Raw genomic sequence first — 135,108 nt, forward strand, 5'->3', positions numbered from 1 at the left:
CCTTGCAGTAAGCCCTAAATGAAGCAAGTCTAGATTTCCCCAGGTTCTGAATCTCTGGCCTCCTGGGGCTCCTTTTCAATTTAAGTGGGTTTATTTGTTACAATCAAATTTATATATTCAGAGACTAAGCGTTAGCTTACAGATCATGCTCTCAGCAGTTATTTAAACTGTCTGCTATGCAACATATCAAATACTTTATATGTTTTCGATGGTCATTATATTTGTAATATTTGAAGGTACACAATTCCATTCATATTTTGCATCTTTGTGTTTCAATCTATAGTCCAGGGCCTAGATTTTCGAAGCTCTCTTAGCGCTAAGATAGTCGTAAGTTAATGTTAATGTATGGCACTTACGATTATCTTAGCGCTAAGAGAGCTTCGAAAATCTAGGCCCAGATATGTTGAACTGGGTGTTTTGACAAAACATCATTACTGAAAGCGATAAAAGAGCTAGTTGAGTTTTATTCCTTTTAATGCAATATTCCAGCAATAGCCACCAAAAATGGGCTTCACACACAGTATCCATTTGGGCAATCAAACCGTGCGTGATGAGTGAAGGCTTTAACCACTTGCCTACTCCGCCCCAAGTGATAACAGCTAGGGAATACCTGTCAATATGTGTACAGATGTATCTGATTCTATTTCATATTTACTTACATTGTAGTTCCATTTTTTATTGCTCTACAGTGACTCAACATATTTACACAGCACAAAATAAACATTCTACTCTGGAGCAATTTGTTATCATTTGGGACTCCACCCCTACCGACCATATACAGCACTGTCATATTTCTGCACGTCATCATGACTCTGAAAATTCAATGTCAATGAAACTTTGTTGGTATAAATGGTAAAATATGAGTGAGTTTAGTTTTACCATGCTTTTAGAAATATTCCACCAATATCATGACAGGGGACAGAAATGGGCTTCACACATTGTATCCATGTGGGCAATCGAACCAGGTCTTTGGCATGACCAGCAAACGCTTTAACTACTAGGCTTACCCATAGCCCCCAATAGTACTGCAGCATAATTTTCCCAATAGTACCTTTAAACAGTATGTTCACATACATGAAGTTCTTACTCCTGAGAGTTAATGTCAGTGGATCCTTCCAAATAGATTGTAATACAACACTTAAATTACCTACATTTGTTATTAAGAGAAAGGACCCCTAAGGATGCGGGATATAATTGTTTTTCAGTAACCCATGCTTGTCCAAAGAGCCGACTAACGGGATAGGGTGTTCAGGCTTGCTGACTTGGTTGACACATATCATCGTATCCCAATTGTGTAGATCGATGCTCATGCTGTTGATCACTGGATTGTCTGGTCCAGACTTGATTATGTACAGACTGTCACCATATAGCTGGGGTATTGCTGAGTGCAGCGTTAAACGACAAACAAATATTGTATTTGTATGCATTACACTGTCAGAACTCTGAGGAAACAATGTTCTGGCATCCACGTCTTTACTGCTGCCGTATAGCTGGAATATTGCGAGTGTGGCATTAAAACAACAAACTATTTAGAGAAAATAATGGGAAATGACAACAACAACACATATCAAAAACAGATCAAGGTTTATTCGTAAGCATTGTATTCATAACACTGAAGATTATACCAGCGATGGACAACAGTCGAAGGATCTGCAGCCTACCCAGCCTCCCGTGGGGACAAGTAGTCATCTGCAGCCACAAGGATGAACAGGCAGGACCCAACATCCTTAAAGAGGGACTAAGCTCTGCTAATTGGAAGTCCCAGCACATTTCAAATCACCACAGCTCTTTATCAAATCTCATGTAGCATTTAACAAAGATCAATAATTCACTTAAACAATGTCTGTTTCACGCATGGCACAATTACAACATTGATAGATTCTAGCTTCACCTGCGGATGAGAAGCAGATCACCAAGTCCCCCTTTAATTGTCCCTTACACTGGTCTTGTCTGCCTGTGGTAATGTGCTCTTGGTATTCAATGTTTTAAAGGCCTATCACCCTCATTTTGTGTGTGCAATAGCCTCATAATAATTAAACATGAATGTGGAGGTACGATTTGGAGGTACAGGGCAAATTGTCTAATGCATAAGGGCACCGTAAATTCTATTTGAGCCCATACTGACCCATTGACCCACATGATAATCTAGTGGACTGATTCTTATTATTTTATTATTTATCATTTTCTCTTATCCATTTCAGTTGATTCAATTTGCTATTATCTATCATGCAGTAAACATGATTACAGGCTGTTTGATGATGGATTGTCTATTATTGCTTTATGTAATCAGGACTGCATTCGTAAAAATCATCTTAGTGAATTTGACAACAAAACAATTTTTCACTGTCACTTCCTTAACCAATTTTCTTTATGCTGCCATACGAGATGAACATTTTTTAGCCCAATCTGTAACTGAGATCAATACCATTTCGTTATAAATGTATGTTCTTTGTTGAACCTATGAACAAATACTTTGGCTGAAACCAATGACGCTCATATTCAATTGTGCAATGATCACACACAAATACAATCTAATGGTGATAATTATCCAAAAGTTGCAATTTAAGGAATAAATCAAAAAAAGATTAGAAAGCAAATTTCATGTTAGTTGTGCAGCCTTAACCTAAACAATCTGTGAATTTGATCAAGAACAACACATTTTTCATAGCATATACCGTAAGAAAACCCCCAGTTTTAATTAGGTTGTGAAATTGTGTGATATGTTCATGAAATAATCCAAATAACTCAGTTAACTTTTTAGGAAAAATAACAAGCTGGAAAAATATGATAGTAAACGAAATACATGAAATTCAGTTGAACTTACAATTAAGATCAATGAAATTAAGTCTAAATGCTCAAATTGTACTGAACCAACTGTGAACAATATTCAACATCAGTCATCGGTAAAGCTTATTACAATATGTTGTGTATATTTCCACGGTTAGGTCTGGAAACCTATACCCTGTTATCTCTTCCTCAAGGTCATCTTTGAGAAAGACAAAACATTAACTTGACATCTTCATCAATACTATTCAATGAAGTTGGTGTATCAGTGTCACAACAACCTAACAAACAATTAATCTTACGAATATAATTTTTATATATTCTTAAATTTGACATAAAATTTGTCCATATGTTGCCATCTGCTTGATATCCATTACTTGTGAAGTGAAATATTATTGGCCAGGTTTTATGTCTCTTGTTTGCCTGCCTGGATCGCATAACATTCAAAGCTCAGTTTGGATTACATCATGATTCTCGACCAGATCAATCTATTTGCTTGTTTTATTCAGTTTCCTGTTCGTTGCTATTAAGGGATTTATATGACTTAGTTATTCTGGGAGTGCAAGTGGACCCAAAGTCCAAACTTTAGAGGTCCCAGTTTAAAAAAGAAGGGTTCCCAGAGAAGTATAAAAAGAGGAATACTGTAATCTACTGCGGACAATACATGATTGTGCATGTACAGAGGCCGTTGGTTAATGTTTAACAAAAGACAGAGTTCTTCAACTGAAACCATCCATGTTAGTGTGAAAAGTTGGTGTAAAAAAAGATATTTTCGTAAATGAATACCTGTGAAATTATTTTTTAAAGCAAAACTGAACAGGTCATACTTCAACAGGTAATTAACGCATATCCATGTAAATTTGACTTGATCTACATTCATTTTCTATAGAAACATGTTACCGATACAAAAATCACAGAGGCCAATACATGGTAGAGATGCCAAATCAACAGAGACAAGCAGATTAATATGACAAACTTTGAACAGAGCAGCTGAAAACAATGACAAGATGGTCACCATGCAAGAAACTGTCTATGAACTGCCCTTACCACTAAACTGCAACAAAACAAATTACGTGAATACAAGTTTCCATGGTGATTGTACAGAGATAGAGATGATATTTTCAATTCTTGATACAGAACTTGGCGGCTGAAGAAGTGGAGGAAGTTGATGGGAAGGATGTAGATATCACTGGCTGTCACTGTTGATCAGAAGTGGGCAAATCACAATGGGCACGTTTAGAGGTTTTGTACACATTTACATACCAGGGTGCACGCCGGTTCAACGTCAGCGTATGTGTTATTGTCACTTTCTGGATTCATCAACATCATCAAAGAGTTATACATCATGGAGCACTAATCGGAATATTTCCTTAGCGATAAAAATACGGCTATCCTTCTGTGCAAGAACAAATGAATGCACAAATCCTAGTGGTGGGTCTTGATCAACCTGAAACAAAGCACAGCACATCTTAACATAAAAGGATGAGGTGAGGTGAAATTGGGTTTAACGTCGTACTTAAGAATATTTCGCTTATATGACGACGTGCATGTGGGTGTATGTGTGGCTGCTTGTACTAGCCCAGACTGAAGCTGGTTTTATAGTGCTAGCTCACTGAGATACCATCCCGCAGTTAAGCATGAGTGAGTGAGTTTAGTTTTACGCCGCTTTTAGCAATATTCCAGCAATATCACGGCAGGGGACACCAGAAATGGGCTTAACACATGGTACCCACACACGGATCAAACCCGCGACCTTCTGCTCTCCGGGCAGCCGCTCTAACCACTACACCACGGACGCGGTCATCAAAAGTATGTCGTGATTAACCTTGAATTATTTTGAGGATGACCAACATGACTAAGGGGTCCCTAATCTCCAGCATCATGGCTCTATGCATGAAACATTATTGGTAGCATCCATGAGATTCTGGGCCTAGATTTTCTAAGCTCTCTTAGCGCTAAGATAGTCGTAAGTGCCAGAAATGGACTTCACACATTGTACCCTTGTTGGGAATCGAACCCGGGCCTTCGGCATGACGAGCGAACACTTTAACCCCTGGGCTACCCCACCGCCCTAGACACTATGGAGTTAATAATAGTCTCTACTGAACACAAAAAAAAGGTTGGGAATAAATGTACCACAAGCTTGAATAGCTAGTGCAAAGAAATGTTGTGATTTGAAAATATAAACAAGAAGACAAAGTCATCAATATCCCCCGCAATGGCAAAATACTCTTCATGATTATGTCTACGAGTTATGATTATGTCAAATATTTAGGTGTGTATATAGAAAAGAGGAAGGAGAGTATTGAAAGATTTTAAAGTTCTGCTCCAGAAAGCAGCACTACCAATTTCAGTCTAAGTCAAACTTGTTGCCATGGAAATGCCAAAAAATATTTTATTCAGAATTTCAAAACAACCAAAAGGCACCAGTACACCACCAGACCAAGATATGTGCCAAGTTTGGTGAAGAAACATCGAACGGTTTTAGAGTTCTGCTCCGGAAAAGAGCACAACCACCAATTTCAGTCTAAGTCAAACTTGTTGCCATGGAAACCAAAAATATTTTATTCAGAATTCCAAAACTACCAAAAGGCACCAGTACACCACCAGATCTATCTATGTGCCAAGTTTGGTGAAGAAATGGTGAACAGTTTTAGAGTTCTGCTCCGGAAAAGAGCATTACCAACAATTTCAGTCTAAGTCAAACTTGTTGCCATGGAAACGCCAAAAATATTTTATTCAGAATTCCAAAACTACCAAAAGGCACCAGTACACTACCAGATCTATCTATGTGCCAAGTTTGGTGAAGGAATATTGAACGGTTTTAGTGTTCTGCTCCGGAAAAGAGCACTACCAACAATTTCAGTATGTCGAACTTGTTGCCATGGAAACGCCAAAACTATTTTATTCAGAATTCCAAAACTACCAAAAGGCACCAGTACACCACCAGATCTATCTATGCGCCAAGTTTGGTGAAGACATATCGAATGGTTTTAGAGTTCTGCTCCGGAAAAGAGCACTACCACTAATTTCAGTCAAAGTCGAACTTGTTGCCATGGAAACGCCAAAAATATTTAATTCAGAATTCCAAAACTACCAAAAGGCACCAGTACACCACCAGATCCATGTATGTGCCAAGTTTGGTGAAGAAATATTGAACGGTTTTAGAGTTCTGCTCCGGAAAAGACAAATGTGCACGGATGGACGGATGCACACACGCACGCCACACGGACGGAGTTCATTTTAATACCCCCGCAAAATCGTGTTGCGGGGGATAAAAATGTAATCAGTAGAAGGTTTGACGTTGTAAATGTGAAGTCTGTGTGGGTTTTATTATTTGTGGGGGAAAAGGTGAATAAACTTTATGAATGAATGGGAAAGACATTCAGGACAGTTGGTAGCTATGTGGAAAACTAATCAATCACTCAGTCAATATAGTTAATTGGAACAGCCATGTTTTGGCTACACAAGTACTTGTAACGCAAGGTGGTGCAGGCAATGTTAGATGGCCCTTCCTAGGACATGTGTACTCACCTTCTGCTGTCCCATGATGTTCACCAAAAGGTAGCCATTCTCTATAATGAGGGCATCAACGGCAGAGCACATTCTTGCCATGTTACCTGGCAGGTTCTGAAAGTGAAGTTGAATGTAAGATTACTTCTGTAACCAGTCTAAGTAAACTTAGGCTCAGTATTATTTGTTACACTGATATACTGAGTCTAACAAAACCTTGTGGAAGGTCGCGTCAGATAACCTTTGAGCGACCTATGACCGTCCAATCAAAGGCGAGACGGCCGAACGGATTTAACCAATCAGACAACGGCTACTATTTAGGGTTCGGCGGGACTTACAAAATGGATTTTCTCGTCCCCGGTCGCCAAAACTGATCTCCCAACAAATGAAAATCTGCATAAAACACTGATATTTGACTTGCAGTATATACGCATTGGGGTTCCAGTTGACATGGTTATAATAAGCTAATATTTCCGAGATGACATGCTATAATACTGACAAAACGCTATTTTCAGCGAATGTTTACTCACAGCTGTGGCATGCATCACTAGGAACCGATCGTATGGAAAATAGCATTTGGAATCGTTCGGGTCCAAACTTTTTCGAGGTAAAAGTTTGAAAGGTATGTGCAAATGTCCACTTTCGCGATTTGGTAAGCTGTGTTCTGATTGGTCAATTGGAAAGGTTCCCTGACGCGACCTTTCACAAGGTTTTGTTAGACTCAGTATAGCAGTGTAACAAATAATACTGAGTCTAAGTTTACTTAGACTACTTCTGTAACACAACACCCACTACAGGCTTTAACAGGGCCCTGTTACACAAAGCGATCTTACGCTCTGCTGATCAAAAGTCCAGGTTAAAAATTCAATTCTTTATCACCTCAGTTCCCAAATTTCAATCATTACAAATGAATCCAACAAAGGACAGAACTATTCCTTCGAAAATAATACATCAGAGCCAATTATGTTTTTGCTTTGGGAATTCCCTGACAATATTCTTTTTTGGAATTGTAGAAATCTGATACATTGAGGAAATAAAAATTAACTCAATCATACTGAGAATAGAAGCCTGACCACTGCCTGGCTGATTAGAAAATGCTAAAATGGTGTTTTAAGTCTCCTTGTATTGGCACTGTTACCCATCATATGTATCATGATGAAAAATACTGACATCGTGCACTGCCTATGACTATGCTTAAGTGTACACAACACTGAAAGAACTTGTGTACACAAAGGAATTTTGACCAGCACACATGTAGATATTAAGAGAACAGTCAGCTACTGAAGAGTCTGAATGCAAATCAGGGTTAGAAACTGATTTGTATTTTCACTAGTCCATACACATTATCTGCTACAGAATTTCTTAATGGTAAATGTGGTAGTCCACAAGGAAACATCACCAGTCCTTCTTTATTAGGCCAAATAAAAAAGAAATTGTGGTTCCGACTACACCTCTTTAAAATTTAGGGTAGGTAGGTTGGATTTTGTTTTTTTACACATTATTTTTAGAAGTAAAGTACAAACTAAGAACACATTTATCAATGTGTAATTGTTTATTCAATCAAGCTTGCTGCCATCATATGACTTTCTCTATCAGAATGACCGATATCTGTTGGTGTTGGGAAAAACCAAGGTATCTGAAAGCTTATTTTATTCATTCCGCTGAAACAAAATAGGGTCGGCACCAGAAGTCAAGGGTCGGTCATGTAATCAGAACCACAACATTATTTTTTTTAGGCCTTAATACTCATCACTGGCAACTGAGCTTATATGAATTAATAACTCTGTAACATTAGCTAGTCATACAGGGTTTTACATAGCTCTTCGAAACTAGGAGTCCTGGGGACTCAGGGCATATTTCTTTGAGAGTCCATTTCCAAAATTGGGAGTCAATCAATTTGCATGAAATCAATGATAATGGATGCTTCCCATTTGATAATGATTACATTATGATATGTGTTACTTTCAATGTCATTAGAATAATTATTGTAAATAAAATGTTTACACATAAATATTGGATGTCATTACAAACTCAGAAAGTTCTTTCCCAGAAAAAAATGATATATTCCGTCCACAAGGACTCACAGGATTTTAGTTTTGGGGTACTTCACCAAATTTCTGCATCCAATACGCAGGAATCTTGCGTCCCATAAAACCCTGGTCATATCTGTACTTGCAGACAGCTAGTACAGCACACATTATTCAACCTATGCTGGATACAAAATATATCTGAATACTTCTTATAGACTGATATTCAACATATTCTTCACCACCACCAAATGCTGTTTTTATTAATGCCAGTTTTAAAGCCTAAGTCCACTGAGACATGCCTCAGTTTAAAATGAATTCCCTTCTGAATCATTCCCCAAGTCATCCAACCCGTTTGATCACCTTCATTAAACCCTGATTTGATATGACCTTGTACAATGTATTATGCATGTGGTCAGGATGTAAACACAGACCACAAGTTGGATGTTACTGTGTAATATGATAACTTATACTTAGATTACCATTAATTTCTCCATGACAGCTTGCTTTCCTGTGTACAATTGTCCTTCATACATCATCTGGGTTTCATCCTGAAAACAGAATTGTTCAGAAATAAATATTCAATACCTTTGGTGTTTGTATTGGTATGTATATCATTTAATGCAGCACTCAACAAAGTTTCAGCTACATGACTGCTGCATGTTCAAGAATCCTGAGGACAATATCATGAGCAACAATACACACTGTCTTAACCAGAATGTCTACAGGAGTGTCTTTGTCAAATGAGTCATCTACTGAACACAAACATTTCTTTTGAAAAGGTATTTGGTTGAAATTCATTAACTTGAAAGCACAGTGTTGTCAAGTGAATATTATAAACATACCGACACTGATCAATCATTAGTTTAACACAGGCACTATTCACAATAAAATAATGCTCACTAACCAAGTGATCAGCATCTGTGCTGCATAGTTGCTATATTCCTCCACTAAACCATGAAACTAAATGAATTTGAAGATTTTCCTGAAAATTTGACTTGATCAATCTTTTGAACATTAGTCCAATAACCTTTACTCAAATTCACATAACCATAAGGATAACCAAAGGAGTACCTTTTCCTTAGGATCATTAAGATCGTTTGATTGTCAATGGAATGTCAAGACCTAAGGATACTGTTAAGGGTTGTTTCATCGTATAGCTAAACCATATGATCTTGAAGGGATTCCACGGGCAAAGTATAGAGTAAAATAGGGTTACACTTGTGTTACCCTGATTCGTGGATATAAGTGAAGTGCACCAAAATCATATTTTAAATGCACAATTTCATTTTGTATACTCACTGATTATTTTATTCACTGATTCAGCAAACTGAAAATACCTAATATTCAACTCGTGAATGAAACATTTGTTTACCAAAGCCATTTGCAATCATCACCCATTGACTGTTACAATATATCACTATGTACGACAGCCCATTGCAGTAAGTATTGACACCCAGGAAAGCAGACGACGAGATGTTAGAAGGTTGTTGATAACGGTATCTTTTTAATTGACATTTTGTAAACATAAAATTTGGTATTAGGGGCATTAGTGCTCTTGGGCTATTTATCTCAGTGTTGGGCAATTAAGATTCAGTGTGCTTACGTGTAATGCAGAGATTCGGAACATATTTGTCAGTGAGGTGTGGTATTGTGTGTACATCAAAAGTACCGCTTCGTGACATCATACAAGACTTAATTAACGAGATAGCATGGTTATTACCGAGATCCACGAATCAAGGTTATCCACGAATTTAGGTTACGGTTCTGTATCTACTCTAACAGTATGGACTGAAGAGGTGCAGATCAGTGAGGTTGGATTGCAGATGGAATCACATTAGAGCTATTTAAGATGCACACTGTAAACTGCAGTTTGCCTTAGTTGTAAACTTTGAAACATAGCATTTGGCAGGACCTACCATTAATAACTAGTCATTACATCCATCATCCGGAAGAGACTCACCTCTCAGACAATCTAACTGTCATTACAGCACTTGTGTAACAACACACAACTATATACGTAGACATACAACAACATAATCATGAAAGTTGATGGGAGAAAGTGAATTGCAAACATTCTTGTGAACGGTGATGCAGGTTCAGAGATCGGCAACTTCACAAGACCTTCGGGCTATTATCTAACATATCACCGTTTACTGTAAATCTACGTCATTTCAAAATTATTTCCCTCAAAACAAGCATCCGGCAACATCTTACGATTTGAGTTCGCCTCACCCCTGAAATGGAGACGGGAATGCAGTACGAATGTTTCGCCGCAGTTTGACATACCGTGTAAACATGAGTCAGATTTTGTCGTAGTACGATCTTGTCTAAAGTTTCATAGTAGTTTTGAACGAACTGATGGGCAATGAGTTTACATTGTTCCATTTCCCCCATTTTGCGATCGTGAGCACCTTGCGGTGATTTTCGAAATGCACGTTTGCCAATCTCGCGAAACTACATTCGGAACAACTCGGCTGTGTACGACCCGGTACTCAAGTCCGTTTTCGTGAAGTTCAATATGTAAGTTCCGATTGCGATGATGGCGCGATTTAGCGAGATTGGGTTCTACAATCTCACAGATTCCATAAAGGAACGAATGAGTACATGTTAAACGTTTTTGAAAAAAAAATAGTTGGAAAGTGGCACTTATATATTGTTATGAAATACAAACATGATAAGCCTCACAGGTGGAACATTACGGAATTTGTGTACATGACTAAACAGTTTATTCTAATTTCGGATAAACCGCAAACATATTTTTAACAGAAATCGGGAAAACAAAATTACAGGCGGTATTTTCAAGATGTTATGGTTATAAAAAAGGTATATTACACATTCTGAGAGGGAAGAAATCTAATTAAGCACATAGATTATGATTTACAAGGCATACACTAACTGGCTCATAAGCCTGCTATCTTTGTCAGTGGAACTTGTAAGTGTATCCATGGAAGTTCAGGTTGATTTTGTTGGCGACCAAAATCTCGGGAAATGTGTAGACTGTTATTAGGTATGATTTATCAAATGATTTATCAAATAACAGGGCCGGATACAGCTTTTTGAGAAAGGGGGTGGGGGTGCTCACTATTGCACACTTCATTTTCACGAGAGTTTCAATGGTCATTTAATGAACTTTCAGGACAAAAGGGGGGTGCGCACCCCTGCAATTTTAGTGCAAACCCCCAACCCCCTCTGGATCCGCCTATGAATAAATACACTTAACTCGAACTCCGGTAAGAGTTCCTCCCGTTCCCACATCCCAAATAATATTTATCAATATACTAAAATTATTAACAAAACTTAACACAACAATTACTAGAGAACTCACAAAATGACTAACAGTCCAAAATTTATGCTAGGGTTAGGTTTAGGGTTGGGGTTACGGAAGGAACTCTTTCCCGATCTCCCAAGCCTATGTAGGGTTGTTGTCGACAATGTACAAACAGTACCTTTCATCATATAATTCACACGACTGTTTATGTGACAGTGAGATACAAATCATGATTTCAATTTTGTCATCGTCGGCAAGGGTAGTACAGATGTGTTCCAAATTTTACAGAAACGTACCCTAGCCCAAATTAGAATACAGAAACATACCCTAGGACGAGTCCATTCTGCAGTGTGTCTTTTTCTTGATCGGAACCTTCATACTGTTGTATTAGATCCATTTAATTGCATTATATAAGAAATGAGCATACACAGTAGCGAATATTTCACAATGCACAATACCACTTGCAATCAGTTGAACAGGATCATCTACATGTTGCGTCTAAGGTACCAGGTAGATTCTACATTTCTGTGTTTTGACGTTTTTAGGGTACATTTCTGTACACGGAAACACACCTTGAGTACATATGTGTAAAACCTGATGACCACCTTTAGCGTAAGTATGAGAGAGATAAACTCACCTCAGAAAATTGGTAGCATAGACTCAATATGTTATAGGTAGTTTATGTTGATATGCATACAGATATGAAATACAAATTCACCTGTCCTTGCTATTGTTTGTTGTACAATAATGAGTCAGCGTCTCTTTGGTATGTTCATGTAAAATGTAATACTAACTACAGGAGAGGGATTCATTCGAATAAACCTTCTAATCTATCTTGTCAAAACAGATTAACACAAAATATATATTGCCAATATGGTGTGAGTCAGTGTTGTGGAACAGAGGTTTCTAAAACTGGAAATTCTAGTAGACTCTATTTAGTATGTTCAAGTACATACGTTTGTATGAAGGAACAAAGTGAGAAATATACCAGGGATAGAAATACATTTTTTTTAAAGTGTGCCTTAGGGCACCAGGCAAAGATTTTAAGCGTGCCTTTCAGAAATCAAGTGTGCCCACATCTTTTTCAGAATAAATGACTATAGCAATGATGATGATAATTTGAAGAATTTTGTGACAGGTTCACTTGTTCAATATATCAATCATACACAATTACCTCCTCAATACTCGAACTATCAGTACTCCCATCACTCTAAATGGAAAAACAACCACATTTTTTTATATCATCCATCATAATTCCAGTGATTTCCTGGGCGATAAAGTCAATAAATGTTTTTAGCTGTTTGTAATTGCGTAAGTGTTTTGTTTTGGGGATTAAATGACTAGAGGTGAGTTATGTCTCTAAAACTTTAGGCGTGTCTTAAGGGCACCAAGAACCTTTTTTATCCGTGCCATTTAAATAGTTAGTGTGCCATGGCATGCTAATATATGGGGTATTTCGAACCCTGTATACCATTTGAAAATGAGTTTCATTTCATCACCTATGGGGGCGGTGGGGTAGTCTAGTGGTTAAAGCGTTGGCTCGTCACGCCGAAGACCCGGGTTCGAATCCCCACATGGGTACAATGGGTGAAGCCCATTTCTGGTGTTCCCCGCCGTGATATTGCTGGAATATTGCTAAAAGTGGCGTAAAACCAAACTCAGTCAGTCAGTCATCACCTATGAAGAACCAATTTTGGATGGATAATTTCAACAGCAGCCAAACTGTGCAGTATTCCAATACTCAGGGATTTACAGGACGCAAATTCCTGCATCCTATACGCAGAAAAATTGACAACAGATGCAACAAAATTTATTAGCGCGTCCACAGGGACACAGAAAAAGTCCAAATGCTTTTTGTAAACATTTTGATCAAGTAACAATAAGTTATCATTGAGTCTGCTACTAATTTGCAATTTAATTACTGTAACAATGTGATGATCATGATACACAATACAATAACAGTAACTGAATTACAACAATATTACAACATAGTATTAATAATAATATTTAAGTTTTGTAGTCCAGGACACCTGAAAATTAAGAGTATGAGTCCCAGGGACCCTCCAATACAGGCCTCAATGTTAATCCCTGGATACTGGTATGCAGGTGTGTCATAACATGTGAGACATATGTGCTATGTTTATGCTGGAATTTTATGTATGAAGGCTTGCATGTGTGAATAATCACTAGATATCTTATGCATTGATAAGTTCCAGAAATATAATAATACAGCAGAAATCATAGATCCATGTATTGTTTTTTTATTTGTTAGGAAAATGTCATCAAAGCACACTCCACGGAACTTGATCCAACAATATGCTGACAATGTTGCGACAGAGAAAAGCACCCATCCAACGAGGAAGAGAAGGCCTGTATCTCAGTCGCCAACATATGGTTCATCTTCCAAATCAGCTTCTGCATCAAAGCGACAGCGAACTGCCACTGAAGAGGACTTAACTCCAAGGCACCTTGTATGTGAATGGGTTTGGATATTAAGAATTGGTATAGATCTTTGTATAGTGTCTTATTCCCCTTTTTAGTTTGCTTTTTCATACCCCCTGCCAATACATTTCCTCTTTGCACCCATCTTGTCCCTCTCTGACCCCGTCCCTTTTCTCTCTCTCTCTCGCACGCACCGCACGCACGCACACACACACACACACACACACTTTATTAGATGAACAGTTTCCACAGTAGTGGACCCATGAAGATCCAGGTTAGACCCATGCTTTTTGTAAGAGGCCGACTAACGGGATCAGTTGGTCAGGCTTGCTGACTTAGTTCACACAAATGTGTAGATCGATGCTCATGCTGTTGATCACAGGTTTGTCTGGTCCAGTCTTGATACTTTACAGACTGTAGCTGGAATATTGCTGAGTGAGGTGTTAAACAACAAGACAAAACCCACAGTAGTGTGCAGATATATATTTTTGGATATTTGAAAGAATAGTAATGTGTCAATTTTTTCATGACACGACCAAACAAACTAAAACCCTAAGCCCACCCACTCATCTCCCTTCCTTTTCCCACAGGAGCAAACACACCCTATTACAAATGACCAGTCCCTGATGATGTTAGTCATAGTCATGGTTTTACCTCAAATTAGTTCAACTATAGTATTTTAATACATGTTTCAAGAAATACGGTATCTAAAGCTGAAATGAACGTACCTTTGCAGACAGATTCACACGATATTTCAGATTCAAGGTTTTATTGACACACAAGATACTGCAGTTCCATCAACACGAAAGAGCAAGAGAGTTGGGGAGTTACCTCCCCCTTCCTCCACCAAGGTAAAAAAATCACGACGGCGATCCTCCCTTGGGATTCCATCTATGGATAAAGTTGTTAATGAGTTTACACCAAGGACAATGATCAAAGGCTTTTTGGATCAAGGTGAGTGTTATCGGAAACTGCTGCTTTCCCAGTGTTCACGAATAGTGTCTGACCCTCTGAAAAATCCGGCAGATTCGTTGGTGGTCCGATGGAAGTCTACCACCTGCCGGCCCCAGTGTCCGACTATATGTTTCACAATGACTTTGACTGAAGTTGTCGTATGTGACACATCACACTTGTTTGCTGTTTACAAATGTTACGTTTGTTAATAATTTCAATGCCACTTATAAGAAGTGTTAAATCTGAAATGTGTATTTAATTTTTATTCTATGGGTCCTGTGAATTTTCAGTGGGTCAGACATACCTCTGAAACTTACAGGACGCAATGTCCTGTTACTTTGAAACACCATTCGTGAACACTGCTTTCCTTACAGTGTACTGTAAAATTAGGTTTCTAACTGTTTGATACACAGTTCCTATGTTGCTGTATTTAAGTAACTATGTCTTGACACCTTCAGCTGCAATGTTTTGTGAGATGAGGAAATGAGATAAGTGCTTGCAATAATTTTTCCGCTTCCAGCAAGCAAGGTGAGCTTGATACTCCTAAATGTAACAAGCACATCTTGAACATTGATGGCTGTGTATTTGGAATTACTTTTTAGTCTGTAACCAGCAACAAAAGTTGAGACGTTTGGTTTTTGATTTCTTTACTTCAGAGTCATTAACATTTCTGAAAACTGTATTCAAAGATAATACACTTGATATGTTAAGCAAAGATAGTTCACTGGAAAATTTCAGCAAAGATAATCTACTTGATATATTTGGTAATGACAATTTTAATTGTAGGTTTGGAACAAACGCCAGAAGTGAGAGTTGCCAAGGGAGATAAATCTGTTGCCCGGTCAAGTGTGGGAGACCTTCCCAACAATGAAGTGAGCTTCCAACCCATAGAAGCCAGGTAACTGCTTTAATCAACTACACAAACAGTATAGAAACCTTCTTGTGACAATTGGGCCGGTGGGGATTGTGTTTTGGTCTGTGGTATCACTAGTGGCTACAATATCTAGGGTATCAATGGTGCTGCTGGGTTAGATTAAGTCTTCAGTAACTATGATAAATGTAAGAGGTGACCAATTTTGGTGTGTGACTTGTTTGATTGTGTGGATCAGATGATGAGCAATCTTCTCTGGAATGTATGTATACATGGTGTTATCATAAAGCTGGAACAGTGCTGGGATAAACAGCAACAATGTCATTACTGTATGTAAGGAATGAAAGTTATTTTTATATCAACTGTTGGAGAGAGTGAGTATGGCTTTATGCTGCTTTTATCAATATTCCAGCAATATTACAGTGCTAGACACCAGGTACATTGTACCCATGTAGGGGAATCAAACCCGGATGTTGTGCTTTGACCATACAGCAACTACACTGACCAGCGTCCTGATCCACAAACTGTTCATAAAGTTACGACCTGTCGTAGCTCCATAGTTTATCATAGGCTTACGAATGTCGTAGCGCTACGAACGCTTTGGGGATCGGGACCCAGAATCTTTGGAACAGGATCCTTAAAACATACACTAGTTCACAATTACCACCTGTGAGGAAAGACTCATTACGATACTTGCTTCCAGTTTTCATGAGAATAAGCTGACCAAGCAAGCACGGAAGTCCCGTGGTGGCAGGCAGAGGCTGCCCATCAACATCGTCCGTCGTAGAAGTGAAAAACTTGCCAAACAGCAGCAGACTGGAAAAGAGCTGGAGTTCTCAAGTGAAGAAGAGGAGGAGTACAGTGCCGAGGAACAGGTAAACAATGAGATGCCAACAATAATCCTGCTGTATTATCATCCTAATAATTGTGTTAAGACACAGTTTTGTGTATTTGTCTAGATTCTCAAGATCGCATGCTTGTTGTTTTACGGTGCACAGCCAAAAATATTCCAGCTATATGACGGCAGTCTGTACATAATCAAATCTGAACCAGACAAGTCTGTGATTAACATTATGAACATCAATTTATGTAATTGGTAAGCGATGATGTTTCACTCTCACTCACTCACTCACTCACTCACTTGTATATTCAGACTATGGAGATAGGCAGAGAAGCTAACAGATCAAGGAGAAAGAGTGCACACAGGTCCTTGCATGATGTATCCGACACTTCAGCCAAAGATGATACGTCCGCTTCGGAATCACCAAGGAAGTCACTGTCCCATAGCAGAGTCACACCGTCCAAAAGACAGTCCATGGCTTCTTTGAAGAATGTTTCTGGTGTTACACCCAGCAAGAGTTTGTCTATGTCTCGTGCTGATGCTCACCTCTCTCCAGATAGTAGTGTCAAGACCAGGACACCTAAGGAGACCAGATCGCCAAGAAGAGGCACTCCCAGAAGCAACAGACGCTCAGGCAGTATGTCAGTGTCTCCCAGATCCACTGTCAGTGATTACAAAGTCAAAAGTGCACATGCCATGGAGCAAGGAGGAGGGGACATGATAGCAGACGTGGAAGAGGATGTGGATTCTGAAGGGTCTTCTGTTATTAGAGAGAAAAGTGCATCGAAATCGAAATCAAGAATAGACGATGATGAGGAATTGGGTTCTGACCATGAACAGAGTCAAAACAAATCCAAGTCCAGAAGAGATAGTTTATTGGACAGTACTTCAAGCAGACATGATGAAGGTAGCAGGCCTGATTCGAGGGCAAACTTATCAAGATCAAGGTCAAGGTCAAGAGTTGAAGATCAGGGTCATTCGTCTCCAAGTCGAGGTGATTCCAGGCTGGGTTCCGAAAAAAAATCACGTTTGAGTGTAAAGGATAGACCAAGCCCTAAATCGAGGTCGATGTCCAAATCAAAACTGGCAGAAGGATCAGATAATGAAGATGAAGGTAAGTTATTTTTGATGACTGAAAGATGAAATGTCTTTGTTTCTCATACTGTGTTGTCCCTATACTTAAGGATTGGGTTGGTACCATATATATGACCTAGATGATTGAATGCCATTGAACCCCATGTTACAGAAAATGATGATGACTTGTCATCACACATGACAAAGAGCACCGGCTATATACCGTATGACTTTCCTGAAGACGAGCCTCGTAGTGGCCGGTCCTCTCCTAGGCACACGTCAGGACTTGTGGACAATGTCTACGACTTCCATGATGATAGCCCTTCCAAAAAGATCATTGGAAAATTGGTGCAGACTTTACAACAATCTGCATCAGCAGGTAAACATCGTTTTGAATTAAAGGCAGTCCTGGAGCATTTGAGGTTTATACATACGTTTTGTCATTGTGAGCCAGTTTGTTCTTATATTTGTGCTTCATGTTTGGTTAAGGAGATGTTTATGTTCTGTTGTCTGAAGAAAATAATTACCGTATATTACCGTCTATAAGCCGAATTTTGAGGACCCCAAAAAACAACACAAAAAAACGTTGCAATTTGCGGAAACATTGATTTGTAATTTTAAAAGACATTATTTTTCCTTATCCTGACTCATGCTCTTTTTGCTTGTCTTCTTCTTCTTGCGAACATAGTGGAACACTTGTATCTCCCTAATTGAAGCTCCCTTCAATTTAAAATCACTAATTAGTATTCACCACGAGTTACCTCCTTTCCACAAGCGCGGGAACGAGGGCGCCACCTCTACCCATGTGCCTCACTCTCTCCTTCTTCGCCCAGTGAGCTGGACGTGAGAGCGCCTGTGTCTCCCGACACACTATATCCTTTGAATTATATTTAGTTAGTTACCTCGTATAGACATCTATAGAGGTTTAGCTAGTATCCTTCAACGATTATATATTGATATTTAGTCGTTTTTCTACAGTTTATTCAATGACCGCGTTTGTTTCAGTGGATTACGTTGATGAAAATTCTGTACTATTGCAGATTACGCTTTTATGCTGCTGCTGATCCGCCTTTAATATGATGTACGGCCATGTTTATTATATTCACATTGCAGTTGCGGTACTAATTTATCCAATTCTACCTTTTATTAATATTTACTTTGCATTTGGCACGCACAGCAGATAGGTCGCGATGCAGAGTCTAGTATGACTGATACACGGAACCCCTCGCCAGTCTACTGCTGTTGGCCGACTCCCCCCGTGTGGTGTTCCGCTAGAGTGGTGGAGAGGTGTGGGGCGTAGTCCGCCATCTCCAAGAAGCATCCTGCTTCCCCAGACATCCCATCGCCGCAGCAGAAGACTAGAGGGTTTTTTCTACTACATCTCAACAACCGAGACCGCTCCCATCGGTTTTGGGCCTGTATGATGATCAGCCGGTCATCATACCGATGTACATCAAAGATTGACCGATGTCGGCACAGATCAGCATGCAGCCTGATGTACCAACGCAGATATGCGATGATCGTCCTGAGGGTCCCATCATTACCAACACTCAACGCGAGACGCCGCGACACCCAGGGCAGCGTCCGACCTCTGAGGGAAAATCAACGAAGTCTACTAGGACTTTCTCAACCGAGATTGTTCCAGCCGATGACCTGGACCTCTACGATGATCAGCTGATCATCATCCCCGACGCACGCCACAAGGAACGACCGGGACAGCTACAACGACATCAGCAGAGATCACCATGCAGCCTGATGCCTCTACACTGATGTCGGACGATTTTCCGTGGACCCCTCCATTAACACCGCAGATAAAGCACCGGCGACCTCGCCGCAGACCATCCCAGAAGACATGATGCGACAAATTATGAACATCATCATGGAGGACCAATATCTGCGTAGCAGGGTCCGAAGCCAGCGAAGGCTCCAACGTGACAGCACCCCAGAGGCACCCCCAATCCAACGTAGCAGCCAGGGCGATGTCACCTTCGCTGAAGGAAGTCACGGACCACCTTGACGAAGGACCTAGATGTACAGCCTTCGCTAAGGCCTTCGCTGGCGAAAGGACCTAGATGTACAGCCTTCGGCTGGGCGAAAGAACCTAGATGTACAGCCTTCGCTAAGGACTTCTTCGAAGGCAGGATAGATCATCACCTTATGCGTTTCATCCCTAGATGTGGACTCGACCATCAGACATCACGGAAGCCTTCGCTGAAGGTCATATCGTCGTTCCTCTCGACCGACGCAGAGGAAGCTTCGCGAAGGCATGCGCCAAGGACACCTGAATCCAGATCATCATCATCTAGAAGGACATCGAGGGACTATAAAAGAGCTTCACGAAACTATCAACGCCCCTCACAAGTCTCGAAAGATCAACCCATAGACAAGTTGATCATCGATATCAAGTATAAGAACTACCATCGTTATATTGGTTCTGTTGAATCCATGACGACGTGATGTTCGCTTGCCCTAAATAGATCTAGAACGATCAATTAGACACTTATCACCAGACTTCGTAATACGACTTCTGAATATGATAAGATGATCCATGCGGCCCTACTTAGGCAAGCGGCCACGATCCCACATCCTGTTAAACACAGAGGCTGTTCACGGCAAGCGCTCATATATATATATTTATATATATATATATATACTAATCTCGACACCTTCGCGATGGTCGCTAAGGCTAAAGTGGCTCCAAGTCTACTTCACCCAGAAGATCTAGAAGGGATACTTCGAGAACTTCTCGCTAAGTCTCATGCTCACCGAGGAAGTCTCCTCCAAGGGTTTCATATACTAGCCACTCGCCATATATAGCTACTTTCGTCCAGTCCGTTTCAAGACGCCGCATAAGTTGATTATCAACTGTATGCCAGATGCCGCCTATAAGCCTACTGCGAAGATAATTGCTCAGGCTATTTACAACACAGAACGCCGCTGTATTAATAGTCAACGACATTTCATAGATCTTCACAGAAATCAACTATTCCGTGATAAATTGCTAATATACAATCCCGGACGACGATACGATTATCTACATGCGACCATTACGCATATCTGCAGACAATTCAATATCGAAATTGAACAGCAGCCTTGTTACAGCGAAAGTATAACTCTTAATCGTCAAAGTTTCTGAGAAGAAATATGTACAACAAGTTCAACGCTTAATTCTACAATTATGACGATACATTCATGTATACAGTCTACAAGCTCACAACTTGCAAGTTGTTTATACCCTTATATATAAGGAAGTCGGAATTATATTCAAAACTGAAATTACTTTCACGACAACCAGGAAAATAACCTACCCAGCATAAAATTACAGAGCGAGATATTTCGCAATTTTCGCTACCGGAGGTTTCAGCAAGCGTTACCATTAACCCTCAAACACGTGGTCACTTTCGGATAACTTCGAAGCTACGGTGAAGACCGACGCTTATGCTAATATCAACGACGACAAGAATTTATTCAAGGTGGGTTTTTCCCGCTACACCGTGACATCACAGCGGGTATTATACAGAATCAAAATGCCTTGTTCTGATTGGACAGCGAGGACAACGACCTACACAGAGGTCGATCTCTATTCACAGTTCAAGACTTACGCCACAAGTGACAACTATATATCAGTGAACGAGCAAGCCTCATTACAGTCCAGTTAACCTGAACATTCATGATTAGACTGCCTTTCTTCAAGTTAGAGACCTCCCTGTCAAGTTAAGACGAGGGATCGGCAGTCAGGCGATTTTACATAAAGTTCAACGAGGACAGACACACCTGGTTGTGCACCTACATCGCCAAGGACTTCGCAGCTTAATTACCTAGACGAAGATACAAGTGGATCTAAATCCACAGCGTTTCAGACTACAGCTGAATTTCATCAAGCTTTACTAACACAACTAGATGGTTAGTAAACCTACTAAACTTCTGTTTGGAGAATAAAACGGAAATTTCACTACCAACCTGGGGATATGAATATAGTGCTCAACACCTCACAAGTGAGGTTTATGAACACGCCTGGATGACATACTTGGACCCCATGATACGATGATTCTATCAAGATGGCCAGCAAGAGCACTGTAAATTTATCTCCACTAAACCAAACAGGAGGAAAAATGCAACAGATTATTTCCTCTATCATCAACTTTACGCAGAGTGAAGTCTCATGTACTATATCTCCATTTGGATCAGAACTGTCATACTACGTGCATATATGGATGGACCTATTCCGACCCTCCATGAGCTTAATACTCATGATATTATAGCTAACTTCTACAATTGTTCTACACAAATGTGATTGAAATAATGGAGGGTTTATTTCTGAAATCGATATGGTGGTTGCAAACCATTATCTGAGAGATATCACCACCGAGGACGTCTCAGGTATACACCAATTCGATCCCATGGTCCCTCGCACAACAGCTGACAGTTCCTCGGAGAAGATAAGTCAATCTAACAGATTTTACTTATCTTATAACAATACTAAATAGCTTCATGCTATATATAATTTACTTAAGTTCCTTTTATCATCACAGTACTATGATTATTACATCATACAATATATAAGTTAACAACTCTACAGAGTTTGTTATTATATATATTTACCTTAAGTTATTCATATCTTAAGAGTAATACTATGGTTACATGATAAATGCATTAGCTAACAAACTCTACAGAGTTTTTGGCTATTTTATACATAGCTTAAGTTAATTAAGCTAACAAACTCTACGGAGTTTTACTATTATATAGGTAACTTAAGCTAATTATACCTTAAGCATAGTACTATACTCATATTATTAAAATATATTGGCTAACAAACTCTAAGGAGTTTTGCTATTATATAGGTAGCTTAAGCTTATTCATATCTTAAGCTTAGTACTATGTTTATATCATATAAGTAGATTAGCTAACAAACTCTAAAGAGTTTTTTGCTATTTGGCTTAAGTATCATCATATTTCTAAGCAATATGGTTATATTATAACATGTATTAGCTAACAAACTCTACAGAGTTTTAGCTATTATATATGTAACTTGCTTATTCATATCTTAAAGCAGTACTATGTTTATATCATATAGGTATATTAGCTATCAAAACTCTAAAAGAGGGTTTTGCTATTATATATTTCAAACTTTTAAGTTTCATCATATTTTAAGCTTTTATGGTTACATTATAACATGTATTAGCTAACAAACTCTACGGAGTTCTTGCTATTATATATGTAGCTTAAGTTTTCCTTCATAAGCTCAATACTAGGTTTATATCATAGCTAACAAACTCTAAAGGGTTGTTTTCGCTATATTATACAATTAGCTTAAGTTTTCATCATATCTTAAGCAGTATGTTTACATTATAAAGGTATTAGCTAACAAAACCCGATTGAGTTTTGTTATTATATATATATAGCTTAAGTTTCATCATAACTTAAGCTCAGTACTATGTTTTTAACATAAAAGTATATTAGTTAATAAACTCTAAGGAGTTTATTTTGCTATATACATTTAGCTTAAGTCTAATCTTATCTTAAGCTTAGTACTATGGTTACACTATAAACATATTAGCTAATAAACTCTACAGAGTTTTTGGCTATTATATATGTAGCTTAAGTTAATAATATCTTAAGCACAATACTATACTCATATTGTAAAATATATTAGCTAACAAACTCTACGGAGTTCTGCTATTATATATGTAGCTTAAGTTCATTATATCTTAAGCACACTACTATACTCATATTGTAAAATATATTAGCTAACAAACTCTCACGGAGTTTTGCTATTATATATGTAGCTTAAGTTAATTATATCTTAAGCACACTACTATACTCATATTGTAAAAATATATTAGCTAACAAAACCCTACAGAGTTTTGCTATATATATGTAGCTTAAGTTAATTATATCTTAAGCTCAGTACTATACTAATATTATAAATATATATTAGCTAACAAACTCTACAGAGTTTGGCTATTATATATGTAGCTTAAGTTAATTATAGCTTAAGCACAGTACTATACTCATATTATAAAAAATATATTAGCTAACAAACTCTACAGAGTTTGGCTATTATATATGTAGCTTAAGTTAATTATAGCTTAAGCACAGTACTATACTCATATTATAAAAATATATTAGCTAACAAACTCTACAGAGTTTTGCTATTATATATGTAGCTAAAGCTTATTCATATCTTAAGCTCAGCATTATATCTATATCATATAAGTATATTAACTAACAAACTCTAAAGAGTTTGCTTATTATATAATTAGCTTAAGTTTAATCATATCTTAAGCTTAGTACTATGTTATATCTTAAAGTATTTTAGCTAACAAACTCTAAGGAGTTTATACTAGCATATTAACAAGCTTAAGTCTATTAGTCTTAAGCATTGTATTAATGTTATATATACTTTATCATAATAAGTACATGGTAATAACCTTTTATATGGCAGCTGATAAGTTAGCAGCAGGAATTCATCAGTTCAGTGCCTTTATGAAGTTCCCATAGGGTTATTACAATCATCACAGTTCAAATCACTAATTATTAAAAATCCAAAGTATTAGATATTCCCACCTCCGTTCTCATGAGGATGCTACAAGCAAAAGAGCATGAGTCAGGATAAGGAAAATATGTAATTTTTGAGTAAAATTGATATTTTATACTTATCCTGACTCATGAGGTCAGCCCTCCCATCCTCCCCAAATAACACTTTGGATTTCCCTGTAAATTCAAATGTTGGGCTCAGTATATGAGGAGAGAGTGAGGCACATGGGTAGAGGTGGGAAGCCCTCGTTCAGCTTGTGGAAAGGAGGTAACTTTCGTGGTGAATACTAATTAGTGATTTTAAATTGAAGGGAGCTTCAATTAGGGAGATACAAGTGTTCCACTATGTTACTTGAAGAAGAAGACAAGCAAAAGAGCATGAGTCAGGATAAGTATAAAATATCAATTTTACTCCAAAAATTACATATTTTTCCTTATCCTGACTCATGCTCTTTTGCTTGTCCCCTTCTCTTCTTGAACATAGTGGAACACTTGTATCTCCTTAATTGAAGCTCCTTCAATGTAAAATCACTAATTGGTACTCACCCAAGAGTTGTTGCCTCCCTTGCCGTGGCTGGGAACAGGTGTCGCCACCCTCTGGCCTCATGCTTCACTCTCTCCTTCTTCGCCCAGTGAGCAGGATGCGAGAGCCTGTGTCTCCTTACACACTATACCCTTTGGTTTTCTTAGTTAGTTACCTCTTATAGTTTACTATAAAGGTATAGCTAGTATCCTTCATTAATTTGCATTGATAATTAATCGTATTTCTACTGTTTATTCACGTGAGTTCGTGATTGTTCAGCTAGTATTACGTTGATGAAAAACTGTACTATTTGTAGATTACGTTTTTCCGCTGCTGATCCGCATGTAGTATGCCCTAGTTGTACTACACGCTTTGTGCGCTTGATTCACGCTGCAGTTACTGCATTAATTTAACCAATTCTGCCTTTAATAAATACCATCTTTGCGCCTTGAGACGTGTTGCAGATAGGTCACGCAAACTAGGTGTAGACATGGCCGATACATCCGAATTCCCATCCAGTCAGCTGCTGTCGAAAGCGACCCCTCCCGCCTGGTGTTCTGCTTGAGACCCCATCGAAGAGGGACGTGGGATGCAGTCCGTCACCTCTAAGAAGCGACCAGCCTCCCCAGACATCCCGTCATATCAGATAAAGTCCAAGAGGGCCTCAACGTCTTCTCAACGCAGACTTCGTACCCCCAGGGCAGCGTCATCCTCTAAAGGGAAATCTACGAAGTCGTCGAGAACTTTCTCAGCGGAGATCGTTCCAGCAGCAGAATTGGGCCTCTACGATGACCAGCCGATCATCATACCCGACATATTCATACAAGAAGAAGCGACCAGTGACAGCGACAGTAACTTCAGCAGAGATCACCATGCAGCCTGATGCCTCTACACTGATGTCAGACGAGATCTCTGAGGGCCCCACCGCTAACAGCGCAGAGAGGGCACCATCTACTTCGTCGCAGATCATCCCAGACGATCTAATGAAGCAGATCATGATCATGATGGAAGGCCACTACAGACTGGAGAAGCAGCCATCCCAGGGTCCGAGCCTTCGCGAAGGCTCCAACGTAGACAGCACCCCAGAGGCACCCCCCGTCAACGTAGCAGCCACGACGATGCCGCCTTCGCGAAGGAAGTCACAGACCACCTCGACGAAGGACCCAGATGTACAGCCTTCGCGAAGGCCTTCGCGAAGGCGGGAAAGATCATCACCTTCTTCGGCGTCATACTCAGATACGGAATCTGATCATCAGACCTCACGGAAGCCTTCGTGAAGGTCATATCACCGTTCCCCAGGACCGGACGCGAAGGACACCTGAACCCAGATTGTCATCATCTAGAAGGACATCGAGGGACTACACAAGAGCTTCGCGAAGCTACCAACGGTCCCCTCACAGGTCTCCAAGAAGATCAACCTATCGATGTAAATCACCAAGACGATCGCCTCGCCGATCACCACGCCGATCTCCACGTACATCACCACGTCGATCACCTCACAGGTCTGCACACAAGCCTACAACCAGATCTCCACAAGCGTCAAACGATATAGAGATAGAGCCACACAGTCCAACATCAGAAGAGCAACAACCTCTCATTAATGATGATGGAATGGAAGATGATGGAGGAATTATTTTCTCAGATGCAGAGATAAGATATTGGATGGTCAATAATCTAGATCTCTCATCACCTTCCAAGAGTGGCAACTCGGCGCAGACATACCTGATGAAAGAAGACGATGCAGATGCTATCACACTACCCCCAATCGACCGATTAGCAAGGCGGTACCACAGAACCTAGATACAGCATTCCACAAAGCCACGAAAAGTTCAGACACCACATCTGCCAAACTTTCACGCCAAGAAGTTCTCCACGCATAATATGGACCCCTTCTTCAAGGCAAGACATCGATGAGAACTACAAGCTGATCTCCGATGCCAAGAACAAGTACTACAAGATTGATGATCGAAAATTGGTTCAGATAGAAACCATGACCGAGACGTATGTTCTTTGGTCTAAATAGATCTAGAACAATAAATGAGACACTTATCACCAGATTTCGTAACACGACCTCTGAAGATGATAGAATGATTTACTCGGCCCTACTGATGCAAAAGAAGGACCAGCAGTTCTTAACAGATCATCTCACGCCTGTCTCAGCAGCACTGACCTTAGCTCGTCGTCAAGGCCTCCTCGCTTCCTGCAACTGGGGTGAGAACTTTACAGCTCCACTATATACAGCCCGTGGTCTTCCCCATCCATCTTTGACGGAGGAATAGACAAAGTCTCCAAGGAAGTCACCAAGGATTCCAGAGAAGTCCTGATGATTAAATCGATGGACACGCTAGCCAGTGTCATTCGACAGACTTCACAAAGATACTCAGGGAGATCTAAATTCACGGGCCTACAAAGAGCAAGAGACAGGAAGATAGCCAGTTCCAGGGGAAGAGATTCTTTTAACGCCCCATATGGCAACTATAGAGGAGGGTCAGGAAGAGGCAGGACACCCAGAGGTTCCCGCAACTATAAACGCTGAAAGACAGGTTCGGAACGACTGGAGTCTTCCACCCCCAGCCGTTCCAGTACAACCGTCACAAGTGGGTGGACGTCTCCAACTACACTGGGAAAACTGGGGAATGCTTCAAGACACCTATGTCTCCAACATTCTTCAACACGGATTTCGTATCCCACTACAGGCCAAGCCTCCCCTAACAGTCAACCCTCACAAGTTCGACGTACAGGCACAGCAACTACCAAAGTTAAGAGAGGCTGTTACATTACTCCTAACCAAGCAGGCCATAGAAGTAATAGATCAAGGAAACATCGAACCAGGTTTCTACTCCCCAGTTTTCCTAGTACCCAAGAAAATCGAATGTCTGCGAAGGGATTTGTTTAGCAGAGCAGGAATTCAAAACCCATCTATATGTAGACGCGTCGCTCCAAGGCTGGGGAGCTCATCTCACCAACCGGACGGCATCAGGGTTATGGAATCAGCTAGAAAGCAAACTCCACATAAACTCATTAGAGATGAAAGCTGTAATCAACGCCATAAGACATTGGAGCAACATTCTACAGAATGCACACCTAATGATTCATACCGACAACTCGACAGTGGCGTTCTATGTGAACAGGCAAGGCTCAACGAGATCGCCGAACCTTTTGACTTTAACCTTTCAACTGTTCGAATTAATCCAAGATCTAAATCTACATGTCAAAGCATGCCACATTCCCGGAGCCAGGAATATACTAGCAGACGCGCTCTCTCGGCCACATCTACCGTAAGCCACAGAATGGATGCTCAATACAGAGATATTTGCACAGATAATCAAGCAAATAGGGCTGCCGCTAGTAGATCTATTCGCCACAAGATTCAACAATCAACTACCGACATTAAGTGTCACCAGTTCCAGACCCACAAGCATGGGCAACGGACGGCTCTAAGCATATCATGGGAAGGCCCCAATGCGTGCATCGTTTCCGCCCCAGCAATAATACCTCAAGTATTACAGAAATCAGTCAAACACAGAGCCTACAACTCACTTTGGTCGCGCCCTACTGGCCGGCCAGAACGTGGTTTCCCATTCTAATACAAGAAATCGGTCAACCGGCACTAGAGCTACCCAAGCGCTCAAATCTGTTAATACATCCACACACCAAACAGGTGCACAGAAACCCAGAAGTATTCAAACTTCACGTATGGACTGTATTAAAATGTGTTTAAACAAGAGAGGATATTCTACCAGGGCGGCAAAAGCGGTCACGCTTGCCTTACGATACTCGACTCGTAACTTGTACGACGACAAGTGGCACAGTTTCGAAAATTACGCAGCAAACAAGGGTTTTACAGCGAGAGATGCTACGCATCCACAAGTGGCAGACTATTTGTGTTACTTACGGCAAAACAAACATTTAAAAGTCTCGACATTGTCCACATATCTTGCCGCGCTTAGTTCTGTGATTTCTATGAGAACGGGTGTTAAGTTGACAAAAACACCAGAGTTACTGGCCTTACTACGTGCTTTCCGATTGGGAGGACCAAAAGCGGAAGTTCCACGCCCCAGCTTGGGATCTGAATGTAGTGCTACAACACCTCACAAGTGAGGATTATGAACCGTTGGAATCGACAACTTTTGAATTTCTCTCACAGAAAACAATTTTCCTATTATCTCTAGCCACGGCAGCCAGAATATCTGAAATTCACGCTCTAGATTATGAGAGGATACAGTTTGATGACAATCAAAACACAGCGCACCTGGGATTAAGATGGGATTTCATCGCCAAAAATCAACTACCAGGCCAACCAGACAGGTTATTTCACGTCCCTGCACTATCCTCGATTCTCGGATCTCAAGATACATTGGACTTATCGCTATGCCCAGTACGAGCTCTCAAAATCTATTTACGTCGTTCCAAAACAAGGTGAAGATCGCTCAAAAGATTGTTCATCCCTTTATCGCCTACTAATCAGACAGAAGTCTCTCGTACCACCATATCTATATGGATAAGGACTGTCATTCTACGCGCCTACAAGGCAGCAGGACTGGACCCTCCACATGAAATCAGGGCATTGGCTTCCACCCTCGCCCTTCACGGTAACTGTTCATTGAATACAATTATGGAAGGATGCTTCTGGAAATCTAACATGGTGTTTGCTAATCACTATCTGAGAGATATCACCACCGAGGACGTCTCTGGCATTCACCATTTCGGTCCTTTGGTCCTCGCTCAGCAACTGACAGTCCCTCGTAGGCGTTAATATTCACCCCCACGAGATTATTATGTATATTATACATACATTATTTAGCTTATAACTCTACGGAGTTCTAGGGCTATGTATATATTTAGCTTAGGTTATTCAACCTTAAGCTCATACTGAGTTTTATGTTCAGTTGTACAGCTTCTCTATCAGAGTCGCTTTTATATCTATTTATATAATTTGGTATATCAGTATATGAGTAATGTAATACCCCAGTTATGGTAATATATAACCTATGGCTTATTATAGAGGAAATATCCTAAGTCAATGCCTTTATGAAGTTCCCGCAGGGGTTATTACAGTATAAGTTATTTAAATCACTAATTATAAATCCAAAGTATTCTGTTTATGCCCACCTCCACTCGAGGATTCTACAAGCAAAGAGCATGAGTCAGGATAAGGAAAAATATGTAATTTTTGAGTAAAATTGATATTTTATACTTATCCTGACTCATGAGGTCAGCCCTCCCATCCTCCCCACATAACACTTTGGATTTCCCTGTAAATTCAAGTGTTGGGCTCGCAAAATCAGGAGAGAGTGAAGCATGAGGCCAGAGGGTGGCGACACCTGTTCCCGCGCTTACGGCAAGGGAGGCAACTCTTGGGTGAGTACCAATTAGTGATTTTACATTGAAGGGAGCTTCAATTAAGGAGATACAAGTGTTCCACTATGTTCGCAAGAGGAAGGGGACAAGCAAAAGAGCATGAGTCAGGATAAGTATAAAATATCAATTTTACTCAAAAAATTACATATTTCTTTGATTTCCATAGACAAAGGTGACCGTGGTCCATCTGTGAGGGATGACCTCTCAGACCAGGAGGATGAGTCTCACAGTGCAAGGGAGCACCAACATACAGGGAATTACAGCGAGGAGGAGCAGGTAATGTCACCCCTTCAGTTTACTAATATGTTATGTACACTTCTGTCGGGCTCTATTTTAAGTACTGTCATTCAGCCCTTCAGTCGGTCGGTCAACTCATGTATTTTACCTCCCTTGTCCCGCCAAAATCGGCACGTGACCTGCCATGCCTTGCTCCTCACTCTCTTCGATATAAGCCCCACGCAGGTTTACAGGGAAACCCGTGTGGTGAGAGGGTCAACCACTTAACGGGATTCCCTGCATGATTGTATTCACGTCAGCGTTCGCTTGATGTATATACCCCCTGGGAATTTTCTTCTTCTGCGGCTAACTTCAATATTTCTTGATGCTTGTCGGAGGACCACCTTCTTATACATTTGTATTAGAAGTAAACTTCTTAAGTTTTGTGGATTTAGTATACTAGACGCCTGGTTGTCTATATATCTGCAACGACCCAATATGTTACGGTAAAAACTTTACAGAAACTGGAATCGCGACCCATCTGTTAAGGCAAGAACATTACCATAACTGAGTCTATGTATCACTCATGCGCTAACTTATTTCGTAAGTTATCTCGGGGTACATGGACTCTCAGCCGGTGGCAATGGACAGTTGCCTGGCGTCAACGAATCTGCGTGACAAGGGTGAGTTTTTTCAACGTCTGGCCGGTACAGTGAGTTGTTGCGCTACTAAGACTAGAGGGCCGAACTGGTGTAGCCCTGATACATTTTCTGTGGAGATGTCTTTCAGGTAGTGATTAGCGAAGACAGTGTCTGACTTTCAAAAGCAGCCTTCGATTATAGATGATACAGAGCAGTTTCCATGTAGGGCGAGTGTCGGGGCCAATGCTCTTGGAGGCTCTAACCCTGCTGCTTTATAGGCTCTTAGGATCACCGCTCTGATCCAGAAGGAGATCGTTGTACAGGATACTTCTACAGTTGTAGCGGTTGATAGCGGGATGAATAGACGCTTGAACTTCCTTCTTCTCGTAGCAGATTCTCAGCGCGCTCTGACCGGGCATAAAGATAAATCTTGAGTGTCTTCTGGACCCAGGATTGTTGATAATGCCGGAACGTAGAACTGACGATCCGGTTGGCCCGGTAGCTGGTTCTTGGCTATAAAGTTCCATCTAAGGCCTAGATGGACTGCTTCCCTTCTTCCCGTGTCGAATCTCGTACGGCTGAAGCAAGGGCGTGTATTTCTGACATCCGAGCAGCAGTAGCCAAGGCAAGGAGGAATATCATCTTTTGAGTTAATAACTCAAATGTCGTCTGCGTCAGCGGTTCGTATACATCACTGATGAGGTGCTGCAACACTATGTTGAGGTCCCTTGCTGGTGCTCTGAACTTCTGTTGTTGATCTTCCAACTTGAAAGATCTCAGCAGGGCCACCAGTTCAGGCACCTTGGTCTACCTCACCCGTCTTCATGGTGATGACCGAGCTGATTGCCGCCAGGTATGTAGACAGCGTAGAGCCCTCCAGATGTCTAGTGGACCTCAGATGACACAAGTAGTCTGCTACTTGCAAAACGTCTCCACTTGTCACCATACAAGTTACATGTACATCTTCGTAGAGCCAAGGTAGTGGAGTAACCTCGATTCTTCAAGCAGTACGTGATATGCTCCATATGTGGAACGCTTCTGGGTTGCCATGACACTGCTTGGTGTGAGGATGGACGAGTAGGTTTGGCCAATATGGTAATCGTAAAACTGGTTCGCTGTGAAGATCTATGAGGTCTGGGAACCATAGTCTCGCTGGCCAATAAGGCGCTACCAAATTCAGTTGTAGCACCTCATCTGGTTGATCTTGCGTAATAGTTGAGGTAGCAGGATCGGTGTAGGGAAGGTGTAAGTCTTCATTCCCCCCCAGGATATGGCTAAGGTGTCGACAGCCCATGCCAGCGGGTCTGGCACTGGCGAGACGAACGTTGTCACCTGCTGGTTGAAACGGGTTGCAAACAGGTCGATGAGGGGACGGCCTGGTTGTGTTGTTACCCACTGGAACGCTTCTGGATGTAACTTCCACTCTGTGGGAGACGGCCGTACTGGTCTGGATAGGGCGTCGGCTAGGACGTTCTTTGCCCCTGGGATGTGGCAAGCCCTCATCTTCAGGTTGATTTCGTCTGCGATGTCGAACAGCTGGAACGTCAGTTGAAGCAACGGTGCTGAGGCCACTTTGGAGTTGTCCGTGTGTATCATCAGGACCTGATCTTCTAACTGCGCCGCCCAATATAGAACTGCTTCTCTTACTGCATTCAGTTCTAGCTGGTTGATGTGCAGACTCTTCTCTGTGTGTGACCACTGCCCTGCTGCAACCTCGTCGTTGAGATGTGCCCCCCAGCTTTGGAGGGACGCATCCACGTAGAGATGAAGATCGTAATCTGGCTCTCTCAAACAGGTTCCGCCGCAAACATTCGATCTTACTGTCCACCAAAGCAGGTACTGCTTTAGATGTTGCGGGATGGCGAACTTCTGGACATCGTCTAGATTAGCTATCAGGAACCTCTGTAGCAGTCGAAGTTGCAATCTTCCTCTGCGTGTGAGAGCCTGCGCCGACGTCAGTAGACCCAAGAGTCGCTGCCAGGTTCTTAAGTCTAGTGGAGTGTTGAGGGCGTCTGGTATGCACGACTGGATGCTCTGCCATTGGTCGTCTGGCACCAGGATGCGGTTCTCTAACGTCAGGAATCTGATGCCCAGGAGCTGTAGATGATTCACCAGCCAGCCCAACTGTGTCAGCAGGTTGATCGTAAACTGCAGCTGTAGTCTGAGTTGATCTGCATCTTGATGTGCCTGGATGCCGTCATCTAGGTAGAAGGCACTGCGTAGCCCCTTCTGATGGAGATAAGCGACAACCGTTTTGGTTATTCGCGTAAATAACCACGGGGCCGGAGTAACTTCTGGTATTACTTGGGCGACGAAAAGACCCCGAGTTGATGCCATGTGTAGACGGGAACTTCTTCTCTTTGGACCTCTGTATACCTGAGAAGCGGGGATCGTAGTTGACTGCGCTGAGTAGATTGACGCACCATGGTGTTCATCGTCTGGACCGACTTGATCAACATCAAGTCCTTGGGGTCTTGAGTTACTTCGCTCGACAACTGCCGGATGCCGCTGTCAAACAGTGCAGGCGCTGCCCAAGGTTTTCGTAGTAAAGGCTTGGTGTAGACATCTGTCCATGAAGAGGAACTCAGCAGCCCCTGACGACGTAATAGTGTCATGCCCACCGACGTAGAGGCCAAGTGATTGGAGATAAACTCCTGATCCTTGCGCTGTAACACTAGTGTAGACCGGATTATTCGTTCTTCTTCCGTCTTAGGATGCTTGAAAGCACACAACAGCGCTTCGTTGATGGCTCTTGCTAACCCGTAAAATGCCCTACGGGTTGTCGTATCAAGCTGCGCCAACTTCTTGTCTTCCACCTTGTAACCGCGAGACTTCGAATCTGATACAAGGTAGAAATCTTCATCGATGTCAGGCGCCTTGTTGAAGTGGTCCATGTTATGATGCCGGAACCGTCTAGTGCTGAACTGCGGAGTATGCAGCCCTTGTGTCTTCGAAGCCTTTTCAAAGGCAGTTTTCAGGTTGTCTGCAACCTGTGCAATGGGCTTCATTGGCGGTATGGTAATCGACTCGAAGTCATCTTCCTTCATGCAGTACGTCTCGGCCGGATTGGAGTCTCTGGATGGAGACGATATCGGGAGACCATCAGCCACCCATGCCAGTACCTCTGCCTCAGTGAAGACGAAGTCATCATCTTCTGCAGGTTGTCCCCCGCTCAACTGCTAGGCTCTGACTCGAGATGTCTACGTTGACTGCTGACGACGTAGTAAAGGACCGGTCTGCGATGTCTGCCATCATCTCAGCCTCTGCAGTGTTGTTCTCAGGAACCATCTGCTTCTTCTCCCGCTCTGGCCTCTTCTCCATGGCCTGCATCTTCCTATGGGTGATGGTGTCAGCAAAATCTACAACGTTGAGGACCTCTGCGTTCGTAATCGGACGCTGCTGCGGGATGACTGCAACTGACTCGTCTGTTGACATCGCTGACAACGTAGCATTTTCAAACGCCAAAGGGTTCTCAGCTGACATCTGCTTCTGCTGCAACGGCTGCGGTATACTGCCAACAGGAAGATGTAACATCTTCGATGATCTCACAGCATCACTGCCAGGGATAGACAGCGGGGCGATGACATCGGTGACGTCATACTTCTAATCTGCGCTGACAAGTTCTCAGCACTGGATACTCTCTGCGACACTGCAAGGAAGACCTCAGGCTGCAACACTGGAGGTCCCAAAGGACTGGAACCATCTACTTCAGCATCAGGCGCCCCAACATCTGTTGAAGGTCGTTGCATAGGGTTATGCAACGACGACCTCGAAGATCTTGTAGAGTGGGAAGATCTAGATGAATGCCTGGATGCCGTGGACTGCTTCCCTGAAGCGGCCGTCCGGTGTTTCTTATGTTGCGCCGTCTCTGCCTGTGGGGACTTCCTTTTACTTACAGTACGTGGGTAGACTTCTGTCCTACTGGTGACGTCGCAGACTTCGACTGGGATGACATCGTAGATCAGCACAACTCTCAAGACGTAGTCGCAGCAACTCACAGCACTCGAGACTGTATCACCTTCTCACGCTGGCTGGTTGAATCTGACAACAGGTTGTATAACTTTAGGCTCAAATTTTTCAATCACGTGTGAAAGATTTTGTAAGTCAGATATTCCACAATTCAACAGATATATGAAGTCATAAATTCAATAACTGTATACACATGATTATACACAATAATCAAACATCAAGACATATTCAACCCGTAAACCAGCCAAGAAGAACACCCAGGGTGTAAATCAAGCGTTGAGACGTGATGGACTGTTGTTTACATTGAAAACATGTGAACAGACAGTCACCTGGAACGAAGTGAAATTGTGAATTAATTTGACATAAAATGTAAAATTTTTATTATAAATATGATAAACAACATATCCAAAATATTTGAAGTTATAAGCCGTGAAGGGACACTCCGCTTGGGCGATAGAGGAGAGAGAGTGATGAGCAAGGCATTGCAGGTCATGTGCCGGCTTTGACGGGAGAAGGGAGGTAATTTAGGGTGAGTGATTGTACGTTTGCTTCAAGGGAATTGAAGGGATTCATGTTTCCACTTTACCGTTTGGAAGAGAGGATGAGAAAGCAAATAAGCATGAGTCAGGATAAGGAAAAATTATGCATTTTCTGCGGCTGAAAATGTCATGTGACAGTTGTATCAATGTTTTAATAAAAATATTGTACAATAAATAAAATCTTTTTATTTATTATACGGCCCCTACCACATGGAGTTACCTCCCTGCTACGCATGCGCAGCCAACCAGGTAAGCACCCAGGCCCGTATCATCATTCCTTCTGCTGTCACTCTAGCGTTCAGACGTGTTTGATAGAGTTCCAAGCTGATCAAATTCTTTGCAAGAAGAATGTCTGAGGTGAGGTGAGGTGAAATTGGGTTTATTGTCGTGCTGAGAATATTCCGCTCATATGACGACGTGCATGCGTGTGTATGTGTATGTGCAGCTGCTTGTACTAGCCCAAACTGAAGCTAGTTTTATAGTGCTAGCCCACTGAGATACCATGCCGCAGTGAAGCATGAATACCCCACTCAGACACAATATACTGACTCCGAGCCGACTAGTCCTTGTTGTACCCATTAATGCCGCGCGCCAGAGAAGAATGTCTGAGACTTCAACTACTGTATGTATGGTCTTTATTCGTTCTTGAGAAACGTTTTATGGACTTTGCAGTCAGTTATTTCTCATTTCTGTGACTTTGTATTAAATTTTACGCTAGCTATCCCGTGGTTTACACATGTGTTGCTATTCCATGGTGGGAAGTTTAGCGTGCCATGTGGTTGAAATATTGCGTTATTAACCAAGTATTTCATGTCGCGTTGTCGCATGCACGTAATTTTCAATGTTTTGTATGTGCATCTTTATGCTGTTGTGTTACGCCGTTAGCTACATGCTTGCGTTCTTGCTTTCAGGCGTTTGCGGAGTGTGTTGCCTGCAGGCAAAATATCCCTCGCCAAGATAAGCATGATAAATGCTTATGCTGTCTGGAAAAAGCAGGGCATAACCCTGACATCTGTGAATTGTGTATGGGCTTTTCCCCCCGGGCCCAGAAGAGACGGGCGGGTGACTTCCTTTTTTACAAGGAATTGCGTGAGGCGGGAGGGACTTGACCCAGGAGGTTCCCCTGTCCAAGGCTAAAAAGGCTAAGCAAACTAAATCTAAGTCTACTTCGCATAAGTTGCACTCTCAATCTCAATCTTCCAGTGGTTTTGATATGTCCATTATAACACAATTGTTTCAACAGGATATGGACTCAGTGAAGTCCCTCGTTCAGGAGTCGGTTGGAGGTCTCCGGCAGGAGTTCCTCGCCCACTCTGGACGGGGGACCGAGAGTCCGGGACTGAGATCCCCGAGCTTGGCTCGATCCCTTGGCCTGGAGGCAGCCGTCGATCCCTTGCCTTTGGCTTCGGGTCCAGACGCCTCGGCTACCCCGGAGGGGGCGGGTTTGCTCCCAGTCCCTCTCTCAGTGCTGGCGCCGGGTCCGTTGAGGATTCCTATGGTTCCGATTCCTGCGCCACCCCGCCCCATGAGAGCGGAGGAGCCGGTTCCGTCTGTGCTTCCTACCATGTCTCGGGACCGGGGTTCAAGTGTTCTGTCGGTTTCCGGAGCTGAGAGTTCCTTGGGCTTTTCCCTTCCCGCGGCGTCTGTGGCTCAGCCTTCCACCGGGGCAGGGTTCTCTTACGACGGGATGTGTTACCAATTCACAGTGCTCCCCTTTGGCATATCTACTGCCCCCAGGGTGCAGCGAGCCTAGATTCTACCCACCCCTATTTCGACTGGGGTGGATCATCAACCTCAAGAAATCTGACCTGGTACCCACCCAGGACTTGGTTTTTCTCGGGGCACGGTTCACAACTCAACAGGGTCTTGTCTCTTTGTCGCCCGACCAGGTCACCAGAGTACGGGAGATGGTGTCTTCGTTCCTCTCCCAGCCACAGGCACCAGCGTGGACTTGGCACTGTCTACTGGGTCATATGGCGGCGACTATCTCTGTCGTGTGGCGGGCGCGGTTGAGGATGCACCCTATACAGCAAGCGTTGGCAAGTCTGGGCTCACTCACTCACAGTTCTCGGGTGGTTGTCTCCTCAAATTCAGTGGTGGACCAATGTCGGGAATCTCTCCAAAGGGGTCTCTTTGGAACTCCCGATGCCAGCTCTAACACTTATGTGTATGTTCTGGGCGGTATGTCGGTGTCCGGACGCTGGTCCGAAGCCGAAGGCAGTCTTCACATCAATGTCTTAGAACTGAGAGCTGTGAGGTTGGTTTTCGCGCCTTCGGGAGCATGTCCGGGCCAGGTGGTTCGTCTTCAGTTGGACAACCGCACGACCATGACATATATCCTGAAGCAAGGCGGCACGGTGTCCCAAGCGCTCCTTCGGGAGACATGGGAATTTCTCCTCTGGTGCGACCAGTGCGACTGTCAGGTGATTCCTGTTTATCTCCCGGGGCTGGAGAACGTGCGAGCAGAATACTGCTCTCGAATACCGGACCAGAGGGCGTTGGCTTCCGACGCCTTCCTGCTGGATTGGATGGGCAAGGTGCTGTGGTTGTTTCTGCCACTACCACTCATTCCCCGGGTCCTCTCCCAGCTGTCCACCCAGCCAGCTCGGCTACTTGTGCTTCTGGCACCGCTTTGGCCGTCACAGAGCTGGTTTCTGGTAATTCTCAAGTTTCTGGCTCAGCCTCCTGTTCTATTACCTTTGCGACCGGATATTCTCACTCAGAACGGCGCGCCACACCCCAATCCATCGGGTTCGACCTGCTGTCAGGCGTACCAGCCCACCCTGGGATTTGTCAATCGTGCTGGATTGGCTGTCCGGTCCTACTTTCTCACGTCTATTGGCTATTTCATGTTAACATGGAAGGCCGTATTTCTGGTGGCGGTAACATCTGGGCGAAGGGTTGGCGATTTACATGCTATGTCGGCAGACCTGGCGCTGACTCTGTTCCATCCAGATCGTGTCAGTATTTCGCCTCCCGGATCAATCATGTTTTCCATGTGACAGGTCCTATCGAACTTCCTACTCTTACCCAGTCTTCCACATCGGAGACCTCTGCAACGAGCACTCACCCGTTGGATGTCCGTAAAGCCCTCAAGGTCTATATCAAACGAACACAAGGGATCCGTACGGGTACCCATATGTTCTGCTGTTACGGTGGCGGGAAGGCTGGGATGCCGGCAAGCAAACAGACCCTATCTCTGTGGCTTGTATTGGTCATTTGTAGTGCTTATCAGGCTAAGGGCAAGCCTCCCCCTGAGGGGTTGAAGGCTCACTCAGTCAGGGCAGTGGCCACTTCAAAGGCTTTTGCATTGGCACTGCCCATTGAAGAGATATGCTCTGCTAGGCCTAGCACTTTTATAAGGCACTATCAGCTTGATACACATTCCCGTGATCGAACGCGTTTTGGCCATTCTGTTCTCTCCAGTGGACAGTGTCCTGCCACCCTGACTGAGTGAGTCTTGGTTATCTGGACAGATGACGCTGTTTTCAATTGTGTATAATTGATATATCCGCTGTTGACATATCTAACTACTTTCGATTTCTCTCATGAGATACTAGTTGGTTGTAAGTTGGTTCTCCCCTTTACGGTGCTCTTTATAGATTTCACGATGTGGGCGGGGTTTTTAATTTCGCACTGTGTGCGCACTGTTTTGCTTAACTTCTGAGGTCGGGTCTCGGTACGTTCCTCCCTGTCAGTTACCCTCCCATCATGCCTCTCGCGGAAGCTTCAGGACACGTGACAGGTGAGTGTTATGGCGTAACGATCGCTATTTATTTGTACTGTGCCAGAATTCCCTCCTCCCTAGCCTCCGGTCTTTGGGAGTCTGAGTTAATGCATATATGTACGCCAAGGACGATCTCTATGAAAAAGAATTAGATAAACTTGTAAAGGCTAAAGGTTTCCAATTCTTTGAAGAGAATTGTCCTTGGGGTAGGGCCACCCACCTCCCCGCAGTTCTGTTCAGCAGAAGGAATGATGATACGGGGCTGGGTGCTTACCTGGTTGGCTGCACATGCGTAGCAGGGAGGTAACTCCATGTGGTAGGGGCCGTATAATAAATAAAAAAGTTTTTATTTATTGTACAATATTTTTTTTAAAACATTGATACAACTGTCACATGACATTTTCAGCCGCAGAAAATGCATATATAGTATGACCAGATATTATTGAGAATTTTAGGAATATGTTTAATTGGATTTCTAGTATAAACAACCTTGACCAGCTATCAAGTGCTTGGTTTCAATCAAGAGAGACAACTCTGTTAATCCTTTTTCATTAGTTTGTGAAGAGTTATCCCCCTTTGTTTACTTGCTAGCAGACAACATTTTCAGTGATCCTCAGTATGGATGATTTAGAGAAGAGGAAGTTGATTTTAGAGTATTATAACAAGGACATCAGATCAGCTAAAGTGATTTCAAGTAGAACAGGCATCCCTTTGTCCACTGTTTATCGTGTTTTGAAAAATATTGCAAATGGATATGGCATTGAGCACCAGGGAGGCGCAGGAAGGCCCAGCAAATTGACTGTCGGTGATAGGAGGCGGCTTGGTATTCTTGTTTCTAAAAACAAACGAAGGAGTTTAGAAAACTTAAGGCTGGATATGATTGATAGAGGAACTGTGGCTGTCTGTAAGGAGACAATTAGAACTGAGCTGCATGCAATGGGTTGGCAGAAAAGTTGAGGAATTCCATCACCGATCATGAAACCTGGACAAAAGGAGCGAAGGTTGAACTGGTGCTTACAGCATAGAAATTTTAACTGGGACAATGTGATTTTCTCAGATGATTTGAAGGGAATATGAACAGTGGGCGGTACACAGATATTCTCGAGGGACATTTACTTCCATCTGCTCACGTGTTCTATGGAAATTTTTGGATTTTCCAGCAGGACAACGACCCCAAACATTGTTCAAAGCATTCACAGGCCTGGTTTCGGACCCAAAATATAACATTATTAGATTGGCCAAGCTATAGCCCTGACCTAAATCCAATAGAAAATGTTTGGGGACTTATGAAGGAAAGTGTCAATAAGAAATATCTGACGAATATTGTTGAAATGAAAGAAGAGATGGTCCGATATTGGGACAGCATGGACCACGACTTTCTAACTTCTTTGATCAGTAGTATGCCCTGCCGCATTGAAGCCTGCATTGCTGCCCATGGTGACTTGACAAAATACTAACTGTTCACCTGTCTTTGAATCTGAGTTATGTTCTGCTAATATTCACATATAATACATGAATAATGAGTGAATTTTTAAAAAAAAATTACAATCTTTAAATTCTCAATACTTTCTGGTTGTACTGTATGTACTAGTGTTGGGAATTGGTTAAAATCTCATAATTGATGATTGGTTCATTACAACCGATCAATCATCGAAAATAATTGGTTAGCGTCATTTATCAAATTTTCCTGGTGTAGTTCTGGTGAGTTTTTTGCAAATTGCACAAAATACGTTTGCAAATTTCACATCTTTAAAGGATGACTAGTATGTTAGGAACATACATTTCCTGAAGTCTTTAATATCCTGACTTGGAACGAGCTGGTGGTGCTTATGAAATGAAACAGACAAAACCAACCTTGTGAGAAATATTGTTAAAGCAAGCAGGTGGTCCAAAGTTGTTTGTGTTCGATTTTGAGAAAACATGATTGATTGCTTGGTTGTTTAGTCACTGCGACCAATCTTCAATTATTTCAATTAATCGGACCACCACTAATATGTACCCCAAAGACGATTCTCTTCAAAGAATTGGAAACCTCTACAGGTTTATCAAAATTTTAAGTACTGACATACAGCCCTTCACTCAGCCATTTTAAGAACTGACATACGGCCCTTCAGTTGACCACCATTTTAAGTACTGTCATGCGGCACTTCAGTCTGCCACCATTTTAAGTACTGTCATGCGGCCCTTCAGTCTGCAACCATTTTAAGTACTGACATACGTCCCTTCAGTCTGCCACCATTTTAAGTGCTGTCATACAGCCCTTCAGTCGGCCACCATTTTAAGTACTGTCATACAGCCCTTCAGTCGGCCACCTATTTAAGTACTGTCATACAGCCCTTCAGTTGGCCACCATTTTAAGTACTGTCATGCGGCCCTTCAGTCTGCCACCATTTTAAGTACTGACATACGGCCCTTCAGTTGGCCACCATTTTAAGTACTGACATACAGCCCTTCAGTCGGCCACCATTTTAAGTACTGTCATGCAGCCCTTCAGTCAGCCACATGTTTGAGTACTGTCATGCGGCCCTTCAGTCGGCCCCCATTTTAAGTACTGTCATGCGGCCCTTCAGTCGGCCACCATTTTAAGTACTGTCATACAGCTCTTCAGTTGGCCGCTATTTTGAGTACTGTCATACGGCCCTTCAGTCGGCCACCATTTTAAGTACTGTCAAACAGCCCTTCAGTTGGCCACCATTTTAAGTACTGACATACGGCCCTTCAGTCAGCCACCATTTTAAGTACTGTCATGCGGCCCTTCAGTCGGCCACCATTTTAAGTACTGTCATACAGCCCTTCAGTCAGCCACCATTTTAAGTACTGACATACGGCCCTTCAGTCGGCCACTATTTTAAGTACTGTCATGCGGCCCTAATTTCGGCCGCCATTTTAAGTACTGTCATACAGCTCTTCAGTTGGCCGCTATTTTGAGTACTGTCATACGGCCCTTCAGTCGGCCTCCATTTTAAGTACTGTCATACAGCCTTTCAGTTGGCCACCATTTTAAGTACTGACATACGGCCCTTCAGTCGGCCACCATTTTAAGTACTGTCATACGGCCCTTCAGTCGGCCACCATTTTAAATACTGTCATACAGCCCTTCAGTCTGCCACCATTTTAAGTACTGTCATGCAGCCCTTCAGTCGGCCACCATTTTAAGTACTGTCATACAGCTCTTCAGTTGGCCGCTATTTTGAGTACTGTCATACGGCCCTTCAGTCGGCCACATGTTTAAGTACTGTCATACAGCCCTTCAGTTGGCCACCATTTTAAGTACTGACATACAGCCCTTCAGTCGGCCACCATTTTAAGTACTGTCATGTGGCCCTTCAGTCGGCCACCATTTTAAGTACTGTCATGCGGCCCTTCAGTCGGCCACTATTTTAAGTACTGTCATACGGCCCTTCAGTCGGCCACATGTTTAAGTACTGTCATACAGCCCTTCAGTTGGCCACCATTTTAAGTACTGACATACAGCCCTTCAGTCGGCCACCATTTTAAGTACTGTCATACGGCCCTTCAGTCGGCCACCATTTTAAGTACTGTCATACAGCCCTTCAGTCGGCCACTATTTTAAGTACTGTCATACAGCCCTTCAGTTGGCCGCTATTTTGAGTACTGACATACGGCCCTTCAGTAGGCCGCTATTTTAAGTACTGTCATACGGCCCTTCACTCAGCCATTTTAAGTACTGACATACGGCCCTTCAGTCAGCCACCATTTTAAGTACTTTCATATGGCCCTTCAGTTGGCAGCTATTTTAAGTACTGTCATACAGCCCTTCAGTTGGCCGCTATTTTGAGTACTGACATACGGCCCTTCAGTAGGCCGCTATTTTAAGTACTGTCATACGGCCCTTCACTCAGCCATTTCAAGTACTGACATACGGCACTTCAGTCAGCCACCATTTTAAGTACTATAATACAGCCCTTCAGTTGGCCGCTATTTTAAGTACTGTCATACAGCCCTTCAGTTGGCCGCTATTTTGAGTACTGACATACGGCCCTTCAGTAGGCCGCTATTTTAAGTACTGTCATACGGCCCTTCACTCAGCCATTTTAAGTACTGACATACGCCCCTTCAGTCGGCCACCATTTTAAGTACTGTCATACATGTCTTGACCACCGTGAACCAAGCAATCTCACAGTGACCCCTGGCCTCTTGTCAAAGCATAGCGGGAGGAGTATTGGTTCTTGTCAGTATTTTCCTGTTGTTTTATTTATCTGTTTCTATTCACAGTCTGATGATGGTGATGATAGTTTTCATGTTGAACCGGAAGAGAGCGCGAGGAGTATTGTTCTTGTCAGTATTTCTCTGTTGTTTTATTTATCTGTTTCTATTCGCAGTCTGATGATGGTGATGATAGTTTTCATGGTGAACCGGAAGAGAGCGCGAGGAGTATTGGTTATTGTCAGTATTTTCCTGTTGTTTTATTAATCTGTTTCTATTCGCAGTCTGATGATGATGATGATAGTTTTCATGGTGAACCGGAAGAGAGCATAATCCCTGCAGCAGATGGGTAAGTCTTAAACTGGATATGCACCATAATTGTGTGTACTGAATTTCACCTGTTTCTGATGAGACTTAAATAGACATAAGGAATGCTAGCTAGCTTTTTCCAGATTTGTTGGCAATAGGTATTAGGTCTAATGTAGTTTGTTGTAAACGAAAAATATGTCAAAGAGCCTAGTTCTGTAATTCATTATCTCGTTTTGATCAATGTTTTTCCTCTGCAGGGAAACTCGTGAATACTACACCCCGCTGCGGACTCCCCACTTGAAGAAGAAACTGAGTTCAAGGAAGCGGTTGCCTGTAGTCACTTCAACTCCTAAACCCCCATCTGTACAGCAGGGGGAAAAAGCTGCAAAGTAAGGCTCCACTTGAATCAGGGAAGCTCAAGGGCTTATATTCTGTCATTGAATTATTTTTTGATATTCCAAAAATGTATCTTTTCATGTCTAACAGGACTCTTAGGTGACATCTGATTCTCAGCTTTTATATCTATATGCAATTACTATAGAACACAATATATGTTTTACCCCAGTTTGTGTATTTGTTCAACGCTGCACTGAACAATATTCTTGTTATGTGACAGCTACACAGTTGATCAGACAATCTCGTGATTGATGACATGAAAAGAGATGTCAACTACTCAAATTATTGGCAGAGTTACTCCGATTTTCAAATACAAAATCTGCTTTCCGATTTCTCTTTAAAAAAACTCCGATTTTCTAGAACAAATTCTGAATTTATGTTTATGGTATACAATTTCGTAAGTCACCAGTGATTTTCGGTTTCAGAAGCTTAGTGTGTGATCCTTTGGGTGTCGATTGTGTATATTGCGTGTTATTGACGATGAAGTTTCACAAAGTTTTTCTGAATGTATGTCATAGTCTGTATGAAAGTGAAACAAAATGGCAGAGCCGACCACATGCTCACCTCCAACTGTCACCTTTGGTGCTCAGGGCTGGCTTTCAGTCATGACTCTGTTTTCCTTAGATTCAGGGTTGGCAATCTCTGCATGAACCTTGCAACTGATCTATTTGACTGATATGCAATGATATCCATCAACGGAACCAGCAATGTATACTATAGATATATATACTGTAAATGATGTAAACTATAGATATATATACTGAGAGAAAGAAATAAAGGATCACAAGAAAATTCAAGCGTTCCTTTAACATTTTCCAGTTTTCATCACCAGCTTTGAATAGCGCTGTGGTGATGAAAACTGGAAAATAATAAAGGAACGCTTGAATTTTCCAGTGATCCTTTATGTACTTCTCTCAGTATATATGTCGCAGGTTCTAGTCTCTTATTGTCCGATAATTCCCCATGGTCCCTAGTAATATGGTGATCTACCTTCAGTTGTTGGCAATCTATAGCCTGTTTTTATATTGTACTGTCATCTATAGTTAAAATATTTTAGATTTAATTACTAGTTCTATATTTATATCTGTGATAATCTAGTTGTTTTACTGTCCTTCACTGACAGAATTTTATAATTTGCCTTTAATTGTTAGTATATTTATAACTTGATATAGTCACGATATGGCTAAAATATTGCTGATGTGACTTAAAATCTTGACTCACTAACTCACTTATTGTCCGAAACAAATATTAGAAGACAAGTTGTTTAAAAAGCTGTTTAATAGCCTCAAATTTGAAAGGTCAACATCAGAAAATGTTGATAGCTGTCATCCAAGGCCGACATGTGACGATCGAATGTGAATTCAAATTGTCATGACATCACAGGTAAAAGCCCGTGAATTGCCTGTGCATCAGATACAGGTAGCACGTACAACTCCTTGTTATTAGATAGTTGAGAGACATGTATAGGAAAGAATAAAGAAGAAATACAGCTTTCGGCAACATATATTCATCGCCAATTTTTTGTTCTTAACATTTGGGCTTTTGGCAAGTGTTCTTGATTGTAATAAGTATTGTGATGTTGAGTGTGTATATAGAAACTTGCTTTTGGGTATGACTGTGTTAATAATTGACTTGTGTGTATGTGTGAATTTTGTCTCATGTACTTATGGCTGAAATAATGCTGATGGGAAGTAAAATCGCAACTCAACTCAAAACAGCATTTACTTGCCTTAAATTCTAACTTGTAGAAACACTTTCACAACAGTTAATGTGCCTCAACAATTCAAGCCCCAAACCTTTGCTTGCAGGCAGAAGGGAAGGAAGAAGTCTGCCCAGCAGAAGAAACTCAGCAATAGCTACATGCCAACTAGTGTTGTTAAAGGGCTCTTTTCTCACTTCTGTCCTGCCAAAGTCTCCAAAGATGCCATTGCTGAAGTGGAAAAAGCGTAAGTGGTTCTACATTCTTAAGCATGTTGTTGTGTTTCTGGAGTATGCAAACTAATTCAGACAGGCAATAAACATTTGATATTCAAGTTGATATTGTACATGTTTGTTGAAACAGTTGTTCAAGTGTTAAACTCAACTCTCTCGTTTTAATCCTTGAAGTATTTTGTCAGTTTGAAATATAGATTTTGTGACCTTATGGTTTATTTAGCCATTTCAGAGTTTCTTCTTGTGGACAAGTGGTACATAGCTGTTGAGATTATTATGACAGCAGATGATATTAAGGCAAATATTATGGCTACTGACTATTTAAACAGGTCTGCTCAGTTTTGGGAAAATGCAGCCAAAGATTTGGAGTCATATGCTCTTCACGCACATCGCAAGACTATTGAAGAATCTGATGTGGAATTGCTGATGAAGAGGTAGTTTTAAATTTGTTAAATATTCCATCATTCTCAATTGGGAACCCATGACATGAATAATTAATCAAGTCAGTGAGCCTGTCCCCCCTGATGCTGTTAGTGACCACTTACGGAGACCATCTTGAAATCTAAAGGGAGCACCACCTTGCAGTGCTATGTCGACAAAAAAAATTTAATCCTGATTCCTCTCTTCAATACCGCAACACAGAATCCAAGAGGTGCCTACCCACCAGGTGGCACTTTCCACCAGTCACAGTTACCTCCCCTCAAAGCCATTGCTGTCCTCATCACTAATCATTGCACATATCTGCGAAGCTGAATTAGATTTCTAGTTTCCAAATTTGTTGGAGTTATTCATTTGATAAGCTAGAAAACAATGATTGTTTCTAAAGTGTCAAGGGGGCAGTGGTGTAGCCTAGTGATTGAAGCGTTTGCTTGTCACGCCGAAGGCCCGGGTTCGATTCCCCACATGGGTACAACATGTGAAGCCCATTTCTGATGTCTCCCACTGTGATATTGCTGGAACATTGCTAAAAGTGACGTCAACCTTACTCTCTCGCTACTCACTCTATAGTGTCCAAAAAAAAACAAACCATAATAATGAAATGATTATTTGAGTTAGCTTGTAATGTGATGTAAAAATATCAATGAACGAGAATCTCTTCTTATTACAGGCAGAAGTTTGTTACCCCAAAGGAGTCCCTGTATTGTCTGGTGGAGAAATATCTGCCCTTGGAGCTGAGACAGGAGATAATCCCCATTTCTCGATCAGGCAATAAGATAGAGCTGAAATAACAGACAAAGACCTTTCCCATTCAACAAGTCTTGATAAAGATAGGAGCTGGTGCTTTCAACTGCTTTTAGTGTCCGGCAGCCATCGTGTTCCCAAGCATGCGATGTCAAACTGATGGTGTCTGTCAAGTGTCATATTTGTTCATGTATCTCCTTAATTATTTTCTATGTACTTGATATTTGGAGCAGCTTGTCATGCTTCAGACCTGGGTTTGATTCCCATGTTGGTAAATCATGTTTAGCCCATACCAGGTGTCCCCACCATCTTGCTGGAATATTGCAGTTAGTGGTGTAAAACCATATCCTCTTTTTGATTTCTTGACCTGTAAGTTTGAAATTCAATTAAAAATCAGTAAGAACTATGTTTCCATTTTCCAGGTCATTTTGCAGCCTGAAAAGTATAACATTATGGGAACAGAATAAGATTTTTGCTGTTTTGTTTCCTCGAAATAGCATTTTTTCACTCGTGACATGTTTTCGGTTTGAATTTAAGAAGACTGTTTTGCAGTTGTTTTTGCATTAGGAATTTAACATACACATAAAGGATGTTGAATAACATTTAGAGTTGAATTTCATACATAGTATGAACAACCTAACTCCTAAGACAGTGTGATTATTTCATTGTAGATATTTGTAATATAAGGCTACAGTGCCAATATTTTATTCCATATAGGGACATTATGTTGTAAATAATTTCACAACATAGGTGCCGAAGTATGCAATACATTTATTTTGTATTTATTTATGTAAATATTTGTTAGATGGTATGGACTTGTGGCAGCTGAGGCATCTTTTCAGTTATTCACTAAGGAGATGAAGAAGTCTAGTGGTGAAAGTGTCGCCAAGCCCCAAGGTTTTATGCGCCACATGATGATTGTCTTAAACCTGTTGGTGCCTGGCAAGAATGTTTCTGAAGTACTTCTACAAGTTTTAAAATAGAAAACACTCTCAGTCTTGTTCTGGTCCATATTGTCATGTCCATCAACTCATTTAGGAAGAGAAGGCTTTGGTGTTGTATTTTCTGGAGACAACATGAAGCTGATGATGTATAGAGTGGGTGTAGGTTGAAGCTACATGTTGATATTTGGGGGCAGTAATCTGGCTATAGTCTGGCCAGTAGTTACAGTTGTTCTCACAATCTCCATGTTACAGGCTGTTGCGGTTGTCAGTTTTCATGATGCTTTTCGCAGAACAAAACAGGCCTGTGGATTGTTTCCAAATGTATTAAAATACATTTCTGTTACATATAAAATGTTTGTTCAGTGTAGTAATATGTGATAAACTCGTTTGTGCATATTGCTACCTGTGATGCTGATTTGTTTATGCAGTGTTTGAACATGAAGATCAAGGTCACTGTCATGGCCCCACTGCTTCAAGTTTCAGATGTCAGGGTCCCTACATTCAAATACAGAAGGAGAAAGCCTCAGGGAACCAAGGATTTCTGTTAATTATTAAATGTATAGCATCTTTCTTCTTTTCAATTTAACTTCTACACTGACAGCAGATGAAAAACTTACAAAATGTCATTTCTTTGTAGAAAGTTACCTTTAATATAAAACCACCAATAAACATAAATATGATCAGTATATTGGCAGTATGTAATCTTTCACTCGCTGATAGATCAGAGTTGGCTGGGATTTTGAAAAGTGACCAGTGACTGGTCAGTACGATGGATGAGTTGGGAGGACACCTGCTCCAGACACTGTGAATGACCCAGAGCTTGTTCTCATCATCCAATGCTTATAGCAGTCTCTTCAAGAAGATTCTGTGGTTACTTTGATTGGATTTAATGTGTCGCTTGTCGATGTGGATCACTGTTGATGATGTCAACCATAGGGTTTCCTCGGCCTGACTTTATCACTACCACCAAAATGTGGGCGGAAGTGATGCTGGTCATATACCATTTCAGTGCTACCCACAAGCATGAGCATTCTACTAACAAATGAAGAGTAAAAAATGTTGATTTGATCCAATTATGATTAAATCCTGGCATGGCTAAGGGAAGACACCCTGCATAGTGAGTGAGTGAGTTGGGTTCTAAATCGCTTTTAGCAATATTCAAAAAATATCAGCGGGGGACACCAGAATTGGGCTTCACACATTGCACCCATTTTGGGAATCGAACCCGGGCCTTTGGTGGGATGAGTGAGCACTTTAACCACTAGGCTACCCCACCTCTGCAAAGTGAATGTGGCTGGCATAGACCACTGCGTTAAATGCATCGCTGCACATGTTCCAGATGTGGAAGTTTAATAAGAAACTAGTTGCTTTTGGGTCATTTTATTTTTAATGTTTCACAAATACTGAAAACAAACAATTCCAAGTTGAGAAGCTACATTGCTTAACATTCCATGAAACTAGAAAAATCTCAAAACATTGGCACTTCTTTTATCTTTCAGTGGTATCCTCCTCAGAATCAGATGAATCAGAATCAGATGAATCGTCATCAGAATCGGTTGTATCATAATCATCATCAGTTGTACCTCCTCTTGCGGTGCTTCCACCAAAATCATGTAGTGTTTCATAGCGATAATAATCAGGAACCGTGTAATCACTTTTTATTAAGTTAGCCTTTTTCTTCAACATATTTTTTGTTCTCAAAAACTTTTCATAGTCCGGCGCTTGCACTGGTTTGACAGTGTCTTCACTTCCCGAATCAATTCCAAGTGTCCTTTCTGAACTTCGATGCTTTGTCTTGTGTTTTTTTAGAAGCAGTCTCTTCATTATTTCCACGTGATTCAGTCCATACAAATCACTTCTGAAATTTAATTCAGACGCAGGGTCCTTTTTATCTTCTACCAAGCTGCTGACATCCTCATGATCACCATCAGTCTTTTCCTCCATAGGAATAATATGCTTGCCATGGTTAGTGGTTTGCGCAAAGTCTAGAGATAGTTTTTGCAGCTGTTCAGAGACGTCTGCATCTGAGGGTTCTTTCGGGGACGGGTGCAGGGTTCGAATACTGCTTCCCATGGGACCGGGAACAAAATCGGGGCCATAATCTGCTATTCTCAGTAGTTTCTCGACTTCTGCGTACCGTCCTGCCGTCCTGTCTTGTACAAATGTGACTTGGGGAATAGTTCCGACAATGTGGTAGGAGATGAGGATAGACCTGCAAGAAGGAAAATGACACGAATAACACTCACATTAACAACTATAAGCATACATCCTTCCTTGTTATACAGTTTATTATCCCCCGCAAAGCGTTTTTCGGGGGGTATTAAAAGGGACTCTCCGTCTGCGCGTAAGGTAAGGCGCATGCGCATAGGTCGCGTCCCGTCCGGTCCGCGCACATTTGTCTTTTCCGAGCATAACTCTAGAACCGTTCAATGTTTCTTCTCCAAACTTGGCACATAGATAGATCTGGTGGTGAACTGGTGCCTTTTGGTAGTTTTGAAATTCTGAATAAAATATTTTTGGCGTTTCCATGGCAACAAGTTTGACTTAGACTGAAATTGGTGGTAGGACTCTTTTCCGAGCAGTACTCTAAAACCGTTTCACTGTTTCTTCACCAAACTTGGCACATAGATAGATCTGGTGGTGTACTGGTGCCTTTGGTAGTTTTGGAATTCTGAATAAAATATTTTTGGCGCTTCCATGGCAACAAGTTTGACTTAGACTGAAATTGGTGGTTGTGCTCTTTTCCGGAGCAGAACTCTAAAACCGTTCAATGTTTCTTCACCAAACTTGGCACATAGATATATCTGGTGGTGTATTTGTGCCTTTTGGTAGTTTTGGAATTCTGAATAAAATATTTTTGGCGTTTCCATGGCAACAAGTTTGACTTATACTGAAATTGGTGATAGTGCTGCTTTCTGGAGCAGAACTTTAAAAACCTTTCAATACTCTCCTTCCACCTTTCTATATACACACCTAAGTATTTGACATAATCATAACTCGTAGACATAATCATGAAGAGTATTTTGCCATTGCGGGGGATATTGATGACTTTGTCTTCTTGTTGCCATTGCATGGATTTATTCACCAGCATATAGCTCTGGCTTGAGAGTAACTTCCCAAGCTTGATTTACCTCTAATCACAAACTTAGCACAAGATATCTCTTGCTCAAGAGTTTTAAATCAACAAGTTCTCTTCCGAACACAAGTGTGGCATAGATCTAGGTTGAAAATCATGGCGTTTGGTTGGTTGGTTTGTTGTTTAACGCAGCACTCAGCAATATTCCAGCTATATGGATTGAGTCTGTAAATAATAGAGTCTGGACCAGACAATCCAGTGATCAACAGCATCATCATCGTTCTACGCATACGAGATACGATGACATATGTCAACCAAGTCAGCGAGCCTGACCACACGATCCCGTTAGTTGCCTCTAACGACAAGCATGAGCTGCTGAAGACCAATTCTAACCCAGATGCTCATGGGTCATGGCCTTGTACATCAACACCTTAATACATAGATTTAGCCAGTTTTACATTAAGTGTATGTTCTCAACAGCAAAATCAAAAAGTAAAACAAAAATCTAAACAAAAATTACTTGGATCATGGCCACCGGATCCTGGCATGGCCAAGGCATGCAACTCTGCATGGATCCTGGTGTCTCATTGACTGCTGGGTTCTTTATATCCTTTCCTGAATTATGTCTTTGTCCAGGACAGAGTGAGTTCAAATTTAACGTTGCTTCAGCATTGTTTTCAGCCATATAGCGATAAAGACAGCAGTGAGGTTTTACCTGAGCTTAGCTTCATGTTTCTTCAGCTCAATTTCAAGTTCACCATCCCTCTCTGAGCCACTACTCAGCCAGTAGATGTTCACTGAACTGAAGTCTGGGGTCACCTTCACCTGCAAACAAAATAACATTACAAGACTGGTAGCATTTTCCCAGGGCAAAAGTGTTAACTGACAATTAAAGTCCAGTCCTTGCCGAACTACACTAAACCTTTGTGGCTCGATCATAGTCCCTCCAGTGACTATTACAAATTATATCCCTTCTTTGTCCTCTCTACTGGACAGCTGAATTCTACCTATCATATAGCAAATTTCTCTTTGAGTTTGAATTAAATAATCATGTGCCTATCAAGCTCTCGAACACATGATCAAGAACGGTCAAGCCAAAAATGTCTGTACTGTACTTCACATAAGCATGAACAAATCTTTTCTGCACTGGGATGAACATTGGAGGTGAGGTGAAATTGGGTTTTACGTCGTGCTTGAGAATATTTCGCTCATATGACGACGTGCATGCGTGTGTATGTGTATGTGCAGCTGCTTGTACTAGCCCAGACTTAAGCTGGTTTTATAGTGCTAGCCCACTGAGATACCATGCCGCAGTGAAGCATGAATACCCCACTCAGACACATACTGACTCTGAGCCGACCAGTCCTTGTTGTACCCATTAATGCCGAGCGCCAGGCAGGGACCAACAAGTACCATATTTTAACGTCTTTTGGTATGACGCGGTCGGGGATCGAACCTGCGACCTTCCACTCTCCGGGCGGACGCTCTAACCACTACACCACGGAGGCGGTCGATGAACATTGGAACATTGGTGGGGTGAGTGGATGAGTGGGAGAGAGGGTGTTTAATGCCACAACTGACAATATTCCCGCCATATAAGGGGCCTGAATATGACCATGCCTGGACAAGTCGAACTAGTGATTGATATTATGAGCAATAAAACACTCTGTTGTGTTACGATTACATTTAAAGAATACTGTTACAGAGTCTGACGGCCTGATTGCCTTGTTTGACAACCAGTTACTGGATACATATTCTGACCTAGAACAAATAAGGTTGTAAAAATATGACTGTCTCACTAAAAATATGACTGTCTCACATACCCGGTTGATGTCGACTGCCATGTCAGCTAGCGCAGGTGAGAGTTCTCCAGAGTCTATGATGCTTGTGATGTAGTTGTACAGCACTGTGCTGACCTGTTCTGCACGTCGACGCTGTCCATCACTCACACGCCTACTTGTAGTTGTTGAAGTCGTCATCTGGGAGAAATAAGGAATTAAGTGCCGGGGAGGTGATATGCCATCATTGGATCTGAGACTCAGTACATCCATAAAAATCTGAAAACGTTTTATCACTGATTACAAACCTCAGTGGTCAATACAAAATACAATCTGCAAACAATGCATTACACAATGTGAACAATAACAGATGTGCTGAAGAACTTTGGTCTGTCCGCTACTTCACACACTGGATGAGTGACAAATGCAGTACGCTTGGGTTCAAATGAGAACAATGAATGATTAAATAACTCGAAATAGGGATAAGTGCACAAACGGCTGGTGGAACAGCGCCAGCTGTTTCCTGACTTGTAGGGGTCATCTCACCTATCTGTACTCAGTTGCACCTGAAGTGCGTGCCGGCGCTGTTCCACCAGCTGTTTGTCACCTCTCGTTGTGAAGCGTGATAATAGCACAATATTACATGATGGTTTCTTAAACAACTTTTTCCGTGATCGATCATAAAACATCATATTTCAGATCCTGATGTGTACAGAGGTTTCAGGACCATGTGTCTTATTTATGTTTTGTGCACTTATAGCTATTTTGAGTTACTTAATCATTCATCATTCTCATTTGAACCCAAATGGACTGTAGTAGGGCTGACTAATCGTTTACTAGATATTCATAAATTATTGAAAAATATAAAAGTAAATATGATAATTATTGATATCTTTAGCTAGTTCTAGCAAATAGTCAAGTTTGGGTATACAACTTCATACACTGGGTCAAGGCAGGGAGGAGTTTGAGACTAGTCCGTACACCACAGTGTGCGTTAGTTAACTGCTCTCGGCAATATGATTGCAGCTCTCATACCACAGAAAATACTCTGGCAACCTGTAAGTGTAACCCATATTCATGTTAACATCTGTGACAGAAAGAGAAATATGTTTATTCATTGTAATATTTCTGTTAATGAAAACATATTCATGTTATGGAAATAATTGTCAACATACCATTGGATTCTTGTGCCACTTCTTTCTGCAAAAATAAAGTACACTACAGACAGTACACAAAACATTCACTTCAGTTTCTTAAAGTAAGAGCTTACATCAGATGGTATTTTATGACAATTCATGTGCAGTGATCAATGTATATCCCATGACCATTATTGTAGGAATTTCAGGGTGCATCAAATGTGTTTTCTGGAAGGTGGTAAATGATAGAACATTGAATTCCATCGGAACATTAATTAATTAACTTCTGAAGGGGGTAAGAGTTCCACCCGTAAACCCCGATTGAAATGTATTCACTATTCTATTCATCAGGATTATTGCGAGGGTTTAGGGTGTAGGTTTAGGTTTAGGCTTTTTATAAAAAACAACGGTAAGAGTTCCTCCCGTTCCCCCATCCCATATAATATTTATAAATATACTAAAATTATTAACAAATCTTAACACAGCAATTACTAGGGGACTCACAAAATGACTAAAAGTCCAAAATTTAAGTTAGGGTTAGGTTTAGGGTTGGGGAACGGAATGAACTCTTAGGAGTATATTCTTAGGTATAGAATGGCTAATAAGAAATACGGGGGTTACGGGCGAAAGTCTTTCTCTAGATTCATCACGTCAGTAAATTGCTGAGTAAACCTACTTTGGACTTTTGTCAATAAATTTCTTCAGTTGTTTCACCATTTTGATTTTACTTGATTCTCTGATCTGTAGCAAACACATTGTGTTACAATTTTTCACCAATGTCATTCGGCTGGTGAGACTTAGACGAATCATATTGTGCCGGTGATGTAAATATTTCAATAATCATGTGAAATTCATGGAGGCAGCCATATTGTCATCCTGCACAGAATATCAACAATTTTCGTTCTGAATAAACTCGCTATATCATTTCTGTGTAGCAAAATCTGCAATATGTTTAACAATAATTAGTTTTTATGCAATCAATTTTATTAGAGAGAATTTCGTCCTCTCAAATTAGTAACGGAGTTAATGTAGATTCACTTCCGGTTGTGAAAGCAGACAGCTTTCGTAGTGGAAAACTTATGGTTTGGAAGACATTTGGCTAAAAGTTAATTATTTCACTGTATCATGTCTAGCAGAGCTTTAAGGAGACTTCAGGGCGACGGGGACATCCTCAGTGCCGTCCCAGTCGAACTTATAGTCGACTCGGATTCCCCCGAAGAAGCTGAATTTCAAGAAGTAAAAAGCAAAAAGAAAAATAAGCGAAGGAAACCAGCTTTTAACCCCTTTGAACTGGTATGTCTGTATTTAGAATTGTGCATGCATATACAACTCACAATGTACACATCGTAGATGATATCCATTTTCGTTTCCAAATTTGATAGATGAAAAGGATTCAAAGGGTATATCAAAGAAACGATAAACTGCTCTTCCAGACAAGTCCTATTCACGGATTAATTACCGTTGTTATATCGCGGTATCAGGGGTTTTCGACGATGTAAGACGAAAACGTAAGTTTTATCTGTAATATCGTTTGAAGTTGTAATTTCACTAAAATTGTGTTATAAAGGATATATTCAACCATTTCACACAAAAATATCAAGTGTTTCCTACAAAAATAAGGTTGATGACATCGTATCGGCGAAACTGTTGCCGTTCGCCACATCCGTGGATTTTGTATGGGTTTTCGACGATGAGCCATACTTTTCGCTAGACACTGCGAGGGAGTGTTGTGATAACGTGGCTTTCTATTTGAATATTGCCTGTCACCAGCAGACGAATGATCTTACTGAATTTTCGCTTGCTATTTTTTGTTATAAAGGCAATTGATTTTGCATCTGAAGTGGTATTAACGATCTCGGGTAAATAATATTGATGTTTTTGGGTTTTTAAACAACTTAACTTCCGGTTTTCAATTGTCAATAAAACTTCTCACAACAGTGACTGGGCATCCGCCCTGCCGATGAAATTGCTTGTGCTCACCGATCGCGCACGTACTCCCCCGATATAGCGCCAGCAATGCAATTGTCGAAAACACCAGAACGTCGAATTCAGCTCGCTTTGGGATATATATTTACCTTGCAGTTTTACATTGTCATAAATCCCATACTGACTATGTGGTCAGGCTTGGTGACTTTGATAATGATACAATATAGATACAATATGGATTGTTTCAATATCGATCACTGGTTTGTTTGTTCGTTGATTAACATCGCTCTCAGCAATATTCCAGCTATATGGCGGTAGTCTGTAAATAATCGAATCTGGACCAGACAATCCAGTGATCAACATCATGAGCATCACTGTATGCAGTTGGGATATGACGACAAGTGTCAACCAAGTCAGCGAGTCTGACCACACATTTCCATTAGTCGCCTCTTAAAACAAGACCAGTTGTAACCTGGTTCCTAACGGGTTTTGATCATTGGATTGTCTTTCACAACAAATAATGCATAACCACACATTTCCATTAGTCGCCTCTTAAAACAAGACCAGTTGTAACCTGGTTCCTAACGGGTTTTGATCATTGGATTGTCTTTCACAACAAATAATGCATAAAACAACAGCATTGCCATACATTGAAAATGAAATAAAACAGGCCCAAAACTGACCTTGTTTGAATGATGATATAAACAGCTGTCACATATTCACAGCAGCTGTGAATCATTATGACATAGACAGTTTTGATAAATAAATTAGATCTGACCTTATGGCTGTACTCTACATACAATTTGATATATTAACAACTCAGGGTTTACTATCCAACACTTCAAGTTATGTACTTTGCTGAATGTTGAACATGTTTAAAGGATAGGGCAGCTCTACAGTTCTGGGTGTTTTGAAATCATGGACCTGAAGGACTATATTCACCAAGGAGTTAATATTACCAAGATCCAGAGTTAAAAGTAACATTAAAGCCATATGTCCTTGAACCCTAACATCAAATGTTGGAGTTTATTAGGTCCCTACATTCAAGTTCTGTAGGAGAAAACCTTGAGGTTCAACAGTAAATTCAAACACTGGAGTAAATCTCTACATATGAGTAGCACATTTGGAAATGAATATTATATGTTGTAATGTTCAATTTCAGCTGAATGATGATGATGAAGAGGAGCCTGAGACGATCATAGTTGAACCTGTAAAACCAGCTGAAGTTAATGATGAAGCTGATGTGAAACAAGATAAAGAGAATGAGGAAAAGAATAAAGAGAAAACTGAAAATCCTGTGGAAGAGGACGAGGAAAATTCCCCAAAAGCTGTCACAAAAAAGAAGAAAAAGAAAAAAAAGAAGAAAGGAAAAGAAAATGATAGCACAGCTGTACCCACTGGAGATGTAAGATTCTTTTATAGACTCTCTGTTCATTTGCCATGAGTTGGAGGTGGTAGCTTTATGAAAGTTTGCCTCCTCATTAACATGCCAGGGCCAAAAGTAATGAAAAATATTTTTGCCCTCAATCGCAGATAATGTTTTGACCCAGCTGTGACCATAGGTATTGTTTTATCTGGCAAGACTGATGCATTTAGAATCTTGGAAAATGAAATTAACTGCCGATAGAGTTCTAATATAGAGGGTTCTGGATTCTTTAAAGTTGTTTCATGCTGTACTTCTTTAACATTTAGAAGAGTGTTTTGAAGGGGCCCTTTACTTTGCTTTCAAATTTCACTTGATTTCTTTGTTAATTGATTGAGACAGTTCAGTATAATGGTAAGAGTATCCAAAACATTTTGAGGTGTGTCAGTCAGGAGTTTAGGTTCGTTTATGCTGTTGTTTTCTGCCCAAATATAGTTATGTCACAATGAACTGTGACAATATTTTTAGTATCATTTGAGGTGTGTGTTGTTTGTGTGAACTTAAGTACTGTCGGAAATATAAGCAGAGGTTACTTGTCATATCTTCCTACGAACCTCTGTTCTAATACGGCCCTTTCATGGTGCGAGTGATCAGGATTCGTGATTGGTTGTAATCAGATTTAGTTGTGCAATCAGTGATGTTATTTCAAAAGTGATCATTCCCAAGGCCTCGGTAATTTCCGCATGCTTCGGGAAAACTAGAACCTCTTCACCTGTGCGATGGGCAAACGTTTCTTCTAGACAGAACTCAGTCATGTAATGGCGGATCAATGGCGTCTCCATTGCCCTCGTTGACAACAGACAAGCTAGCCATTAAATGCCTTGTGTGTCACATCAACACAAGTCCCCGTCAGAGGAGGGATATTTGTGGCCCCACATTTGCCTGTATTAGTCAGGTTGGATCTAAGTCGATGTAACACGTGCTCTGATTGGGTAGAAAGAAGGCAGATAATTCGTGTTGCAATTTTTTGTTGATGGGGGATTTAATGAGAACCAGGAAATATGGCCGTATTAGAACAGAGGTTCGTAGGAAGATATGACAAGTAACCTCTGTGGGAAGAGAATGGTTTACTCGTAAAATCGGGCAAAACTTAGAAAAAATACGAATAGCAGCTGAAAACAATAGATCAGACTATAGATGGCAATTAGGTCTCTCAGCCATGTATGACGATAAACCGTTGACTCACCTGGCACGAAATGCACGTGCTGCCTACAAGCACAATGGGTCATCTCAAAGATATTTTGTGCTTTTTCATGTGTGTTGACTGTGCCTCATCTATTGATTAACATCTTACGTATCTTTCTTTCATGAAGTTTATGCTGAGATATGTAAAAGAGTATGATACCTGATAACCATAGAAACGCATTGTATCAAATGTATTAGGTGGCATGACCACCCAATCACGAAGATCGACAGAACTGGATATTATTTGTAAATTGTTATGACATGCCGGGTACTTCCCCAGTATAATTGCCCTAAAGGATTATCTAAGCTGATTCTCTATCCCCAAGCCCAAGCCCAACAATCGTCTGCGACACCCGTCCAGGTTTTGCTTTTGAGAAGAACCCTCCTATCTGTTTCTTTTTATAGTGATAGTGAGACTCCATGGTAGCTACATCCTTAATAGTTTCAGCATGAAAGTTATTATTTTTCTGCCAGCTATCGTTTATAATGAAGCTACGTCTAATTTCAAATTGGGCATTTAAAAAGTGTCCTTTGTAGTACAATATTGTCGCACACTAATTTGCATAAAGCCATGGTCTGTTCCAAATCAACTGCTTTGGACTTAGAAAAAACCCGCATTGCTCATTTCTGCACTAATCTCTCCTCAGTAAAGTCCTTTTTTCTACGTTTTTTATGTCCCTACCACTGAGACTTGTAGTTAGGCCGAACTTAGTTTAACATATATTTCACACTTGCACATATCACCCACATAAATTGTAGAGATAAATGAGAAAATACAGTTTTTTTCTGTTTCCGAAAGTACTTCAATACCTGTTGAGCTTGCTTAAACAGAATTGTTTACTTAAACTTTTATTTAGGCAAGTGGTTAAAGTCTAGGGCTGTTACGATTTGCTTATGAATTCGGTGAAAAGATATGCAAATGGAATATGTCCAAGCCATGCAGAGAACTGTTATATTATTAAATTTGACACAGTCAACATGGTCAAACCATGTTAAAGAATATTTCATTATTATGTAATTATACATCAGCTGCTGACTAGTTATTGTATTTAAAATACAATATTCAGGATAAATATCACATTTTCCTCATAGTTGATTTGTTGCAGCTCTACTGAAGTAATAGACTTATAATGTGTTGTTTTCTGTCTGTGATGCTGTACTGTTTGACTGCAGGGTGAAGATGAGATTGATGCTGGTATACGAGAGGTGAATCGTATCCTGGGACTGACGGACCAGACATCTGGTGGTGGTGTGGTGGTAGACACGATAACCAATGACATGCGGGCACTGCTAAATGTGGAACACAGGTAAGGAAACAAGACACCTAGTGGTGGTAGACACAATAACCAATGACATGCGGGCACTGCTAAATGTGGAACACAGGTAAGGAAACATGACACCTAGTGGTGGTAGACACAATAACCAATGACTTGCGGGCACTGCTAAATGTGGAACACAGGTAAGGAAACAAGACACCTAGTGGTGGTAGACACAATAACCAATGACATCACGGGCACTGCTAAATGTGGAACACAGGTAAGGAAACAAGACACCTAGTGGTGGTAGACCACGATAACCAATGACATCGCGGGCACTGCTAAATGTGGAACACAGGTAAGGAAACAAGACACCTAGTGGTGGTAGACACAATAACCAATGACATGCGGGCACTGCTAAATGTGGAACACAGGTAAGGAAACAAGACACCTGGTGCTGATAGACACGATAACCAGTGACATGCGGGCACTGCTAAATGTGGAACACAGGTAAGGAAACAAGACACCTAGTGGTGGTAGACACGATAACCAGCGACATGCGGGCACTGCTAAATGTGGAACACAGGTAAGGAAACAAGACACCTAGTGGTGGTAGACACGATAACCAGTGACATGCGGGCACTGCTAAATGTGGAACACAGGTAAGGAAAGAAGTCACCTGGTGGTGGTAGACACGATAACCAGTGACATGCGGGCACTGCTAAATGTGGAACACAGGTAAGGAAACAAGACACCTGGTGGTGGTAGACACGATAACCAGTGATATTCGGGCACTGCTAAATGTGGAACACAGGTAAGGAAACAAGACACCTAGTAGTGGTAGACACGATAACCAATGACATGCGGGCACTGCTAAATGTGGAACACAGGTAAGGAAACAAGACACCTGGTGGTGGTAGACACAATAACCAGTGATATTCGGGCACTGCTAAATGTGGAACACAGGTAAGGAAACAAGACACCTGGTGCTGGTAGACACAATAACCAGTGATATTCGGGCACTGCTAAATGTGGAACACAGGTAAGGAAACAAGACACCTGGTGCTGGTAGACACAATAACCAGTGATATTCGGGCACTGCTAAATGTGGAACACAGGTAGGAAACAAGACACCTGGTGCTGGTAGACACAATAACCAGTGATATTCGGGCACTGCTAAATGTGGAACACAGGTAAGGAAACAAGACACCTAGTAGTGGTAGACACGATAACCAATGACATGCGGGCACTGCTAAATGTGGAACACAGGTAAGGAAACAAGACACCTGGTGGTGGTAGACACAATAACCAGTGATATTCGGGCACTGCTAAATGTGGAACACAGGTAGGAAACAAGACACCTGGTGCTGGTAGACACGATAACCAGTGATATTCGGGCACTGCTAAATGTGGAACACAGGTAAGGAAACAAGACACCTAGTGGTGGTAGACACGATAACCAATGACATGCGGGCACTGCTAAATGTGGAACACAGGTAAGGAAACAAGACACCTGGTGGTGGTAGACACGATAACCAATGACATGCGGGCACTGCTAAATGTGGAACACAGGTAAGGAAAGAAGACACCTGGTGCTGGTAGACACGATAACCAGTGACATGCGGGCACTGCTAAATGTGGAACACAGGTAAGGAAAGAAGACACCTGGTGGTGGTAGACACGATAACCAGTGATATTCGGGCACTGCTAAATGTGGAACACAGGTAAGGAAACATGACACCTGGTGGTGGTAGACACGATAACCAGTGACATGCGGGCACTGCTAAATGTGGAACACAGGTAAGGAAAGAAGACACCTGGTGCTGGTAGACACGATAACCAGTGACATGCAGGCACTGCTAAATGTGGAACACAGGTAAGGAAACAACACACCTAGTGGTGGTAGACACAATAACCAATGACATGCGGGCACTGCTAAATGTGGAACACAGGTAAGGAAACAAGATACCTGGTGGTGGTATACACGATAACCAGTGATATTCGGGCACTGCTAAATGTGGAACACAGGTAAGGAAAGAAGACACATGGTGGTGGTAGACACGATAACCAATGACATGCGGGCACTGCTAAATGTGGAACACAGGTAAGGAAACAAGACACCTAGTGGTGGTAGACACGATAACCAATGACATGCGGGCACTGCTAAATGTGGAACACAGGTAAGGAAACATGACACCTGGTGGTGGTAGACGATAACCAGTGATATTCGGGCACTGCTAAATGTGGAACACAGGTAAAGGAAACAAGACACCTAGTGGTGGTAGACACGATAACCAATGACATGCGGGCACTGCTAAATGTGGAACACAGGTAAGGAAACAAGACACCTGGTGGTGGTAGACACGATAACCAATGACATGCGGGCACTGCTAAATGTGGAACACAGGTAAGGAAAGAAGACACCTGGTGCTGGTAGACACGATAACCAGTGACATGCGGGCACTGCTAAATGTGGAACACAGGTAAGGAAAGAAGACACCTGGTGCTGGTAGACACGATAACCAGTGATATTCGGGCACTGCTAAATGTGGAACACAGGTAAGGAAAGAAGACACCTGGTGGTGGTAGACACGATAACCAATGACATGCGGGCACTGCTAAATGTGGAACACAGGTAAGGAAACATGACACCTGGTGGTGGTAGACACGATAACCAGTGATATTCGGGCACTGCTAAATGTGGAACACAGGTAAGGAAACAAGACACCTAGTGGTGGTAGACACGATAACCAATGACATGTGGCACCACTGCTAAATGTGGAACACAGGTAAGGAAACAAGACACCTGGTGGTGGTAGACCACGATAACCAATGACATCGCGGGCACTGCTAAATGTGGAACACAGGTAAGGAAAGAAGACACCTGGTGCTGGTAGACACGATAACCAGTGACATGCGGGCACTGCTAAATGTGGAACACAGGTAAGGAAAGAAGACACCTGGTGGTGGTAGACACGATAACCAGTGATATTCGGGCACTGCTAAATGTGGAACACAGGTAAGGAAACATGACACCTGGTGGTGGTAGACACGATAACCAGTGACATGCGGGCACTGCTAAATGTGGAACACAGGTAAGGAAAGAAGACACCTGGTGCTGGTAGACACGATAACCAGTGACATGCAGGCACTGCTAAATGTGGAACACAGGTAAGGAAACAAGACACCTGGTGCTGGTAGACACAATAACCAGTGATATTCGGGCACTGCTAAATGTGGAACACAGGTAGGAAACAAGACACCTGGTGCTGGTAGACACAATAACCAGTGATATTCGGGCACTGCCAAATGTGGAACACAGGTAAGGAAACAAGACACCTAGTAGTGGTAGACACGATAACCAATGACATGCGGGCACTGCTAAATGTGGAACACAGGTAAGGAAACAAGACACCTGGTGGTGGTAGACACAATAACCAGTGATATTCGGGCACTGCTAAATGTGGAACACAGGTAGGAAACAAGACACCTAGTGCTGGTAGACACGATAACCAGTGATATTCGGGCACTGCTAAATGTGGAACACAGGTAAGGAAACAAGACACCTAGTGGTGGTAGACACGATAACCAATGACATGCGTGCACTGCTAAATGTGGAACACAGGTAAGGAAACAAGACACCTGGTGGTGGTAGACACGATAACAAGTGACATGCGGGCACTGCTAAATGTGGAACACAGGTAAGGAAACAAGACACCTAGTGGTGGTAGACACAATAACCAATGACATGCGGGCACTGCTAAATGTGGAACACAGGTAAGGAAACAAGACACCTAGTGGTGGTAGACACAATAACCAATGACATGCGGGCACTGCTAAATGTGGAACACAGGTAAGGAAACAAAACACCTAGTGGTGGTAGACACAATAACCAATGACATGCGGGCACTGCTAAATGTGGAACACAGGTAGGAAACAAGACAGCTGGTGGTGGTAGACACGATAACAAGTGACATGCGGGCACTGCTAAATGTGGAACACAGGTAAGGAAACAAGATACCTGGTGGTGGTATACACGATAACCAGTGATATTCGGGCACTGCTAAATGTGGAACACAGGTAAGGAAAGAAGACACCTGGTGGTGGTAGACACGATAACCAATGACATCGCGGGCACTGCTAAATGTGGAACACAGGTAAGGAAACAAGACACCTAGTGGTGGTAGACCACGATAACCAATGACATCGCGGGCACTGCTAAATGTGGAACACAGGTAAGGAAACATGACACCTGGTGGTGGTAGACACGATAACCAGTGATATTCGGGCACTGCTAAATGTGGAACACAGGTAAGGAAACAAGACACCTAGTGGTGGTAGACACGATAACCAATGACATGCGGGCACTGCTAAATGTGGAACACAGGTAAGGAAACAAGACACCTGGTGGTGGTGAACCACGATAACCAATGACATGCGGGCACTGCTAAATGTGGAACACAGGTAAGGAAAGAAGACACCTGGTGCTGGTAGACCACGATAACCAGTGACATCGCGGGCACTGCTAAATGTGGAACACAGGTAAGGAAACAAGACACCTGGTGCTGGTAGACACGATAACCAGTGATATTCGGGCACTGCTAAATGTGGAACACAGGTAGGAAGAAGACACCTGGTGGTGGTAGACCGCGATAACCAATGACATGCGGGCACTGCTAAATGTGGAACACAGGTAAGGAAACAAGACACCTAGTGGTGGTAGAACCGCGATAACCAATGACATCACGGGCACTGCTAAATGTGGAACACAGGTAAGGAAACATGACACCTGGTGGTGGTAGACACGATAACCAGTGATATTCCGGGCACTGCTAAATGTGGAACACAGGTAAGGAAACAAGACACCTAGTGGTGGTAGACACGATAACCAATGACATGCGGGCACTGCTAAATGTGGAACACAGGTAAGGAAAGAAGACACCTGGTGGTGGTAGACACGATAACCAATGACATGTGTGCACTGCTAAATGTGGAACACAGGTAAGGAAAGAAGACACCTGGTGCTGGTAGACACGATAACCAGTGACATGCGGGCACTGCTAAATGTGGAACACAGGTAAGGAAAGAAGACACCTGGTGGTGGTAGACACGATAACCAGTGATATTCGGGCACTGCTAAATGTGGAACACAGGTAAGGAAACATGACACCTGGTGGTGGTAGACACGATAACCAGTGACATGCGGGCACTGCTAAATGTGGAACACAGGTAAGGAAAGAAGACACCTGGTGCTGGTAGACACGATAACCAGTGACATGCAGGCACTGCTAAATGTGGAACACAGGTAAGGAAACAACACACCTGGTGCTGATAGACACGATAACCAGTGATATGCGGGCACTGCCATATGTGGAACACAGGTAAGGAAACAAGACACCTGGTGGTGGTAGACACGATAACCAGTGATATGCGGGCACTGCTAAATGTGGAACACAGGTAAGGAAACAAGACACCTGGTGGTGGTAGACACGATAACCAGTGACATGCGGGCACTGCTAAATGTGGAACACAGGTAGGAAACATGACACCTGGTGCTGGTAGACACAATAACCAGTGATATGCGGGCACTGCCATATGTGGAACACAGGTAAGGAAACAAGACACCTGGTGGTGGTAGACACGATAACAAGTGATATGCGGGCACTGCCATATGCGGAACACAGGTAGGAAACTAGACACCTGGTGGTGGTAGACACGATAACCAGTGATATGCGAGCACTGCCATATGTGGAACACAGGTAAGGAAACAAGACACCTGGTGGTGGTAGACACGATAACCAGTGATATGCGGGCACTGTTGAATGTGGAACACAGGTAGGAAACAAGACACCTGGTGGTGGTAGACACAATAACCAGTGACATGCGGGCACTGCTAAATGTGGAACACAGGTAAGGAAACAAGATACCTGGTGCTGGTAGACACAATAACCAGTGACATGCGAGCACTGCTAAATGTGGAACACAGGTAAGGAAACAAGACACCTAGTGGTGGTAGACACAATAACCAATGACATGGGCACTGCTATATGTGGGAACACAGGTAAGGGAAACAAGATACCTGGTGCTGGTAGACACAATAACCAGTGACATGCGGGCACTGCTAAATGTGGAACACAGGTAAGGAAACAAGACACCTAGTGGTGGTAGACACAATAACCAATGACATGCGGGCACTGCTAAATGTGGAACACAGGTAAGGAAAGAAGACACCTGGTGCTGGTAGACATGATAACCAGTGACATGCGGGCACTGCTAAATGTGGAACACAGGTAAGGAAAGAAGACACCTGGTGCTGGTAGACACGAGAACCAATGACATGCGGGCACTGCTAAATGTGGAACACAGGTAAGGAAACAAGACACCTGGTGGTGGTAGACGCGATAACCAGTGACATGCGGGCACTGCTAAATGTGGAACACAGGTAAGGAAAGAAGACACCTGGTGGTGGTAGACACGATAACCAGTGATATGCGGGCACTGTTGAATGTGGAACACAGGTAGGAAACAAGACACCTGGTGGTGGTAGACACAATAACCAGTGACATGCGGGCACTGCTAAATGTGGAACACAGGTAAGGAAACAAGATACCTGGTGCTGGTAGACACAATAACCAGTGACATGCGGGCACTGCTAAATGTGGAACACAGGTAAGGAAACAAGACACCTAGTGGTGGTAGACACAATAACCAATGACATGCGGGCACTGCTATATGTGGAACACAGGTAAGGAAACAAGATACCTGGTGCTGGTAGACACAATAACCAGTGACATGCGGGCACTGCTAAATGTGGAACACAGGTAAGGAAACAAGACACCTGGTGGTGGTAGACACAATAACCAGTGACATGCGGGCACTGCTAAATGTGGAACACAGGTAAGGAAACAAGACACCTGGTGCTGGTAGACACGATAACCAATGACATGCGGGCACTGCTATATGTGGAACACAGGTAAGGAAACAAGATACCTGGTGCTGGTAGACACAATAACCAGTGACATGCGGGCACTGCTAAATGTGGAACACAGGTAAGGAAACAAGACACCTAGTGGTGGTAGACACAATAACCAATGACATGCGGGCACTGCTAAATGTGGAACACAGGTAAGGAAAGAAGACACCTGGTGCTGGTAGACATGATAACCAGTGACATGCGGGCACTGCTAAATGTGGAACACAGGTAAGGAAAGAAGACACCTGGTGCTGGTAGACACGAGAACCAATGACATGCGGGCACTGCTAAATGTGGAACACAGGTAAGGAAACAAGACACCTGGTGGTGGTAGACGCGATAACCAGTGACATGCGGGCACTGCTAAATGTGGAACACAGGTAAGGAAAGAAGACACCTGGTGGTGGTAGACACGATAACCAGTGATATGCGGGCACTGTTGAATGTGGAACACAGGTAGGAAACAAGACACCTGGTGGTGGTAGACACAATAACCAGTGACATGCGGGCACTGCTAAATGTGGAACACAGGTAAGGAAACAAGATACCTGGTGCTGGTAGACACAATAACCAGTGACATGCGGGCACTGCTAAATGTGGAACACAGGTAAGGAAACAAGACACCTAGTGGTGGTAGACACAATAACCAATGACATCACGGGCACTGCTATATGTGGAACACAGGTAAACAAGAAACAAGACACCTGACATGTCTGGGGCAAGCTAAATGTGGAACAGACACAATAACCAGTGACATGCGGGCACTGCTAAATGTGGAACACAGGTAAGGAAACAAGACACCTGGTGGTGGTAGACACAATAACCAGTGACATGCGGGCACTGCTAAATGTGGAACACAGGTAAGGAAACAAGACACCTGGTGGTGGTAGACACAATAACCAATGACATGCGGGCACTGCTAAATGTGGAACACAGGTAAGGAAACAAGACACCTAGTGGTGGTAGACACGATAACCAGTGACATGCGGGCACTGCTAAATGTGGAACACAGGTAAGGAAAGAAGACACCTGGTGCTGGTAGACACGATAACCAATGACATGCGGCACACTGCTAAATGTGGAACACAGGTAAGGAAACAAGACACCTGGTGGTGGTAGACGCGATAACCAGTGACATGCGGGCACTGCTAAATGTGGAACACAGGTAAGGAAACAAGACACCTGGTGGTGGTAGACACAATAACCAGTGATTTGCGGGCACTGCTAAATGTGGAACACAGGTAGGAAACAAGACACCTGGTGGTGGTAGACACGATAACCAGTGATATTCGGGCACTGCTATATGTGGAACACAGGTAGGAAACAAGACACCTGTTGATGATAGACACGATAACCAGTGATATTCGGGCACTGCTAAATGTGGAACACAGGTAGGAAACAAGACACCTGGTGGTGGTAGACACGATAACCAGTGATATTCGGGCACTGCTAAATGTGGAACACAGGTAGGAAACAAGACACCTAGTGCTGATAGACACGATAACCAGTGATATTCGGGCACTGCTAAATGTGGAACACAGGTAGGAAACAAGACACCTGGTGGTGGTAGACACGATAACCAGCGACATGCGGGCACTGCTAAATGTGGAACACAGGTAGGAAACAAGACAGCTGTTGCTGATAGACACGATAACCAGTGATATTCGGGCACTGCTAAATGTGGAACACAGGTAGGAAACAAGACACCTGGTGGTGGTAGACACGATAACCAGCGACATGCGGGCACTGCTAAATGTGGAACACAGGTAAGGAAACAAGACACCTAGTGGTGGTAGACACGATAACCAATGACTTGCGGGCACTGCCATATGTGGAACACAGGTAGGAAACAAGACACCTGGTGGTGGTAGACACGATAACCAATGACATGCGGGCACTGCTATATGTGGAACACAGGTAGGAAACAAGACACCTGGTAGTGGTAGACACGATAACCAGTGATATTCGGGCACTGCTAAATGTGGAACACAGGTAAGGAAAGAAGACAGCTGGTGGTGGTAGACACGATAACCAGCGACATGAGGGCACTGCTAAATGTGGAACACAGGTAAGGAAACAAGACACCTGGTGGTGGTAGACACGATAACCAATGACATGCGGGCACTGCTAAATGTGGAACACAGGTAAGGAAACAAGACACCTAGTGGTGGTAGACACAATAACCAATGACATGCGGGCACTGCCATATGTGGAACACAGGTAAGGAAACAAGACACATGGTGGTGGTAGACACGATAACCAGTGACATGCGGGCACTGCTAAATGTGGAACACAGGTAAGGAAACAAGACACCTAGTGGTGGTAGACACAATAACCAATGACATGCGGGCACTGCTAAATGTGGAACACAGGTAAGGAAACAAGACACCTAGTGGTGGTAGACACAATAACCAATGACATGCGGGCACTGCTAAATGTGGAACACAGGTAAGGAAACAAGACACCTGGTGGTGGTAGACACCATAACCAGCGACATGCGGGCACTGCTAAATGTGGAACACAGGTAAGGAAACAAGACACCTAGTGGTGGTAGACACAATAACCAATGACATGCGGGCACTGCCATATGTGGAACACAGGTAAGGAAACAAGACACATGGTGGTGGTAGACACGATAACCAGTGACATGCGGGCACTGTTGAATGTAGAAACAAGACACATGGAACCATGTGTGGATTCTAGGTCAGAATAAGTCCCACTGCTGTCATTATCTTGGACCAATCTGATTAGTTTCTTGGTCTGTTGTTTAATCCTGCACTCAGCAATATTGCAGCTATATGGCGGCGATCTGTATATAATCGAGTCTGGACCAGACAATCCAGTGATCAAATTCATGAGCTTCGTTCAACGCAGTGATATGTGTCAACCAAGTCAGTGAGCCTGACCACCCGATCCCGTTAGTCGTCCTTATGACAAGCATGGGTTACTGAAGACCATCTCTTCCGGATCTTCATGGGTATCTTGAACCAAACAAGGCAGAACAGTAAATACAAATACAGTAAACTAAACTCAAGGGGACCACTAAGTTTATTACATTCTAACCATAGTTCATTATACACATTTTGTCAAAAACATACAGCAAGTGTCTTTCAGTGGCATTTAGAAGTTGTACATTGATGTCCAAGATATTTTTATGGATTAAACTTCTTTTTAATTTAAATTAAATTAAAAAGAAGCTTAATCCATAAAAATATCTTGAACATACAGCAAGTGGCCAGGATTACAAAACATTGTGTTATATGCATCAATTCATTATACGCATGTTAGTTATAAACATAGTTTACTGACTAGATATGTTTATGATGTATACAGCATTGACTTGACATGACCATTATTGATTGTGATTTTCTCTCTTGTCAACAGGAATCTAAATCCTGACAATGAAATGAGGAGGATATTTGGTTCCAGGGTAGTTCAACAAGAAACAAAGTGAGTCAAGTAGTTTCATCTGGAATTCATATACAATGAGAATGTTCTCCGCTCAAACTATTTCACTTTAATAGCTTCAGTTCTCTAGAAAGGTATGCAGATGCTTGTGAGTATTAGCAGGTAGAAATGGTCAATGTATTTTGGTTTTTAAATTATACGTTTGATTTTGTTCGGATTTTACTGTTATATTGATAACAAAAACATTATCATAATACCTCGGTGGTGTAGCCTCATGGTTAAAGTATTTGTTCGTCATGCTGAAGACCCAGGTTCTATTCCCAACATGGGTACAATGTGTGAAATCCATTTCTGGTGTTCCTGCTGTGATATTGCTGGAATATTGCTATAATCGGCGTAAAACTAAACTCATTCACTCACTCTTTTTCCATCTAAGCTGCCATGGCTACAAAGAGTTGTAACTTTAAGTAATGTTTGAATGTTTGGTTGTTTGATTCAAAATACTACTATGAAATTATGATAAAAAATGATCTGATAAATGTCTCTCCCCAAATAAAAAGTCGGCAGAGAGGAAGACATAGAACTTTCCATAGAGGAACAAAGCTGGTCCAGCCTCGAGACAACTGGCCAGCGATTGGAAGAACAGGTAATATGATAGGATAATGAAGAAATCCTCAAGGTTACTACTCACAGCGCTAACCTTGGCCTTGATGATGGGTTAGTTTTTAGAACAGTTTTGAACTTGATCAATTATTCAGTTAAAACAATAATGTGTTACTAAGTCTGTTCCAAAGCTGCTTGGATCTATTAGCATGAAATACATCATGATAAGTGGCAGTTTGTCTTTAGATCTTGATTGTTATAGGTTGGGCCTTTGAGAACAAAGGCCCAACACACAACAAATATTTCTTTTTGTACTAATTTTTCCATGAAGATGCCATGGTGTTTAAAAACTACACAATATATTGAGATGGCCTCTCTAAGTTGTATTAGGAACTGGCAATTTAACTTTTATTCATGACAAAGAAATCAGATATATATAAATGCAAGTCTGAATGCTTCACTCACTCGTACCTGGAATATTGAAGCCAGCTACAGTAACAAGCTCAAATTTGCCTGCATCATATAGAAGCACTAGCAATATGAGTTTTACAGGATTTGCACAGATCAGTCCAGTTTAGCCTCAGCAATACAGCTTTGGAAAGCTATATTGTAATCCTTATACAAGCACAACTAGACAATAGATAACTGATTGGGACATTCTTGCCATACTATTTTTATTTTTCCTGTACAATTTTTAAACAGATTGTTCAGATTGTTCATTAATAAATGTGTCATTAGTTGTGTGTTTTCATATTGGCCATGTGATAGGTCTTTGATCAGTTATATAGCACCTCCGGCAGGCTGCATTGGGTCAATGTTACTGACCTTATACCTGTAACTAGGCCAGTATGAACCCACGCTTTTGATAACAAAGTCAACATTGTTTCTGTTTTCAGGATTATCTATGTCACTTCTAGACAACCGTCCAAACTGTCAACTGTTTTCATTTGAACATAATCACCAATACCAGCAGACTGAGTTCAAATTCCTGGAAGCAGTGGAATCACTCAACCCACAGAACATTGCTGTAAGTCGCAGGCATAGTGGAAAGGGATGGGGTCATTTGACAGAATAACTCTGCCTTTACTGCAGCATGTCATTGTATCCCAATTACATAGATCCATGCTCATTCCATTTATCACTGGATTATCTAGTCCAGACTCTTATTTACAGATTGCCGCCATATAGCTGGAATATTGCTGAGTGCTCCGTTAAACAACAAACTAACACTGCATACTCCTGGTACATACTTCTATGAATCACAGTCTCAACAGAAACTTTTAACCTGCTGCCGTTCTCACAAGTATTGTTTCATATATTTCTTCTTGGAACAAAAATCCCAGAGCAGATGCATGACTTTCCAGATGGCACCAATAATTTTAGGTTTCACCGATGCTACTACAGATCGATGTTACTTTGGCATCATTTCTTCAGTTGACAATGAAAGCATTTGCTTCAGTTATGTTACAATATTTTAGTCACCCAGCAGTTTCCCAGCACAGTCATGGCTCCTTGAGACACTGAATGTTTTGTGTTTGTACAGAATTTGCTGCAGATGCACCCCTACCACATCAATGGACTCATCCAGCTAAGTGATGTCTTCAAGATGAGTGAAGATATGCAGATGGCCGCTGAGCTTGTTGGTAAGGCGTTTCAAAGTATTATGTAACTAAGGTGTGTGGTTTGTTAACATTTTCTGTATTCCAACTGTAGTTCTGTATTCAGACCAGTGGTTGATATAAGAGCAGCATCCAATGTTGTCATGGTATCAGCCATTATCTACCATGTCAACCAAGCTTGAGCAACTGATCCAAATTAGTTGTCTGTTCTACAACTACTGGTAATATTAATCCAGGCGACATCAAGACCAATGAAGTTGCACATAGTCATTCAAAGGTGTAGTGGTGTACCCACTGCTATCTGCAGACATGCCACATGAAGACAGACTGTTAATTAATTAGGAAGGTGATCCACAATAGGATAAACAGATACACTGTCATCATGGCCATGAATCTCAGGCTGCGGCTCAGTTAAATGCCTTTGTGTTTTAACATTGCTAATCCTTTTTTGAGACAAAATGGAAAATTCTGACAATTTGAAAACACATTTCCTTCACATGGGAAACCACTGAGTGCTTTTGGCTTCCAGTGAAAAACAATTGACCTTCCTTTTCATCAGTGTTCAGAGCAATATGGACTGGTACTAGATTTCTTCCTATATCTGTCCATCTTTTGCACAGGTAGTCCTTGAATTTGAAACTGCATCAAAATGTGCTTGAATTTGTTCATTATTTTAAGTATACATTACTGTTCATTACAGAGAGAGCATTGTATGCATTTGAACACACGTTCCATCCGTCCTTCAGCATGACAACCGGCACCTGCAGGCTTGACTTCAGGAGGCAGGAGAACAGGTACTTGTAATAAGACTAAGAGTTAAACTGTCTCGATAATGTAAGAATTGGCTTTCCAAAGCTTGTATATATGTGATGAACTTGCTGAATAAACTATGTATGGGTAAGAAGTAATCTGTATGGTGTTTGTGTTTCATCTGAACAAACTGTATAATGTTTGTATGTCCACTGAACAAGTTATGTGATAATTGTATGTCCACTGAACAAGTTGTATTGTTTTTTCTATGTGCACTAAACAAGCTGTATGATGTTTGTATGTCCACCAAACAAGATATGTGTTTGTATGTCTACTAAACAGGTTGTATGAAGTTTACATGTCCACTGAACAAGCTGTGTGATGTCTATGTCTACTGTTTACGTTGTATGGTCTACTGAACAAACTACAGTCAAATCCCGATGAGTCGAATCGCTGGGGACCAAGTAATAAATTCGACTTATCAATGTATTCGAGACATAGGTATGTCTATGAGGGTAGAAAAAAAAAGTTGATCGAATATTGAACATTTCCTTTATTCAGCACATCATATCAAAATATAGCACAACAATACATTAGGTGACATAGATAATGGAAACAAACAGTATATAAATGAGAACACGTTTCAATACTAGCACAATGAAATACAAAATACATGTACCTCTTAAAATCCGTGAACAAAATCTATCGGCAATCGTTAGATATACTTGGCGCCATCTGGAATCTTGTTACTTCAAAAAGACGAACTCACTTCTGGAAAAAGTCTGACATTAATGTTTGTTTCTGTGAATTTCCCTTACATTTATCCACAAATTCCCGGACGCTTGCCAAGTGGGAAAAATGTTCATTTCAACCAAGTAGAAAGAGTGCTAGGTGGAATTTCAAACTCTCTCGCAATTTCACTCTTGGATTTGGTACCTGCCTCCACTGCAGTGATCGCTGCAAACTTCTTGTCAATAGTGTGCACTTTTAGAATGGGCTTACGTTTGGAGTTGATGTTTCCGATCTGGTTATCCCCCCAGGATTTAGACTGGGTTCTTGGCCAGATTGCTGGGAACATTGTTACTCCGCCACGATATACAGATCATGAATAGTAATAACCAAATGAAAGCTGCTATATAAAGCAACCGATTTGATTGAGTTAACTCAATGTCATGTGCTAATTCGTCCGTTTCCGTAAAATCACTAATCTGCCTTTTGAACTCACCCGACAATAGCGGAAAGGTGTGAGCTGCGCTGGTTTGTTAATTGGTTCAGTTAGCTACACCAATTAACTTCTCATTGACTGACTTCGGCTTATGTATACAAGATTACTGTTGTTTGAATCTCATGGGACCAAATTTCCTTTTCGAGTCATCGTGTGTATTTATGAGATGAATTCGTGTAACCGGTAATCAAATGATGACAACTATAACAGGGAATGGTCGGGACCGACAGGTACTTCGAGTTATGCATAATATTCAAGACACCGGCATTCGACTCATCGGGATTTGACTGTATATGATGTTTGTGTGTCTACTGAACAAGCTATGTGATGTTTGTGTGTCTACTGAACAAGCTATGTGATGTTTGTATGTCTACTGAAAGTGAGTGAGTGAGTGAGTGAGTTTAGTTTTACGCCGCACTCAGCAATATTCCAGCTATATGGCGGCGGTCTGTAAATAATCGAGTCTGGACCAGACAATCCAGTGATCAACAGCATGAGCATCGATCTGCGCAATTGGGAACCGATGACATGTGTCAACCAAGTCAGAGAGCCTGACCACCCGATCCCGTTAGTCGCCTCTTACGACAAGATAGTCGCCTTTTTATGGCAAGCACATGGGTTGCTGAAGACCTATTCTACCCCGGATCTTCACGGGTCTACTGAAAGAACTATATGATGTTTGTGTGTCTACTGAACAAGCTATACAATGTTTGTATGTCTACTGAACAAGCTATATGATGTTTGTATGTCTACTGAACAAGCTGTGTGATGTATGTGTGTCTACTGAACAAGCTATGTGATGTTTGTATATCTACTGAACAAACTATATGATGTTTGTATGTCTACTGAACAAGCTATATGATGTTTGTATGTCTACTGAACAAGCTATATGATGTTTGTATGTCTACTGAACAAGCTATGTGATGTTTGTGTGTCTACTGAACAAGCTATGTGATGTTTGTGTGTCTACTGAACAAACATGACATTTGTGTGTCTACTGAAGCTATATGATGTTTGTATGTCCACTGAACAAGCTATATGATGTTTGTGTGTCTACCGAACAAGCTATGTGATGTTTGTATGTCTACTGAACAAGCTGTGATGTTTGTGTGTCTACTGAACAAACTATGTGATGTTTGTGTGTCTACTGAACAAGCTATGTGATGTTTGTGTGTCTACTGAACAAACTATATGATGTTTGTATGTCTACTGAACAAGCTATATGATGTTTGTGTGTCTACTGAACAAGCTATGTGATGTTTGTGTGTCTACTGAAACAAGCTATATGATGTTTGTGTGTCTACTGAACAAACTATATGATGTTTGTGTGTCTACTGAACTAACTATATGATGTTTGTGTGTCTACTGAACAAGCTATGTGATGTTTGTGTGTCTACTCAACTAACTATATGATGTTTGTATGTCTACTGAACAAGCTATGTGATGTTTGTGTGTCTACTGAACAAGCTATGTGATGTTTGTATATCTACTGAACAAGCTATATGATGTTTGTGTGTCTACTGAACAAGCTATATGATGTTTGTATGTCTACTGAACAAGCTGTTTGTGTGTCTACTGAACAAGCTATATGATGTTTGTGTGTCTACTGAACAAGCTATATGATGTTTGTGTGTCTACTCAACTAACTATATGATGTTTGTGTGTCTACTGAACAAGCTATATGATGTTTGTGTGTCTACTGAACAAACTATATGATGTTTGTATATCTACTGAACAAGCTATGTGATGTTTGTGTGTCTACTGAACAAGCTATGTGATGTTTGTATATCTACTGAACAAGCTATATGATGTTTGTGTGTCTACTGAACAAGCTATATGATGTTTGTGTGTCTACTGAACAAGCTATATGATGTTTGTGTGTCTACTGAACAAGCTATATGATGTTTGTGTGTCTACTGAACAAGCTATATGATGTTTGTGTGTCTACTGGACAAGCTATACAATGTTTGTATGTCTACACTGTACAAGCTGTATGATGTTTGTGTGTCTACTCAACTAACTATACAATGTTTGTATGTCTACACTGAACAAGCTATATGATGTTTGTGTGTCTACTGAACAAGCTATATGATGTTTGTGTGTCTACTGAACAAGCTATATGACTTTTGTGTGTCTACTGAACAAGCTATATGATGTTTGTGTGTCTACTGAACAATCTATACAATGTTTGTATGTCTACACTGTACAAGCTGTATGATGTTTGTGTGTCTACTCAACTAACTATACAATGTTTGTATGTCTACACTGTACAAGTTGTATGATGTTTGTATGTCTACAGGGCAATGTACCTGTGCCTGTGCCGCCATCTATCGTCAGTTGGACAGAGGGGGTGCAACAGGACTGCTCTGGAGTTCTGTAAACTTCTTCTCAGGTAGGTGTTATTTCGTCATTGAGAAAGGATACAGAGAGGATTTGAACAGGAATCAGTTTAACCGAACCTGAATCTATTACCATGATGTGTCAAAATTGTACACAACATATATTTGTATGCTTTTTTTAACAAGCTCTCTTTATATTTAGCTGTTTACTATTTTTGTGACATCCAGTGGTAAGTGATCTACAAAAGGAAGACAATGAGTTTTTCATGTACATTTCTATTATTCTTTTTTCAAAAGTGTGGTATTATTCCTTTCAAATGAAAAGATTTCTATAATGTTGAATATATTGCCCTATTTAAAATCTGGAATTTGGTACATATTTGTTTTGAATGTACTATGTTCCTACTAGAATGGGTGTAAAAATTGGTAAAATCTTTGTTTGTCTTGTAATGTCGATCTTAACTCATGAAATGACTCACTGTCTTGTCTAGATTTGATTATTTACAGGCCTCTCCGATATAGCTGGAATATAGTTGTGAGCAGCATTAAACAACAAACAAACAAATTCTCTTGAATTAAAACTTAAATATGTTTCTAGGTTCATGTTATATTTTTCACTGTTGATTGAATGAGGTCACACATGATATTACAGCTTGGACCCTGATGGTGACCCTATGTGTGTGCTGCTGATGATTGACTTCTATGCACTGCGAGCTGAACAGTTCAGCTTCCTCATCAGGATGTACCATGAGTGGGAGGTGAGTTGATTTAGAAAGCCGGGTACTTAAAGATGCTTAGACACACTGGATCTTTAGGGCAATAGGTGACCCTCTTTTCAGTTTTTGAGTTCTTTTAGCTGCAATGAATTAATTTTTGATTATCTACAATTTGCTTTTAAGATGCAGGAAGTATTATGTTTTTTTTCTATTTTCAATTATTTTTCAAATCAAAGTGTTCTAGGTATATCCACACTCAAGCTGTGAGTCCTTATGATACAAGTTAAAGGTAAACTTGCCTACCAAGAGAGTTCACTGTGTTGGCATATGAAAATATAAACTAGTGAGAAATTAGTTTCTTGAAAACATTTACCTCATATTCTAGAAATCTGTAACTATGGGAAACCATAATTCTTTTGGCTATAGGGGCTAGGGTGAGGTAGCCTACTGGTTAAGTGCCACCTTGTTTCACCATATACCTTACTCACTCACTCTTTCACTCACTGTCACACTGTTAGCTGACATTTCAAAGTCTTGACAACATACCCTGGTGAGCTACAGTGCTATGGTATTTACATTGGAATGTGTGATTTGCAGGCGCATCGGAACCTGACCCAGTTGCCCAACTTTGCGTTCTCTGTTCCCCTGGCAATGTTCCACCTAGCCAATCAAAACCAAGAAAGTACTGATGCTGCAGATAGTCTGGTGAGTTATGCACAGTGAGATATGTACAAGATTCACGGTTTTCTCTCTACATGTGCATATTGGAGATAACAGGCATGAATGTGGAGGCATGTGGTTGCACATGGTTCTGTCATTATACAGCACATAGGCAACAAATCAGGTGAAACTAATCAAAATTAGTTACAGAAACTAGTTTGATGGGTGACCGATTTTTGCAGTTGACCCCTGAGAGCTTCTTGAGCTTCAGTCACAGTAACTGAAGCATATTTGGTGTCTAATTAGGCAAGTAACTTTGCCTGGATTCATACACATTTTAACTGTGGTCCTGGAATGACCACTGTAGCAGCAGGAAGTAAAATACATAGTGTATTTATGACAACAGACCTATCGAACAGTGGATCGAAAACTTTCTTGTGGACAGACAGCAGTACGTGAAAGTTAACGGGGCTGTATCGAGTAAATGGACCACCAACACTGGTGCACCACAAGGCTGTGTAATATCTTCTGTTCTTTTCACCCTTTACACTAATGATTGTACAAGCTCGAATTCAACCTGTTCAACTGTAAAGTTTGCAGATGATGCAGCAATTGTCGGCAAACTGAACGACACTGATTCTGAAGAACTGTATAAAGAGGACATTAATCATTTGACGACTTCGTGTGCAGAAAACCACTTACTCTTAAATGTCACAAAAACAAAGGAACTGATAATTGACTTTCGGAGTAAACCCACAGAAATGCTTCCAGTGATAATCAACGGTGAATGTGTTGAGACAGTGTCGGAGTATAAGTATCTGGGAACCTTCATTGACTCTAAGCTGAACTGGAACTCTAACACTGAAGCCCTATACAAAAAGTATCAACAACGTCTTCATCTAATGCGTAAACTGAGATCTTTAATGTTAACCCACCTGTGATGTCATCTTTTTATGTAGCATTTATTCAGAGTATTTTAACATTTTCCTTTCATTGTTGGTATGGGTCTCTCTCAGTTCATCTCAAATCTAAAATAGACAAAATTGTTAACACTGCAAGTAAAATCGCTGGAGGCAGATTTGAATGTTTATCATCAATATATGAGCGGCAAATCGTGAATCAAGCTGTCAAAATCATATCTGACCCTACTCACTACTTAAATTTGGAATACAACCTCCTCCCTTCAGGCCGCCGCTACAAAGTTCCAATTGTGAAAACTAAGAGAGACCGTACATCCTTTATTCCAAGTACCATATCTCTCTTAAACAAATATGAAGATACCTAAATCAAAGAACTTATGTAAATATGTTTGGTATCTCTCTAATGTGTCAGTAGCTCTGCTGATGTAACACAAATTCCTGAAAAGGCATTCAAGTATTATTCTATTCTATTCTATCTTATAAGTCTTCCATGCTTCAGTATTAGTTGGTTTAATCATTCCAATGTCCACACTCTTTAGTGGGACTAGTTGTGGATAAAAAGACTGTGTGGTATCTGCCTAGTAGAACCCTGAGGGAGGTTATACTTTGTGACAAGATGTTTAAACATTACAAACTGTGTGGTTGTTTGTAGCTTCAGTCCAGCCTGATCATGTTTCCGGGCATCCTGTTGCCACTGCTGGACAAGTGCAGTGTCAACCCAGATAGTGCTGTCACATCACATCCATTTTTTTGGGCCGGCAGCACAGAACAGGTGAGTAGTTAATGCCAGTAGTGCTGGTATTGGCATACAACCTGCGATACGATACATCATGATACTAAAATTTTAGTCATGACGATATATTGCTAAAGTATTGTGCACTGAAGCTGCAATCTGATGCGAATCCCGATATAAGGGTGGCAATACGATACATATCATGATACTAAAATCTTTAATTCTGACACCAACTATAAAAACCTTAAGATCAAAACAAAACCATTTTAAAGTATTTCATCAAATTCCGCCAGCGTTTTTCAATGTTTATTCGGAAACGAGATAGTTAAGCTACTGTGTTTTGGTATTTACTGTAGTTAGCAGGGACTATAAGACCAGTTTTGCTGCTGAACACTTCAGGCGATTGTGGTGAGATTAACACAACAAATATCATCCTTCTATTTGACAGTCAGACGGTGGCGCTGAAGCAGCTGATAGCCCTGTACATCGGGCGGAGCTTCTCCTGTTGGAAGGAGCCTGATGCTATGACCTGGCTGGAGAGGAATGTGAAGGAGGTGTTGTCGAGAGTGGACAGGAAGGACCCGCTGGTTGAGGACGCCAGGCAAAAGTAAGGCCATCACTTTGTTCTGGGCTTAGCAGTACTAGAGGAGTATATCTGTTTGCTATAAAATTGAATTAAACAAATTTGCATTTGGGTTGCATAATAAAACCATGAACAAACAATAAAAAGGCAAGACTACAGAATACCGGATACCTTCCGCCATCTTTGAAAGCTTATTTTATAACTGCGCACAAAATGTGCGCAACTGAGTTCCTTAGTAACGGCGTTTTCTTTATGTTGCATACTCGACATTAGGGTTTAGGGTTTAGGTTTAGGGTTAGGGTTTAGGTTTAGGGTTAGATTAGGGTTTAGGGTTAGGGTTTAGGGTTAGATTAGACATTAGATATGATGCTTACCTTCACAGAACGAAATCGTCAGCACTGTCGTCAGCATCGGGTTGCAGGGGAGCGAAGGGGCGTCTCACATGCACAATTTCATCATCTCTGTCATGGGGTTTATATACACGACTGATAAGCTCCAAGAAAGCTATAAACATGTCCTCCCTGTTACTTAAGTACTTCCTTCTTACACAAAATTCTTCAAAATATGAAGAATACAACCCCTTAGTAGTGCCTGATCGTGGAAGAGATCTTTTCAAAGCACCCCAAGAGGACTCAATGGTGTTAGTATGTGCTCCGCCTCTCGGGGTCCTTGAAATGGATCGAAAGTGATTCACTTTCAAGTGGAGAAAGTCTTCATGCTTCAAGCAGTCATAGGCTTTCCAACAATCGCTTATTATTGTGGTGCCTGGTTTGATGTATTTCTTTATTATTGGAATTAGTGTCTCAGAGTCACGCTTGTCCACACATGCAAAAAAACAGTCTTTGGATTCCCGATCGATTCCCCCGAAAACCCACTGACCGTCAACCCTTTTTCCTCTATTAAATTTTCTTTTTCCAAACTTTGATTCGTCAATTTCCACTATTCTTCCCTCCCCACCGATCCTATCACTGTCAGAATCTGCCACAACAACACAAACTTCGCGACAGAAGTGGTACCAGTCTTATTAAGGGCTGTTGTAGATATTACTTATAGATTGATCAAGAGGATGGGTGATTATTGCTGCTGGGAGGTGTAAAATTTCGGAATAACAGCAAATGATAACGTAATGGGGCAGGAAAACCCATGTTGATGCTGGTTTTATTGAGATCAACAGAGAAGCAGGGTCGTCAGGTTATGGTGCTATCAAACCAAGCATCATAGTAAGCCTGAAACTTGGTTTCAAACACCCAAATAGGATTCTGACATTTGTAAATAATGTAACTTCCACTACAAATTGCAGCACCTTATCTCAACCCTTGTTTTATTAAATATGGACAGTGCAATATTCCGGTATTGTATGCAGGTTTGTAACCATGGTAACCACAACTCAAATGCTTGTGTGATATTTGTTCTTTAGCTTCAGTGAAATAACCATTGATGAAATATTAATTTCTTTGAAGTTGAAAGACAGGTTTGTTTCCTATTAAGGAATTGTACTAAGCTTCAAGGAGTAGTTAAACTAAAAATAGATGGTATTTTGTTTAAAGAATAGTACTATTGGATACAGAAAAGACATGCTCCTAGAATTTTTTTATAATATTTAGATATAATTTTAATAAGCCAAGTATATTTGTAATGTAAAAATTACAAAATTCATCCTGTTCAAAAATCCTCGTAAAAATTACATATTTAAAAAAAATGAATTCAGCCCCCAGTGAGGATCGAACTCACGACCCCTGGTTTACAAGACCAGTGCTCTAACCACTGAGCTATGGAGGCTTATACTAGTGTGTCAAGATGTTTCAGGAGTCATTCCAAGCCTTTCAGAAAGCCAGGAGACCTGGTAAACAAACACAATACCTGTATTGATTACAGGTAACACCTGGTACCTGTGCTATACACATTGCCTCTCGCACAAACTGAGGCAGGAATTGTGTGATCAATAACTCGTGTACCATATGTGTACAAGTCGTTTACAGTGTATTGAAAAGGGTATGATTGGGAATTATTTGATTGTGTGTAGTATATTATTGGAATAGTGTATGTACTATGTCTTGTAAACTATATTGACATAATGAGTCATTTATCATATACTCAGTTCTGAAAGAAATGCAAATTATGTAAACCTGTGCTACAGTGGAGAATAGAGAGTGAGTGAGTTTAATTATATGCCACTTTTAGCAATATTCCAGCAATATCACAGCAGGGGACACAGAAATAGGCTTCACACATTGTACCCATGTAGGTAATCGAACCCATATCTTCGGCGTGACGAGTGAGCCCTTTAACCACTAACCTACCCCACCGCCCCTAAAGAGTACTGGGAAAAAATGACACTTTATTGTTTAATATATGGTACACAAGGACATAGGGAGGGTCAGCTAAAAATATTACTAGCATTTGGAGAGGGTCATTATTTTCAAGGGATTAGTGCATGAAAAACTTGACCGCCACTCCCCTTAAATAAAAGACGAGATTAAATTACAGATTAACTTAAACCTCTTTTAAAGGATTTTGTATTATGAATTAATAGAGAGGGACATGGATCAGATTTTATTAAGAAGTCATGTTTTGAATTTTCATCCTTTTCATGTGTTGCAAAAGATAAGTAAAAGAGATGAAATGCAGGGATTTATCAGGACCTGCTCAGAGGCTGATTTTGGATCTAATGTTCAAATGCAATGTTAGAATATCTCTGATAATACATCCTTAGAATGTTAATTTGGCAAGACTTCACAACATCAGTGTGATATAATAGCAAGCACGGTACCTTTTCCTCAGCACAATGTAGATTTCCATGATAAATCTTAGAGATGGTTGTATTGAACGATATTGTATTATTTTGGAGGACATAAATGAAACATTTCAAAGATATCATCTGATCTACAGGCGAAGTATTCGGTACCAAGGCACACCACGTAACATCTACCGGCACATCATCGTGTCTGAGATCAAGGATGCCACAGCTGAACTTCCACCAGTAAGTATATCAATGGATAGAGAGACATTCCCTGACATTATGCTTGACTGATCTCATGTGTTATTATCCCCCACCACACATTTAACGCCAAACGGGGGATATAGTATTAGGCTCTGTCTGTCCATACATCCGTATGTCCGATTTGGAATATCTTAAGAACCGTTGACTAGATTCTTTTCATTCTTAGGTTCATCACAGTATGTGAAAGGTCCCAGTCAGGTTTGGTGACCTTGACCTTAATTTCAAGGTCACATGGGGACTTTAATGTTTTACCCTTGTCAGCGAGATATCTCAAGAACCGTTCACTGGATTTTCCCCAAGTTTGACATCAAGCTTCATATAGGGAAGGCATAGGTCCCAGTCGATTTTGGTGACCTTCCCTTAATTTTTAATGTCACACCGACACTTTGAAGATTTCAGCATGATATCTCAAGAACGGTTCACTGGATTTTCTTCATAGACTTTCAAGACTTCTCATGAATATTTTTTGATAAGCAATTTCTTTACTACTATTTTTTTGCATATTTCATACACCATGACATTCATGTCAAGGTCATAGTGAGTCTTGAAAATATTTCTGTGTATGAACAGCTACAGAGCAAGATATCAAGATAGACTGGTCATGTTTTTGTTGACATTTGACTTCATCTTAAGGAAACTACGACCTTCACTTTTGTTACTTTTTAAGTTTGATTTGATAATTTGTGGCGGGGGATTGTGCCACCTTAGTGACAACATCTTGTTTGTAACTGCAATAGTTAAAAATAATGATAGGCCAACAGACATCCCTTTGCTTAATGCTATTAACTACAGGTAAGCACTATCCTATGCAGTTATGTAACATGCAGATTGTCCCGAATAAATATGGCTGGTCTAGTGGAAGAGAAACTTTTCTGTCTACTCCAGTGTCGTGACATTATTCTTTAAAGAACCCAACACCTCATAAGACATTACCTGACATCGGCTAACTGCCACACCCATGTATGTGTGTTAGGGGTGGGTATTGCAGAGAATTTTCATATTGTGATATATTGCGATGCGAAAGCATGTATTGCGATATGTATTGCAATATATTGCATGAAGTATTTTTAAACAAAAAACTACTTATAATGGAGTTACTTCTTGATTTATAGAGCGAAAACACAACAAAATCACTAGGCTTGATTAAGCTTTAATAACAACTTTTAATCATGATAAAATAAAAATGTGAATAATATTTGGCACAAATGAAACAAGGACATATCCGAAGATTTCCGAGTGTTACGAAGTTTTCCAAATGCAAGTCAAAATACCGGTTTTCGATCAGCGTATCGCAATACGTATCGTTTTCATGTCTGAACCGGTAAATACCGGTAAACTGGTTGTATTGCGCAGCCCTAATGTGTGTATATGGTCTGTACCTGTAATCCCTCTCTCACTCACACTCACAGTGTACAGTAACGTCATTGTATCAGTAGTGCCAACATTATGTATCACTGCACAACAGGGCCACAATGGCAGGATATTTTCATGAGGGTTTACAGTCACAAGTTGATGAATGTCCTTACTTCCAGGAACTGACGACATCTCCAATTCTGAGCTACGACCCTCTGCCTCCTCATGATGCTGTAACAACCTATGAACGACAAGTCAGGTGAGCTAAGAACAAAGTGAGAAGTTGCTGACTTAGTCTGTCATACAGACCCTGAAACTAATATACCCAATGCAAACCATGCAAGTCTAGAATGTGTGGCAAGTCCAGATTACAACAGTTTCAGGCTGAAAATGAAGAAAGTCTCTGTGCTCCTTTTATTGTATTCTATCAACATATGTAGAAACCAATGATTTTCTGTAAAATACCTATAGATGTTAGTCTATTGCTGACTGTTTATGGTAATTTGCAGGTTTTCTGTTAAGTCAAGGTGACTTTATCATAAGTCTAAAGTTATTTGAAGTAATCCCATGTGTGCATGACTCCGAGCTTGATGTAAGCACTATTAGGTCCACAAGATCCCTCTTGAATGTAAAGTATTTACAGCTGAATCATGGCAAGTGATAATTATGGATGGATAACAGAATTGCTACAGAAACATGACACAAAGGAAAGTAGCATGGAAAGAATAACACCAGTTTCTCATACTTTGGGAAATGGTAGCTTTGACTGTTGATTGATTTTGTATAAATGTATGTAAATGCTTAAAATATTGATAGTTTCTATTAAAGGTAGTGATGTACAATTACTGTCTGTTTCAGGGGTCGAAGAGGGGAGCAAGGAGGCAGCTCACTTTCGCTCTTCCTCAGGTCTTTGTTGCCCAACTACAACCCCAATGTAAGTGTACATCTGTGTGAATGCTACATATAGGAGTTTCACATTTGGTCCAGTTGTCTGAGGTGCCACAGTTTTATCTGCATAGTTGCATCCCTTTGGGCATTCTTGAAATCAATGATTTGAGGTTTGAATCCCAGTTTCCCGATTATACTTGTAGGGGTGGTGTAGCCTAGTGGTTAAAGCGTTCGCTCGTGACGTCAAAGGCCCTGATTCGATTACCCACATGGGTATAATGTGTGAAGCCCATTTCTGGTGTCCCCAGCCGTGATATTGCTGAAATATTGCTAAAAGTGGTGTAAATCCGACCTCACTCACTCCCTCTTGAAATCAATGATTTGAGGTTTGAATCCCAGTTTACCCAATTATACTTGTAGGGGTGGTGGGGCTGTCTAGTGGTTAAAGCGTTCGCTCGTGACGCCAAAGGCCCAGATTCGATTCACCACATGGGTATAATGTGTGAAGCCCATTTCTGGTGTCCCCATCGTGATATTGCTGGAATATTGCTAAAAGTGGTGTAAATCCAACCTCACTCACTCCCTCTTGAACTTTGATTTGTTGGTTTGAATCCAAACTTGAAAATGTACTACCGTATTTCTGGTCCTGGAATAATTTCATAAGTCCTTTAGCAGCCTTGCCCTACTGGCACAGTTGCTTCAATTAAGAGTGTGGATGTGTTGAAAAGAAAGTTCTTTTTGTTTGAACATGTTGTATGTTGTATTTCTTCATGAAATATTGCTAAAAGCGGCGTAAATCCAAACTCACTCACTTACTCTTGAAATCAATGATTTGAGGTTTGAATCCCAGTTTCCCCAATTATACTTGTATGGGTGGTGGGGTAGTCTAATGGTTAAAGCGTTCGCTCGTGACGCCAAAGGCCCGGATTCGATTCCCCACATGGGTATAATGTGTGAAGCCCATTTCTAGTGTCCCCATCGTGATATTGCTGAAATATTGCTAAAAGTGGTGTAAATCCAACCTCACTCACTCCCTCTTGAAATCAATGATTTGAGGTTTGAATCCCAGTTTCCCCGATTATACTTGTATGGGTGGTGGGGCTGTCTAATGGTTAAAGCGTTCGCTCGTGACGCCAAAGGCCCGGATTCGATTCCCCACATGGGTATAATGTGTGAAGCCCATTTCTAGTGTCCCCCTCCGTGATATTGCTGAAATATTGCTAAAAGTGGTGTAAATCCAACCTCACTCACTCCCTCTTGAAATCAATGATTTGAGGTTTGAATCCCAGTTTCCCCGATTATACTTGTATGGGTGGTGGGGCTGTCTAATGGTTAAAGCGTTCGCTCGTGACGCCAAAGGCCCAGATTCGATTCCCCACATGGGTATAATGTGTGAAGCCCATTTCTTGTGTCCCCATCGTGATATTGCTGGAATATTGCTAAACGCAACGTATAAGTATACTCACTCACTCATGCACTTTATTTGTTGGTTTCACCAAACTTGAAAATGTCCTACCATGTTTCTGAGTCCTTGAATAATTTCATAAGTCCTTTAGCAGCCTTGTCCTTTAGCAGCCTTGCCCTACTGGCACAGTTGCTTTGCAATTAAGAGTGTGGATGTGTTGAAAAGAAAGTTCTTTTTGTTTGGATATGTTGTATGTTGTATTTCTTCACCAAACTGGTGCTAAAGCAGTCTAGTGTCCCTTAGATGTGTCAGGATAAGCTGTGAATCTTGATTTTCTCCCTTTCATATTCTTTGTCATATTTCATTATTCTTGTGCTTTTAGGCTCCATATCTCTGTCTTTGTCACCTCCAGCTTGCTCAGATTCAAATGTTAAACTATAATACTGATAAGTGAATAATGTTAATGAAATATAGTTTAAAGCAGTTCAGAAGAAGTCTTATTGGTTTCACTTCCATCTTTGTCACTTCCAGGTTGAGGTATAATACTGATAAGTGAATAATGCTGTAACTCTAATGGGACGGTGGGGTAGCCTAGTGGTTAAAGCGTTTACTTGTCACGCTGAAGACCGGGTTTGATTCCCCACATGGGTACAAGGTGTGAAGCTCATTTCTGGTGTCCCCTGCCATGATATTGCTGGATTATTGCTAAAAGCAGCGTAAAACCATACTCACTCACTGTTACTGAAATACTATTCAATTCATTTCAGAACATTTTTCATTTTTCACTCTCACCATGCTCATAATCAGTGCCACTTTATTCCAGGACCCGGATCCAGCCCCAGCAGCAGTTCCAGCTGCAGAGGGCGCTGCAGGGGGAGATAACCCAGAAGGGAACAATTTGCGAAGAGGCATTGGCGTGTTGATGGATGCCATGCGGGACTTGTTGAACAACATCCAGCCTGTGGAGCCTCCAGTGGAGAACAGGCAGGATGAAGATGGGGAGGAGAGGGATGAGGGGGAGTGGGACTGAGGGGGAGGGGGAACATGAGACCTGGGCCTCCTTTCACAAAGCACTAAGGTGATCCTCAGTCACTAAGGTAACCTTAGTGCAATGTTAAAGAATGGGAGTTAAGGTTAATCTTAGTAGGAGGAAAGCTTAGGGGAACTCATACTGGTGGGGTGGGGGAGAATAAAGAGTAGGAGGGAAAGCTTAGGGGGAACTCATATGGGGGTGTAAAAGTGTGGAGGGAAAGCGTGTGTGTGTGTGTGTTAGAGAATAAAAGAGTAGGAGGAAAAGGGAAAGCTTAGGGGGAACTCATACTGGCAGGCTTGGGTGAATTAAGGGAGGATCACCAACTTCTAGAATGCAGACCAAACAATAAGGATCGAGACCCATCAAGGGTGATGAAGAGTAACAGTATATCCAGGTTGAAGGTAAAATGGGGGGTTGGGGAGAAAGCTGAAGGTGATGAGAGAAACAGGATAACCGGGTTGGTGGTAAAATGAGGTGCTGTGGGAGAAAGCTGTAGGGGTGGTGAAAGGAATCTATGGAGTTGGGTAGAATGAATGGTTGGAGAAGTGTAGAAATGTGAACTGAGAGTGTGATGTAGAAGAAGCAAAGACAGAAGTCTAAGGCATGAGGGGAAAAGAAGCCAAGAGAGCTGTCATCAAGAGGAAGATTGGATGATCAGGGATATGTTATGAATATGAGCTTGCCAAAATGTCATGAAAATCTTTAAATCCAATCCAATATTCCTGTACACAAAGGTTTCAGAACAACTCTGTAGGAGATCACATCTGGTGCAACCAGAGCATCTTTGACCACCCAATCTAAAGGAAAGAGTAGGTTCTTGAACCAGTAATCTTTATAATTGGTCAGCTTTGTAAATGATTGGGTGTCAGACTTTACCACCCAGATTCAGAATTCAAGTCTCAACAGAAGAAATCCCAGGACAAATATTCCCTTGGTACATGTAGTACACTCATTGTGGCTTACATGCCGTAGTGCTCAGCAGTGACAAGGGTATTGATATATATATTGCAGTGTATTGACTTTATTGAAGGTCGATAAATCATTGGATCAACCGAACTGAAGTCAATAATTGTTTTATTATATAATAAAAGTACTGAATACTGACACATTCACGAATCATCGTGGTGTCGTGTTGTCTGCCATTTGGATATAGATGGGACGTAACTCTATCGCTTCCTTGTCTAGCGTGACGTATGCTGTGTGGAGTTCACAGCTGGAATATCCCAACTCTATTTTTAGCTATGGGAGGTGCTTGGATTGTTATATCAACCTCCCACGACGTGCTGAGGTTGACATCGTTTAGCGTCAAAGTTGTCATGTGACCAAGTAGGCCAATCAGAAGGGCGGAAATCTACCCATCATATATAATCAATTTTATTATCAACCTGTCAGAAATCATTATTCTGTATAAATCTGATGCATTACTCTGAAAGCTTCCTTGCTTGAATCTGGCTCAGACTTGCTGATAAGAAACTGACCTGATGTGACCTTCTGGTGAAGGATTGTCTGATCATCATTCATAGAGGTATTATCTTAGAATTAAAGATCTGATTTTAAATACCACAAAGTTCAAGTTTATACCTGGGATCAGTGAATTTAGTCTTTATCCAGAGGGGCGGTGGGGTAGCCTAGTGGTTAAAGCGTTGGCTTGTCACGCCAAGAGACCAGGGTTCGATTCCCCACATGGGTACAATGTGTGAAGCCCATTTCTGGTGTCCCCCGCCGTGATGTTGCTGGAATATTGCTAAAAGCGGCTTAAAACCAAACTCACTCACTCACTCTTTATCCAGAACCAAAGATGCACAGAAATACTTGTCAGATCTTGTGATGGTGCTATGAATATATTTTATATTCAAGAGAAGTGATGCCTTACGGTGATGAGCCTGAGAATAGAATGATGTGGATGGATTTGTATGGAACTGTTTTATTATTCAGAATAAGTCTACACAGTGGAGCACAGTGGTGTAGTGGTTAGCATGCTGGCCTCTCACGCCAAAGGCCCCAGTTCGAATCCCAATGGAGACACCAAAATTTGTGACCTGGGTCTCATACTGTGTTGTGTCCCAGGCACTTCGTCCACATTGCACTCAGTCCACCCAGCTGTTCAAAATGGGTACCTGAAAGCGGATGTACGGACCTATACAATTGCGTGAAGTGCTTAGTAGCGCTTTGAAATTACAATTCCGTCATGGTAATAATGTAATGCCAGAGAGCAGCATCGTGTTGGATTCTAGGTGCAAAAATTAGCATTATTATTATTATTATTACAGATATTACACATAGTGAAAAAACATGATGTACCTTGTGTCTTATATTAGTGAGTGAATTTTGGATACAGGTTAATGTTAGCAAAAATATATTAGCATGTTTGCAAAATCAGTTAGATAGGTTGAATCAGTGTCGGACATTGGATTTATCTAGTCTCAACCATTTAGTTTTTAGTTACTGATACACATAGGTAGTTTAATTTAATCATGTATTTTTACTGCATTTATACTTTAATCTATGTAAGGAATGGTCAATTTACTTGAAAAGTAACAAGGCAAATTCAAATGGTAATCGTTTGAATAGTAATAAATTATACTTAATGTAACATAGATTGTAAGTAGCGAGGGAGAAGGGGAACAGTAGCATGCCCTTTTTAGCCCAGGTTTAGGCCCTCAATTACCTCCCATCTTGGACTATGATTTGGCCCTGAAAATGGCACGTCCCTGTTTCCTATACCACCATTGTACGACATACGTCCGTGCTAAAGCATGCTTGAGTGTAGCAGTGGATAAATCACATAAATGATTAATTTGTTTCTCTGGCTTGGTGTAGTTACATGCTGCGTTGATGGTGTCCTCCCATTTGTGAGAACTCCCAGTTGTGAGACACATTAATTAATGGTTCAGTGCACACAGGTGGTGCTTCCCCATCCCTACGATGAAAGTGGGAACAGCCCTGTTGCTGAAGAGTACCCGGAGGAGGCATAGTTCATTAATGAGTTAATTAACAAAGAAGACATTAAGCATTGAAGAGCATTTATTGTTTTCAATAGATACTGAAATACCATGCCATAATGGTGATCGGAAAGAGCAGTCAAAGGTTAATAAATACATTTGGATTAATTATAGTTGCAACAGTTATTGCTAGATTTTTCAAACACGTAAATCTGAGTACGTAAATCAATTTCTCTTTCAAATGATCACGAAGTTACCTACACAAAGTGTTTATTTTTTAAAGCCATTTACCTGAGTAGGTTAATTACTTTATCTTTTAGAGTTTCATTAAGTTACCTCCACCAGATTCAGTTAAATAGCTAATCCATAATTAGCTGGGGTTAATCCATTCTATCAGATAGGGGAGTAAGGTGTGTTTTCTTTGCTAATTACCTACTCCACTGTCTCACAACTGGGAGTTCTCACAAATGGGAGTAGACCGCGTTGATAATCTGAGCAGCATTCACACAGCAATGAGAAGTCTCGAATCTGAGTTTTATAATGTTCAGACACAAATTGTTTCTGAAGCTCAAGTTTTTACTCTTAGTGCATCAAGGTTTCATCAATCATGCATAATTATAAGTTATCATTTGTATATAGCCTAAATATTGAATTGTATACAGTTTTCATGAATACAATAAAATGTTAATTAAGTTAAAGCCTGGTGTTGGGTGGTGTGCATTTGTTTATGATGGTCTTTGTAGTGAAGACATGACTCCTTTACAAATGTGTGTCAAGTATTTGTCATGAAGTGATATCCCAATGAAAGCTATAAGACTTTCAAGGACATGATCTCTCATATAAAAATACCATGCATGTAAACCTGACCTTTATTGGTAACTAATAATGTTTATCCAGTTTAACTGCTTTCTGATTCAGAATGTTACTTTGTCATAGTAAGGATATTATTCCATAGGATGTTACATTGTCATAGTATGGATATTATATTGTCAGGATATTACATTGTCATAGTAGGGATGTTACATTATCATAGTAGGGATATTACGTTGTCATAGTAGGGATATTACATTGTCAGGACATTACATTGTCATAGTAGGGACATTACATTGTCAGGACATTACACAGTCATAGTAGGGACATTACATTGTCAGGACATTACATTGTCATAGTAGGGACATTACATTGTCAGGGTATTACATTGTCATAGTAGGGACATTATATTGTCAGGACATTACATTGTCATAGTAGGGACATTATATTGTCAGGATATTACATTGTCATAGTAGGGACATTACATTGTCAGGACATTACATAGTCATAGTAGGGACATTACATTGTCATAGTAGGGATAGTATATTGTCAGGATATTACATTGTCATAGTAGGGATAGTATATTGTCATAGTAGGGACATTACATTGTCAGGATATTACATTGTCATAGTAGGGATAGTATATTGTCAGGATATTACAATGACATAGTAGGGATATTACATTGTCATAGTAGGGACATTACATTGTCATAGTAGGGCCATTACATTGTCATAGTAGGGGCATTACATTGTCAGGATATTACATTGTCATAGTAGGGATAGTATATTGTCAGGATATTACAATGACATAGTAGGGACATTACATTGTCTTAGTAGGGATATTACATTGTCATAGTAGGGATATTACATTGCCAAAGGACAGAGAATTCGCTACTCAGGGTAATGTCGAGAGTAAGTCAGTCAATTAACACTACTCCAGACAATTAGAAGTCTCAAAAATAGACTGTTCTCATCTAGTCAATCTGAGGTTTCAAATCATAATAACATCCTTTGATTTCTGCATTATCACAGAAACTAACGATTGTAGGAAATTATGTTCCATTGCCAGTTCCACTGATACCAATAATGATATCTGGAAATGTAGGTCACAAGGTTGTAGCAAATGCAGGTCAAGTCCAAATTGTCTTAGGCCTTACATATTTTTACACTGTTTAGTATTTTTGCCCTTTTTTTCTATTAAAAGAAAACAATCATCACAGAAATTTTAAATTTAAGTGTCAAGTGTAAACAAGCAGGACAGATTCTGGACTAACGCTTAGTCCCTGAATATGTATAATTTTGATAGTAACAAATAAACCCACTTAAATTGTAAAGGAACCGCAGTGAGTTGGGAGATTCATGCTGAACCTGGGGAAATCTAGACTTGCTTCATTTAGGGCAGGGAGGGCTGGGCAGTAGGGAAAATAATGTGATTCAGGGACTGAGACAGACTATCCAACTACCAACATAACTAAATCTCAAAGACTCTGAAAATTTTTACCCTTAAATCCCTGTTAATAGTATTGCATTTTTGAGAATTAGATCTTCAGAAGCCAAATGCCTCTCCCAAGCCCCCTTCTTAAAACACATATGTCATCCCTTAGGAATGTTACAACAACCAAAGAGCCCCATTTGGGTGTTCATTTTATCCTCTGTATGCATGAGTGGCTTGGTTTGTTTGTTAAGTTTTTGCTTAATTGTTGATTTAGGCAGTCTGTGGTCGCTTTATCACAATGATGGCAGTGTATCTGATAATCCACTATGCAAGAGGCATAGCAGCTGCTCTCTGTAAGTGCTTCTTACTGTACAGTCAACTTATGTGTGAAACATGTCCTGGTGAATTTGATTTTACAGAATGTACATTTTAATAATGATGACCCTTCCAAAACCATGGAGCTCCTGTGGTGTTTCAATATGTAATCATGTGAGAAGATGTATTTGGGCAGCCAGGAGATCAAGGTTGCCTGTATTCTGTGAGTTACCTCCCTTGGGTATATCAGGATCCAATATTATGGGTTTAAATGGTAGTTACACCCTTATCAAGATCGGTAGTCTCGAGTTTTTAAGAGAAGTAAAAATCCTGCATTGTTACGGTCTTTCCCGAACATGAAGCTGACCCACCATAATATAACTGTAATAGGGTGCATATCATTGAAAAAAATCTTAGTGAGTGAAATCCTTTTATCCAATACAACAGTGACCCCCTTGAGACTTGCATGAAAAGTTGTTTCTGCCAGTATGTACATCACACAGCACCGTTCATGTTTTCTGAGCCATCAAAGTTTTACCGGTAAAAGTACAACAACTCACTTACGGTTGTATATGATATCTAACCCATGACTTCCAGTTACCCCTAGGGTGCAACAACCTCACAAACAAGCTGCAATCCCAATGTCATCTTGTATGGTCATAGAGCCATCTCCCACTCGGTTTGAGGCAATACTAGAGCAGACTTCTGATTGGTTCTGGAACCAGTCATAATTTGAATTTTCTCATATTACTTTCCTGAGGGTGTTTGTGGAACTACATGGGACATAGACCTGTTTTTAAATGATGATTAGTGGGCAGGTTGTCAGTCATGTTACTGTAATAATTGTTGGATTGCAAGAGTAAATTTTGAGGCTAAACATGATTAAGATATATTTTTGTGACCTTTTGCCTCCCTCAATTGGTTCCGAATTATAATGTATTTCAGTTCAAAAAATTCAATCAGTTTCATGAACTGATTGGCACAGAACTCATTGTGGACAAGGCTTATCAGATTGTTCAAAATACATGATAATAATTATTCTTGTATGAAATCATGATTTATTCCTGAACATATCTTGCTATTTGATCATCTATAATGCTGTTATATATTAAACCTCTTAAACTCTCCTTTGTACATCTGAACATGGGTGTTTTCTACATGGAAATATTTATATTACTTTGGATTCTGAATCTACTGAAGATTAAGGGGCTGAATTGTTTACTGTATCAACTGCTTGAGTGCATGTACTGTTTCAAGTAGATGTATGGTGTTTTAGCAGATGAAGATGCCATATATAAACATGTTATTTATTGGTGGCTGTAAGCATAAATATTTCAAGCATGTAAGATTATTTTGTAAATAAATATTCTTTACTATGTGTTTTGTTTATTTCATTACATTATGAAACATAAGAAAACATAAAGAATGATTATGTGGGACATGTGACTGAGGATTCACCGGGATGCTGAAGACTGGGTTGAAAACAATCACCACGATATAGTATTTATTTGACGAATAAAATACTACTTGATATCTGAACGACATAACTATATTAAGTGGATATGAATGCTTATGTATAACGTTATAAATTCAGTGTTTAAAATGCCTTGCCACTGAATGACAAAAACGTTCATTTTCCTCTCTGACGTCAAACAACGACAAAGGTTACACACGCATTAAGATGAAGGGGAATAACTCCGCTATGCTTAACACTAGGCCATTGTAACTCGTGAATATTCAGGTTAGAATTGGTTTTCAGCAGCTTGTGAGACACGACTAATCGGATCGGGTGGCCAGGCTCGCTGACTCGTGTCATCGTATCCCAACTGCAAGGATCTCTGCTCATGCTGTTGAGAACTTGCTGTGGATAAGGACACAATATTGTCCTGATAATTTTGTTCACGGTGAACCAAACTATTAAATCACAAAAAAAACATTGTAACTGGATACGTTTTGGTAGTATCACAAATATGAAATTATGAAATCGCACAACACGACACATGATGTAAGAGCTTAATGGATGGCCCTACTACTTTGTAAATTAGTACTTACATTCCCATTCTCTCTAGATTGCGTAAATGTATTTTGCCTCATGTTGCCGATTGCTAACAGAGTGCCGGTCTTATCTTTAAATGAAATGAAGTTACTGAGAAAATTACACCAAACGCACGGAACACATCACACAGGTACATATAAGACTCTCCACTGGCTCCCCATCAGATACAGAATCGAGGGTAGGGCAAAATCCCACCCTGATAAAAATTCCATAGGACAAAATGTCTGCACACTGTGGACAAAATGCCAAAAGTGTGAAATATGACATACAATTTATTTTGAAATAGATATTTAAATTTTTCCTCATAAAAAAGCAGTATTGATCATAAGGACTTTCAGATAAGCTGCGTATCTGCGGAAATTACGCATATATTTATGTGAAAACTCAATTCCTATTAAGTCTATTGCGGACAAGTACGCTTGAATTTGTGTAAATACTCAATAAATGTGATCTTACATGCGTACACACAAAACTGTCAAATCTTAGCTTGGGTACCGGTGGATAGATAAAATAACAGGAATATTGAGAGGTTCTAATTCAGGACATGAACGTGACAACTTGCAGTCTTTCTTATCGTTTCTCATATTACAGATCAAATATAAATAACAAACACTAACATTAAACTTTATGATATTTTAAAAATTAATGGAAAATGTCAATGTTTGAGTGAGGTCAGTACAATTTATTTGCTTACTCAAAAGAAAAGTAGGATACCCAATTGAGATGAACACAAGCGAGTACATAACGCAATGACCCAAAAAGTTATCTGTAGCTCTGACTGATAACACAATTCAACGCAGTGTGAACATAATGCATCATCCTGGTGTATTTTCATGGTAAATGTAATCATCTAAAGCGTCATTCTAGAACATCAACATCTTTGTACATTTTAATTGATGTATGACTGGATGACTATGAGATGTAACAAGAACGGGAGTCTCCATTGTCAACAATGTGTTCATGGACTCACGACATTCTAATGCAAGTTTTCTTGAACATTCCCTCCTAATACTACTCTTATTTGTAACCTTCTTAGTGGACAAAAATCCATCTAATGCTATTTTAACTCGTCCCTTAATTATTGCTCGTTAGTACTTCCATTTTGGAACACTGATAGAAAAGTGTCATCATCACAGACACATTTATACAAGTTATCAATGCAGCCACTGGCCTCTGAACAACGAAAACATTGTAATCGACTGATCTCACTGCCCTCTGTCATGAAATAATAAATAATTTTTTTTTATTACGTAGTAGGTACCACGATTTTACAATCCACTACGACTCCACGTGGAGAGGAGTCGTATTACATACCTCCAACAGTTGCCACATTCGTCATGCATTGCATATTATATGTAATAAAATGAGAGAGAGAGAGAAAAGAGACTGCTTCTCAAAAATTCTTCGTTTTCTCTACCATATATGTATTTTACATCAATAATAGATGTCTTGTGAAGTCATTAGATGTTTATGTCCTTTTTTTTATTCAGAGGCCAAGGCACAAGCACAGACCTTGTATACAGATGAATCTCCTGATTATTTCTTTCTCCTCTTCATCTGATAACTGAAAATATAAGGATGTCCTGCCACACAGTCCAAGTCCTGACTTGTAATTTAAGAAATAAATTAAGATCATCTAAACCAGAATTATCTTTTGTTCATTTTGTTGCTGTCATAATCAAACTTTTAACTGATCAAGAAAATGGATTGTGGGGCATCAGATACAGAGACTATTTTGCTGCTCTCACTCTTGCCCTTGGTGTTAAATGTCTGGGGTAAGGCTAAGAAAACTTTTAATGTTTCAAATCATTGTGTTGGGATTTTTTCCAGGGCCTGTTGCCTAATGGTTATCTATTTAAAAATCAACTATTTCTTAATATCGTTTATGATATATATAGACTTGAAAGTTGTTTTGAAATATGCATAATATTTTAACTAATTGTATTCAGAAACACTTTAAATTTTTCTTGAGCCTACATAAAGCTGTCCAGTGGTGTCCAGCAAAGACAGAGAGAGTGAATTCAACTTGAAGAATGTATTGCTTGCTATGTGATAGTATTGCGAGATTTGTACAAACATTTCAGGGTAGGTAAGAGGTATTGAGGAATGAAACAGACGTTGATCCAACGTTGGGCCAACGTTTGTTTGCCAATGTTGGCCCAACGTTGGCCCGACGGTCACGATTACGTTGGGCCAATGTTTGCGTCCAACGTTGGGCCAACGTAAGTGGTGACGTTGGGCCAACGTCAGAATGCTATCTGGGCCAAGGACACTGACATGGACGGACAACAACATCTTGAACAGTTTTGTCAGTCTCCCCAGCCAAGGCCAAGACAGCATCCTCGTTGTCGCTGGACCAAAATGACCATGGACCTTCTGAACACTGACACCAGCCTCTCCTTTACAGAGCAGGATGCTCATGATGATATTTTTGTGGAGCAAGGTCCTGATACTTTCCTTCCATCCGAAACCTTTTTTAGGTCTCAATTCGTCCCTGACTTTGAAATTCCAGCCCTCTACAAATCAATCAACATGCCAATAATTCCAAGTTCAGAGGTTAGGAAGGACATCCTGAAGTATGGCGTGATACTCGTTGTTCTGGGAAGAGGTTCGTTTGGGCGTGCCATTAGGGCGTGTGAAAGAAATCTTCGACTGTAAAATTCAGGTCGACGTCTTTGTCGAAGTCAGAATACTGCTGTACCTTTCAAGGACTGGGTATGTCCCTTCAATTTTTGTTTTTGAGGTAATGAGTAATGACGGTGTGGAAGAAGCCTTTGGTATTCTCGTGGAGTGTGTTGGGGACGGTTTGACCCTGGAGAGGTACCCGTGGGACAGGAAAGGCAGACTGGCACCCAGACTTTGACTTTGACTTTGACCAAGACTTTGGTCTAGCAAGATATGAACATGGGGTAACAATCTCGGGGAGAATCACTGACAATAGGTACCTCTACCTGGCCCCCGATGTTAGATCACCTCGAAGTATCTGTGTTGTCACGTGGTACGATACTAGATAAACCATATAAGGCTGTAGTTGGACAGGGAATGCCAAAGAGACATGCTGCTAGGACCTTTTCCATACCATATGCTACTGTACACGATAAATTAAATGGGAAATCTAACATAGACTGCACTAGATCAGGACTAAGGACCTGCTGTCACAGCAGGAGGATCAAAATCTAGTTACTCATATAGAACAGGTGTCCTCATTTGGCTATGGGTACACTCCTACGGAAGCTTACACTCTTACAGCCCTTGCAACAGATCTAGCTGTTCAACGTGGGAAGAGAAACAAGTCAAAAACACCCATTCATTGCAGTGGTTTTATAGATTCCAGAAGCGCTGGTCAGAACTTCCAGTTCATACACCAAGATTTAAGTTTTGAAGAGACAACGTTGTCAGGTTGTACTGCAGGCACAGCAGGGACAGTCAGCGATTCAGGATGGTCTAATTCACAGATGTTTAACTAAATCTTGAGAAGCACTTCACCAAGTATGCATTGCAAGCTTCTCCAGACAACCCTACCTTGATCATCTACACGGTCTCATATATCTTTTTCACTTAACCAATGTGCCCGTAAGAGAAACATTGTCATCTTTGTGATTCCTTTACACACTTCTCACATTTTCTGCAGATGGATGCCGAATGCGTTGGGTCGTTTGAAAGAATCTTCAGTGTTATAAGACACAGGGTTATGCGACAGTATGCAACTTCTGGGATAAAAAGACTCACTTTGTGTGAGACAGCCTGCAAGGCCCGCACATCCTTACACCAGAGACCTTGCAGTCTTCATTCAGAAGTGGTTTCTTACCCAATTGACAAAAGTGCAGTAAAATCATCAAGATTTCTTCGAGCAATCACTTCTTCAGATAACAACGCCACTGACAATAGGAGTAATGACACCATTCCTCACGTTAACCACGCAGCATCAGGAGATGTTGAAAAATGCACTGATGTCTGGAAGAAAGCTAAAAATGTCCTGAAAGAGAATTCCAAATCAACCAAAAAGTGCAAGGTTCGGGTATCAGGAAAAGCCATAACTGAAGACAACGTTCTGAGTAACACACATCATCAAAAACAGACTAAAGTACCACAGTCCACGACCATCACTTCCAATCACTTCAGATAGACAATATCGACAGAGCAAGTGACAACGACGACGACAGTGTTGTATTTCAGTCCCTGGATCTGTGCAGCAAATGATAAAGGTGGGTTGGTTGGTGGTTGTTTTACGTCGCACTCACCTGTATTCCGGCTATATGGTTATATGGTCTATAAATACTCAAGTCTGGACCTGACAATCCAGTGATCAAAATCATGAGCATCGATCTATGCAATTTGGGATACGATGACATGTGTCAACCAAGTCAGCGAGCCTGACCACCCGTCCCGTTAGTCGCCTCTGACGACAAGCATGAGTTACTGAAGACCAATTCTAACTGGTGTGTCTGTATCTTCACGGTTCGCAAATGTGAAAGGATGCAACCAGCAGTACTTCGATGATGTCAAACTCCCAACCTTGTGTCATTGGCTCATTGTACTCAACCTGGGTTAATTTTGACGCCCTTGCCATGATGAACCAGAGGCTAGGGTAGTGTCTTGCTCTCATTATAATACTTGTAGATTCGTTGAATTTATCATTACTTCTGTATGTGTTGGGGTTTTGTTTTCAGCTAAAGTTAAAACTATTTTGGAGCGATTCAGAAGAGGAAATTGTTTATCATTGACACAATATGGCGTGTGTAACTATATTTTGCAAGCGTTTTGATATAATTGGCACGGCATGCCATCCCTAAAAAATATACAGCAACCGAAATGATCGAAGGCATGTGACGTCACGTCTGGTGAGACTATGAGATTACTTCTAGTCCATTCTCCTACCAAGAGTACCTCTGCCACAGGTCAGAAAGATGTGACGATTCGTCACATCTGTTACAGTCCATTCAAACATGAACATAGTTGTATTCAAAGGAAAGCAACAAAGTAAATAGCACTGCACTATTTTTTAATGTGCGCATTGAGCCATTGTTTACATTAGTTGTTCGGCTTACGTGCCAAAAACCCCCCCACGCTGCTTCTGACATCTACTACAGCTGATTACGAACTGGGAATGGGTTTGGAGGATGCCACTCCTGTGAAAAGAGCCAAATGCTTTCGCTGTTTGGATTCCAATCCGTGGAGACTGTGTACGTTGTTGGGGGAGTGAAGTGAAAGAGGGAAGTTTTACGAAAGAAAATATACGAGTTGTGTGACATTAATATTGACAGCGAGTTGGAGCACTGCGAAGGAGTGGGGACTTTGCCACAGCTGTGGACTTTCTGTAAATAAATGTTGGGACCTTATACAAGGCATTAAGGACAATGTGTCCAGGATTACGTCTGGACATGGCAAGAGGGAAGGGAAGACACCGGAGGAAAAGAGGGCCAGTAAAAACAGGGAAAACATCAAGGAGTCACCCTCGTAGGAAGTTCTTCCAGGCTGTCTCTGTAAGTCATGTACCTTGTCCATCTGGGGGTGTGCCCGACACTGTTAGTTTAAAATTATGTTAGTACAAGTCAGTACATTTCCACACTTACGCCAGTGTTAATTCAGATATACCTGGACATTCATTCTGAATCTGATGGTTCTAGTCTGGCTGGTAGGAGGTTTGAAGGAAGAAAATATCAGCCCAACTCCAATTATTGTGGATTCAATCTTCTGGCCATGAGAACAGACATGGAATGTGTCATCACCAGATTGTGTAGAGGACAAATGGTAGAAGTGGATCCTGATGATGAATGAAGAGAATGATGGTTTGCCATCTATTTGACACTACGTGTAATAAATCAAATTGTATGCTATATCTTCATGATCCTCATTTGCCCGAAGGCGTTACAGCCTACTTACATTTACTATGTTAATGTACATGTTTCTGAAAAGTAATACATCCATGTCTCTAAATGTGGGCAACGAATCCATGTAGTTAAACCAATATGCCTTACCAAACATGTGAAGTTCTGTATTCCATCATCATATACTGAACGTATTAATATATGACATATGAAACAAACAGTATTGCTGTGAAAGAAAACACCCCTTCCAGATGTCAGTATCAGTGAAAAAGCCCGTCAGTCAAAGAAATAAGTAACAATTGTTATGAATGGTCAGCATGATGAACATGATGCAATTTATTAGAGACTTCAATCCTAATTATTATGCATTATGACTTGTGACAACACTGACAATGACAATCTATTAGTATATAACTAATAACATTGCAATGACGTTTCCTTCATGATAATTGCAGTTCCTGTATAATTAATAATTACTGTTCCTGTATAATTAATAAGTATTGGACAATGTACATGATGATGATATAAACATGCTCATCTTTTTATTGACTCAGGGTTAACAATGTCAGTATAAAGTCTCAATTAGTGCTTATGTGTGAAAATTGAGTCAGTTGGAAAATTGCAGTTCCTGTATAATTAATAATCACCATTAATTATTTGACAGTGCACAAGTTGATGATAAAAATATGCTCATCTTATTATTGTCTAGGAGTAAATAATGTCAGTAAATAAGACTCATTTACTATTGGCGGATCTGGTCACTCTCCTACCCAGAGTTCCATGCGGCAAGCCAGCATAGTACCTCTGCCACAGGCCAGAAAGATGTGACGATTCGTCACATCTTACACAGTCCATTCAATATAATGTACATATTTCCTAACTCTTTTATTTTTTAACGAGACTACACATCTAAGTAAACACCTTTGATAGAATGGTTTAGTTTCACTGAGAAACTATCCTAAAACATGTAACACTATTTCGATTTGCGTAGCGATTCTTTGTTTACATAAGTACATTGTACGGCTCCCCGTGCTGTCATTGAATCCGACGGAGAGCAAACGGTGCAGCCAGTTTGATATCTAAATATGTATTGTGATAGACCTTACTGTCGTAGTTGTGGAAGAATATATATGTAACAATGTAAAACATTGTGAGAAGAGCGCATTGTAAAGCTTGCAGTCTCTTCTTATGAATATGCGCGTTTGTTTACAAACAAGCGAAAAGTCCGGTCACGTGATATGCAAATTAGCCTGTGGCAGTGATGTTATGCTACGTCATCACTGCGCTGGAGTGTGGGATCTGGTGTGTGTGTTTGGGGGTGGGGTGGGATGTGTGTGTGTTCAGGGGGTGGACGGCCAAGCCCCCAACCTACTTGTATAAAAAATGGGTCAGTTGGGATAGTTGCGGTTCCTGTATAATTCATAATTACTATCAACTATGTGCAAACTGATGATATATAAATATACTCATCCCATAGTTCCGACGATGAATTAAGCCACGCCTACATCGGTTACTCTTGGTATGACCTCCAACCTTTGCGATGCTGAGCTGTAAAAATGGCTGAATGTCATCCGTCTCTGTTCTATATACTGGATAATGTTTCGGTACATTTTCACCCAGAACATGGTGGGATATCGAAAAGGGCACTGGCAAGTGGGTTAATTTTTTGTTGTTGACACAACCAGGCCGTTTTTGTTTACGCGAAATGTTGGAGGTCGATGGCGAGGAGCGAAGAGGCGCAGGAACTTCAGTTGGAAATTCGATCCCAAGAATTCGTTGCTTCCTGCTGTTCTTGTAAGGCTGGGTAGGTTCTAATGATCCCTCCAAAGAATGATTGTTGACATGACAGCATGTCAGTTTCCCCGGGTCAGCCTCTCCCGGTGATGACAGCTACTTTGTTATACAAAAATCAATCATAGAATGCAAAATACTCATAAAGTTACAATATACAGGTTGGTTGTGACACCAGGGTAATAATAATAATAAATGGATATTGCTTATGCGCCATAGTCCATCCAGAGCATGCTCAAAGCGCTACATATAAAGAGTCACTAGAGTTGAAGAGGAAGATATGACAATTCGTCAAAATGACCATGAGAATATTTCGCAGTTATAGGTTGTAGACTTTTTTGAAGAGGAAGGTTTTGAGTCCTGATTTGAATGCTTCTAAGGATGAAGCATTTTTTATGGGAGTAGGAAGACTGTTCCATAGGGTTGGTGCTGCAAATTTGAATGACCTGTAGCCAAAGTGTTTGAGACGAACTTGGGGAACTGAGAGAAGATGTTGATTCTGAGAGCGGAGAACGGGCAGGCATATACATGTATGTTGACATCTCAGAGAGGTATGGAGGAGCTAGGCCGTGTTTGCAGCGGAAAACAAGAGTGCAGATCTTGAAATGAATTCTGGCTTCAACCGGCAGCCGGGGCGGTGGGTAGCCTAGTGGTTAAAGCGTTGGCTCGTCACGCCGAAAGCCCGGGTTCGATTCCCCACATGGGCACAATGTGTTAAGCCCATTTCTGGTGTCCCCGCCGTGATATTGCTGGAATATTGCTAAAAGCGGCGTAAAACCAAACTCAGTCCAGTCAGTCAGTCAACTGGCAGCCAATGCAGACTCTGGAGGACTCTGAGATTCACAGTAATTAAAAATTCACATTTCATGCAGGCAGTCATTGCTATGTCTAACTTGTAAATCTATCAGTCTGGGCTATTTAATTAACATGGACATTTCTTTTTAACATTTTATGACTTATTAGAATTAGTGTATCCCATTCAGTCAAATATTCTTATTTCATATTTTAATTGCATCTAAATTCACATATGTGAAATACGTGAAAGTGGCAAGTGACAATCTGTTTTTTTGTGTGTATTTCTTTCCCTACATTATTGGAGGGCGCTTTTCACACTCTTGGTGAAATCCCTCCAAGGAATAAAGCTCGATAATTTGACCCATGTGCCATAGCTGCAGATGTGTACCAGTCTTCCTCAGCAGTGGCAGAAACCTGGAGCAGGACCTTCACCTCAGTGCCCATGAGCCATGTCATTGTGCCCAGACCAACAACCAACATGAAGAGGAAGCCAGTGACTTGCCAGATTGACAAGAAGCAAGTCATACCCCAACATTACAATCAAAGATTTATTCAGTTTAAAATATATATTTTAAATATTAAACTCTGTTTTTAATTTTTTTATATACGATGAAATAAATATTTATGTACATACTTTCGGTAAACCATGCATCAAAGTCTATATGGAGAAATTAAAGACAGGTTAAAGTTAGGATTTGAAGTTGTATAAATGTAGCTGTCCCTCAGAATCCCAGTTGTGGCAGAGATGGATATTAAAGTTATTAAGGACCAGGAAGATGCTCCATTGAGTTACATATGATGCACCCTACCTCCCCCATGGTTCAGTCTCCAGTTGGGAGATGTGAAGTTAGGATCAATCTTGTCTTACCAGATGCAATTCCATCACAAGAGCCTAAGTATCACCAATATAGCGGCGGTCTGCAAGTAATCAACTCAAGACCAGACAATCCGGTGATAAGCAGCATGAGCATCGTTGTACGCAATCGGGATAAATGACAATTGTGTCAACCAAGCCAGCGAGAGTGACCACCCGATCCCGTTAGTGGCCTCTTACGACAAGCAATTTAGGGTTGCTGAAGACCAATTTTAAGGCGGAATGTCAGTCCCGATTATCTCTGAGAAGGAAAAACCTGCTTGACCCCCTGACATCCTCACAGAGTATCAGTGGGATGTTCTCTGCCTAGACAGACACAGCATTCATGGGTACATTTTAGCATGTCTACAATTTGGCAAGTGGCTTCGGTTGATAACACACAACCTTTCTGTCAGTTGGTTGTAGATAATGATTTTGGAAGCCAGCGATAGAATTTTTTTATTCCAAAATAATTTGAACTGAACGTCGACGTGAGTTCGTGAGATCGGTAACGCATCACCTTGCGTAACCACTTCTTCATCCACATTGATGAGTTCAGAGACCGAACCACAAAGCAGCCCACAGTGCGTAAATTCCCCTTGGGTGCCAGAGGCATATATCCTCCCTCCCCTTCTGCTTTCACTTTGAAGTCGGAATAAAATTCAAAATATGCACGCAGACAAATACACATTTTTTTTGCGGGGATTTTCCTGTACTGTATCTTGATATCATCTACCATACATTTTTAAATGTGAAAATAAGATAATTAGTCATTACTGGGAGGACTGAAATTCGAAAATAGCATATTAGTCATCACTGACATCTATTCATATTCAAATCACCAATGGTAATTCTAAAACGTCGCCGATGAACCTAGAATCAGCTGGGATGTTTGGGAAAATGCAATGACGCCGCAGAAGTGAGCTTTCCGCCATATTGAAGCGTTTACAAGCTCACGTTTCGCGAAGGCGGGTCATGAGACGCCTATTACATCACATATATTCCATATTCAGCTGCGACAAATACTTCACTGAATTCCTCATACATGTTAGAACAAAATAACAAATGGTCTTTGTCACCAATACGAAGTGTCTGAATGTGATCACACGAAATATAGTGGGTGTGAAAACAAATGCTGCGCATGATGACCGAAAGACCGAGCACAAACAATAATGCACAGTTTACACTGTGAAGCATTTCTCAAATTTTGAGAGATCTGTTCGTTGCATCCACTGGTTCAGTATCTTTTGAATATGTATATCTAGATTTGTTAAGCTAGATTTAGGAAAAAGACACTTTGCAATGATTAGGTGAATTCAAACGAAATTGTCACCCTTTCCGTCCTGCGTGACGTCATGACTGAAGCAAAATCACGCACAACGACCCTCCCCCCACCCAGAGGTCCATGCGACCAGCTATAAGTCATCACTGAACCGGAGTGTGTTTTTCTGGCTACTTCTCATGGTCACAACGAAAACAACCGAGACATATAACAATACGCAGATAGTCAGAACGTTTCTGATTACTAACATCACAAATTCATGTACATACGTGCCCTGACTCAACAGAAAATCCAGCTTACCAGCGAACACGCCATTATATAAGTTGTGATGTCATACGTCAACATTGTAGTCCTTCTTTGAGGTGAAGGTCGGATGAATAAGAGTAAACAAACTCACCCAGCTGCTTACAGTTTCAGTATATTTTGTATTTTTTAACGAAACTAATTTCATAATCTGCATTTAGTCTTTCTGAACATCATAGCTATACGTTTTTTTCATCCTTTAAAAGTTTTATTTTGTTTGAAAACATGTGTTTACATAAGAAATTGACACATAAATTTAGCACACCATATTTTTAACATTCACACCCGTGTTAGAAGATGAAACATAACGAGCACTTTAGTTCATATGATGTGCAATATTCTATGTTGTAAGTTCAATCAAACAGGTTAATAAACAGCGGTCACATTTAACCGTGTACGTAAGACGGACAATATTTAATTAAGAAAATGATTAATATGTTTTGTTTAATGAGTATGGACACATTGTTTAAGGGAATTGTTTTGGTCATGGAATTTGTTTATGTCGTGTTATGGAGAGAACAATGATGACTGTTACAAACGTTTTTCAATAATATAATCAATTTATTTTTGAAAATAAAATAAAAAAGTGTGATGACAGGATATCAAACTAGTTACTAGTTACAGCTGTAACTATAACTACAAGAAAAACTAATATAATCCATGATATTTCATCATTTGGCCAACCCTTACAGCAATATTTTGATAGTTCCATACAAAACGAGCTATGATTACATCTTAATTATAGTGTATACTTATGAAGAAAAGTGGCCATGCACGTAAACATGACTGATGAAGTTTAAAAATATTCCAGCAATATCAGGGCGGGGACACCAGAAATAAACATTGAAATCGAAGGGTCCTCGGCGTGACGAGCCAACGTATTCGTGGCTCTTTTTAAAGAAAAAGTATTCGTGTCTTTTTTAAATATGCCCGAGTCTCATTTACGTTAAATATATATCTATTAGTATAGATCTATATAGTTTTTATCGTGTGTGATCTAGCTGTCGCCGGTAGAGGAAAATAAATTTTCGCAATTTATGGCATGCCATCTTTTTATACTGAATATTTAACACTATACATAAGCATACCAATTCATTGCTATATATTTATGTCGTTCCGATACCAGTCAGAATAGTTTGTTTGCTCATACTTTCCGTAAAGATGCAAAACATAAAGAAATCGTCGCAGTGTGTTTATAAGTGTATGATAGAAAGCGGAGAAATGACCTGCTTCTTCACGAATAATTTGGTCAACACTAAGCGGTGTCTATTGTTCAAACAGCCTAAGTATTTGCACTTGAATTGACACTATAGGATAGGGTATTTAGTATTCTACATATCTGAGTAATTTTACAGCCGTAGGTAGATCCAGTTACGTGGGAGTGTAATTCTCGCACAGCGTTCACTTTTCAGAAGTTATAAAAATATGCGTCAGAAACAACTTTGAAGACCCGGCCGGGTTAGAATCCATGCTTGTGGTAAGAGGCGACAAACGGGATCAGGTGGTCAGGTTCGCTTGCTTAAGTTGGTTGACACATGTCAACTTATCCCAGTTGGGTAGAGCTATCGTCATGATGTTGATCACTGGATTGTCTGGTCCAGACTCTATTATTTACAGACTGCCGCAATACTGCGGAGTGCAGTGTTAAACACAGTGTATGAAATAATCCCGGTAAGCCAAAATCCAGCCAGACATCAGGGCTGGCTTCTTCAAATGTTACTAGGGCGGTGGGTAGCCTTGTGGTTAAGGCGTTCGCTTGCCGAACACCCGGGTTCGATTCCCCACATGAGTACAATGTGTTAAGCCCATTTCTGGTGTTCCCCGCCGTGATATTGCTGGAATATTGCTAAAAGCGGCGTAAAACCAAACTCACTTCAAATGTTACCAGCCAGAAATGGATTTAACCAGACCAAATATGGTGAATTTACTCAGATGTTTGGAACATCTAAAATATTACCAGACCATCAGGCTGGCTAGCTGAAAATTTAGACCGTCCGTCAGAAATCTAGAGGTCGGACGGTCCTTATTTCATACATTGGTTAAACAACAATTAAGAAACTGACTTTGGGTTAGAACTGGCCAGAACAGTTTTCTTGTAGTGATAGCCCCTTTAACATTACTACCATTCAAATGTAGCACGGTAGCATGCAAATCAAACGTACAGTACATGACTGTTCAGGGTGCTGTTGTAAACAGTGATCTCAGCCCCAAGGTGATCGTGTACCACAGACTATCATAGGGCTATTATTAAAGGCTGGTTTGTACAATGGGGCTGTAGGTGGATCAAGGATTTTAAGCCAGACTTCACTGTTCTTTTTCGACACAATTATTTTGACTTTGTGACTTTTGACTTGGGACTTCCATTCAATATTATTGTTGACCTGATACAACCTGGACAAACAGAACCCGATGTTTGTGCCCTTGGTATTGCCTGCCACAAGCTGGGCCACGGATGCTGGGTCTCTCTCAGGCAGAGAACATCCCACTGATGCTCTGTGAGATGTCTGGGAATCTAGCAGGTCTCTCCTCATCAGTACCGTGAAGATCCGGGTTAGAATAAGCGTAGATTGATGCTGATGCTATTGATCAATGGATTGTCTGGTCCAGACTCGATTACGTACAGACCGCTGCCTCATAACTGGAATCATGCTGAAATATTCGGTAATTGTCATCTTGCAGTTCAAAATGTCTGCTGATAAGCACAACATTTTGTCAACACATTGCCAACTAGTCTTATGTTTATTCACAAAACTAAATCAGTGCACCTATTAAGTGTGATATCGCCCCACACCATGGCACTTCTGCCCCTGACTGATCATAGGCAAGAATGGTTTTCCTGGCATAGTGCTTGCTCGTATGTTCCCAAAGTTTTCTGCCATCTGTGTATTGGAGTAAACATAATTCACTGATTAATATGGTTTAACGCCACTGGAGCAAAACCGGTCCCTGGTGTTACCTAGCCAACCAACTTCTTTGGCACCAAAGGTAAGCTGTTCAGGTACCATCCTGCTTGTCCTGCTGCTTGATGCAGGTCTGCATGGTACACAACGCAAACAAAGAATAAAACCAGTTGATTACCAAAATATTTATTGAAAGATATAAATATCCTGCATAACAAAAATATGTTGCCTCCATATATAAACCACAAAACAAATTGGAACAAGCACAACAGGAAATAATGGAAGATGGAAAATTAGATGGAATGATTCAAATGTGGAAAATCTCATTAATATCCGATCTTTAAGTGAATACAATACCTCTGTGATGATGTGATAACCCCTCAATAGTCATTTCAGATAAGGGCGGTGAGGTAACCCAGTGGTTAAAGCGCGTTTGCTCTTCACACTGGGTTTAATTCCCACATGGGTGCAGTGGGTGAAGCCAATTTCTAGTGTCCCCACCATGATATTTCTGGAAATTCTGGTGATCCCCAGTCATGTCAGGTAAACCCAAACAACTTTGACTGTTCCATTAAAAAGATCAATCAGTGAGTCCTTGATACAATCAGTTTTCTGCTTTCCTGATTAATTCTGTTTCCTAACAACCTTGATTCAGAAATTTTAATTCATAAAATCAAAATCGACCACAAAAAATATATTCCTGCAGTAGTACTCACTCCTGGGAGTACATGCCATATTCTCAGAAATGAAAGGATGCATAAAATATCCAAAATGATTATTGACATTTGGAACTGGCTGAGTTCATTTTTGACATAAAGAAATCAGATATATTGATATCAATGCCTGGCAGTTGTACCAATAATTTAGAGTATGTGAATGAGTGAGTTTAGTTTTACGCCGCTTTTAGCAATATTCCAGCAATATCACGACGGGGGATACTAGAAATTTGCTTCACACATTGTACACGTGTGGTGAATCGAAGCCATGTTTTTGTCGTGACGGGCGAAAGCTTTAACCACTAGGCTACCCCACTGCCTCACAAGAAATAAGAAGCTGCTATACTGACTGGCGGTGATTTCACCTAATGTAATCTCATATGGAAGGGTTTCATATCTTAACACAAACAGGTATTAAATCTGAGTAAATGATCTGATTCTAATGAGGCTCATACAGATGTACATGATAATGCCAGCAATCCACAGCCTGCAGTCCGTAGCCTGCAGTTCCACCAGCAGTGGTCAATACACCCACAAAGCAAAATACTGAAAGCAGCAACAATCTCCTGGATTTACCTTTGTCCGTATGTGAGTCCCAGGCGTTCTGAGAGTGGTAGCCATGACGATGAGTCTCAATATGGTTATACACTTATTGTACATACTATGATTAGATTAATTTGATCCATGCAGACTCTTTTTTTAATTTCATGCAGCGTTCGAAATACCTGCCTGCCCGACGACCCGAGATGGGTTATTTTCAACACTAACTGCCAGATTCTCAAATTCACCTGCCTGACAGTTGGGTTAAAATGTAGACATGTATATGAAGATATTCATCATATTTCAGGATAATAAATCATTATTAATTCAATTGTAAAAATAAATGATGAATTACAATTGGATGATAAACTACGTCGCTTGTCAAACCTAAATTATTTGCAGGCAGGTAAGCTTTGGTCAGGGCTGGCAAGTTTTACATCTATCCAGCCCTGTGGTCTGGCTGATTTTTTTGGTAGTTTCATACCCTGTTTCATGAGTGGCCCAGTCCACATTATTTGCATCTATTCATATATTGTGCATACTGGATGCAATATCAATATGTCTGGTAACCATGGCAACAATACAAACAAAATAGAACAATCCGAAAAAAACAGAACAATCCGAAAAAAATAGAGCAAGTAAGTCAAACAGTGGTGTCATACCAAACCATCTGTATCTAATACTTTCTGAATTAGAGAGTCCATGAACTATAAACATCATAAATGACATTTTGTAATCCATAAGTCTCCCAGTGGTACGTATGTCTGATCCTGGTCTACGAGGGACTATCTGTATACATACACATGTATATATAGTTCTTGAAAGGTATTTAGAAGTTGGATGAACATGAATACATGACACGTTTTACGAAAATGTTGCGATGAAAAATAAAAATGAAGTTCTTATCCATAAAACATGTCATGTATTCATATCTGTATATGAAACACATATTCACCAAGTTTGGGTACTCATGCACTGATTCACTCAAGCAATTAGTCTCCAACCTTTAATAAAGTATACCACTATGTAGGGCTGGGACGGGTAACCCGGATACCCGGGAATGGCTGGGTCATGATTTGGACCCGGGTACCCGTCTCAATACCCGGACCAGTTATGATCACGTGACTAATATGTTAAACAATGCTATATGTTATTCTTTCATGATCAAATGGTTGTATTGTCTTTCAAGATTTAGACATAACTTATAGTCCGTTTGACTCAAAAGCGGACCGATGAATTGCAATCTAACTCGAAAACTAATAAACATAAAATACTCAATGAAACGCTGATCGAAGCATCATACCAACTCTGTGATTTATTTACAGAATTTTTGTCCCAAAAATAAAAAAGTTGTTTAACAAACTATCATTAAAGTATTGACACAGTTCACTGTTTGTTACAAGGGAGGAGTGCAGAGAAAGGGACAGCCAGGTGTTCGAGAAGCACGTTCACAGACAAAGTTATTTATTCATTAACCTGTGCTGTGCCGTCTCCATCCATTCTCAAACACCTGGCTGTCCCTTTCTCTGCACTCCTCCCTCGTAACAAATAGTGAACTGTGTCAATATTTTAATGATAGATTGTTAAACAACTTTTTTATTTTTAGGACAAAAATTCTGCAAAAACCTCACAGAGTTGGTATGATGTTTTGATTATGATCAGCGTTCATTGAGTATTTTATGTTTATTAGTTTTCAAGTTAGATTGCAATTCATCGGTCCGATTTTGAGCCAAACGGACTATACAGTCACTTCTCTTGAATATAATACGCAGTTAAGATATTGAAAAACACGAAATTTAGCCTTCAAGCTGAAGAATGTATTACTATTTCTTGCAAATTTGATGTCAGGAATTCACATAATGGGAATCCGGGTAGGGTAGGGTTGGGTAACAGGGGGTGGGGTACCCGGGTAGAAAAATTGGATCCGTCCCAGCCCTACCACTATGCAAGCTGTAGATAAAGCAGATGCCTCTTCCAACCAATATGTTAAATGTACTTAAGTCACTTTTTGAGATGGATAAAATGGATAAAAATAATATTAGATTCACATCATGCCATTTTGATTTGAAAGAAGCAAAACAGAGATACTGCAATAAAAAACAAACAAGGAGCTAATAACTGAAGGTCAGCAAGTTCGACATAATAATGTCACAGTGAACTCATTTTTATACATGTAAACATACCATACAAATACAAAACCAAAACTGGAACCCCTGGTATAAAACAGTTATTTAAAATATTAAAATAATAATAATAAAAGATACTGTAATGCTTTACATATACAAATTGCAAATTAAACTGTTAAACACTTATAGTTTTTAAAAATATTAATATAATAATTATTAAATGAAAATGTTCAGTCATTGTTTTGAAACAGTTATGGACAGGTACACTTCTGCAGACAGTCACCTGGGATAGTTGTATCTTGTATTCTGGGTTAAACTTCAGCCTCCGTACCACACATAACAACATATAAACTTGGAAAAAAAATTAAGCATCAACTCATCTTTACTTTCATATACAACATAACTATGTGATAATCAATAACAATGAAGAATGAGTCGTTTACTTCATGACAAAACATTGTCCCATCATAATGTTTTTTTATGTACATTAAAACATACATTTTCAGTTTGATGATGTCTTAAATTGGATGATACTATTTGAGAGACTTGTGAACAAAAAAATATATTTAAATTTTTTTATTTTTTAATGGAAATTAGGGCGTGAGGTAGCCTAGTGGTTAAAGCGCTTGGCTCATCACCGAAGACCCAGGTTCAATCCCCACATGGGTACAATGTGTGAAACCCATTTCCGTGTCCCCGCTTATGATATTGCTGGAATAATGCTAAAAGCGGCGTAAAACCAAACTCAGTCAGTCAGTTATATGGAAATTATAGAATACCATGCTCGTTACTCATACAAATACTTTCTAGGGTGTTTTGATTTTCTGAATGCCAAGCATCATTACAGTCATAAATAATATAAGTGTGATGAATATTTATAAGAATAACCTGCAGATAATTTTGTCCACATTCTGCTAATGCATTGGATGTCATCTCTTTAATCAAACATAATTGAACAATGCTGTTATCCACATTTACATGTTTTGATTATTCTTTTGATTAGATATGTCATCTTTTCATTAGTCATACAAAACATAACACTACCTAAAACAGTTAATAGTTGAAAATATCGAACTACATGCTTCATGTTACAGTTCTGGATTTCCTTTGACAGGGACAAGATGAAAAAATGATTAAAACAAACAAGGGCAAGAATATTTTAGCATAATGTAATAAATTTAAAAAGAATGTAAAACCCAGTACACCTTGAAGATCCAACATGATGAGACCTGCAGTTCATACAATGTATATCTGACATTTGACCCATCCCTCTGTACTAGGGCACGATCGCACTAGGGCACGTATGCTATCGTGACACTTGACCCATCCTCTGTATGCTAGGGTACGTATCGTGACACTTGACCCATCCCCTGTACGCTAGGGTACGTATCGTGACACTTGACCCATCCCCTGTATGCTAGGGCACGTATCGTGACACTTGACCCATCCTCTGTATGCTAGGGTACGTATCGTGACACTTGACCCATCCCCTGTACGCTAGGGCACGTATCGTGACACTTGACCCATCCCCTGTACGCTAGGGTACGTATCGTGACACTTGACCCATCCTCTGTACTAGTAATGCTTATTAGGGCACGTATCGTGACACTTGACCCATCCTCTGTACGCTTAGGGTACGATCGCGGACTCTCTGACCCATCCCTATGCACGCTAGGGTGCACGATCGTGACACTTGACCCATCCTCTGTATGCTAGGGCACGTGATTGTGACACTTGACCCATCCCCTGTAACTGCTAGCTTAGGCACGTATCGTGACAGACACTTGACTCCATCCCCTGTACGCTTAGGGTACGTATTGTGACACTTGACCCATCCCCTGTACGCTAGGGTACGATGTCTCCATAATAAAACCCTGGACCAGTTCCACACCAAAGCTTCATCTGAGTCCAATTAAAATTACATAATAAAAACAAATGGCAAAAGCATTGATCATTAATAATGTTTAAGCCATAATGAATGCCTGTTCACTCTATGTTCCCCTTTCAACCATGGATACATATATACACAGGGTTTACATGACACAGAATTGTATGGAGAAAGATTACCTGAGAAAGTGAACCAACAATATTGAAACAAAATTGAAATATCAAATCCCAATAATTAACATAATTATCACTGACTATGGTACACTATACCATTTCATTACTTTATATGACCCTAATATTGGTTAATTTATAAGAGAATTCTGTTTTAAATTTTGAGGTGTTTTTTGTTGATTAAAGTCAATGAACGACTTAAAATTCAACAAAAGTATAGAATGGTTTATTCTACTACAACTAAATGCATTTTGAACTAACTCTTTTTTCTTTTCATTGCAGTGATGATCTTGGAAGTGGTTATTCTCAGTATCCACTTAAAATTTATTGAAATTACCAATCAAATTACAAACAGTCCTAAAGTCCTAAATGGTGTCATTTTGTCAGCTTACGGAATATCATAAACACATCAGTACTGCACTTTGTACTGTTTGTCCATGTTCATGCACAGCATGGTAAGTGTATGTATTCATAAGTGCTGGTTATCGCTCACAATATGCAGATCGATAATCAGAGATGAGTAATGGATCAATCTTCGATTGTAATCGTGAAACACCACCACTAAACATCTGTGGGCAATAACAGGACAGGCAAGAAACAGGCACCAGTTGATGAATGAGGACCCTTATGGATGAAACATGCATGAGAGTAAGTTGTTTACATTGCAGTTTTACTAGTCAGAAACTGCATCAGTTGTTTATGTTTTGATTTAACAAACATAACAATAAGAAACATACTTCTTAAGTTTGATTTGATGTTTCATATTTGATGAATATCGCTTAGTTTCCTCAGCTCATCGATAATCGCTAACACCAGTGAGATCAATTGATTGATTATTTGATCATTAGCACTTCATCCACTGCATAGCATGCATTCATGCACTCCAAAGAAACTATATGCATTCATGCACTCATGCACTCCAAAGAAACTATATGCATTCATGCACTCCATAGCCAATGTATGCATTCAGGCCCTGTATGTCTTAATTCATTCAAGCTGTTTGTACAAACTCACTGCATAGTAGCTGTATTGATGCACTCTATTGCTGTAGGGGTGAAACGGCATACCGCAGTATATAGTAGAACTGTAGTATTTTGCCTTCAGTTCGGCATACCATAATGCAAACCAAAAATTCAGTATTTTCGTTTTTGTGCCATCATTTTATTAACCATTTTAAACCTTTTCTAAAATGTTTAGAAATTGAATTATTTTGTCAAATCTATGCATTTCTTTGCTTGACAGCCGATATATTCCGTGAAGTAAGTTCTCATATACCAACCAAAACAGACCGATCGAAGACCTTGTACCGCAACACATACCGTGAGTAACAGCGCACTCATTTCACTCCCATATAACTGCTGTGTTCATGCTCGTGTTCTGCTGCATGTAAACTGAGAGATCATGGTGATGGATGAACATACCCCAGCTATGAAGTACTGACTATGTGTAAGTAAGTTAACCTGATCCTTGACAACACAAAATGGGACTGAGAGGTATATGTATGTATTACCATGGTAACTGGCTAACCCTGGCTGTCAATGCTGTTCTGTAGAAGGTTATATAGGCGCCAGTATAATTCCTCTGACGGTTTTGGACGGGATACCATCTTCGAGGTCTGACTGAAGCACATTTGTCCAGGATGGATTTGAGTTGAGCCTTGATGGCACGAGGGGATTTCTCAGCAGACCTCCGACAGAGTCCATGAGCTTACCAAGGAACACATCTTGGCACACACTCTGGAAATATGAAAAACAATATTTAGGACCTTATTTATTGCCACCAACAAAACATTCATCATTTAATGAATGAGTGAGTGAGTTTAGTTTTACACCGCACTCAGCAATATTCCAGCTATATGGCGGTAGGTAAATAATCGAAGTCTGACCAGACAATCCAGTGATCAACAGCATGAGCATTGATCTGCGCAATTGGGAACCAATGACTTGTGTCAACCAAGCCAGTCAGCCTGACCACCCGATTGAATGAATGAATGGATGAATGAATGAATGAATGTTGCTTTACGTCGCATCAGCCATTTTCCAGCTATTCGCAATGAGAACTAGTAACTATGAATTTCTACATGTGTACATAAAGAGAACAGTTCTAAAATGGATGATGTCATAGACAATTTAAAATATCAGTCAAATATCACAGATAAGGCAAAAACTGACAATTTTTCAAATATCTTTTCATTAGGCTAATTTCTTTAAAAAATGATAAAATCTTATGGCGAGAAACTTGTGTTAAAAGTAGAAACATTCAAATATGTATCACGTATCAATGCAGTAACCACACATCTAACAGACCATCATGAAGCGCTTAGGATACATACATCTTATTCACACCAATAACGTTACAAATATTATTCAACATCATTATCATTGTTGGGTAACTTTGAAATGAACACATGCCCCCAGAGATTAAAGTGCAGGCTGTCTTTTACCATTTTGTCTTCATAAACACAAAAAAACATTGAACTCTGTTCTCAAATAAATTCTTATGCCTTGATTCAAATAAAGTACTGTTCAGAGCAGCATTAGGGAGTGAGTGAGTTTAGTTTTACACCACACTAGGCAATATTCTAGCTATATGGTGACAGTCTGTAAATAATCGAGTCTGGACCAGACAATCCAGCGATCAACAGCATGAGCACGATCTACGCAATTGGGATATGATGACATGTGTCAATCAAGTCAATTGACCTGACCACCCAATCCCGTTAGTCGCCTCTTACGACAAGCATGGATTACTGAAGACCAATTCTCACCCAGAGTTTCACAGGTCCAGGGCAGCATTAAATAATGGTACTTGTACGTTAGGGGATTCTCATGCTTATAATCTGAATACCTGCTAATACTTGTTGGTATAAACCTGAACTGCTGTGGTTGAGCATCAACCTATAATTGGTACACGCTACCCCAGCATTGGGTGCGAGCTTGATACTAACCCCAGCATGGGGTGCTGGAACACCTTTACCCAAGCATTGGGTGCGAACTCCTAATTTTTAGCATGGTTGAGCATCAACCTAGATCCGAAGCTTAGACTGAGCATCAGTCCTCGATAATTCCAGCCTGATGTTATATTGCACATACTACTATCCATACCTGAGTTTGAAACATACTTTGACTGAGCATCAGTCTTACTAACCCCAGCATGGGGTGCTGTCAGTTCATTATAGCTGCCATTTAGCTGGTCGACACCCTGAATGATGGGGGTGAAAAATATCCCCTTGATCTTTATGATATTTGACTGCCACAATGATCGGGAATAACCTTTGTTATAACTGAGAATACCCCAACATGATGTACACTATAAACAGAAAGGAACCACCTGTGCCTCCCGATGGCAAAGTACAAGATGCATAAAAATGGGAAGACCAACCACTGACTAGACACTAGGTAAAACCACACATAGCATAATGCGCTTTCCCAATGGCACTGTCGGAAGTACGGATGTATCTTAGGTAAGAGTCTGAGGACCACCGCCCCAACGCTTTGATGAGGTGATCTGGGACATTTGCTGCTGCTATGCGGAGGTGGTCAGCCCCACGCGGAAGGAATGACCATTGAACTGTCGGTCATTCCAGCCTGCTGCGGTAAGTACTGATTTAAGGCTGCTAACAAATACTGTTCTGGTAAAAGCAGTACCATCGCTCATGACGAAGAGCGGATCTTTGCTGTGGCACCCGCTTCCTCCCTTTGTTTAACATGCCGACTCATGGCACGCGACTGGGCAACACACGTGTGGAACTGCATGGACTGTAAGGGTCACACCCTCCGAATATGTCAGTTTTTGAAGCCTTTAGTTTTAGGTGGAATTTAGAATTCTCACTGGCAAACACAACATCTTCCATCGACAGGTTTTGGCTTGGGTTGAAAAGGTGGTAGGTCAACTCTCCACATCGTAGAAAACCGAAAAGGCTGTACAGAAAGCAGCTGCCAGCATGATGTCTAAATATGCTGAGAACAGACCGCCATTCAACGTCCTCACTATGTGTTTCAGAACCACGATTGTCACTGGGAGATCGGGTGCTGCTCTGACACCTGCCAGTTTCTTCAATGATCTCATTATTGTCTGTAAACGCCAACAAGGTGTTGTTGCACCATGGATTGTTAACTCCATGACGAAGATATGCAAATCTGACGCCACTTAGGTACTCTCTTGTCGTAGAGTGAGTCACTTTCAGCTTGTAATGGCAATGTGACACAAAGTTTAGCAACACTTGTTCATTGATACAGGGTAATGCTTGAGGATACCACGTAACACCTGACATACTCATAAACATCAGAAACGCCTCAGGCCTGAGTTATAAACGGTTCTTGTGTAGCGGAGAGAGGGCTTGCTCCCAGAGGTGATCTAGCCCTGGGTCGGCGCGCATAGTCAATTTGTCCATAGGCAGGCAAGGTGTCGGGCATGGTTGCGCTTCGGGGGCTAGCTGCTGGAACTTCTCTATCTGTAATCGAGATAGTGCATCAGCTATAAGATTGTCACGACCTGGTAGGTGTACTGCATTGAAGACAAAGTTATAAGTAGCTGCATTCAACACTAACTTCCTTACAAACAGCATAATCACTGGGACTTTGATCTGCCCTTGTTCAAAATTGTAACAGTGGCCAAATTGTCACACACAAAACAAATGCTCCTTGAAGTCCACAGGTGACCCCACAAAGATGATGCCATTATGATGGGGTACAGTTCTAATAATGCTATAGACATGTCATCTCCTGCAATGTCAAACAATTGAGTTGGCCACTTGTTAGCACACCACTGTCCTTGGAAGTAGGCGAACCAACCCGAAGCGGCGGCATCGGGTAAACAGTTCAAAATCAGGAGCAGCTATTCTTTCATTAAGGAAGAACGATTTTCCGCTCCACTGGCTGAGAAAAAGTTCTCCACATGTTTAAGTCGATCTGACATTCTCTGTTCAGACCCACATGGTGATACAGCTCTGGCACTGAATGAGCTAACTTCAGCAGATAGCTGATAAAGGAACGCCCTGGGCGTATAATTTGCATGGCGAAGTTCAAGTGGCCGAGCACGCTAAGTAGCTTCCTTTTGGTGACCTTCTTCTTACTGACGACAGAGTCCATCATCTCTATTATTCTCTTCACTTTGACTTGTGGGAGACGGGCTTCCATATTCTTAGAGTCCAGAGTAATGCCTAGGTATTCTAGGCATTGTGTTGGTCCCGCTGTCTTGTGCATGGACAGAGGAATATTTAATTCTGAAAATAGGCCAATCATTTTTTGCATTGTGGATTTACCATTACTAATTGAATTGTCCATAGTTAAGAAGTCATCTAACAGATGCAGAATATGAGTTACATCACACACATGTTCCGCGATCCAGCATATTGCCTCCGACAATTGGTCAAATATTTTGGGGCTGGATCTGGAACCAAAGACTAGTCTTGTATAATAATAATAATGTCCTTTCCACTGAATTCCATGAAGGTGCCACATTGATGGATGAATAGGAATTAATTTGAAGGCGTCAGCAATGTCAAATTTGCACATGTAGGCTGTTGGCCCAATCTCCTTGATGATGTTGATGGCATCATCCACTTTCACATACGTAAGGGAATGCTCTTCCTTGCTGATTAATGAGTTAAGGCTGGGATGCAACCCATCATTGTGGGGTGATGAAAGGTCGACAATCAGTCTTTTTCTTGCCAGAATATTTGCCTTCCACAATGCCGATTGATTGATCCTATGGGAGAGAAATGGTGGCTGTAGAAATGGTCCAATCAAAAACCTTTTCCTAGTTCTTTCTGCAGGAGAGTAGAGGTATCTTCAGGATTACAACTAGCCGATAATAGGTTTCCGACAAATCTTGGTGTGAATAGGTGGGGCCACAATTCCAGTCCATAAAGCCATAAGTCAAGCCATGAACAAGATTATTGACGAACTGAACTTCGACCACAGTCAATAAGTTTATCCGCTAACACTTGGACATTGATGGGGGATGGGGTGCACTGTAGTCACTTGTCGCGGTTTCCTCTCCTGTCTCTTTGTCTATGTTCTGGGGAGCTTGCCTTCTTGTCCGACTCTCTGTTCTGGTAACACTTGAACTGGGCATGTGATTTATGACACGTGAGGCAGATGTGTCTAAATTTGCAACTGACATGTACACATCGATCTGTGTTGTAGTTATTGCATATTGGTACTCCTTGATATATATGGCGATGGGTCGTCCATATCGGTCTGCAGAACGCCGCTCCATTGCAGATGTCTTCTCTTGTAGATCAGGGGTATTTCTGTTGGCCTGTGCTGGTGGCCCATCTGTTCGCTTGGTTGGGAGGATTGGTGATCACCATATAACAGAATTCTGTCATGTGGCCAATATCTTGACAGAGCTGACATGCCTTGACTTCGCTGACCTGTGAAAATCACTCTGTACAGGTCATCATCTATCTTACTCCAGTCCACTTTCCAGTTTTGTTGTTCGAGCAGGGCAGCAGCTTTGCGGAGAACTTGCGGTGATATTGGTAAAAAGTTGATTTTCGTACTGGGCATGCATCTCCAGGATATTACGTTCATACCTGTCCAGCTCCTTGTCCCTCTGTGGCCACCTGATACACATGATGTTTTATATCTGCCAAATGCAGTGACGAACATGCTGATGGTAAGAGGCATAGTCATCCTGGCATCAACCTGGGGTTTAAGTAGCATTGGTGTGTCATTAAAGGCAAATGAGCGGGCTGTAGTGGACATCTCATCTGGGATCATAAGGAGAGCTAGATTTACATCCTTACCCTCCCAGATCTGTTTCCTCAGCTGGCGACACTATCTCGACCTCCGGTATGCCAAGCAGGTTGTGGTTGTTCACTTGTGTTGGCAAGCTTCCTCTTGTAGACATGGGGTCATCAGGAGCAAATCTTGCAGAGAATAAAGTGGTTCCTGACTGGGCCCGGGGTATTCCCGTAACATGGTCTTGATATAACCTGTGGTCACTTTCTTGCTGTGGTTGTTGTATGGCTTGCGACTGGTTGGAATTCCTATTATCCACTTTGTCAGTTAGGCGGGCTACCTGTTGTTGCAATTGCTGAACAGTGGTCAGTAATGTCGCCATATTGTCGCGTTTCAGCGTGGTTCTGGTTCCATAATGCCTTGACTTCGCTGACCTGTTTTGACCTCGCATACTGTGATTGGCCACGTTAATAGAGTACAGCTCTTTGATACTGCTTCGAGAAAGACCTTTGCGGCGGTCATTATTCCCAACATCTGCTTTCGATATAGTTCGTAATCCTCTCAATGGACCAATTCCTTGGGAGAGTTGAGTACGGTCGATTGTCTCACGGTGATATCGGTATGCTTGGCGTCTGGAACTACTACGCCTCTGGCTCTTCGCTTCCGGTTCCATGGTTGTCTTGCTCTCCAACGCCTTGATTCGTGTCACGGTTGTTTGCTGTTGGAACAGGACGGTGATCGTGGCAAGCGCCCTCGTATTTCCTTCTGCGTCTTGCTGGAGGCATGACGGATCAATCGATCACGCTTAAAAGTCTAATCACCTCGATAATAAAAACTTTTCGCTCACAAAACTTTTCAACTTTCCACTCACAGCATAAACAATACCAGCATGGCGAACTATCGCTAGTAACTGCGCATGACTGGAAGTAGAATTTCAGACAACTGCGCATGAGCGGAAATAACCTGTGCATTAAATAAAAATAGACTGGCTCCTTAAAAGGAGATGAAGTGGGACTGACCCGCCTGCTATGTAAACAAGGAATATTTGGCGTAGCGACAATGGTGATAAAATAATAGTGGTATGTCAATATTTGTTCACCCCAGTATATGGTGTACATTAAAGCGTGTCTAGTCTCCCCTTCAGGGATAAACAAGATAACTAACCATGAATGGCGCGTAATACAAATAATTAATATTCTATACTAGATGTACACGTGATGGGCTGTATGTACAAACAACACACATTTATAAACCATGTGAATGGTAACAAAGCATATCAAGGAAAACAGTATGCAATAATAGAAGTTGGATATTTGTTGGTCTTCCGTTGTTATAAACCTAGTTAATTACATTAACCAACAGCAATATATAGATTTAACTTAACAACTCACTCCATCAGCATGACTCACCTGTAGGTTGTTGTTGATGCGAAACTTAGCACAACTACCTGTCTTGGCATCACACCATCCACGGCAGTCAAAGAAGTTACATTCATTGTTCCGTGAACAGTTCCCCAAGGCTAGCTCATCCAGCATCTTACTATCATAAAACACAGTATCTGTGTCAATAAGTTTCACTTGCCCATCCTCCGAAACTCCAAAGTTCTCTCCCTTCACATCACACAAGTGCATTGGCTCATGCATATCTTCTTGGACCGACCATAAAATACCCAGAATGCCCTTGGCCACCCTTGCTCTAACAACCCAGGGGAAGTTGGTAAACTGAACTTCATGCTCCAACATGTCCCCCGGGGGTGCGTACTCCATCAAGTAGAGCGGTCCACAAGTCCCATAGAGCTGTGGCATAAACTGGTGTTCTTGATTGGCCTTCATCATTAAATACTCAGACTGACGAACCAGCGACCATACTGATCTGGCTAGAGCAAACTGGCTGTTTTTATTATTTTTCTTATAATAGTCGAAGTAATTGTCTTTCCACATGAATGCAATTGGGTCTGTTTCTTTTGGTAGGGTCATGTGTAAGTCCATTTGCAATGTGTCTTTAATCATTGTCTGCAGGAAGTCAATGGATGGACCGTTATTCTCTTGATCTTCTCTTTCGAAGGAGAACTCCTCGTTCAGGAAGTCGGAGAAGTTTTTGTGGTTTGTTTTCAGGACTGCTTTCACTGTAGCACCTTCTTGACAGAAGTCCAGACACTGGACGATGAACACCCGCTTTCCTTGGCGATAGTTTGTACATTTCTTATATTGTACTTTGGGGTCATTGCCACACAGATGAGGACACAGATCGCCAACTATACGTTTGTCTCGGTACATCTGACACTGTAGAAGATGAGATGAAAGATGGTGATTAGATGTCATATTAGGGACTGGTCTGTTATAGTTGAGAATGAGTGAGTCGAGTGTAAGGCTATTTTTAGCAATATTCCAGCAATATCCGCGGCAGGGGGACACCAGAAATGGGCTTCACACATTGTACCCATGTGGGGAATCGAACCCGGGTCTTTGGCGTGATGGGCTATAAGCGCTTTAAACAGCTTCACTAGTGCGGCTCAGGCTACCCCCATTCGCCCATGATGATGATGATGATGATGTTGATGCTACTACTGATGATCATCATCCTCATTGTAACCACCTTCATCACATTATCATCACAGATTACTCGTATAGCAAAAGACTTTAGAGTATCAATGCTCAAAGCACCCAGTGAACAGATCAGTCTGCATTGCATTGTTTCATCCCTTGGGAATATTCCAACCCATCCACTGGTGACCATTTCCAGCAGCACTTAACTTTGCCTATTGTAGAATGTTGAGTTGACTATCGATACAGATCATAGAGGTTGATAATTGTTAACCAAATATTGATTGATTATCAATGAATATCGGAGAGAAGTAACTTTGAGCAAAAATACCAAAAAATCTGAACCAAATATATTTCACATCACTGGTGAGCAGTGACATGTTTATGCCTGGATTATTAACATAACAGCAGAACATAATTTAGAAGCAGCCCATGAACAAATTCCTAACTCTGTGCAGGGCTCCAGATAAGGGCGATATGTATGGATAAAATATACACGATACGGTAGCAAATAATTTAGAAAACGTGTCAGATAAGCAACACATCAATGGTGTACAGTCTTAAAGAATCATTCACAACATCTAAAACATATGACCATGATGACCGTGACACATTGGGGTTTCCCTTGTCATGTTTTCGGAATCTCAGTTGCTAAGGAAACCGCAGCGAATCATCTCGGTGAAATTTGATTGGTCAAAATTGCGCACGTGTATGTAAACATGGCGGCACAGAAACAAATTACAAGTTTCTTTCAGAAACAAGATTGTGCCTTGACGACTTGTAAACAGTCAGGTAATCAAATTGCTGTCACGAATAATGAACAAACAACTACTATGTATCACTCTTTCTTCTTGTAAAGTAGTCACACTCCATTAAATTCCATTCAGAACTCTTAATGTACTTTTAAGTTTTTCCAGTACTTCTATATTGAAACAATAAGGAGTATGTACTCCTGATGTTGAAAAATTATATGGAGCCCTGTGTGTGTATTGTGTGAGTAAATTAAACCTTTATTCTATCACAAAAGTTTATATATATCGTTATTATTGATAACACAATTTTCAAATCAATAATCATTAATAATTTTTCCTATTGACAATAATTCTGATTATCAATCTTTTTAGCCAGCCCTAGTAGAATGTGTTCAGTGCATTGTGGCGCCTGTATTGTACTCACATACTGTTGCAGCACCTCATGAGATTCCTGCTCCGAACAGCTCATGTCATGTATGATCTCCTGGACGACCTGCACCAAGTAGAGACATCCCACGAGCAGCAGCAGCAGCACACAGATGATGAGAACACGCTTCGGCCTTCTGCATCTCAACCCAAACGATGTCACACGCATCCTACCATCAGCACCGTCCTGCTACCGTGTTGTCGGGGCAACTAGTTGTCGTGGTGACTGCAGCCAACCAAGTAACATTTCAAATCAAAGGATGAATAAAATAATATACCAGATGAAGCAGTAAGAATATACTGTGAAACATTGTATTCCTAAAAATTAAGTTGACATCCATATATTCTTGACTTTATGTGTATCTCTTCTAAATGCAGCAAAAAATACTTCATTAGGAATTGGGTTTACAAAATATTTAGCCCAGGTGTGCAGGAGTTGGTCATGAAATTGAAATTGTTTCTTGAAAAAGTCATTCTTCTTGCAAGTTTTGCAAAACTGTAGAACATCAATAGTTTGGACAAATGGTTTTAAAATTTCAGCAGGGGTGGAAAGAAATTCTAGTGTAGACAGTTGCAAAATAATTTTGTGTTGATTTTTAGAAAACATCAAAACATTGGAATACCAGTAAGGAAAAATGGTTTTAGAAATGTTCAGCATCCATAGCAGTGAGTGGGGTTGTCCTTTGAGGAGATGAAACAGTGACCACATATGGTTAAAGGTGTAACCTGGCTGTCTTCAGGTAATCAAGTGCAAATCAACTCTCAAATATCAAGAGGAACGTATTTGTGGTGTAATTTCTTTTCAAACAAATACAGTGCCAGTTTACAATGTGATTAGGATTAGGACCATCAAAGGAGTTTTAAACAAACTTTGCTGTTACTCTTTTGTTATTTAGACCCCATGAGAGTTCACGCTTTCCATGTGAAGTGGAAAAAACATGATTGAGGAATTCAGATAAGCTGACATGTAGATTAAATTATACCTACCTCCACCTCTACCTGAGCTCTGCAATGGGATTGTACAGTCTAGATACACTCTTGGACATAAGCAAGTTCCCCAAATCATTGTCATTACCAACACAAGTCACACTTTAAATACTATTAAGGCCAGACCAACTCTATTTCTTGTTTTACAGAGATTTGTCTTCAGAAAAGCTAAAGGCAGGAGGGGAAAAAAACAACCCAATCACCTGTGAAAGTAATATTCCTTTCATTATATTAAAATTATTTTACTTTTGGCAAGTTATGAAGTGTATATAAGGCCAAAACCAATGTAAAAAATATTTTTTGTAAGTTTACATTTTAGGCCAATAAAAACATTAGGATTTTATTTTTTGAGGAGGGGATTTTTCTTTTTTTCTTTCTTATTCTTGAAAATATAAAACAACCGGTGGATCCATAAAACAAGAAATAAAATTGGTCTGGCCTTATTGACTCTAGTGGTTCATGAGAGGTCTTGATGTCTCAAACTCACTGGGACCATTTTATGTGTGGTGTGTGTTTTGGTTTCTCAACCATTCTTACTGATTATCCCCCTTTGTTTACATTTTTGGTTGTGGCACTCCACAGCAGAGAAATTAAACCAGACCAAAAGAAAACAATTATCAGTGTCAAAAGAGAGTTAGTATGGAATAAAAATTGCAGAAGTGACAGGTATTATTAGGAGCACAATTGCAAAATTTCTGAAAAGAGTTTAACAGCTTCCCAGCTAACACACAACGTTTTTGCAACATTGTGGGAAGCGAAAACGTGGGAAGATTGTAGATTGGTAATGTCATGGCACAACCTTGACACAACATTAGTATTACAGCATTTTATAATGTTATGTCACAACGTCATACCAATGTTTCAATTTTACGTTTAGGAAATGGTATGCTTTGGGCTTCTCACAACTTTAGAACTTGGTGTCATGATAAGGTTTTCTGTAAAACTTTTCACTTTGAGAGATTCTTTCTTCACTATTCAGCTACAGCTTCAGAAAACACACGACCAAATCATCATGCAACTTGACGAATAAACATGGAAGTGAATTTCTACTTTGTTTCTTATGTACTGTTCACTACTGGGAAAACTATTCAATTATTAATGTTTAACATTAATGTTAATGCTAATTATTAATGCTTAGAACGTTAAGGCAACATAAAATATGTTAACATCAAAATGTACCTTGCGGTGATGTAAAAATGGCGCATCACAATGTCAGGCCACAATGTTGCGACAATGTAAATAGGGGTCCACAGAATAACGTAACAACAAAAGTATCTGTTGTTACAACGTTGTGACAACGTGAAATTGTTAGCTGGGTTGTGAACCATGTCAAGCACTAAACCTCACTGGACAGTTACCAATGATTGCTCAAACAATACATTTGGTGATGAGACTCAAATTATTATTGGTTAAACCCAAAAAGTGTACATTTTGAGAAAATCTGATGAGCATTTGAGCAGAGACCATATAAATATAATCTATTATATGGTCTCTGATTTGAGGCCTGAAATGGGTGTTCATTCTCACCAGGACAGAGTTGGCCCTGACGCAAAAAAACTGGTGTATTTGACTCACAAATTATCTCAAATATGCAGTGAATTTAGAAGCTTGCGTCATTGTTGACACAATGCCACTGGGCCCTTGGTTCAGATAATCTGAATTTGTAATGTGCTGTTGTTTAAAAATACTTAGTTTAATGTTTGCTAGTAAACTGCTCATTGCTGACTTAATACCTGACCTGCATTATGTCATTTCTTTTGTCATTATTAAACAATCACAGTTGATGGCTTGATTAAAGTTCTAAACTGAAGTTGACTCCCAAAACCATGTCCATGACTCCCTCTCATATGACACCAGGGAGTCATGATGACTCCTAAAGTGTTATGCCTTGGGCAAACACTGGACTTGTATCTGTCATGTTTTTGGGCTGTCCAAAGACATATATGTTTATACCTCTTTGGGCTGCGTAATATTTTAAGGCATGGGTACACTTAGACCAGTTGATCGCAAAATAAACACTGAAAAGCATAAATCCTAGATACCTAGATATATGCCGCAAGATAATGCCCCTTGCAATCATTGACTTTGCTTATTAAAGTCATCCCAGGATTCCTCCACTGATTAACATCTATCACACACCCAGCAGCATTGTAATAATTTGTATCATGTATGACCTTAACTGTTGTCAATAGGAATTTTAACAAATGACACTTTAAATTATTTAAATGAAACGATGGTTTAAATTTTACTTACGTGAAAATTACACTTGAAACCGACTGGGGACAAACGTGTGTAAAATTGAACGTCTGCAATATTAAATCTAAACCAATATATTTCCGTTTGTTGTAGTCACAGAAAAAAAGCATGAGCTGATCCCGAGGTAGAGAAAGTCTTGCTTAGTTTTAAGGACCTGTGCAACTGGCAGGAAACACAGACCTCTTTTCTCTTTAGATATTCCGATTAAACTACTGAAGAACACTGTGACAAACCTGATTATCGTTTCCATGGAATTCTCACACCTCGTGCATACTGCCAGACAGCTGTTTCCTGGCTTCTCGTTGCACTTCCTTATTTACATCGAGCATATGTGATAGTTATCTCCCTTGTAGTAATGGAGGCCCTATCTGGGTTTACAAAAGCCATGCGTCAATGTTGAATCTTATTTCTCATGGAAATGTAAAATAGAAAATTATTTTTTTTTATTCTGTTTGGGTTTTTTTGCATCTGTTTTTTTGGTGTTTTTTTTTGTGTTTTTTGTGTAATTATTATTGGTACGGCATGTCTAAAACATAGAAAACAAGCACATATGATAGATAAACAGCTAGATTGGTCCTATTAAAAATGTGCATTTCTTTATGATAACGACGCTTACTTTACGGGGATTGTGTCTTTGTAGTTTGTACCACTATTTAAAGTGTGTATATTTTCCCTTGTTTGGTAGCTCTCTTTTGTGTTTCCTTAGTATGTTTGATTTAGTATGTTTGATTTCTGTCATCTTGTTTTACTGTATGTCAGTATGATACATTTTGGATTAAATGGATGAAACATATTCTAGGTTCAAATATCAAATTCAATATTTTTAATACTTGCGGTTTACTTGACATACTCATTTATATTTGAAATACACTTTTTTTTATACAAATCTAGTTTACCAGAGCGCTTTACTACCATCCTATTATTTTCCAAGTCCAAGGAACAGAGAACGAAGAAGAAACGAGGAATATTACGATTGTGAAGTAACTTATGGAAGAGACAAAGATGGTGACGTCACACTCTGGGATGAATATGCGTTTTTTAATGGGTCAAAGCTATTTTTAAAACACCACCCAGATATGATACACCATCAAAACTGTATATTACATATTATTATGCATTTCATACATACTTTTCAACAAGGAACAGCTTAAGAAATGAGATATTTAAGAGATATTATGTCGTTCATTGACTCAAGTCTCTCATAGACAATTTAAAGCTGTGGTGTAGTGGATATAATAGAGCTGGGACGGGTAACCCGGATACCCGGGACGGGTGGGTAATGAGTTGGACCCGGGTACCCGTCCCAATACCCGGACCCGTTATGATCATGTGACTAATAGATTAAACAATGTAATATGTTCTTCGTTCATGACTAAAAGTTGAATTGTCTTTGAAGATTTAAATATAATTATGCAGTCATCTCTTTTGAATAATATACATGGTTAAGATATTGAAAACCTCGAAATTGTAGCCTCCGGGGAGGGTAGGGTAATAGGGGTTGGGGTACCCGGGTAGAAAATTTGGACCCGCCCCAGCCCTAGGATATATGGAAAATGGAAGGACGTGGTTCGAGACCCTGGCTGGGTCACACTCAAAGACGGTACGTAATATTAACTAGATGAAACCAAATAAATACTTGGGTTAATGACAAATTCTACTGTAAGACAGGTGGTTCACAAGAATACCTGTGACAAACAATTGAACCAATGTGTACTTGTGGGCTAGTATTGTCAAACGGACCTACAAGCAAAAGTATTCACGTTGTGGCGCCCTCAAAAGAAATTAAAACATCCGAGTAAGAACCCGCGCTTGTTCTTAAATGCGACTGAAGGGATTAGGCGGCCTTGCTTGCTCTCGGGGTTGATGCATGTCCATGTGTTGATGCAAGGTCCCGGTTAGATTTGGTCTTCAGCAACCCATACTTGTCGTAAGAGGTGACTAACGGGATCGGGTGGTCAGACTTGATAGACACATGTCATCGTTTCCCAATTGCGTAGATTGATGCTCATGGTATGTTAATCACTGGATTGTCTAGCCCAGACTCGATTATTTACAGACCGCCGCCATACAGCTGGAATATTGCTGAGTGCCGCGTTAAACAACAAACTAACCTGCAGATCACCGTATTCCAGTAGCGTAAATCAATGCTACCTGTATTGTCTAGGCATTAGCTGGAAAATTGGAGTTCGGCGTGAAACAAAACACAAACGCCCCCCGCCCACCCGCACGCGCGCGCGCGCGCACGCACTCGTGTAGAACATATAGAAACATTGTTATTGGTATGATACTAGACGCCCAAGTAACACTTCAGAATGTAAGTTACACTCTTGAAGGCAGTAACAGCTTATAACATTAACTGCGTCTGTGACAGTACATTTTGGATATATCTCTTTATTAGTTAGCTCATCCAATCCTCGATCTGTGCTCGTATACACCACAGTTTTGCCGGAGTTGATTGACAGGTGGGAGACGCGAGCTTTGCTCGAGCTTCCTCAACACCTGTCAATCAACTCCGGCAAAACTGTGGTGTATACGAGCACAGATCGAGGATTGATGAGCTAACTGACTTCTACCACGGCTATTATGTATGGGAAGCGGGAAAAATTTTAAAGTTTTAACGACCGTTTCATTCTCAGTCTAGTTGCCAAAATGAGTGCTATTTATAATAACTGTGTTTTCTACAATAATTAATCTAAATCTGAAAACATTTTTTGAACTATAACTTTCATAATTGTGTAAATTTCAAAGTACATATAAAGTACATGTATACGTTTAATTCTTTTTCATTTTATTACAGCATTTGGTTCTCATAAATAAAATAGTTGGTCAATTTCAGCTAGTAAATTCATTTGAAACCATTAAAACTGTAGAAGTTACATTTCCTTGTTGCAAACCTTGACTGACATAAATTGTGTACAATGTTGAACAATGTTAAGTTCAGTCCCCTTGCCGTGGGGCGTGGCTTTTAGGAGCCAATGACAGACGAAATCTGCCTTCAACACAAAACTGTTGTCTTCCAGCACATACACCAGGGGTAAGATCAAAGGAACCGACACTCAGGCGTGGTGCAACTCTTTATATTTGCGTGTAGTTTCCCATCAAGCAGGAAGCGACTAGGTCACGCCCACTAAGGAAGTATAGGTAACTGATTTGCTGATGATAGAATGGGTTGAGCTATGCTGCATTGTTCCTTTGCGAGATTTCTCTGATTGAACTGTTGTTCACAGAAGAAATACGCTGTGGGTGGAGTTGTTACTGTTGACGTATTTTTTAGCACTGACTTCAAAGTGTTTTGCAGAACTTATGAAGGTAACAACATAAAAACCGACATATACATTGTGTAATACAAGGGTAATACGTTTGTACCAATTGCAAAATATACGTAGATGCTGTTGAAGTCATATGCTATAATGAGTCAAAACAGAGCAAAACTGACCACTGTTTGAAAGACAACAAAAGCCATATATTTTAACTGTGAGTGTATAATATATATTCTTGAAATATATCTGATTCATAAAGGAGTTTAGGGCGTGTTTCTTCTGAACACTTTGCTCCGATGAGCAAAGAATATATTTGATTTTTGTACATTTCTTTTCAAGTTACAACTGTCTGCTTTATCATGTGTGCTTGACGGCAGGTCTGTTCTCGAGGAGAGATGACATGGAGACGAGTGATAATTGGTTGTTGACATCCCGTTTTTTTCATGAGGCACTCTCCGAAGACAATTTCTCTCGTGGAAGCGAGGTGGGTGTCAATATAATACTACTTACAGTATTATTGTTACCTCGACCACAACCTCACATCTGAGGCAGAAATCGTTATGTTACAAGTTGTTTCATGGAAAATCTTTATGGTCATCAATCATATACATATTTTACTACGACTAGTAAATAGTTTTGATTCTTTAACTTCCGTGAAGCGATCTGAACACAAGTAAGATATCGTTTCAGGCTTCAACAACGCTGCTTCGCACTCACAAACATAACCCATTTTGCACGAACTGCGGGGTCCTGTGGAAATCTGTGCATGACGACCTCTAGGAGCAATTGACGACAAACGCAACGATTCGGCATGTCTTCGATGATGAGAAATCATCAAAATGACGAGTTTGCTTTCTATACAACTAACTGAAAATCCTTCCTCATATGACGTCACTGCAGTGCTCTGGCGACAGAGTTACGTAACCTGTCTGTGGTTTCGTTGGCGGGCGAGAGTGAAGCAGGCGACTTTAACTAAGCTGTTACACCCATATGGGTACAATGTGGGAAGCCCATTTCTGATGTCCCCCGCCGTGATATTGCTGGAGTATTGCTAAAGCGGCGTTAAACAATACTCACTCACTCATGAGGCACTCTCATCTGTGATTGGTCCAGCTTATCAGAGCATGTGTCCAGCTTTGCAGAGCACGTGTCTTGTGTAATCCCCGATCGCTTGGCGAGGTCAACACCTTCACGTTTCCGAGATGTAGAGGACATCTCTTTCTTTCTCTTTCCTTTCAAGATGTCCACCTTCTCCAGCAGCTGCTCTATCTGCACCCTGAGCGAGAATGTTTGGCCATAGAGGTGTCGGAATAGTATCTGAAGATGCAGGTTCTTCAGCTCCAGGGACTGATAGCAGAGTCCATGGTTTCGGAGGTCAGCGCGGAGACTGTCCATTTCTGCCAGGATAGTCATCAGATGCAAGCGGAGGTCACGCTCAAAGGCTTGTATGGTTTCTGGGTTATGGTCCGGCTCAGATAATTCCTCAGGGGTTCGGTGTTCTGTTGTCTGTGACAATCTGTGGTATCGAATCATGGATATCTGAAACGAAGTACAAACCATCTGCCATTCGTATCTAAATTCACTAATACAGTGATTACATAGATATTAATGCAAAGTGAATGAAACAAATACTATATTCTATTCTATTCCATATTTGGGATAACACTTTCTTAGTCAAGTACAGATTTTAGTACTTTTGCTTGGTTGAGTCCCATCCGGGATTCGAACCCACACCCTCATAGTCAGGCAGCTAATCGCAGCACACAAAGTCAGACACTCAACCCGCTCAGCCACCACGGCTTTCACAAAGTGAACGAGTCAGCGGCGTACTTTTTTATACACTAGTTACAGAGAAACTGCCACGCAATTTAACCTCCCAATAGACGTTTTGTTGTTTTTAATGTGCTCCACCACGCAACTTATCGAAATAAACGCGGTGAACGTGCCCATGCCGAAACCGCTGAAGTTACGAACCGTTACAATTCACTAAATACTATTATTTACAGACCGCCGCCATATAGCTGTAATACTGTTGAGTGCGGCGTAAAACTAAACTAACTCACTCACTGAATACTACATAGTGTTGACGTCTGTATTTGAGTACACATGTAGTTCCAGTATATATATTGGTATCCTAAATACACTGTTTCCTGTTGTAGTATATAAAACGAAACATTTATTTCTTGAGCACACGTTGTCTAGAAATGATTAAAAAATGTCCGACATTCTATTACAAAATCGCGTGCGTGTTATTTTGTTTTTATTCTATATGCCGTGACCAGTTTTCAGACGCGGGGTCTTGAGAGTTTGGAGCAGTGTGTCAGACATTTAACCATTTGCTTTCACGAAAAGACGAAAGCAGATTTCGGAAGCAGTGTTGATTGTTATAAATTGTACCTTAATGTGTATTAAAACTAACGTTTAATCGAACACCTACATAATGATTCTATAGAAGGAGAGAATTCCGCCATCTCGGGAGCGAACTCCGCGCCCGCGGAATTGGACAAGCCGTTGACATCAGACATTTTGGGCTCTGAGAAATACTGGAAAGGAATGATCTAATTTACTTCGTCCTTATTTAATTGATTTGAAGCGTATTCTTCTGTAACTACCGTCCAAATAGTCATAAAAAATTAAACACATCCTATCCCTTCATAATGCTATAATGTTATAGACCACAAATAATAAATGAGTTTAGTTTAACGCCGGTTTTAGCAATATTCCAGCAATATCACGGCGGGGGACACCCGAAATGGGCTTCACACATTGTACCCATGTAGGGAATCGAACTCAGGTCTCCGGGGTGACGAGCAAACGCCACCGTGGATTATAACCTAAGAATGATAATAAAACGGGGCCTACCTTTAGAATACAGCACCACAAACTTTAAAAATACGTCATAATACCCTTTTACGTAATGTAATGTGATTTTGTTCGAAAGCACGTTCTCGAAACAATGCCCAATGACGCCTGCATGGCAACACGGTTGTCTGGCTCAGCGAGTGCGTATAAGCTCCGCTCACTGATGTTTCATCTCTACGAGCTATGTCATTGCATACGCCCAACGATGTTGAGAGTTTCCAGTAGTTGTATACCGGCGGATGCGCAATATTTTGCAAGCACCAGTTTGAAATATTTTTCTTTTTTCACTAATACGCACATATTTATTTGTATTACGGGCTGCTGAGGTGTTATGTTTTGTGTATTTTGTATTTTTTTTAATTTACATATATATTT

General features: G+C 40.7%; 5 protein-coding genes and 1 non-coding gene across 12 annotated transcripts; 2 read left to right on the forward strand and 4 right to left on the reverse strand.

The window, feature by feature from the left end:
• Nucleotides 1-1,567: 1,567 nt before the first annotated feature.
• On the reverse strand, nt 1,568-10,802 carry LOC124260284 (nuclear transport factor 2-like). Its single transcript, XM_046694557.1, has 4 exons — nt 10,614-10,802; nt 8,807-8,875; nt 6,319-6,414; nt 1,568-4,231 (listed from the first exon to the last, which is right to left on the reverse strand). Exons 1-4 carry the CDS (start codon nt 10,719-10,721, stop codon nt 4,121-4,123), a joined length of 384 nt encoding a protein of 127 aa, XP_046550513.1. The 5' UTR covers nt 10,722-10,802; the 3' UTR covers nt 1,568-4,120.
• Nucleotides 10,803-11,090: 288 nt separating this feature from the next.
• Nucleotides 11,091-48,906, forward strand: LOC124260282 (inner kinetochore subunit cnp20-like). Of its 3 annotated transcripts, none has more exons than XM_046694550.1 (13): nt 11,091-11,150; nt 13,868-14,066; nt 14,796-14,991; nt 15,778-15,889; nt 16,566-16,737; nt 17,016-17,817; nt 17,950-18,156; nt 30,365-30,474; nt 43,742-43,806; nt 44,024-44,155; nt 45,971-46,108; nt 46,424-46,528; nt 47,203-48,906. In XM_046694550.1, the coding sequence occupies exons 2-13, from the start codon at nt 13,872-13,874 to the stop codon at nt 47,321-47,323; spliced, it is 2,355 nt and encodes a 784-aa protein (XP_046550506.1). In that variant the 5' UTR covers nt 11,091-11,150; nt 13,868-13,871; the 3' UTR covers nt 47,324-48,906. The 3 variants fall into 3 exon arrangements, with proteins under 3 accessions (XP_046550506.1, XP_046550509.1, XP_046550508.1); XM_046694552.1 differs by lacking the exon at nt 11,091-11,150 and adding an exon at nt 12,106-12,207; XM_046694553.1 differs by lacking the exon at nt 17,950-18,156.
• Nucleotides 48,907-49,584: 678 nt separating this feature from the next.
• LOC124260283 (putative ribosome-binding factor A, mitochondrial) lies at nt 49,585-55,078 on the reverse strand. 2 transcript variants are annotated; one of them, XM_046694555.1, is made up of 5 exons: nt 54,887-55,078; nt 54,250-54,270; nt 53,120-53,275; nt 52,012-52,121; nt 49,585-50,432 (listed from the first exon to the last, which is right to left on the reverse strand). In XM_046694555.1, the coding sequence occupies exons 2-5, from the start codon at nt 54,250-54,252 to the stop codon at nt 49,709-49,711; spliced, it is 993 nt and encodes a 330-aa protein (XP_046550511.1). In that variant the 5' UTR covers nt 54,253-54,270; nt 54,887-55,078; the 3' UTR covers nt 49,585-49,708. The 2 variants fall into 2 exon arrangements, with proteins under 2 accessions (XP_046550511.1, XP_046550510.1); XM_046694554.1 differs by having other exon boundaries at nt 54,250-54,274.
• A 165-nt stretch (nt 55,079-55,243) lies between these two features.
• On the forward strand, nt 55,244-88,206 carry LOC124260325 (transcription factor 25-like). Its single transcript, XM_046694604.1, is given in 18 exon segments — nt 55,244-55,503; nt 57,299-57,541; nt 59,918-60,051; nt 70,358-70,423; nt 70,942-71,027; nt 71,881-72,011; nt 72,528-72,627; nt 73,304-73,397; nt 76,878-76,970; nt 77,570-77,675; nt 78,231-78,338; nt 79,866-79,958; nt 79,960-79,985; nt 80,395-80,553; nt 83,419-83,509; nt 85,063-85,142; nt 85,742-85,817; nt 88,000-88,206. Coding segments are annotated over 18 exon segments (2,061 nt in total). The 5' UTR covers nt 55,244-55,335.
• Nucleotides 82,236-82,308, reverse strand: Trnat-ugu. The gene has a single exon. It is a non-coding gene; the product is annotated as a tRNA-Thr (tRNA).
• A 26,519-nt stretch (nt 88,207-114,725) lies between the features above and the next one.
• LOC124260360 (divergent protein kinase domain 1C-like) lies at nt 114,726-128,932 on the reverse strand. Of its 4 annotated transcripts, none has more exons than XM_046694654.1 (6): nt 128,845-128,932; nt 126,356-126,374; nt 125,367-125,594; nt 123,057-123,929; nt 116,469-116,694; nt 114,726-114,774 (listed from the first exon to the last, which is right to left on the reverse strand). In XM_046694654.1, the coding sequence occupies exons 3-5, from the start codon at nt 125,535-125,537 to the stop codon at nt 116,515-116,517; spliced, it is 1,224 nt and encodes a 407-aa protein (XP_046550610.1). In that variant the 5' UTR covers nt 125,538-125,594; nt 126,356-126,374; nt 128,845-128,932; the 3' UTR covers nt 114,726-114,774; nt 116,469-116,514. The 4 variants fall into 4 exon arrangements, with proteins under 4 accessions (XP_046550610.1, XP_046550611.1, XP_046550608.1 ...); XM_046694655.1 differs by having other exon boundaries at nt 114,735-114,802; XM_046694652.1 differs by lacking the exon at nt 114,726-114,774 and having other exon boundaries at nt 115,229-116,694.
• Nucleotides 128,933-135,108: the final 6,176 nt, after the last annotated feature.

Source organism: Haliotis rubra, unplaced genomic scaffold, assembly GCF_003918875.1.
Source record: "Haliotis rubra isolate DU_JTF1 unplaced genomic scaffold, ASM391887v1 Scf76, whole genome shotgun sequence".
In the NCBI taxonomy this organism is placed as follows: domain Eukaryota; kingdom Metazoa; phylum Mollusca; class Gastropoda; order Lepetellida; family Haliotidae; genus Haliotis; species Haliotis rubra.

What these genes read in the sequence shown, in the direction of transcription:
- LOC124260282 (XM_046694550.1), top strand. Translation starts at nt 13,872, where the DNA reads ATGTCATCAAAGCACACTCCACGGAACTTGATCCAACAATATGCTGAC. An exon ending in ATTACAGCGAGGAGGAGCAG is followed by an intron (nt 30,475 to 43,741) that starts GTAATGTCACCC and finishes TTCTATTCGCAG; the next exon opens with TCTGATGATGATGATGATAG. An exon ending in GTGGAATTGCTGATGAAGAG is followed by an intron (nt 46,529 to 47,202) that starts GTAGTTTTAAAT and finishes TTCTTATTACAG; the next exon opens with GCAGAAGTTTGTTACCCCAA.
- LOC124260284 (XM_046694557.1), bottom strand. Translation starts at nt 10,721, where the DNA reads ATGGGGGAAATGGAACAATGTAAACTCATTGCCCATCAGTTCGTTCAA. An exon ending in ATCTGACTCATGTTTACACG is followed by an intron (nt 8,876 to 10,613) that starts GTATGTCAAACT and finishes TTCTGTTTTCAG; the next exon opens with GATGAAACCCAGATGATGTA. An exon ending in CTGTCATGGAGAAATTAATG is followed by an intron (nt 6,415 to 8,806) that starts GTAATCTAAGTA and finishes CTTCACTTTCAG; the next exon opens with AACCTGCCAGGTAACATGGC.
- LOC124260360 (XM_046694654.1), bottom strand. Translation starts at nt 125,537, where the DNA reads ATGCGTGTGACATCGTTTGGGTTGAGATGCAGAAGGCCGAAGCGTGTT. An exon ending in ATGAGGTGCTGCAACAGTAT is followed by an intron (nt 123,930 to 125,366) that starts GTGAGTACAATA and finishes CATCTTCTACAG; the next exon opens with TGTCAGATGTACCGAGACAA. An exon ending in GCATCAACAACAACCTACAG is followed by an intron (nt 116,695 to 123,056) that starts GTGAGTCATGCT and finishes TCATATTTCCAG; the next exon opens with AGTGTGTGCCAAGATGTGTT.
- LOC124260283 (XM_046694554.1), bottom strand. Translation starts at nt 55,020, where the DNA reads ATGATTCGTCTAAGTCTCACCAGCCGAATGACATTGGTGAAAAATTGT. An exon ending in TTTATTGACAAAAGTCCAAA is followed by an intron (nt 54,275 to 54,886) that starts GTAGGTTTACTC and finishes TTATTTTTGCAG; the next exon opens with AAAGAAGTGGCACAAGAATC. An exon ending in TGGCAGTCGACATCAACCGG is followed by an intron (nt 52,122 to 53,119) that starts GTATGTGAGACA and finishes TTTTGTTTGCAG; the next exon opens with GTGAAGGTGACCCCAGACTT.